We start from the raw sequence: 139,608 nt of genomic DNA on the forward strand, positions 1-139,608 counted from the left end.
TTAGTTGGAGCCAAGGCATTACGTAGGTGGTGGGGTGGGTGCCGAAAGGCCAATGAATTGGGCTCTTGAGTTTTGTAATTTTAGGTAAGCTAGGACCGTAATGTAATGAATAGGTAGGTTAAGGCTACGTTGTAACACATACTCATTAATAGATTTAGGGTTTAAGTTTTATATTATTACTAAGTTGGAGCCCAAGGCATTACGTAGGTGGTGGGGTGGGTGCCGAAAGGCCAATGAATTGGGCTCTTGAGTTTTGTAATTTTAGGTAAGCTAGGGCTTAATTGTAATGAATAGGTAAGTTGAGGGTACGATAGCCGATAGACTCTGAATTTCGAAGTCTCTTGTCAGAGGTAAGCCTTGGTGGCCAGTGGTGAACCGGCAATGGTTTACTATCCGGACGGCAATGGTTTACTATCTGCACGGTAATGAATTACTATGCGGCATGGCCATAGTCTACTACCCGCACGGCTTCCGGACGGCAAATGGTTTACTATCCGCAAGGCAGTAGTCTACTATCCGCACGGCAATGGTTTACTATCCGGTGCCCTGGCTGTCGGTGAACCTCTGTGCAAGGAGGGAGAATGAAGGGGAACTTTCGACTATCGTACCAATAACAATTTATTATAGATTAGTTAAGGTAATTGAATAGGTAGATAGGATTATTTTTATTAAGCAATTTAAGATGCAGGCACCGCTAAGCTTTCTAGTGAGAATTTTCTCTTTCTCCATTCCACGGGCTGTGTTTTAACAGCAATCTCGAGGAGGACTGGCACCAGTTTTGGAGGACAACGCAGGAAACGGAAGGCACTCATCATTTTGCCTGTGTCGAATGGACGACGGTAAGTTTTTTTTACATTTTACTCTCTTTATTATTTTCAAATATTATTTATTTGCCATTATTTCCATTTTATAATTTTTTGCTTCTAAGATTCTAACATTCATTTACTACTAAGCTAATAAAAATAACTTGTCTACAGACTGATGAGAGGTGGGCAGTGGTGGGCGTCAGCACGTTTCAGATGGTGGTCTCATGATGATCGTTCCGATAACAACTCGAAGAAAACAACAACGACGATTTTTGAAGTATGGTTTAGTTTCGTTGTTTTTATTTTTTTCATTCATTCATTTTGTCACACAATCTTTTCATTCATCCATTAATTGACTCATTCTATTCATTCATTGAATCATAGATTGGTTAATTAATTCATTCAATCACTCAATCATTCGCTCAATCATTTATTCGTTTGTTCTTTCGTTTTAACATTCATTTACTACTAGGCCAATAAAAAAAATTTGTCTACAAAATGATCAGAGGTGGGTTGTGGTGGGAGTCAGCACGTTTCATAATGGTAATCTCATGGTAAGATAAGTTGCTTCTTACTTTTTTTCAATGGCTTGTTTTTTATTTTAAAAAATTAATTTTTTCTTTCAATTTTGTTTTTCAGTATCCGGTAAAATTCATTTCCTCGGTGCGTGTCAGATGATGGTCGGTGCAATGGAGGTTCGTCCGTAGTGGGTGAAGAAGTTTTTGGGGGGTACGCGCGCGCACATTTACATACACGCACACACATAAATACAACACACGCATACACAACATCCATTCATTCGGTGTCGTTGTTGTTATGTTTCTCTTCAACTTTCTATTTTCTTTACCGGACTTAATTTAATTCATAGGTAAGTTAGGGATTGAGATGAGTTGAACAACTGTAGGTAGGCTAGGGCTTAACATTAGTTAAAAAGTTTCAAGTAAAATATTAACATTAACATAAATTAAAAGCTTCAAGTAAAATTAAAACGTTAAAATATGTAAAATAAATGAGTTGAGTTATCATTACAGGTAAGCTAGGGCCCTGAGAGTAATTTAATTGTAGGTAGGTGACTGACTACTATTCTTGCGACTTTTTAATATTTTTTTTGTGTGTTTGTTTTCGCTTCTTAGCACCACACAACACCAACAAAACAAACTACAATTTTTTTTGTCGTCGCCTTAAATTTTACCATTTTTGAATCAATCTTTTTAATAATATCTATTTATTTATTTTTAAAATGTTGACTGGTTTCTAGTTTCTTATTTTGGTTATATAATTTTTGGATATTTCCTGATTTACTTTGTATATATGCATGCATGAATAATTTCTGTTTGGTATGTTGATTTAGTCATTATGATATGCTGTGAACTGTCCTTACTAAATATTCATGTTTCGTGATAATTATTTTTTATCGATCGATATTTTGTTATATTTGTTTAAAATCTGAACTTTTTAAAAAATTGACGTTTAACAAATTTTAATTTCGTCACTTTTCATCTTTTGATGATGTCAAATAAAAGCAACTGTTGTGTTTTTCTTTTCTTACTAAAATCTCGAATACAAACATGTACACATAAAGAGACACAGACACACATACACACAAACATACACATACATACACGCATACATACATACTGCCATCATATATACGCAGTACAATAAACATTCATGTCATTTCTGTCAATGTATTTTAAGTATGTTATACTGTTAATCTTGTTAACTATGATGACGATCATCATCATCACAACCATCATCAACGAACAACAATATAATAATAATTACAACAACAACAACGAAATAAAAATAGTTGTTCTCATTATGCATTTCAAAAGCTAATACAATATATAGAATATACAATATAATACAATATGTATAAAAGCTAATACTATAACGCTTTTAATACAAGCGTTATATATATATATATATATATATGTGTGTGTGTGTGTGTGTGTGTGTGTGTGTGTGTGTGTGTGTGTGTGTGTGTGTGTGTGTGTGTGTGTGTGTGTGTGTGTGTGTGTGTGTGTAAAAATTTAAAAAAATAAGCGGTTTTTTGAAGAATTTTAATTTTTAAATGTTAATGACTTTAAAATTGAAAAACATGAATGAAAAACGTTTAACGAAGAAAAGAATAATTAATAATTTTTAATGTTATAGTTCAATTTCTAAAACTAAATAGATCTGTCCGCCGATAATGAAGTAAAAATCAAGGAATTATATAACTGGAAGCGCCCTACCAGCGTTTTAACATTGAAAATTTTTTTCAACGGCAAGTTACCTCTGGAAGCAAGTTTCTAAAAATTAATAATTTGTTTTAAAAGTGAAACTATCTTTTTAACAGATACGTTTAAAATTTTGTTACACATTTTGTAATGTATCATTTTTTTATAACTTTATAGAGTTATATATGAAGTGCCGATTGGCACTTCATACATTTTGGTCATTTATTCTTCTTTAATGAAAAATTTTTTTTAAAAAACAATTTTTCAATAATGGGAAATCTAATACCAACACAAAAATATTTTTTTAGTTTTAATTGAAACACATTTTTTTAATTCATGCAGTAGAGGGTTAATTTTGTAACTTTAATTCAACTACAATGGCAAAATATCACAAAAAAACTCTTAAATAAGTTACCAGAGTTGTTAAATACCCGAACTTTTACATATTTTTTTAAAAATTGGTTAAAAAAGTGATAAAGTTCTTATGATTATTATATCACAAAAGCTTGGACCTTATGAAAGATATTATCAGTATACGTTAGCCATGGCACTGTATTTAGATTTTTAGCCATTTAAAACAATTTTCACAAGGTTAACAACGAAATTTTTTCATTACATATCTGTCATTTTTCAATTGTGATAGATCTCATAGATCTCTTTGTTATAAGCCAGGAAAGGAAACTTAAAAATTTACAGGGTCAGTAGCTCGGTCGGGCGTTATAGGACATATACGAGGAGATGGTATAATAGTTTGGACAAGCGCTTTGTACAGCCGTAGCAGGCAAAATTATTTTTTTCAATTAACGTAAATTTTATTTCAAAATCGAGTGCAACGATTTTGAAAAACAAAAAGTTTAATAGATAAAAATGTGAAAAGAAAGTCTTAAACATTTGTTATCTTGGAGAAATTAAAAAAGAACAAGTTGCAGTTATCAAACCAAAGCAAGATTAAACATTGTGTGAGTGTTGAAGCGATTTCACTCGCTCGTCGAAAAATGCCTGATGTTTGATATGGCATGTAAGGTGTAACTGCAGGCCCTCACAATGCTAGAAACCTGGTTGTTATTATTGTTATTCTTTAACAAAATAAAAATCTGTTAGATGCTGAAACTGTTACAACATGCGAGACAACAATATAAAATGAAAATATTATAACGGAAAATATTTAACGGAGAAAGACTGTTTGTTAGTTTTTACTTTGTTGTAGAATCTTGAATTGAGTGTGTTGAATGCTTGAAGAACAGTAAGACATGACGATGGTAGGCAGATAGTTGAGGTGAGTTAATTTTTTGATGAGAGGTTGTAGTCGTTGTTGTTGATTCGTAGGAAGGAGGAAGGAGCTGCTTGTTTGATATGCACGATGATGAGTGATTCAGTGGTGCCGAATACTTTGATGCCTCTGAGACCATGGGAGCGGAGTTTTTTGAGTGCGTGAAATGTTTGAAGACCTTTTTGATGATATGATTAATATGAGGTGTTATATCAAGTGTGGAGGTGAATGTGATGCCTAATATTTTTAATTGATTCGAGCGAGTGACTGATGGGTGCTCCGTTTTGGAGTTTTGAATAAAGATCTGCGGTAAAATTGAAACATGATAGATGAATAACCCTATTGGATTAGAGGTAAAAGGACAGAACTCCTTTCAAAGCAGCATGCATGTAGCTGTTTATTTAGAATATTTGACCAGGTTGAATTTTATTGATTATTCATTATTGCTGCATTAAATTTGTTGAATTGTTAAAACAACTCGTCTTTAGATGCTCAAAAAGTTAATAAATCTAAAATAAATTATCAACGTTTAAGAAGAAATTTAAAAAAAATGAAAAAAAACAAGAGAAATTTTTGACATACAGCTAAAATGTTTACAAAATTATTGAAACACCCACGTTTTAGTGACGCATATGAAACAAAATTAATAAAAATATAAAAATTTTATGTCGTCAGATGGACATGAAATTTATTGGTTTTTAGACTGTCGGAGCCAGGAAATGACGCGGTAAATTAATTGACTATTACATCCCAACGGGCCCACATCCAATCGATCGTCATCTATAATGAATAATTGCCTGTGCAATAATTGTGATTACCAGATTTTGTTTCTCTAATGTTTATTTGTTTATTTTATATTTATAATTTAGTTATTATATTTTTTAGTTTATTTTATATTTATTTATTTATCCAGCTGCTCATTAAACAAACTTACGTGAAAAATTGTGAATCCAATTTTTTAAATGACTCATTAGCGTTACTGCCTGATCATTTTTTTCTGATTAAAAAGTTTATTTTTCCACCTGAATGAATACTGCAGTTTTCAAGTGATTAACAAATGAAATAAAAAATTTAAAATGTCATATTTTGAAATTTTTCAATAAAAAGTGTTTCTTTTAATTTGTTATTGTTTCTTTAATTATTTGTTAAGAAAATAAAACATCAAAATTTGTTTCAATAAAACGCCAGCATTTTTTTTACTCGGTGACTCAGTATTAAAAATAATTAAATTTAAATTTTTACTAAAATTAAAATCAAACGAGCTGTCAAATTCACCAATTAATAAAAAATTTTTATGACAGGTTGACATTTTAAGACGTCAGGGTCCAAGTTGTTTTCAAAGGAATACTGCTGAAGACACCTGCACATGACGTTGTTTTTAAATTTGCGGTTAGACTATTGATCGAAAATTGTTAAGAATTTCTTTTCAAGCGATGAACAAACAAAGGCATAACTTGTCTGTGTTTGTCGCCAGATTAAAAAATTGATTGTAAAGTTGTGCAACAATTCATAGAAAAAAAATGCAAAAGTCAAAAACCAACACCTGCTTCTCAATTTTTTAGTTAAATTATGGAAGCTGCGTTTTTCTAAACTCACAATTTATGAAATTTCCTTCCTTATAAATACCAATCATGGGTTCACTTGTTCATCCGTTTGAAAACTTTTTGTCATTAAAAAAAGCTTAACGGAAATGTTTGGGAAAATTGTTCTGATAACTTTTCTGGGTTGCCTGTTGACGACTTGCATGGCTGATGAGGATTCAACTCTTCCTCCAGAATATGTCGAGGTAATGGTACCGGTTACGGTTAATTTGTGTTGATTTAAATAAATTTTGCTCTCATTCCAATTCCAGGCAACAGTTTTATTATTTTCAAGTATAACAAATAATTTGGTTAGCAGAAATATTAATGTGAGACATTAATTGTTTTTGTATTTCAAAGCAGTTGGAGAAACCATGGTGCTCCTATGGCGACGGAAGAGACAAAAGATTCTCCATAGTTTGTAAGCATTTTAGTATTATTCACATGGAGACAGAAGCGTAGCCAAGGAAGGAGCTTCAGTGCTGAAGTCCTTCCACGATAAGTATTTTTGCTAGGATCAAAGTTAAATTAAACAACAGATGTTGTAAACTCTATAAATTTCGTTTAAAAATTGTTGGAACTTTTTAAAATCTGCAATTTTTGCCAAATTTGAATATGAAACACAAGTTTTGATATGGAAATTATTAAAAATATGTTAAATTAGCAAGAAAATCCTCAACTAACCTTAAATCTAGTTTCCCCATCCCAGGAAATTTATGGCTACGACACTGCTTAGAACATTTGTTTTAAAAATAAATTTTAAATTTTTGTACTCATATTTTTGTCAAAAAGCCAAGTGGAACAAGAGAAAAGAATTTGATTACCATATTTTCAATTACCCGAGCAAAAAAGTGGAAATAACCAATGCAGATGTGGACAGAATTATTGACTCTGCTTGGAGTGTACGCCATAAATATTTATTTTAAAATTCAAAAATTTTTACTAACAAAATTTATACATCATTAAAAATTGAAATTAAGGTTTGGTCAGGTGCAAAAATTGGGCTCAAGTTTACCAGTTCAAATCTAGAAACTGCAACCATAAAAATTTTTTTCGTGGCAGGAAATCATTCTGACAAATGGCCTTTCGACGGAGAAGGCCACGTTTTGGGTCATGGATTCTATCCGAAAGATGGTATAATACATTTCGATGATGACGAAAAATGGGGTGACAAGAAAGGTAAAGGTTAAACTTTTTATTCCTCAACAGATTAAATAAAATTTTTACAACCCGCAACAGAGGTGTAGCCGAAGGTAGCTTTGGTGTTGAAACCTAAAAATGAATAATTAAGGATGGGATAAAGTAAAATTGAAAAAATTGTTTATAAGTTTAGACAGTTTGTTTCCACAAATCAAATCTGGTTTGAATTGTTATGTAAACTAGGCCAGCAAGTGGATTAAGAGAAAATTAAAGGTCGCCAACTTTTGTAAAAAAAAATCCGAGCCTCCTACGATGAATTTCTACTATTTTTTTAATTTTAACTTAGCAAAAAAAGTAAATTTTCATTTAATTTTTGGTTCACTTTTAGGAAAACAACTTCTCTATGTGGCGGTTCACGAATTCGGCCATGCTCTGGGTTTGGGTCATTCAAACGACAGTTCTTCCATCATGCTCCGATCATACACTGGTTATAGAGCTAATATCGTGCTGTCTCAGGATGACATCGACGGAATCAAAGAAGCTTTTTCGGGGTAATAAAACTGTAGATCAAAAGACAAATTCATGAAATAAAATTTAACGATTTTAAATTAAATAATATTCACATTTTTCAATGTTTATTAAAATTCAAAATTTCTTAAACCTTTGAAAAACTTTGAACGTGTTAAATAAAATAATTTTGCATTATGTGTTTTCTCAGTTCTCAAATTAATGAATAAAAGTGTTATATGAAAATTTTGGTTATGAAATACTGGATAATAGTCTTAAAGGCAGGTCCTTTTTCGTTCGAGCTCTTGCCGTAGAATTCAACAGCATAAATGTTTCACAGCTGGAAATAAGGATGTCAACCAGTATTCAGTGGTTGATAAAATTGACGGTTTCAAAGAAATTTTCATTAATTATCTCAAAAATGAAAAACTGACTAAATTGCATGCTTTATGAATATGAGAAGTGGTAACACGTTTGTGCTAACGTCGACGATTGAAATTAGATTAGATTTGATTTGATTTGAAAATTTTAAGATTTGATTAGAAAAGGCGTTGATGATAGGCAGCAATCTGGTTTGTTTTTTGTCGATGCATTTGAGAAAACGTTAAGATATGAAAATCGCATTCTTATTTTAACTAGTTTATTAATGAATAAACTGGATGAATGGGTTTGATGAGACAAGAATACAACTTGAAAAAATATAGGTTGATACTCAAACTTTGGAGAACTTGTATTTTTAGAGCATTTGTAAAACTAACAATATGAACCTATAAGACTGTTACTAAAAACTTGTGGAATTTTGTTTGTTTTGTCAAGACATGAGGAATGAATAACAAGAATTTCACGTCGTTGTATTGGTTGAGGGTTTGCCTTCCCAAGACGTGATGATTTCATTTGTTTCACTGTTTACATCCAGAACATAGCAAAATGTGTGTAAAGATTTAAATATGCACAAAAACTTACGACCCAACGTCAATTGCAATAAGAAAAGTTTCAAAAAAATTGATCATGTTTATTACAAAGCAATTAAAAGCTTGCTCAATAACTTTTAAAAGTTTCTTTGATGTTTGACCTCAATAGTTCCTTTGATGTTTCAATTGAATCGTTCGTAATTGATTTTTGTCTTTGAAGTTAAACTCGCGTCAATGCTCTTTCATCAACCAATTTGTATTGGACTAAAAAAGTATATAAGAAAGTAAAGAGGAAAGGTGAGACATTTTCTACGATACTTGCTCATCGTGTTGAACTTTTCAATTCTGGTGTTTCCATTATTGAACGGAGAAACTCACCAATTTCTGCTAATTTAAAGAAAAAATTTCATCAACGATGTCTTCAATAAACATGAATGTAGTGGAGATTGAAAATGCTCAAAATTTAAAAAACGAATTATTAGACGATTCACAATTTGAAACAAACGTGAACTATTTTGAAAATAGGAGAAACATGAGCATTTACAAAGGCAAAAGGTTCAAGAAAAGATATAATGCTGTAAGTAACAAAATAGAAAGCTCTAACAACGCTGAAAAAATTTTATCCAACCATAAAATAAATGTTTCTCCAACAAATTTAGATGAACACCTCTCCATAAATACGTCAGTCTGGTCCTCCGAGTCTATCGATCATATCAATTTCAACGACGATTCTGATTCATCATTCATTTCTATCTACCCAATTTATTTCAACGATTGCTCGGCGAGACCTCTAGCATTTGAAGACACCATGAACACCAGACCCACAAATATCCATGAAGATGAAGAATCACTCATCTACTGCATTTCGCATCACAACAACTGTCCTGCACACAGTGCGCAAAGTCGACGATGTTGCATTAAAGACAATTCAGACCACGAAGCGCTTCCAGATATTGAAAGAACCAATAGGTCTGTTGAACCTTTTACCGCCAAAAACCAATCATCGACTGAGCCTGTGTTTCGTCTGAAACCTCTCTGCATGAAAATAGCTATCCCACTTAAGAAAAATCAAAGGAATTGATTTGTGACCCTGAATATGTAAAAAAAAAGACTTCGTGATAAATGGAAGAACTGCTGATTGGAAATCTCCCTAGACCATTGAATCCATTATGCAAAGCATATGTTGATACATTTCATTTGATTTTGTTACTAATTTGCGATTGTTGTTACTTTTTCTCTTACGATTTGTGATAGATGATTTGATAATTTTCATTCTGTTCTTTTCTACTTTTGAATTTCGGAAACATCGAATGGACTGTACTTTTTTTTAGCATTTTTTATGTAAATTTTGTTTTTAATAATAATCCTAAATGTTCAATTATGAAGATTTGTACTTTTAACCGCATTTTCGTACATTTTGTAATTTTATATATTTCGTTAATCACATATAACATCTGAATAAACGTTTTAAACTCAGCTTCACGGATAAATCTTTTTTCATTTGTACATGCCGACCTTTTTCGAAACATGTCCGAATATCAAAGTATACCAAATGCTTTGTTTTTATTTTGTTTTCGCTTATATTCTGCTATTAAGGTTCTCAGCCGCTTGTCTTAATTTTTAAAATTCGATTAATTTTGGAAATTTTATTTTGTTATAGCATTTTTAATCGTAAATAGTTCGCTCGTCTAGTATGGTTTGGCTTTGACAATTAAAGGTTCACTATTCAATGTTACATGTGTACGTATGTCTGTTAAGGTCGTCATTATGGACACATGTTTAATTATTAACTTTAATTTTGGTTTGAATGTTTTTCATTAACAGTTTTTTTCATGTTTAGGTCGATATTGAAAATAAATAATAAACATTGAATTATTCAGATTCCACAATCTTATGGAAATTTCACATTACTAAATGTATTGCTGCCTACCATAACATGAGCAAAACATCAACAACACTAAACACGCGTTGGCGTTTGAAGGAATAGCTAAATAATATTTTGAGATGTTTTTTTTATGACTTGCACAATCAAACTTCTTAGAAAAAAGACAGTTTGAAAAATATAAATTTTTTCACGTGCAGATAAAACAATGCAACAGCTAGCACGAACCTTGTTTCCTGTCTTCATTGTTAAGTTCAACTATTTATATTTGAATATATAAAAGCCACCATAAATAGAGTTTATTGTACTGACATTCAGCAAGATCAATAATATTCTCACCTTTGTCACAGATCTGAATTGGTGATATATATATAATAAATATAAGAACACAACAGTTGTCAATATGTAGAATTTTATTTTCAAAGATCATTTTTAACATCGTTCACGAAGTGATGTAAAGTAAATAAATAAAATAAAATTTTATCAAATAAATGAAAAAAAATGAAAAATTAACTTAAATATTCAAATTAAATAATATAAATGAAAATAATAAAAAAATCGGCAATGCGGATGATCTCTGCTTTGTTGTTCATCACTTCATTACCATCATCGGTCAACTCGTTAGCATCAGCAGTTGACAAGAAGTATGGAATGATAGGAGAGCCCAAACAACCCCATGTGTTTGGCTCCCGAACCTACCACAGTACTAACTAACATACGATCCTTACTGGAATGTTCTACCAAATGTTCTCATTATGTTTCTCCCACTGATGGTAACATCACTTGCAACTAAAGAAACAATTACAGATCCTCTATTGCAAAAACATTTATAGTAGAAGGTAAAGGAACCACCAAACTTTTAATTTATTCTGACTGGTAACATCTGTATTGCTCCTGAAGGTTCAATCATTCCAAAATATTTTTATTATATAAGATCTCAAGGACAGATGAAATTTCAAATATTTGAAAGTACTTAGTTATATGTTTAAAAAAAGGTTCCACATTTTTCTGAATAAAAGTTTTATATTAATATCACTATACTATATTTTTTAAATTTAAGTTAAAAAACTCAAAAATGAAACAGTTAATTGTATTAGATAAGTTGTTATGTTATGATATTATGGTATAGTTTTGATGAATGTTTAAATTTTAAATCTGCGTTTGTTAATTATCGTCCGTTGCATTTTTTACATTGATTTGACTTTTATTTACTGCAAAACGCTGCTCATAAAAAATAAATTGAAACGTATTGAAAAAAAAATTATGTTGGTTAGTACCGTGGTAGGTTCGGAAGCCAGCCACCTGGGGTTGTTTGGCTTCCCCTTCATTCCATACTTTTTGTCGACAGCTGAAGCTAACAAGTTAACTGATTATTATTTTCATTACAAAACTTGGTCAAATGTTTAGTGACCATTTGTTGTTTAGATGCCAGGTGCAGAATAAAAATTTGAAACCCAGACAATGAGTATGATAATGCTTAACTGATGCCAATTTTTTTATGCTTTGCTTTTAATTGTTAGTGTAAATGTGATGAACATTTCGTGTCCTGCCCAGTACAAGTAATACTGATTCATAATATTTTAGTTACTTTGTAAAATTGAAAGTTGGAATATAAGCAAACTTAAATGCCAGATTACATGGAATGATTTTGAGTGAAGTCACTGTTTCTTAAAATAACATTCATGAAATTATGTAAAAACAAATTTTTTGATTTTTTCTGTATATATTTTACCACAACTGAAACAAAACAATAACGAATGGCATTCGAAAAAAAAAAGTTGAAAATATTTTTTAGATATTTTTAACAAATCCCATCATGGAATTATTTAAAAACATTTTTAATGAACCTGAAGAAAGCAAGTTTTTATAAATAAATCGATGCGTTCTGAACAATAAGAATGTATAATTTTTTCATTGTACCCAAAACAAAACACACAACAACAAAAAGAGCAGCATAAATCAGTTAGTTCCCCCGGCTTACTTTGTCCTGGCCAACATTTTATTGTTGAATGTGAACAAAAAATAATTTATTTCACTGACGTTCGGTAAAATCAATAATTCTGTGCTATGAAGAGAGATTTATAAACAACGCAATATCTGCTGGTATACACAATTATAAAATTTAAAATTATTTCTGAATATAAATCTCCATCTCATATTGATGTAAAAACAATTAAATTAATACCATAGTATAAAATTTATATTTTAAAAACAGATATTAAAAATACACAACTATTAAAGAGAGAATAATTGAACATTCGACAATGTGGCTGATCTCAACCTTGTTGTTCGTCACTTTTTTGTCATCATCTGTCAACTCGTTGGCTTCAGCAGTTGACAAGAAGTATGGAATGATAGGAGAACCAGACAACTCCATGTGTTTTGTTTCCGAACCTACCACAGTCCTAACCAATATACGATCCCTACTGGAATGTTCTACCAAATGTTCTCATTATGTTTCTCCCACTGATGATAGAATCACTTGCAACGCATTTAACTACATATCCAACAATGCTAGTCATCCAGCTAAATATTGCCAACTATTTCATTTCACTTGCGATGTTCATTACAAGATCATTTTGAATCTAACAAACTGTAAAGCTTACAAGGTTCGTTTATTTTTATATATCCATAAATGCAACTCCATTCTGATCTATACCAAATATTTGAAATAAATTAATGCTACGTTTCGAATCTAGGATGTTGGCTTTATCACTCCGCTTTGTTAGTAGAATTTAATTTTTTTCTATTTTAATGTTTCAAAAGTTAATATTATTTGAATTAAAAACATGAAAAATAATTTAATTTAATATGTTTATTCACTGACGTCAAGTAATTCTGGAAGCCAAGAAGTTCAAAATTATAAATTTATTTTTCATGCTGTTAAATAAAAATAAAAAAAACTAATCAAACAAAATTCACAAAAAAGCAAATTTGCTGTGAGTTAAATGATAGTTTTTTTTTGCACAGCTCTTAATTACCCTACGACTCTGAGCAAATCCTGCAACTTCCCATTCACCTTCAACGGTGGATTGTTCTACTCTTGTTCCAACTCACTACCTGGCATCAGCAATCCTTGTGCTCTCTACATGTGTCTCACTGCTAACAGGCAGTTGTCCATCTGTCTCGACCCTCAGGGTTTGGTCATTGATAATTTTTCTCTTTCATAAACTTGATAGAAACATGTTTTACTACTGAATATATACTAGAAAACCTTGTTGGATTTAAATAGCAAGCAAGTCGTGTATATATTGAGAGTATTGAAACTGCTGTTTGTTTCATGTTTATTTAAGTAAATATGTATATTTTTATTTATAACTTTATTTTACGAAGATGAAGTTAAAAAAAATTCTAAATAACAAACAAGCACAGGAAACAATGTTAGAAATGCTAAAAAAGTCGAACGTGTTCATTAATCATTCAGAAAAAACATTTTCATACGGTGCTCCATATGAAAACATTATTTCAATCATATTTGCTTTATGACATTAAAAACTATCACCTGTATAGAATTCTTCGGCGTCAACCAAACTATTCAGTTGAACATCCCAACGTTCCCAAATGCAACTCCTGTCACGTCTGTCAATGGATGGATTGTCATTCAGCAGAGAGTTGATGGCTCGCAAAGTTTCAATCAACTTTGGGATGAATACAAAGTATTTTTATATTAAATATTATTACATTGTTATAAAAATTATGCAATTTTTAGTCGGGATTTAGAAATTACAAGATTTGGAATGACTTGTGTTTTGCATTTACTAGTATTTATGCAATTTTGCAGTCAGGTTTTGGTGTTTACGACAAAAACTTCTGGCTGGGCTTGGAGAAGATGCACCAACTGACGACATCGGCTGATTACAGGTTGAGATTTGAAGTTCTCATCAATGGTGTTTGGTACTCTGATGAATATGATCATTTCACGGTTTGTAATTTACCAAAATAAATTCTTTTTAAATAACATTATTTATAAAATTTATATGAGAAAAGTAATAAACATCTAATTTGTAATATAATTTTTTAATTTGTTTGTAATTCTATTTTTGTTTATCTGATAAATTTATGTAATATTTCACTTCATTTTTACTGAATTTTCATAAATTCAATTCGTTTATAAAACCAAGATCAAATCAGAAACTCAAAAATATTCCTTCCACGTATCCGGTTACATCGGTGATAAGTGGGATGTTTCGGACCTCCACAACGGAATGATGTTTTCAACTCCAGATCAGGATAACGATCAATTGCCATCAGCTAGTTGTGCTTCGGTTTATATATCAGGAAACTGGTTCAACCAATGTGACCATCAAAACTTAAATGGCGAGTATGGTACCACTCATTTATATTATGTTGCTCCTAATGTCACTGCCTGCAGGATGATGATCAAACCCAACCCTTGACGACCGCGTCTGAAGTTAAGCCATGAGGGGCACTGGACGAATTCTGCGATACGATACATTAAGTAACGATACGATACGTAACGATACGATACGTAACGATACTCTATTTATACTGATTATTCATAACTTATGAAGAACTATTTGTTAAATATTTAACATTTTAGATGATTTAAATTTTTTCCAATATTTCAACCTATGCTTTTAAAATTCTCGTAGAAATGTTAAATAGTATTAACAATCTTTAGCCTAAAACTTATATCAACTACACATTTTTAATTGTATATCTTGTGCAATTTTGCTTTTTAAATAATTTTAGAACGAAACAAACTCATGTGAAATTCAATAATTAAATGATAAACATTATATTGACCCTGCTTTACGTAATAAATGAGATAATTTTTAAACTTTTGAATGATGGCAAGTTTGTAGAATGAGAATTTTTGACGTTCGTTTAATGATGTTTTTCTGATCCAGTATAATCCATATTACCAAAAAGGGGATTGCAGAGTGAGTTGTCGATTGAAGTCTGCGGTAAGTATCACTATTGACGCTATTCTTACTAGTTCCGCTGTTGAACCTGTACCTCAAAACTGACCTCACCAGTTGGATAAGTTAAGACAAAGATTAAAAGTGAAATAAGAATAAAAAGATTGTAAAGAATAGTAGCAAATAATGATAGCAAAACCGAACTGAACATTAGAACTTAATCTTCTTCCAAATTAGAGAACATCGACAGACAGTTTAATTGCCCCCCGATCGATCTGTGGACAACGACGCTTTAAATAAATAACTCCAGGATGAATACAATTAAAAGACAATAACGACATAATTGCTGGTAGAATGCCCTATTGTTTTGAATTAATTTTAAATTTTCGAATGTTTCAATATCATATAATTAAGTTGATACACTAAAATGGCTGTTTCATTACATGAAAATTATTTTTTTCAAATTGAAAAATGTAATTTGTGGTTTCAATGTTTCTAAGAAACTGTTTTTAAAATTTGTTTTCTGATGCAGTTGTTTTGCATATGTCGATGTGAATATTCCAAAAAGAACAATTTACTGGTGAACTACACAGAAACGACTACTCTGTTTGAAACGTTTCAAAAGGACTGACTTTTAATTATTCATTGAAGCCATGCAATGGATCAATGATCATAAATTAGGTTGTCGAATAACAATGTCAATAGCACGTATGTAAAGCTAGTTTTAAAGTTAATTATACAAACACGTACGGAATTTTGAAAGTTATTGGAATGCAATATATTGAAATTAAGCAAAATTATTTGTTAATATAGCTTAGAAAAAGTTGATTTCAACATGCGGTTAGTTTTATTTGTATTTCTAATCGAGCTGCAAGCATCAGCGGCCGGTAAGAAGTATGGAATGATAGGAGGGCCAGACAATCCCATGTGTTTCGCTTCCGAACCTACCGCAGTACTGACCAACATACGATCCCTACTGGAATGTTCTACCAAATGTTCTCATTATGTTTCTCCCACTGATGATAGAATCACTTGCAACGCATTCAACTACATATCCAACAATGCTAGTCATCCAGCCAAATATTGCCAACTGTTTCAGTCCATTGGCGATACTCAATGTAAAATTGATCTAAACAGAACTCACTGCACAGGATATTTGGTCAGTTTGTATAGTTTTGTTTGCAGGTTTTTCTAACTTCATTACTTGTCATCCACTTATATTTGATTTTTTGCAGGAGGTTGCGGTCAAAGAAGCACTATGTTAGTTGAATATTTTCTACATTTTTAAATTAAATCAACTTTACATTTCCCGATTTTTTAAATCAATTTAGCAGTTTTAATTCTAAGTTTTGTTTGCCATTAATTGTGAATTCTTATGGCCATATATTCGGATGTATCAAAATTTTTTTTTGTAAAGCTCTTAATTATACCACGACCTTAAGCAAATCCTGCAACTTTCCATTCACCCTCAACGGTGGATTATTCTACTCTTGTTCCAACTCACTACCTGGCATCAGCAATCCTTGTGCTCTCTACATGTGTCTCACTGGTAGCAGGCAGTTGTCCATCTGTCTTGATCCGCAAAGTTTGACGGCATTCAATTTCACTGTTTTTGAAATTAAATACTATTTTTGCTGCTTATTATGTGTTTAAAACATATCTATCTTTGTTGAATTGGTTCAAAGACATTTAGCTTTCAGTGTTATATATTTGGCTCAGCCTATGATGGTGTCAACAAAACACTTCTGTTGAACATTCCAACGTTTGCTAACTCAACTCCTGTTACGTCTGTTAATGGATGGATTGTCATTCAGCAGAGGATTGATGGCTCGGAAAATTTCAACCAAAGTTGGACCGCTTACAAGGTAAACACGTAAACATAATTTTCCGCCTAACATTTGCCTAAAGTTTGAACAATTTTGCAGTCAGGTTTTGGTACTTACTATCAAAACTTCTGGTTGGGCTTGGAGAAGATGCACCAATTAGCCACGTCGGCTCATTACAGGTTGAGATTTGAAGTTTTTCTCAATGGTTCTTGGTACTCTGATGAATATGATCATTTCATGGTTGGTCTTTAGCTAACGTGTAAATTTTTAAGTACAATTGAAAATAAATATTTTAAAACAAAAATGATAATGCTTAATTCGTTAGTCTAACGATGTTCAAATATGCTGTTCACGATAATTAATTTGTGTTTCCAGTTTGAAAATTTAATTTGACGTCTTTTGAGCCTACGTACCATATCAATTTTAATCATTTTTAATTTTTCAATTTTAAAATTAATATACGGTCTCAATGTTTCTAAAAAAATTGTTTATGAAATTTGATCTATAATTTGACAAATCTAATCAATAAATAGACAAATCTTACAAAAAAAAGATTAATTCAGAGGTTGAAAAGTATTCTCTCAACGTTTCTGGATACAGTGGAGATAAGAGAGACATTTTGAACTGTCCGTCAGTTAGCAATTTGGTCCAAAATGGCATGAAGTTCTCAACTCCTGACCAGGACAACGATCTAACAGACATTAGAAATTGTGCTGTGGTCTATTCATCTGGGAATTGGTTCAATGACTGTGGCTACCAGCATGTGAACGACATTTTCGGTTCAAATCAGTTCACCTATGCGTCATCTAAAATTATTTTCTGCAGAATGATGATTAAGCGCAAGCTGTAAGAATCTTTAAAATGATTGATTCACTCCTATTATTCTATCGACATATCAAGATAATTACATTGAAGATATTATTTTTTGCTTTTATAATCTAAACATTAATTGTATATGAAGTTTCATATTTTTTAAATAAGGTTATTGTTTGAAATATGCTTAATAACCTATTTCAATCTATATTCTTTAGTAACATCAATTTAATAAATTTAAAATATATTAACTTTTCTTACTGCAGCTGACCAGTTTCTATAATTGTCTACTCATTTGGGAAGATGAGTTATTAATAGGAATTTTATTGATTAAAAAATATAGTTTACACTTGAAAACGTGCAAGCAAAGTTAGAACAATACGTAATATTATTACTCGAACAAATTTCTTTATATAATTAAATTGTGAATGTAAAGCAGTGTTAAAAGTGAATAAAAAGTTTTTATAAAAGTTCTGAGTTTGAATATCTTTATTTGAATAGTATTTACAGTTAAAACCAAACGTTGCCAACTTTAGAGGAATAATTGCTATTTAAAAATGGTTACAGAGAAGATAATGTTTGCTGTTTTGTTACATATAAAAATTTACATATAGCGTTCAGTCCGTATTAGACATTATCGTCGCAAATATTTAAAAAAGTCCGGTGCTCTCAATTGCTGAGTTTGATCATCATCCTGCAAGATGAAACATCTAAAAACTTTTTCTTAACCAAGACATAATAATTGAGTGTTATGCCGTAGACTCCATTCAAATTCTGGTAGTAAAAATAATTGAACCAGTTCCCTGAAGATTTAGTGTACCCATAATTGTATCCAGATGGAGTGTTCACTTGATCAGACGTTGAGAACTTTATGCCGTTGTGGACGCTGTTGCGATCCTCGCTGTTCAGAATGTCGCAGTTGAATCCAATGTACCCAGAAACGTATTTTTCAAGTGCTGAACCAATCTGGAAAAATTTTAAATGTAATATAATGCGATAATTGTAACCTGAGTTACTTAATTTACACGCTGACCTGGTTCGAAATTTTCTTCTATAAATGATATCAAAAGACCGAATGATATAAAATGATATCAAATGGTATCAGATAATATCAAAGCCTCGTGCGTATGGTGTGTGCTGGCAATTGCTTTCAGTATGTTTGAACTGGTTTTTTTTTGAAGTGGCAAAAAAGTTTAATTGCATGCAGATATGAAATAAAAATTTAGGAAAATTATTTTGAATTAAAAATATTTAAACGTTAAAATTAATTTTTCAAGGTTTATGACATGAGCGAGCTCAAAAAAATTTGATTCAGCATGAACAGCGAATGAGACATTATAATGCAAATGCAAACTCGAAAATGTTCATACTCATCAGAGTACCAAACGCCATTGGCAAGAAATTGGAACTGCAACCTGTAATCAGCCGATGTCGTTAATTGGTGCATCTTCTCCAGGCCCAACCAAAAATTTTTATCGTAAATGCCGAAACCTGACTGCAGATTTTTAAAATATAATTTGAAAATGTTAATAAAATGAACACATTAAATTACTGTGTAGGCATTCCAGAGTTGGTTGAAACTTTGCGAACTGTCAACTCTCTGCTGAATGACAATCCATCCATTGACGGACGTGACAGGAGTTGAACTAGCAAACGTTGGAATGTCCAACAAAATTGTCTCATTGACTGCACTGTAAGCTGTTTTGATTTCAGATATTTTCATGATATGAGAAAAGATATTAATTTCATGAATTAAAAAAACTGTTTGCAAAAACATTTTCACGTAACATAAAACGAGAATTATACAAAATTGCCAATAGAATACAGAGACGTAGGGCAAGAGACTTTCGAAAGAGTTATGAATGAATTCAAAAGAATATACGCGTAAATTTCATGACTGTTGGCTTGAAATTGCGTCAGCTTCTTAAAAATCAGCAATATTTTGAAACTCTAGAAAAATTGCACATATTTTAATAAAGAAATAAAAAAAATGGAATAAATCAAAAACGGCCGTCAATTTCTTTCTAAAACATCCCAACCCCCAAACCCTTTACCAAAATTTCAGACTACGTCACTGTTTGGATATCAAATTATAACGTAAAACCTTGAGGATCAAGACAGACGGACAACTGCCTCTTACCAGTGAGACACATGTAGAGAGCACAAGGATTGTTGATGCCAGATAGTGAGTTGGAACAAGAGTAGAACAATCCACCGTTGAAGGCCAATGGAAAGTTGCAGGATTTGCTCAGAGTAAAAACGGTAATGTTATCTTTATGAAGATTGTCATCATAAAAAGATTATAATATTAGTTATTTCAATTTAAATTTTGAATGTCAATTACTTTTGATGTACTACCATTGTTACAACTTACCAAGGGTATGATTTTTATTCTTGTAACCAGCTGCAGAAATTTAACTATTTGTAAATGTTTGATAGACAATATTAAAAAATATAAAACCGACCTAATTCTTGTCTGGCTGCAATGTCCTTCATCCAAAATATTGAAAAAAGAAGATAAATTAATTCAATTGAATGAAATAATTCACTTTATTCAAGAATAGTTCACCTCATATGATCGGCAGTGAGACTTGTTCAGAACAATCTTGTAATGAACCTCGCAAGTGAAATGAAACAGTTGGCAATATTTAGCTGGATGAGTAGCATTGTTGGATACGTAGTTGAATGCGTTGCAAGTGATGTTACCATCAGTGGGAGAAACATAATGAGAACATTTGGCAGAACATTCCAGTAAGGATCGCACGTTGGTTAGTACTGTGGTAGGATCGGAAACAAAACACATGGGATTGTCTCTCCTACCATTTCATACTTCTTATCAACTGCTGAAGCCAACGAGTTGACAGCTGATGATGATGATGATGAGGTGATCACCACAAAACAAACAATAAAGCACTTCATATTTACCCAAAATTTATATTTATTATTAGAAAATAATTACTTTCGTTTCATTTAAATATATTACAATTAAATTAATACTAGGTACCATTAATCTACTTTATTCTCGAAATTTTTCTAATTTAATTAAAAAAAATTAATTTCCGTTTTAAAATTTTATTTTACTCTACCCTATTGTCTTAATTTCGTTTTGCACCGCTGGTTGGCCGGCCATATTGTAAGCTAATGTTGCGTAGAATCCATCTCACTTATATTAAAACTCATAAACTATAATATATATAATAATAATAATATATAATATAATATAATATTATATAATATATATCATGTCACGTGTCGTCATGTCATTGGTGCAGTCATATTTTCAAAGTGGCTTTAATGTTACTACAGACAGATAACTTGTATTGTGTGAATCATAAACATTAGCTTTAGGAATTTTAAAGCAGGAATTGATTGTTGGATGAATAACATATAACATAAATTTCACCAAATGTCCGTTAGTGTGTTGAAAATTAGGCTACTGACCTTATGGCCCCCTCCCGGCCCACCCACTCCCCTAGATCCGCCACTACTTCTAATAGTCAAACAAGCTTACTTAACATGTTCACATATTCAGTTCTCGTTTAATTCTACCCACCACCAGCAATGGTGATGATGTTTAACCAGTTTTCATTCACGTTATAACTCAATGAAGAACTTCTCAAAATTGCCGACAAGAAGATTTTTAAAAAACTCTTTCCAGTTCTTTCTAATGACAGATGTTATATTAAAAAAATATGAAATTAAACAAAACTAAAATAATTTAAACTGATAGTTTTTTAGTATATCAGAAATGTTGTTTTACGTCATTTATTTATTCTTCAAAGAAAACAACATGAACAGAATTAAGCTACTCTTGTTTTTCTTACTAATAAGTTATTTCAATATTAAATTTTGCAAAATAATCATTAAATTATCATTTATATAAATATTGAACTGCTTATTTATTTCATACTTGTATTTTTATTTATCTCAAATAATGCCATTTCTAATACCTAAATATATTTTCATTTCAGAAAACACCAGCCATTTGCAATACAACGTGTCTTATTTTGACGAACAGCATCGAGAAATTGATTTTCCCAGCATTGCGGTAAATTAATAACTACAAATATAATTTCGGAATTAATAATTAAAAAATATTATTAATTAAAATATTTCTACTTAGAATTTGACTTCATTTAAAATGCAACTCAGAAATTCTTCCTCAACTTTTTGCGAATTCCATCTACAAGTGAATAAGTGAGTTCGACCGGACAGTACCATTTTGGGAATTTTATAAGTTTTAGTAATTTTTCCGCTAATTACATGTTATGTTACTTCAGCGAGCATTCATCAATTTACAATACTTTGTGATTGCATATTTTAAAAAGTCTGTTTAAAACACTTGACAACGATGTTAAGAGATTTTGTGGGATTGCGTTAATTTACATTATTGTTAAATGTTCATAGTGAACGCAATAAAATGCTATTTTAGAAAATTGCAACATTTTTGATACTAAATAGTTCAGGGGTGGGCTAACTTTTTGCTGTGGGCCGCATTGAGAACCATTTCACTTTAAAGTTCCGCATATTTACTTAAATAGCAAATTTTTTTTGAACCAGGGGAAAATTTTTTAAGATTTGTAGTTTTTTTTCTTTTTTTGGTCATAATGTCTGGCTGAAGACCAGTTTTTGGGGCGAACAGGGCCGCATAAAATAGCTTCACGTGGGCCGTGGGCCATAGTTTGCTCACCCCTGCTATATAGTCTATAGTTTGAATAGTTTTTTTTAATTTTTGCAACTCTAAATAATAATGAAATAAATAAAATAATAATCACTAAAATAAATTACGGATCCAAAATGATTAAGTCAATCAAGGATCTTAAAAATCATTTTCTTAAACTTTCCAGTTTTTTATTTATTTGTTTTTTAGTTATTTATCTCCACGCCTATATCTTAAAAATGTAACTTATGATAATTTACATTTAAATCTTTTTAAAAAAAAATATTTACTTGTTTATTTTAGAGAGTTGATTTCGAAAAACTTTGAATTGCATGTTGTCGGGGAAAACGGCGTTCGTGAAAAAGTCAATGAAAAAGTTGGCTTATAAATCTATATTTTTTAATTTTCGTTTTTTGTTAATTTTGATATTAATTTAAAAAATTTTAATAAATTGTTAAAATTATATTTTATTTTCGATTGTTGAAATGAGAAAACTTACTTTAGTATAGTTTTCTATGTTGATTCAGATTAACGAAAATTAAAAAAAAATTCAGCAACAGTTTGTCAACATGAGTGATTGTGTCCAACAGTGATCAAAAACAATAAAAAAAATGACTAATAATTTAATTGAATATTTCCTAAAAAAAACTAAAAAAATTAAATCTTTTTTTACGATTAGGACAAACTCACGACCAACAAACAACCATTTATGAGTTTCATGTTAATCTGAGAAACAAATTTTAACCATGATTTTTCCATACACTTAATCACACACAATTAAGTGCTTTAAGTAAACACATACACTCTCGTGAATTAATCCCAAATTCCATCCGACAAACTCCACGCGGCAACACCATTCCAGCCAAGCAGATGCTACTACCAGGGGTACGTGAACGGAAACTCCAGCTTGAAAGTCGTCCTGGCCGTCTGCAGAACTATACGGTACATTTGGTGTATTACCAATTTTTAGATATTTTCAGGTGAATTTAGGTATTCTCATTTTACTTAACTTGAATAGTTTTGGTACTACGTTAACGCTTTCTCGCGTAATATATCATACTTTTACTAGTCTTGAATTTTTGGGACAAAAATTTAGGAATTTTCTTTATTTGGGAGTAATTTAATTTTTGGTATTTACTTAATTATTACAAATCTTTTTTCAATATTTTTCAGTGGCATCAACAACAAACACACACACAGTGCATGTGAAACAACGCATCACACACACACCTTGCACGTGGCAGGCCGGGATCTCTGCTATCGAATGCGGTCACTGCCAAAGAAAAGCCAGGCACTTTACCGCAACACCATCGAACCGCCCTTTGTCGTGTTATGTTTATGCGGAAAAAAAAATTTGATACCAATCAAGAATAATTTAAAATTATTCTTTATAATATTTGTTTATCTATTGTTAATCAAAAATTAGTGGATTTTTCAATTTGAACAACGGGCTCTACAATGTAATTTCCTCCGACAAAGATACGTTCTCCATTGTTGACGTACTGAAGATCCCAAAGGATGTGAAGTTTTACTGTGGTTAGTTACAGAAATAATTTTTACAAATGCGTAGACAGTTTATTTCAAATTTTAGCCACCAAGTAACTAAATTCATTATTTGCTCGCGTTGTTTAGCTGATGTTTAGCTTGTATTGATGAGGGTTAATTTTAATTTTAGCCTCATTTGGTGAATTTCATGGCCCCTCTCCCGTTTCGCCATCAAAACTTTAAATTGGTCCCCGCAACATAACTGCGCGGTACCAGCAGTCACCAAATTTTATTTCAAATTGAAACTTTCTAGTCAAAATTTTGACAAATTAACGATGTTATCAATTTCTACTACTAATTTCTACTACTAATATTTCTACTACTAAAAAATCTACTACTATTCATCTGCAGTATCATTCTCGTTATTTTTTTTTTCATATTTCCTACTGAGTAATTTTATTTTTCAATGCAGGCATGGGAAACGAAACTATTGGAATATTTGACAGAAACAACAACTTGTTTCCCAGCTTGAACGTTTCGAAAAAACGGGTAAATAATTATTATTATTACTGTTATTATTATTATTATTATTATTATTATTATTATCGGATAATACGTGAACAATTTTTATTTCCTTTTTTTATCATCCTTGTACTCGCATGTAAATGATGAGCTTGGATGACTATAAACATTTTGTATGTTCATGATAATTGACTTTATATTTCCCATTATTATTATTATTATTATTATTATTATTATTATTATTACTATTATTATTATTACTATTATTATTATTACTGTAATTATTATTATTATTGTATTATTATTATTATTATGAATAGTATGACTAATTAACCCACGATCACTACAATGATTAAGTATAATAATTTTGAAAATTGTTCGAAGGTCGAAAAGAAGAGTGTCGAATTTGACAGAAGGGTCCGCATCATTAAAACCTTCTTCACCATTGACTTCACTCAGGTGAAATATTTTTTGACGTACTTTTGTTTATGTCATTCAGTTTTTTCTATAATGTGACAAAATTGTTATTTTTAAAATTACGACGTCTAATGGGGAGATAAATCATAAATAAAACTTTAAATAAAACAAAATCGAAACATTTGCCAAAAAATTTAAAATCATCACAAGTTAACAGGTTAATATACACCCTACCATACACCTAATTGAAGCCACAATATAAATGGCTGGCTAAAATGTTGAAAATCTGTAAACCATCGGGTGTTCCTTACTCAAGTGAAATTACAATAGAGCAAGACATATCCAATCAACTGGTAGAAAATGGACGCCATTCAAACTTTATAGAAAAATATTTACGATTAATTCGATAAAAAAACGTGTAAATTTGTAGCTATTATAGCATCTCAACGTCTATTCTAAATTCTAAATTATTTTTTCCCAATAAAGTATGAAGACAGTGGAAAAGATGAAAACAATGCAACCGAAAGACTTCTCTTGGTCATTAATGGTGCTTCAGTGGTACGATCAGGAATATAAAAAATTTAAATTGCCGATCTAAAAGAATAAAAAATTATGATCTATTTTTGCAGTTCTTTCAAGATCAGGACATATTTATAAGTGTCGTTGGAATTGATATCTGGAGTGCGCCGAAATTCGATATAAGCTCCGATGGAAAGGAATTCATTAGCTTTTGGATAGATTACCAAGACACAAACGTCAGGCCGACAGCTGTGAATCACGACGCCAGCGTCATAGTCATGTTAGTACTTTTTGGAGTTCCGGTAAAATTATTCACTTGTTTTTTTATACCAAAAGTCTTTTATAAATTTTGTAAGGTCAAAATAGGTGCTAATTTTGATAAGAGTATGGATGATAAAAAATTTATGGGTGTTAGTGACTACCATCATTATTTGGTGAAATACTTTTGTAGAAATAAAGATATGGGTCCGAGTCTTGGCTACGCTGCAACTGGCTCAATGTGCAAGCCGAATGCTGCCCTGTGGGTCAAGGTTGTTTAAAAGCGACGATTTGGGATGAATGTTTTTTTACATGAGTTTGTGCATTTTAATTAGATATCTAAATTAGCTTTTGAACAGTTGTCCAAATAGTCCTACAATAAATGTAACGTTATTTGCTTGCTGGCAATATAATCAAAAAGAATTTTTTAATCTTTGTAACAACAGTTCAGTCCATATGACATCACGTCGTCAGCCACTCTCACTCACGAACTTGGACACGTCTTGAGTTTGCGGCACGACAATAGTTATCCAGACTGCTCCTGTAGTAAAGACCCGTGCGTCATGGAAGACGCCATTGAGTGAGTTGGCAAAAGATTTTACAAGGAACCTTTCTTATTTTCAAACATGTTTTTTTCTAATAATTCAAGTGGATATGATTTGTTTCAAATGAATTGTTTACACGTTTTGTAAATATCTAGCTAGTTCAAAAATCAAGACCTTCAAATCTTAAAAAATGCAAAATTTAAATACCTGGTCTAGCTCAAAATGAAAAAATGTAATTAGATTTCACGGTCAATTGTTGAGCTCTCATTTCGTTGTTTATACTTGTTGAAATGTTGCTAAAAAGAGCTGTTATTGTGGAATGTGGCGCTACCATTCACGTATAAATTGGCTGGCAAAATCGTTCGATGAAAGGATCCATCTTGTCAGTTGGTTGTCCTACTTATTAATTGCTAGTGTTCCACGAAGAATGGCAACAACGCTTTCACAAGTGTGCAAGTTCATTCTTTCAATGTTATTTTTGCAGGTAGTTATGCTAACCTTGCATTCTGCGATAGCTTTCATAGCTCTTTAATTGAAGGAAAGTTTTTGTTGGCAAAAATTACGACTGGGAGCGGTTGCTCTTTAAAAGCTTTTAATATATCTCCTGTTGTTTTTCAGTCCTTAATTAGTTGTGTTTGACGAAATTTCTCTGACTTAATACTCCCAGCAGTCCTCATGATTCTGTCCGATTCATTCAAATGCGTCAACTTTTCCAACCTTTCCTAATGAGCCAGTGTGCAGTTACAGTGGTTTTCAGTTTTCTTATTGAGTTTTGTGGGTTGGATATAATTAAAAGTGTTACACATGAGTTAAAAAAACTTACATTCTCATAAAAAATTTTGCAATTGTAATATTATTCATTCATAAATCTTTCAGCTTTCAAAATCAGCTTCCAGTTACCTGGTCTTCCTGTTCAATTGAAGTCTTAAAGAATGTTTTCGAGTGGTATTTATGCCTCTTTGAGCCTGCAGAGTTTGAGGGCAACAAGTTTGAATGTGGAGATGGATTGGTGACAACAGGGGAAGATTGTGACTGTGGGGGATTGAAAAATGATGTAATAGTTTGTCTTAAAAGTTATTCTTTAAAACTGATGTTTCAAGTTTAATCAAGAATTACTTTTATTTATCTTCAAATAGGAATTAGTTTTTTTATTGCGTTGAGCAACCGTTATTTTAAAATCAAATATAACAATTTGGACATAAGTTGTGTTCGAATACGTGCTGTGATCCAAAAACATGCAAGTTTACAACTGGCTCGCAATGCTCAACTGGACTTTGCTGTGATATAGGCAGCTGTCTGGTGAGAACATTTTGAAATTATGTCTTTAGAGGAAAATTATTATCATTATACCAATTATCTTATTATTAATTAAACGTTATAGATAGAGGTTATTTTTTTGAATGAATTTTTTTTCACATATATTTTTTAATTATAAAATAGTTGGTTGATTATAGCAAAATAATTTATATGTTCCCCCCCTTGGAAGCATTGTAGGTACTACCTATTGACTGCATGTTGCACTATTCAAGTTTTTGGTTAATAATATATTGAAAACAAAATTTTGATGATTGAAAAACATTTTTTCAATTTACAACGTACCTGAACGGATGTCATAGCGTTTGGAAATTTTTATTTACATAATTTAATTTAACAAATATTTAATGAGTATTATTTTGTAAAAAAAAATAATAATAACAAGTTGTTTTTATCTTATGCAATTAAATTTATAAAAATCAAATTTGCTACAAACTTCCTTTTATTATGTTGACATGTTGTAAAGCAAACAAAAGATTTTTACTGAATTCTTGAGCAAGTTGAACGAATAAATAAAAAATAATAAATAGTCAAGAACACGAAAATAGTTCTATGAGTAAAATATCGGAGTTTATGCGGTCGGCGAGGCCTTCAGCCAGACATTAGAACCACAAATTTTAAAAAAAATTCACCCCCTGGTCGAAAAAAATTGCTTTTTAGGTACATATGCGGCCCTTCAAAGGCAAAATAGTTTTCAATGCCGCTCTCACAGCAAAAAGTTTGCCCACCCCTGATCTATATTCATAAAAATGGTTCTCTAAGTAAAATCTCAGAGTAGAATAACATGAAAAAATTATTTTTTTAAATGATAGCTCAAGGCCGCCAAGAAAGTGTGCAGACCGTCGCAGCACGACTGTGACGTGGAAGACGTATGTGACGGGCAGTCCAACTTCTGCACTGACTTCGTCAAGCCAGACGGATACATGTGCCAAGTGAGTTTCTTAGTTTTTTTTTTAATTTTCGAAAAAGTTTGGCCACATATATAAGATTTCTAATCAAAATAGCAAAATTTACCTATATGTATATATTTTAAATATATTTTGCTCATAAATACAACAAGTTGTCGGAAAGATTTGTCGACATTTCATTGATTTTTACGCAAAATTTCCTGCTCTGACCACTAAATAAAAAGCTTTATTTTCTAAATGTTTATATTGAATGAATTTTTATTTCAATTTGGGACCACTGTAAAAAAAAGTTTGAATTTAGTTCGCATTTCTGCAATTTTTTGTTTTTATTTTCATTTAATTGTGAGTTTGTGAGGTTCAACCATTCAGTCGTCTATCTGTACATTTAACCATTTACTAATCCACCAACCCTCTTCACGTCATCCAATACATCCGTATTTCAGTTCTGATGGAAATGTTCCAAACTCACGTAACATAGTTACAACTTTAACTTTAACGAACTTTAAATTGAAACGTTCCAACGTCTCGCTGATTTTAAGCCAGTTAAACCGTTTTATTTTTTTATTTAATAAAAGGCTAAAGGTCATTTACACTCTTCCAAAGATCAGATGGTACAACAAAGCGCGCGCAAAAACATTGCATATGAATACATGCCAAACGACGCATCACGCACGAGTCATGTGATAGGCGGGGATCTTTTTGTCATATTCGAACCCGGTTACTGCGAAATAGCACCAGGCGACCTTAACCACTAGGCCATCACGCCACCTTAATGAAACACGAAACGTGAGAATGTTTATATACTCTTTCTTTATTGATTCATCTTGTAACGAACCACCATCTGACACAGAGAGGTCACTTTTGTTACGATGGCACATGTCAGACCAGGGATAAGATGTGCAACAGCTTATGGGGTGTTGAAGGCATGAAATCTGCCGACGAAGAACAATGTTACAGATATAACAAAGATGGTGTAGGTTGTTTCCATTGCGATTATGTACTGAGCACCAAACAGATTATAGCTTGCAATAAAAAGTTTGATACTTTTTCAAAAAAATTTAAACTCTGCGAATTTTTTTATGTGTAGCGAAAATAATGGCAACACATAGAAGAACTGATTTTTAAAATATCATTACAAACATAAAGTGAACATAATTCAGCGATAAAATTGTTGTCACTAATTATTCAATTTAAACTAAATAGCTAAATACGTTCTACATCCTCTAATTTTTATTTAATTTTGTCATATTATGTTTATATTGAATTTATTTCTATGATATTTCATACAACTGTCGTTTGCGCTGATGAAAATCTCACACTGTCAATACTCATTTCATCACCATTCAAAACGTCTGCCCTAATTGATTTGGTGAAGTTCATAAACAATATTAATTATTTTCTAGCTTCATATGAGAAATTGAAATTTTCTCTTAATTTAAAAAAGTTTGTTGAATTTAATAAATGATTCAACTGAATATGTAAATGAATGTTTCAATGTCAGAAGTAAATAACTTACTCGTTATCTCGTTGTTTTACGCGTTATTCAACGCAACTAACTTCATTCATTATCTGTAGGCCTATACTATATTTCATCTTATATCTATAAATATCATACTAATTTTAAACATCGTACCAACGAATTACATAAGATACATACAAATCAATTCAGAGACGTCCTCTGTGGTAGGCTCCTATGTGACTTGACGAATCATTTGAAAGATAAAAGAAAGCACAACATTCAGTTAATCGGTAATGGCTGCGTTTGCACAGAAATCTACAGCAAGGAAGATGTCTTCAATCCAGCTTTTGTTCAAAACGGAGCCAGGTGTGGCCGCAGTAAGGTGACGTTTGATCTTTTTTTTTATAATTGATTTTAAAGAAAATCCTTTACCGTAATTCAATAATTGAATACAAAATGTGGAATAGTTCAATAGAATTGAAACACGCATACGCGTTCGTAAAACAGGTCTGCTTGAATAAGGAGTGTGTTAGCAGAGGGAAAATTGTAGAGAGAAGCATGAGATCTAGCTATAGAGTTTCCAGCAGTTCAATTAACCGTCATCCATCGTCAACCGTCATCATCGTCGCTTTAGGTTTCGGCGTCTTTCTTCTGACGTTGATCCCTCAACTGTAAAAATGGAAAAAATGATTTTGTTGAAGAACATTTATTCGTTATTTTTTACTGGCTTTTGGTTTAACTTCGCGCAAATTTAAAAAAACAGTAATAAATGAAATGACAACGCTGATTTTATTTTTTCGCCATAGACAACTTATAATTTAATTCTAATTTTACATGTCTACACAATAATTATTAAATGTGATATAAAAAAATTAATGAATAATTAAGTTATAGAGCACTACAAACATGCCATGCGATTTGTGGTGAGTGACTAGCGCTAAATTTTAGTTGATCTTTTGCATTTCCATAAGTTTTAAGTCCACATTTTAAAGAAAAAAAAACTTTCAATTTGTATAGCGCCTTACTTCTAGTTTCTGATACTAGTCTAGAATCAACCTACCACATTTGCATGCATCCCCATTCATAGGCTTAAATATGATAGGTTGAAGCATCTCTAGCATTTGAACAGTATAACTGCAACAAAGTGACCAAACACTTCACCGCCACACAACCTCTCACCGTCCAGTGAGAAATTATTTAGTTATTTGCGTTTGGACGCTGTTAACGTTCTAAACAGATTTTATGTTCATTTTTCAAACAAGTTCATTTTAATCAAAAGACAAAGAAAAAAGGTGCAACCTTAGCAATGAATGCTCTATTTTAAGTGACCACACGGGAAGGGAGATGAGAGGCAAAAATCACAAAGAAAAAGTTCTTATGGACTGCCCCTGCCCTAACTGCTGCTAGGAATTTAATTTCTCTAAATCAAGATTGAAAAATTAAATCTAAAATAGTAGTAAATAGTGAAATGTCATTAACTTTTTTTTAGTACTCTTATGAAAGTGGACTAATTTTTTTTTTAATAAAAATCTAAAAACTAATTTCAATAACTCTGTTAAATTTTTTCACTTGCCGGATACAAAATTGAGTCATGAAATGAGTTCAGGTTGGAAAAAAATCAAAAAAATTTTCAATTAGTTTCTACCTTAAAAACCTACCATAATCGTGATTTATATTTTAGAAAAACAAACAGCCTCATATTAAAAACTAACAATAAATTAATTAAAATAGGCTAGCTCACGAATTTGAAGTGTAAATATTTTCCGTGCGTTCAAATTAGTGACACGGCTCATTCAAGATTTATAATCGTCATTTCTAAACATTGTAACCAACTTTTAAAACTTAATTTTCATATAAAGCGACGTTCAGGCAAAAGCCAAATAACTCATTGACAATTATTTTTATTCAGATTACAATTTTTTCATGTAGAACCTAACGAAAGTTTAATAATTTGTGACATTTTAGCAGTGCTGCATCAACAGTTCAATTCTCAACAGGTTTTTATTGAATGATTTGAACGATTACATTTCTTGTTTTAATGGTGAAAAAGAATTTATCTTGTCGATAAAACACAGCACTGTTATAATTTTTTAAAAAATGAAGATAATTAAACGTGTACGCTTTTATTAAATAATTCAAGTTGACAGAGTTAACCTGGTCGATATGGAAGCATTCGAGGCCGCGGTTTTTATATTGATTTTCATGGTTTCTCTATCTTCCAGCCAACATGATCCATACTGGCAAGTGGAAACAGAGGGCTTAGGTAAGTTAAAGTAAATGTTGCTCATGTTCGTGTTGTTGTAAGTGATGACCTACTGTTTTGGTGACTGTTTCATGGTGGAAGAGTTTTATAAAACGAACCAGTTTAGAATTTTATCAAAAATTGAGTTAAATCAATTGTTTACTTTTATTAAAAAATAATTTACTTTTGAAAAATAATTTTTAAATTAGGGAAATTGTTATAATTCGTTCAATAAATTTATTGTACAAAACTATAAATATTCAATCCTCAGTGCAAACATTTTTTTATAGATTTTTGTATAATTTCTAATTCCATCTCTAGCTTTTGCCATTCAAAATTTCTAGTTATAAGAAAATATACAAAAAAGTTGTTAAAAAAATTTTTTAATTTTTAAACGTTCCTTGCCACAATTTGATGACGTCTCCGTGTCAGCCTTTCCCATTCCTACAGCGTACAAACCCGCATGAGTAATATGGCTGAATAAAAAAATTTATTGTTAAAGTGAACACAGTCCAAAGTTTACAAAATTGATTTTCATAAAAAAATTGATTGATATTTAATTTGAGTTAATTGAAGTCTAGAAATTTTTGGGAAAAAAACAAATAAAAATTTGAGAACAATTTATTAAAACGATTTTTTGTTTGTTTTAACATAAAAATTTTTGTTTATTTTTACGCAACAGAATATATGTTAAAAATTAGTGATTAATTCCTGAAATGTTACAAAAAAACAACGTAACCCCTGCTGAATTAGGTCAATCTTCCAAAGTGTCCGCGAGTCATTATATCGAATGTTATTCAAAAGAATATGTAGAAATTTTTATTAACGAATCTGTCATAACAGTTGGATCTTCGTTTACTTTGAATTGTTTGTCCAAAGTTCTGACTCGATGGACGTATCCAACGGTCGGTACCATGCATTTCCCAAGCATATTTAATAAGCGTAATAAAAATTTTGTCCTAGGTTGACAATATTTCTGTGAATACGTCAGAATGTTTGATAAATGATATTATATCATACACAATAATAATCAACGCGAGGAACATTTCTCAAACTGGATTATATACCTGTTCATCAATATCTGATTCTAGGATTGGATCGTCAAAATATATCTACATTTATAGTAAAAAAAATTTTATTTTCAACACAACCCTACTGATTATTCATGAATTAATAAATTTACATGTTGATAAAACGTCAGACGTTGCACTAGATCGCCTGTTCGTGCCTGTGAGTACGTTGGAGTTGGATGTTGTCGTGAACGAAAAACTTGTGCTACCATGCAGAGTGGTGCATCCTTCAGTTCATGTTACATTGCTATCAAATGGCACAAAAAAATTATCTGCATCTTATAATAATCAAATAGGTTTCAAGTTTAATTTTAAAAAAGGCCTCAGGTACATTAAAAAAATAGTGTGTATCGGTCGTTTGAATAGTTCAGTTGAAACAGTTAACTTCACTCTCAAACTCCGAAGTTTGAATTCAATAGAACTCATTAAATTTTAATGTTTGATTATTATTTTACAATTTCAGAATATCCAAATTCAGAAATTCCAAAATTTGTTATTTTACCAATTTTTTTTCAATTAAATAAATATACAAATCATAAAATCATTTCTCCAAAATGGTTCTTTGAATCTAATAACGAAGTTTATATTGAGCATGGCTATACGTTTTCAGTAGCATGCCATGGAAAGTATGTTACTCGATGGATATGTGTACGTTACCTTCATTCATTTAGAAACAAATATCTTAACATTCTCCATACCTTTGCTCAAATATTTGTTAAAAACATCAGCTAATTCAATTTTAATTTCTTAGTTGCAGGGACAAAACTCTTGTATAAACAATTCAAGATATTTAAAGTTTGAAAGTTTCCAAGAAAGCGATGAAGGCAACTACACGTGCATTCATTATTACTACGATTTAAATGCTAGTCTGGCAGTTTCTGGTCACATACTGTTGAGACTTTGTAAATATGATTTTAATTTAAAATTACCTACATCTGCAAAGACCAAAATTTGTTTGTTACATTCAAGATAAAAGACCGATGGTTACGGAAAAAAAAAATTTTTTAAGATCAAATGTGGTTACTATTGAAGTAGTTGTTAAAAGTGTTTTTCCGATACCTGCCGACAACGGTATACTTTGGGAGAAAAGAAATTTTGATGGAAAAACTTACAAATATGTTGTTGACGCCAAGACAGTATTTACGGGGTATTTTTTATTTTTTGTAACTTGACATAAATCATTGGCTAAATGTGCCTATATTTATTAAGGTTCGATGCTAAAGAAAAGAAATTTGTTCTAAAAGTTTTCAACTTTACAAAACGTAGCTATGGAGCTTACGGGTTGAGCTTATTCTATTTTCCTGACATAATCGAGGTTCTGATTTTTGGTATGTTGAAAAAAATGTTGTGCATTATTTAAATGATGTTGAGAATTAGATATATAATATATGATGGTGATGATGATGATGATGATAATGATGATGATGATGGTGATAACACTTAATTAATGATAATAGTAATGAGATGTGTTTATGCAACAACAAAGGCTGCACCATCCACACCACACGACGCACACACCCATTATGTAAGCACGTGCAAGCACCGCATCATATGCGTATTATAGATTTTGAGTTTGGGACAGACAGTATTCGAACCATGTCCTCGCGTAATAGCAGCGCTAAAAATTGCACTCCTACCGACTGAGCTAACTCGTTGACAATTATTTTACACAAGGTCAACCTTCACTGGACATTGAGAAGAATGGCTACAAATTTTTGAAGTTCAATAAAAACGATGAAAAAACCTTGACCCTGAAAATGAATTTCTCGAAGCACATTAACGTTTCCGTCCAACCATTTGATGACAGTTTGATGGATTCTACAGTACAAAAAGCACAAAATCTATCTTACTCCCAAGTACTTTTCTGCTTTTTTATTAAATGCCATAAATTCTGTTAAAAAAAAGTTTAATATTAAAAAATGTTAAACTGATAAATTAAGCATGACAAAAAGTGTAGTTTCTTAATTATAGAATCAGCCAACCATTGTTATTGTCACCTTCATCATAATCCATCAATTTTATTTTGTAATGTCACATTTTCATGCACATCATTCATTTCATTCTGAAAATATATCATCACGATTTATTGTCGGAACGCAATTTGAGAATATTAATAGCATTATCTAATAAGGAAGAAATAAAACTATTCTTTGATTATGCAAGAAAAATTACTTATATTAACAATTGCTCAGACATTGTTTCAATTTTAATCAATGAACATATAAACATTGTTCACAGACGTCTAATACCACCAACAAAGATCCCATCTTCGTGCAGTCAAACTTAGAAGTTAATTTGCTTTTTTAAATGCTATTTAATTTGTTATTGAAATTTTGCGTTTAATTCGATAGAGTTGTTATGAAATAATTGAGATATTTGTTGTAGATTGCAAAATCTTTTGTGATAAAAAAAAATCTACTTACAACGTATTTCAAAAGTTCTTCGATTTGATTGTCATCTAAACTGGCTGATGAAAATTACTAATGAAAACGCTCAACTTCCTTTAAAGAGGACAAAGTCTTCATATAAATTGTGAAACTATTCACACGACAGTGACTGTGAGAATACCTTTCATAATGTTTTCATCTAGAAAGTATAAATGGCAAAGGCCTGTTGTTACACTCTACCTAGGTCCAGAGGAATCAACAGCATCACACACGGCGGAACGGCACCAGGCGACTTTAGCCACTCGGTCATCCAGCCGCCCGACTCCTCAGAGTTCATTAGAAACCTGAGATAAAAAATGAAATAAACACTTGATACCTGGATTGATTGTGTTTTTTAGTTACAAAATTTGACATTAATATATTTCCATTATGTCTAAATTTGTACCAAATTCCCAAAACTAAATTCCCAAATTATACGTTGATAGAGCACGTCAATTTTAGAATAGATATGTTATATATATTTATATATATATATATGTGTGTGTTAAAAAATTTTAAATTCTGATGTTTTTCAAATTAAAATTCTCCATAAAGACTTCAAGATGATCACTTCTTTTAAAAATTGTCGAACTGTTAATTTATCCTTTTCAAGAAATGTGACAAAATTGACGACTACAAGAAAAAATGCACTTTTTCCATAGAAAGTAACATAAGTGGAACCTACACAATATCTACGTGGAATGTCATGGATAAAATAGATATCAAAGTCCCCATCTATATGACCGGTGGGTTTAATTTTTTTTTCAATTTTTTTTTTCAAAAGTAATTTTCCAACCGAAAATAAGTATTTTTATCAAATTTTTTCATTACTCGACCCGTTCTACGCTGGTAGAATTAGAACGCTGGTAGTAATTATTATCATACAAATGGTTGCATTTTTCAGAAAAATGCAGAAAACATGATCTTTTTTGCATTTGTTGTTATTAAAAATCATATATTACTAATATATATTAAAATGATTGACTTGGAATACCACATAAATTTTCTTATTAAATCAATTAACAATATTATAAAAGCAATTTAATAAAAAAAATGTTTTGAGAAGCACCGTAAAAATTAACTAATAAATAGAACCGACAGATGAAAATTTGCAACTAAAAACCTCCATCGTATTTCCACAAGATGACAATGCTTCATTGCCATCAGATCATATTTATTACAATGTAGTATGCACAAGTAGAAACCTCAATAGGGTGTTAGATGTGAACATTATCGACAACGACTCTCAAAGGTAAGAAAACTATTTTTGAATCTTATCATTGAAACAATGTCACAGTTATACACGAACAAATTTATTCAATCACACAAACGTGACTAACGACAATACTTAAAATATGTTGGCAGTGGCGAATCTAGGTCCGCCCAGATGGGGAGTAACAAAGCAGATTGCTTCGGGGCATAAAAATTTTGGGGGTCACAAAAATTAAGCCCACAAAAATATAAAGCCACATGTGAGATAAATTGAGAAGGAAAATGTTTGTCGAACAATTTAAGAATGGTGTGCGTGATGAGCTAAAGTGTCATCAACTTCAGATTTCGGAAAATCACACCCAACCAAAAATTTTCCAATTTCCCAGTGTCTGCTTGTTGGCACACGCAGTTAAAGACCGAAATAACCACAACGTTTAACCTCACACGACTGTGTTTATTTACATTCATTGAGACACGCATTGAAGTGAGTTGAATTAGCTGACAGCCGTTTCGGCTAGTGCCATTCTTGGAGCCTAAAACAAATTTATCAATGAATGAATTTGGTAGAACTAATTTGTTAAGTAAGTTAATGTACGTGAAATGCAATTCTATAAAAAAAACGCGTGAGGCTGAACAAGGGAACTGCCATTTGTTGGAGGTAAAATATTAAGCACCCCCTAGTCAACGTTGTCTAGATCCGCCACTGAGTGGATTCAAAAAAAAATTCCATGGCAAAAGAGTTCAGATTTTGAAAAAGTCTAGAACAATTATACAAAAACAAATATTTTTTAATAAAGGTTGTTTTGTGATAAAGCAAATGTCAGGAGTAACAATTGCATCTTCAGCATACATTATTCTGATGTCACACAATCAACTGTGAGTTTCACGTGCTCGGATCACCTCGGAAATGGAACAATAATTTATAAAATATCCGATATCTCATACAAAGGTTGTACTAAATAATGTACTTATTTTCAACATATTATACAACTTCCACTCATTCTTTCAGAAAATAAAAACATTTCAAAAAAAGAATGCATTGCTGAAGAGAACAATGGTAAATGTTAATTTGTTCTAAGTTGATAAAATCCATAATTTCATCATTTCATCATCTCTCAGACAACCAGCCGAAAATAATTAATAAACATAAAAATGTAACAAAGATTATCAGAGAGGGACATGAAATTACTTTAATTTGCAAGGGGAATTTGGTCCTGTTTTGGGATTTTTGTTTGAATTCTTCTAAAAACGTTATTAACATTATTACATTACAATCAAATGTTCTAATTGTATTTTTTTTTGCAGTTTATTAGGAACAAAAGTTATTCAATCACCAATTCTTTCGACGGAGAGAACTTCACTTCCAGCTTGACAATTTTCAATACGTCAGTAAGTAACAGCGGATCATACGTTTGTCATTACGCTAACAAAATGGAGAACGATACAGTTAATATCACCATTGATAGTACGTATGTGCACAAATATTAATTTATTTATTCAAATTTTCTGGTTTGTTTGAATTTGTAGGCGGAGGTTTCAGGCCATGTATCAGCGGCTGCGATAACGAGGCAATCGTGTTAGAAGAAAATGAGGGGTTAAAACTCTCGTGCATTGGACATTTCTTTTTAGTTTGGAAAACTCCAAGAAAAACTGAGGTAGGGCAAATAATTTTTTTCCAAACAAAAAGATTTTAGACAATTTATTTTGCAGGCAAACCAAATATTGGAAATATATAATCCTGAAACAAATGATGTAGAATCCATTTTAACGATTGAAAAAAGTGAAGTAGAGGACACAGGTCTCTATGAATGTGGTTTTCATTCAGATCCTACTCTCAATCACAGCGTGTACGTTACTGTTCTAGGTTGGAGCGTCTGCTGCATCAACTAATTTGTTCAAATTTTAATGACATTAATTTGTTTGAAGGAGCTCGAGAGGCTTACCAATCAGCAGAAGAGCATGCACAAAATAAAAGTGACACTGTTGCAATGAAAAAAAATGGTTATTCATACTTAACTTTTTTTAAAAATGGTGAATAAAACCTTAACAAAATTATTTCAGATTTAACAATGGAAAAGGAACTTGTATACTTGAAGCCATGTGAAAAGTTTACCAAATTAATTAAAAACTCAAGCATTTGTTTGCAGGTGACGAAAACTTTGTAAAAACAGATGTTTTTAGGATTGTAAAAAAACAACTTTTCTTTAATGTTTATAATGCAACTCCGTCAAACGCTGAGCTGCTAACTACCGACAACAGCCGCTGGTTTCTCAATAAACAATTTTTTTAGTCTTTATTATTGCAGCCCTGACATACGCCGTGCCGTTCGCTGTTTAACCATTGACTGCGATCTTCACTTTTCAACGAAACACGTTTGCAAAATTTTGTTTGATATAAAATATGTTAGGCAAGCAAGCGTTTGTTTTATCATAAATCAATCAAATGATCGATTGTGAAGTTTAGGATTATTGCGTTTGTAAAATTATTTTCGATTAAAGTTGGCATTGTGCAAATAATGTTTTGTTGATAGTTACGTCGGCTCTGTTTACAAACTACTCTGTTATACTTCATATACTGATTGGAATATATATTAGTTGAAAAGTAAAGTTTTGATTGTTTAAGAAAGTTGAATTTCTTATTTTTTCCAAACAATAAAAAAAAATTTGAGTAACATTTGTTCATATGAATATTTTCCAATTACAGGAAAGAACCGGCAAAAATGTAACCTTGGTCACCTCTACTACATTCGTAATCGAATTGTTGGATGCAAGTAGCCAAGGAGTTTACATATGCTATGATCTCAATAAAACCGTTGAATATTTTGAAATTATCTTCAGCGGTTTGTTGAAAGAGTTTCAATTGTTTATTCATACATGTTTGACGTTCGAAGTTTTTATGAAATGTTTTAGCATACCACACGGAAAAATGTAAGAAAAATCCAATTAAAAAATTAAACGTGATGGAAAACATAAAGTTTGCAAAAATAGGCAAGAATGTTATCTTGGAAGTCTTTGTGCATTCAGATTACGTTCCAGAAATTGTTTGGAAGAAAGAAAACCAAAAAAATAAAAATTTTAAGCTCATACCTAAATTTTATTCAAAATTTAAAACGAGGTTTATTTCACAAATTTTACAACTTGAACATTTTTATGAATTATTGTCAATTTATTAATGTTTGTGTTAAATTGCCACAGAAATGAGAGATTGAATTGGACCGCTGTTAAATCGATTCTTACCATTTTTGATTTTCAAACCGAAGACTACGGGGAGTACCAAGTTAGTACATTATCAAGTGGGCAACAACTTGAAAAGATCATTCTGACAGGTAACTGAAGAAAACGCTTACATTTCTTAGAGTATATTGATAACATCTACTTACACGTCTCGACACTGTTACTTCATTTCCAGATCAATTAGAACTGAGTTTGAGGAATTCAGAAAATGCTAATTGGTCAATCACCAAACTCTATGAAAATATCTCACTCTACTGTTCTTGGCAGAAAAACATTAAGTTAGGTGATAATTTAGTTTACAAGTTTCAGGCATTTGGAGATAACCAAGCAAAAGAGTATCTTGTCAATGAAGTTTGTCCTTCAACGTACATATGTAAACTTGACCACTTTTATAAATGATTACACTTATATCGAAAATTTTGTTTTTAGCTTTCATTCAAATGATATTATACTAATTTAATAATGTTGATTTCAGTAGATATGATTATTTAAAATTTTCTTAAAAAGTGAAGAAATGAAGTGTATTATTAAATTGAACTGTCTTATAACAATTTGGTAAATTAAAATGCTCAAATGGTATTATTTATCGCTGAGCATAACATCAAACAGTACTTACATCCAGAAATACATTTGCAGTTTAACAATACTAATGCGAGTGTGGAGTTCAAAGTAAGGAACAGTGGTAAAGTTTGGTGCCAGTTACGAACAGAACAACATGAGTCAAATGGTTCTCCATTCAATCTTTACGTGTTTCTCGGTACGATTCAACATTTGTTTATTATGTTGTTGACTCTAGCTAATATAGGCAAAAATAAAAAATGATTTAAAATTCATTTGATCTATTTTTTCATTTCTGTTTAACTACAAAGAGAAAGAAACCAGAGACGTAAATTTTACCTGCAACAAAGAACGAAGTGTCAAATGTAAATGCACTGTTACTAATGGTACAAAGTATTCAAATGTCTCGTTGCACAACATTCTTTCCAATGGATCGTTGAGAAATCTTCAATGTTTGAATAAAAAAAAAGGATTTAACACGATTTTTTGCGAAATATCAGAGGAGAAGTTTGAAGAAAATAGTATTTTTTGCCGAGTTATTTCAGGAAGCAACCAGCATTTTTTTGTAAATTATTCAATAGTGGAAGGTTTAAAATGTTATTACATCAAATGTTCAATGATGGTTAACAATTGGTTGATGTATTTTTCTCAGTTGACGCAATGCTTCCTAAAAACCAGCTGTTTGAGATCCAGCAAATCATAATAGCCATCATTGCGGTCACTTTGGTTATTTGTGTGGCAGTCAATGTTATATTCATCAGCAAGTGGAGGAAGAGGAACAAAAGACACACTGTAAACTCTCTCAATGTTTTTAATTTACCACCATTCACATTGAACATGTACTTTTCACAGATCTTCAAAAATCCGAACAAAAGAGCCTCAGATTATTACAGCGCAGACATTCCCCACGAGTCGTTCAGTTACGATAAGAAGTTTGAGATCCCACTGAAATCTCTGGAAATACGTAAATTCAGTTTTTTTTTTTATTCCACCATTAATTTTTAAATTCAGCAGATACGTGAATGATGGAATGATGTTTTTATGAACGTTGGAAAGAATCGGTCCTGGGCGATGGTGCCTTTGGAGTGGTTAAGAAGGCCAAACTGCACGGCACAACTGGTCAGAACGTCAAAGGCCCAATAACGACTGTAGCTGTTAAAATGGTGAAAGGTATTTTATGAAGTGAATGTTAAGTGATGAAATTATTATCTTTTTTCAAATGTGGAATGTACGTGAAACGCAGACATCTACAACGAAGATCAGGTCTGTGCACTCTACTCAGAACTCTTGCTGATGGCTTACATTGGCTCACACATCAACATTGTCAATCTCGTTGGAGCGGTCACCAAAAGTTACAAGCAAGGCACTCACTTTCATCCTCCTTGCTTCATGATACGTTCAATTATTTCTATTGAATCAATATTATTTATAAATCTTTCTTATGTCTATCAATGCTGTTTTGAACAAAATTTTGAAAGGAATTTTTTACGTGGTGATGGAATATTGTTGCAACGGTTGTTTGAGAAACTACCTAATCGAGAATAAAAAAAATTACGATCGGTTGAAATCAAACAAAAGGAAACAAAATAGAAAACAGTCAGATCAAATTGTTCTGAAGAAAATTAATAGTCAGAAATCTGAGGAGTCAGATGGTGGCTGTGCGTTTCGTAGAGGAAGACTTGAACGATCAGGTACAGTACAGTCGGAAGTGTTGGCTGAAGAAGATTCGAAACATGTTGACGCAGAAGATTATGAGAACAACTACCCTGGCATTGATTACAGATACTCCAGAAACTTTGAAGATGATGAAGAGGAGTGCAATGACAGCTCATGTAAGAAGTTACTTGATTATAATTCAGTGGCTCTAGAGGACCTCATTTCATATGCCTATCAAATTGCAAGGGGCATGGATTATCTGGCCTCTATGAAAGTTTGGAATATTGAAATTCGTGCAACTTGAATATTTTTTATTTATATAACTTAATCATAAATACTTTGTAAATGAAGATGATCCACAGAGATCTGGCAGCCAGAAACGTTTTACTCGCTGAAGACAATGTGGCTAAAATTTGTGATTTTGGAATGGCGAAGGATTGCTACAAATACGACGTCTACACAAAACAATCACAGGTTACATATAGTTCACTAATTAATAAACTACATTTCTTATTGTCTAATTGTTATCTTCGTCACTTCATCGTCGCTAAGCAGGTTGTATTGCACCATTAACCATTCATCACAACCAGCGGTTGGGGCTTATTTTCTACGAGTTATCTTCTTTAACAACGTTAATTTGTGACCATAAGCGAATTTCATTGAGGCTTTTATAAATTTATTCGGCTTTTGCTTTTCAAAAATTTTTAATCATATAATCACGACTTAATTACTTTTTTAATTACTTGTTGTTAGAAGCACAACCACATATCTGAGGTTCATCCATTAGTGTTAGGTTTATATTGATACATGCAAAGCGAGTATGCCGTGCATCTCAAACTCATTTGAACTTTAGATTTTTAACACAATTTTTTGATTGCACGGTCAGTAAGTACTGTTAATACATAAATACAGTACAGTTAATGAATTTGTTAATAAGTAAATAAATAGATGACTAAATGTTTGTGTGCAGGGCCGTTATTAATATTTTGTAACTTGTTCGATTGAAAATATAATTGAATCTCAAGATTCATTCTTTCAAGAAATAATTTATTAATTTAATAATAATTTTCTGGAATTTTTGTTCCGCTCACGTTATTTTTCGTCATTTTGTTATTTTTTCGTTTGTTGATTGGTTGAAGAATTTTTTAAATAACTCCAACTTCCTCTTCCATTGTCTGATTCCGATCGAGTTGAAATTTCGCGAACCTACCCATTTTTGAAGTCAAGGAATGTTTGCTTTATTTGTGGCTCAGGGAATGTTTGTCAATCTGTTTGTCTGTGTGTGTATGCGCGTGTTTATGTGCCTGTGTGTGTGTGTTTTCACGAAATCTACAGGCAATGGTCCCCGTAAAATGGCTGGCAATTGAATCTCTCACACACAAGATCTACTCAACAAAATCTGACGTGTGAGAATTCGTTTCTTCAGTTATGATCGTGTATCGTTTTCTATAAGACCGCTTTCTTCATTGGTTTTAATGATTTTCTTTAATGTTTTAAAATATTTTCAACTATAATAATAAAATATAAATTTAAGTTTTTAAAATTAGTACTATTTATTGAATGGGCAGTTGGTCATTCGGAGTTCTGATGTGGGAGCTCTTTACATTTGGTTGGTTGCATCTCATAATTCGAAGTTTGCATTATTTTGAAATTGAATATTGAAACAACCAAGGAGCGGATCCGTATCATGGCGTGCAGATGAACGATCGATTCGTTGAGAGGCTGAGGAATGGCATGAGGCTGAACCAGCCAGATACCTGTCCAGATGAAATGTTGGTCAAGTTCTTTCTCGTCTGCTCGTTCAGATGCATATTAATTTTTATTCAATGAAAATCTTGATTGTTGTTTCAAATTTGAAGATACGAATTGATGAAAACTTGTTGGAATGACGATCCTGCTGGTCGACCGAACTTTGCAAACCTCGTCAAGTCCTTCGAAGATTTACTTCAAAACGAGGTTCCATATAATTTGTATATTTTTAAACTCTAAAAAAATATTAGATTTTTTTTTAAATGGTTAAAGCTCCATTGTATTTGAAAATTAAAATATCATAAAAAAGAGATAGTCCGCTTCATTTTAATTTCATCTGTTTGTCACGAATAATTCAATGGTTTATGTTTATTCAAATTTGTTGTTGTATACATTTTTAAACATTTTTCGTATGCCCTTTAATTTTCAAATCAAAGAACTTTAAAATCAAATCAGTTTTTCAAATCAAACTTTCAAACGAAATAAAAAAAACTTCAAAGAACAGAACCCCGGATGAAATACTTTACTCTATTTATAATAAAAATTCAAAACAGATGAACAAAAAATAATTTAATTCATCGTTATTGTTGATAACAAAGTCGCTGATATTAATTGAAATTTCTCGTTTATTTTGATGCAGGGCTGGTACATGGACCTCTCGGCCATGAAATAACATTCTAATCATTTCGAAAGAGTCTTAATGTCTATCACGGTAAGGTCGGTGATCCACTTTTTTGTATCTTTGCAGTAAGTTTTGTACGTTAACTAAATGGTAGAAAAAAATTTGCTTTGATTGTTGTTGCAGATTTTTCAAAAACTCCCACTACAGTGTAAAAGCCTTTCGGCCAGTATTTAATTCCGATTTCTTTACCACTTGAATACTGAAGTTTTTAATTGCGATGTTATGTACTATAACTACTTAAACACACATGTACACACACACACACATACACACACACACACACACACACACATATATATATATATATATATATATATCTAAAATTTACAACACTCTCCTTACTTTTACCTCCCTACTCTTAAAACTAATTCTTATTATATTAGCCCCTTAATTATTATGAGGAATTTATGGAATAAACTACCTACAACCACTAGGTCTATTACTTCCAAAACCCTTTTTAAATCCAGCTTTTCTTAAGTTATTTTGCATGACTTTTTTTCGACTAACTACTCTCTCTCTCTCTCTCTCTCTCTCTCTCTCTCTCTCTCTCTCTCTCTCTCTCTCTCTCTCTCTCTCTATCAGTTTTTGTCTAAATGCGTTTTTAATTTCTACAATTTTTACTTTAGCCAATTTTCAACTAAATGTATTTGCACATGTATTTTCATTTACTTTAAATCTATCTGCATTATTTATATGTCCTTTCCTTTTTTTAACAATTTTTTATCTATGTATGTATTCTTTCCATTCTAATCATTTCATTTTCATCATTCCCATTACTGTTTTTGCTTCAATTGAATTGAATTATCTCCCACTTAATTTCATATTTTGTTAACATTTGTTTTCATTTTGCCACTTTTCTCTTTTTTACTATCAGCATTCTACTCTCATCCTCCAAGGATCAATCTATAGTGTGCATCCCATCCCTCATCTTCACAGTCTAAGTGAGACTCCTTCGTCGATTTTTCATTTCATTATGTCACTCATAAACGTTTCTCTATTCTGCTTTTATATGCTATTCATCCTCCAGGGTCATATGCTAGAATATGTAAATTTATATATGTAAATTTTGTATATGTATATATATTTATAACGTTTTATGTACTTACGGAGTCCGTACGAGTTAGTAATAACTTCTGGATCCCAGTTCTTTTAAATAAATAAATAATAAATATATATATATATATACATATATATATAATATATATATATATTATTGATGTTAATATTTTTACGTTTAGACATTTACATACATTATTACATTCATATAGATAAACACATATATTTTAATAAATTGCGTGTGTATATATAAATGGCAGATTAACTACTTAGCATGTTAAAAACGCTCTAGATATGTGACAAGGTCTTAACCGACTGAGCTAATAAGATGGGATGATGAGCTAATAAAATGAGACGATAGTGTATGAAATGGGTTGAAGTTATGTTTATAAAATGTGCCAGTTATCTGGTTACTAATGTTTAAAAACTTTTATAAATTAATTTTTTTCCGCCGAATGAGTTGATGTTTATAAAATATGCCAGTTATCTGTTACTAAGGTTTAAAAACTGTTATGAATTAATTTTTTTGATTAACACGTCTGTCTGCTTCGAACGAACAAGCAATTTGATATAAAGTTTGATATTATTGGTGATTTCAAAAGTTACTGTTTAATATGTGACGTTGTTGCTTTCAATGTATTCTTAATGTGTTTCGATTTTGTTTCGATGCGTTTGTGTTTGTTCTGCCTTCCTTTTCTCCATTTGTGGTTCCTCATTAATAAACTATAAAAAAGGAAATAAATTTTTCAATTTTTGTTTTTAAAGAATTATTAGATGTATAAAATTATATCTATATAAATAAATAAAATGTGTGTGTTCATTAATTCATTTATGTTCATAAACATATATACCAGAGTAGATTTGATATAGTATAACTGAAAATGAATCTCTGAACAAAGACAAACTCCAGCGTAGACTTAAACGGTGACATTGTCTGTTTGAGCGTGTAAACATTATCATTTTTATTATCATTTATATTATGGTAGTAGTAGTAGTAGTACTAGTACATGGTGGTGGTAGTATAAACAGTAGTAGTGTTAGTACTAGTCGTAGCAGCAGTAGTAACAGTAGTAGTAGTAGTAGTAGTAGTAGTAGTAGTAGTAGTAGTAGTAGTAGCAGTAGTAACAGAAGTAGTAGTAGTAGTATTAACAGAAGTAGTAGTAGTAGCAGTAGTAACAGAAGTAGAAGTAGTAGTAGTAGTAGTAGTAGTAGTAGTAGTAGTAGCAGTAGTAACAGAAGTAGTAGCAGTAGTAGTAGTAGCAGCAGTAGTAACAGTAGTAGTAGTAGTAACAGCAGCAGCAGCAGCAGAAGTATTTTTACATTTATAATTATTTAAAGTAAAACTTACCTGAAGTTAAACAAGAACATTGACATCGTGAACCATACCTAATGCCATTTTTCATTGGCTGACACGAAAATCAAATATACCGTTAGCTCTGTCAAACGCTATTTTATCTATCCATATAATTAAACTTTCTGGCCACAAAAGCTGCACCATCCACACCACACCACACGACGCACATACACACTATGTATGCACGTGCAAGTACCGCATCGTACGCGTATGATGGTCTTCAAGCTTCGGACTGGCAGTATTCGAACTATGCCATTGCGTAATAGCAGCCTGAGGTATGGCACTCCTACCAACTAAGCTAATAAAACGGGATGATGTTAAATAAGTTGATACTGCATGAAATGAAATATATATATATATTTCATTTCATGCAGTATATATATATATATATATATATATATATATATATAATTTGTCAAACTTGACTTTCAGCCTAATGATGGTAAGTTATTTACAAAATTTATTTCATCGTAGGAAAATGCGATGAGACTAAAAAGAACAATAAATCTGAATTCATTCTTAATTATGTATGCTGATTAATTCAGTAAAATTTCTGTTTAAAATTCAACATACACAGTGTATGTGTGTGTGTGTGTGTGTGTGTGTGTGTGTGTGTGTGTGTGTGTGTGTGTGTGTGTGTGTGTGTGTGTGTGTTTTAATCGATCTCTCCCTCTGACTAAATTTTTTGATAGTTTTGTCGTTAAGTGTTGTTGTGCTGTTGAAACAAATTCATGGGGATTGTCAAAAGTGTTTGTATGCTTTGTATGCACCAAAAATTCTTTACATAATAAATCAACATACCTCCTAGTTCCTCAACAATCTCATCATACTTTTGAAGTATCTGTACAAAAAGGTGCCATGAAAATTTAATATTAAAAAGATAAAAAAGAATAATATTAATAATGATATATAATACTGCAAATAAAAATACGATTGTTTATGGTTATACATATGTCCAAATATACTGACATGTCACCTTGCATGTAATCAATAGCTGCCATCCTTCAATAGCTTGCATGTAATCAATAGCGGGCATCCTTACTGTCAGCGACTGTCTGATATTTTCAAAGAAAGAACTTTTTGCGCAGCTAAACAAATATTACTATGTAGTATTAATCGAAGTACTCGAGCGAAACTTCATTTTCTTTTCAATTCTCGTCTATACAAGTTTGCTTAATGACAGGTACGCTGAGGATTGCAATCGGCCTGAGTTGACACACAAATTTACATGTGTGTATTGTGCGTGTGTGTGTGTGAGTGTGTGTGTGTGTGTGTGTTTATGCAGGCTTATATTGCTATAATATCTTCTTCTGTTTTCAGTCAAAAGATTATTCTAATATAAACTCTGAAGCTCTAACATCGTATCAACATATTACTGCCATCATTTTGAATATTATGCAGACCCAGCTAGATACATGCATATCAACCAACCATCGAAATTACTAGAAAGTCATTTATCCAAGTATTATGAATCTAAACATTTGCTATCTTACCTATAAAATGTTTTTTGAAATGGTTGATAAAATGAAATACCTACTTTTCAGCTTAAGTTTTACTTTTTAATAAAAAATATTTACCAAAATTTTTTAAATCTGTCTTATAATATATGTATATTACATATATATTAACGAAATAAATTTCAATGAAGCTACTAACTTGATGAGTTTTTTAAACTCAAGTTTTTTTTAAATTTAAAAACCCTATAACAGTGCTTTTCTAAAACATGTGCATGTGCACTATGTGTAGTCAGCTTCCCAGCTTCAGCAAATAAACCGAATTCTAAAGACAACATAATACGATTAATATAATATTTGGATTTGTTCGCTAACGTCTGGTCTACGTGTTAACAAAAAATTTACCGTCGCTCTGAGTTGTGAGTTGATTAAAAACAGAACGATCACTCATATTTCCGCTCTGTAGCTGGATCAGATTGAGACATCGTTGTTTCAATGTGTGTGTGTGAGTGTGTGTGCGTGCGTGTGTGTATGTGTATGTGTGTGTGTGTGTGTGTGTGTGTGTGTGTGTGTGCGCGCGCGTGACTTACTCGACTTTTTACATTGTATTAAAACCTAATCATAAATATGAATTTTTTTTTTTCATAAACAATCTGTTGTTTGTGTCCAAGAACTTCCAAAGTTTCCCGCCGGTCAGATGAATGCTGTGGTAATGTCTAAAGTTCAGAAGTACACGTATACGTGCATTATTTTTATATATGTATTCTGCTGATTCTGATTTTCTAGAGATAGAGGCATGAAATGTTGACTGATTGAGCAAATAAACATAAGATGTAAAATCACATATATATGATTTTCATAAAGATGTGCGTGTTCGTGTTCGTGGTGTGTGTGTGAGTGAGTGTGTAAGTGTGTGTGCGCGTGTGTTGTGTTCGATGACTGACAAAAACAAGGGATTTAAAAAATTTTAATAGTAAAATTACCACACCAAATTTTGTTTCATATTGAAGATAAATAATATAATACGTTTTACATGCGTTCAGTTCAAGCAGCAGAATAATGGACAAATAAAAAAAATTAAACTCAAAATGTACCTACTCAGACTTTTGTGTGAAATGGGAAAGATTCAAGTTCGCTGCAGTTTTTGATGACATTTTCACGAATATTAGCAAAAAGTTTATTGAATTTGTGACTGTATTGTCTGGAGAGGCATGACTTCAGGTACGAATCATCTCCAAATAAATATTTGGTAATGTTGTACGGCCTGTAAACGTCTTCGCCTAAGAATTTGTCTTTAATCAATGGTAAAACAACTCCAGCCTCGAATTTTCTTCTAAATGACGAACCTTCGATGTCTGAAACGTACGATATGTTGTCCTGTTTGAATTCTGCATATAGGAAGACGTCTACAAATGGAAAATTGTAGAGTTTATATTTTGCAGTATATTGTCCAAGATCGTAAAGTTTGTATATTCCATTTTCGTGATAGTTCATCTTCGGTTCAGTTAAATAGAACATCTTTTTAGTAGAATTTTTTAAAAGTTCGACTTCATCTTGAAAGGCCTCCATAAACGTTTTAAGATTTTCTTTGGAAACGATAACATCTATGTCATCATCCCACGGAATGGGTAGTTTGTTGTGTCGAGTGAGTCCAACCAACGACCCACCACACAAGTAGAACGTGGTGTTGGATATTTTGGCGACATGTACAAAAAACCTGAACAGTTCAACCATGGTCAGCAATTCATCTCTCTGCAGTTTTGGCAGGAAGTACACGAGTTCATCCTCACATGCATTCATGTCGGTGTCTTTAAGGTACTGCCTATCCATTTGCAGTGGGGTCGTCAGTGTGAGCATTTTAAAATGTAGTCCTTTCAATTCAGTGAACTCGACAATATTATGCTTCAGCAAACTTTCGAAACATTCATACGTTTTGTCATTTTGAATGTGATATATAACTGAATGATTGACATTTTGCTTGCCAAAAATATCCAAATAATTAACATTTTGTAACGCAAACTTATAGAAATATATCAATAATAATGAAACAAAAAGGGCAGAACCGAAAATTATTTTTTGCATTTGTGTAAGTTAGAATAGAAGGGATGCAACGGCATATTCAATTGACAAGTTTTGGTCTACGTAGTGCTCCGTAGTGCTCTGCATACATTCAGCATATATATATATATATATATATATAATATATATATACATACACATATATATATATATACGTGTGTGTGTGTGTGTGTGTGTGTGTGTGTGTGTGTGTGTGTGTGTGTGTGTGTGTGTGTGTGTGTGTATTTTTTTTATTTAATGCGAAAAATTTGTTTATTCTCTAAAAGATTTAGAAATATGTTCATTCAACTTAACTCGAACGGATAGTATAGTATATCACACTCATTCACACTTTGATTAATAATAAAATAAAAAACAGTATACAATTAATTAACATTGATAACAGCTTCTTTAAGTGATAGTTTGAAGGCTTTTAAGTTACTCATATCAATAACGTCATGATATTATCAGGACGTTATTGTGCAGATTATATTCTCTCACACATATCAAATATATATATGTAGTGTTTGTGTGTGTATGTGTGTGTGTGGTGTGTGTGTATGTGACTGTGTGGGCCAAAACATCAAAATCTAAAACGTGGGCATTTAATGTTTCAAAACCTTTAGTTACCCTAACTCAGTCAGCAGTGATTGAAAACAAAACTTGAGCTACTTGACAAAATTAAAACAAAAGCAAGAAATAACGAAAGAAATTGTGAAACATTTTGTGAAACAAACATGAAGCTTCTTATTGTAGAAAATGGCTAAGTAAAATGCTCATAATTCTAATTCTATTTATTGTAATTCTACATTCATTTAAAAGCGCGCACATGATCAATTCATTCAATTACACGCATTCGATTATGTAAATGATTTTTAAATAAATACCATAGTGTTCCTATGTGTAAATTTTCCAACTAGATGCACTGCACATGTGTATGCGCAAGCTTACATGGTAAGCTACCAGCTATACAGCTATATCTTTCAAATGGTTGATGAATATTGTATGTATGGAAAAATATATTAAAAATTATAAAAATGTAAGTTCAGTTTAAGTACAATACTAACAGAATTAAAAATATATATGTGTGCGTGTGCGTGTCTGTGTGGTTTGTGTGTGTATGTGTGTGTGTGTGTCTGTGTCTGTGTGCGTGTGTCTGTGTCTGTGTGTGTTTAAAGTTTACAAAATCGAAAATTTTGTAAAATACCTTTTGCAGAAATTACATGTTTTCCCTTGATTTAATTCTCATTGAATAATATAACCTCCGATTGAACTGACGAAAGCATGAAAATAGTTTGCACTTTTGGAGTGCTTTCTTGGAATCAGGCGACGATGCCGTGGAAGGGAATGTCTTCTTGAAATTTGCTCCCTAAGAATTTTAATAAAAAATATTTACTTCTTTATTTACATTTATGAAACTAAAAATATTTTGCAAATTTTAGCCATGAGAACTTTAGTGTAAATATTACTAATGTAAATCAACATACTTTCGAGTGCTTCTGTCAAGTATAAAGCAGTTTGTTATACGGACATTTTCCCTTCTCTTTAATATACATTACGCCATCAATAATAAATACATTGTCTCTCAAATTTAACGCTAATTAAAAGCTATATACAAATTGTATGATATTGTTCTCTTTTACTGCACAAAACATTATTTTTTAAAATGAACATGTTCCGATGTTCACATTTGCTTATTTTCACAACCTGCACCCTCCTGTTGTCCCGCGGTCGTCATCCCGTTACTGTGCATTGCTGGCCCGCGGCACCACCCACCAACACATCTAACCCTACAACTGATGGTCACGTTTTCTCTATCTCTGGACAACATGAAGTGTCAGGTCCGAATTTGTCGTTGTTGTTTTCAGTCACATTTTGTTGGTCATTTGTTTGTTAGAAGCATGGATGGTTAGATGTTCTGAAGTTAAGAAGCGTTGAATGGAATGAACTAAAGCGATCACCTTAGTGGAGTATTTGGGAGATTTTTATATATTTTTTAAGTTTTTTACATGGTTTATTTAATCGGTTGTGTCAAATTTCTAATTCCTTTTAACAGCAATTATCATTCAAATACTTACGTACGAGACTGCTGACCGGTTATATTTTTGCAATACTCTTCGCTTCACTGAAGTTTTGTTGTTTGTTTTAAAATTAGTTAGCCATCAAAGTTAAAATAACTTATCAAAATAATTGTATATACATGTTCTTATAATTAATTCACACAAAAAAAATTTTTATAAACATTTTTTTAATAAACATTTTTAGAGACATTATTTTTCGTTACTTCACCTAGGTTCAGATCCTGTGCTGAAGAATGGTTTCAGCCCAACGCAAACGCAAGGACCACACAAATCTGAGAACCAACAGTGTTCACCCACAAACATTTTTTCCTTCACAACAACATCACCATTGGTGGAAACGATTCTAAATGATAAAGTTGATCGTTTTGGTTATTCGACTGAAAATGTCACCAGAACTACATCAACCATAGCAATAACTGAAAATGTATTCGGTGTGAGTTCCATTGGTGTTTTTAATGAAAACGCTACTACTGCTGCTGCTACTGTAGTAACTCCTCTTACTATTACTACTTTTTCTCTTTTTACTACCACTACTAATGTTAACGTTACCACTACTACTGCATTTTCAGCAGTTGTGAATATTTTTTCTTCTACTATTGCCAACTATGGTATTTTTCCTAATGCTACAGTTGATGAAATTGATGTTAATCCTATCATAGTAACAACAACAACATTGACTACATCAACAGCAGCAACAACGACATTGACTACATCAGCAGCAACATGGTCAACTTCAACAACAAAATTAACGTCAACAACACTAGCAAACAAAAACTCGTCAACCAAAAATGATCTTGACCATTCATCATCTTTGATGAAATTTCACACGAATTATTTGCCAACCACCAACAAATTGACAACTACGACGTCCAACGACACCGAAATTGAAGCCATCGTGAGTTGACGCCTGTGTTTTTTCAAATTCATCTTCAATAAGACTCTCTTAAATTATTTAAAATTAGTTTTAATGCAATTAATTTTTGCAGATTTTTAGATAAAGCGTGATAAAAATTAATTAAACACATAGAAAAAAAATATTCTTCAGGAATATTTGATCAAATTTGGTTACATCAAGCGGGAAAGTGATGTGGTTGACGGTCCTTTAAGTTTTTCGGGTTTGTCAGAACCCATCAAGGAGATGCAGAAGTTTGCTGGACTCGACGTAACTGGTATTTTTTGGCACAGCAAATAACATAATGTTAAATTCATTTAATTCACACAACGTGTATGTTTGCAGCAGTTTTTCTAACATTCCCTTATAAGATGCTTGTTAACAAGCAGCAATTTTCAGGTGCTGGACAACGCATCTTAAATGATTTAATGTACTTTAAAAATCTTTTGTTCTTTCATCCCATTTCATAGTTGTTGGGGAAAACCCTAACTAATTACCTAACTCCCCTCCGTGATCTGCTATTAGATACACCGCACTTGCACACGCACGCTTATATTCCTCAAAAACACTCCTAACACAAATGACAGGACTACTCGACGAACCGACCTTGAACTTAATGCACAAGCCCAGGTGCCACCTTCCCGATAGGATCCAAGCAATCAGGGTCAAAAGATTTGACACAAAGGGTGTGTTGCTGAATTTCTTTTCTACGTAAAATAGGAACCTGAAAGTTACTTTTTTTAAACAGTCATAGTGGCAATTGTGGCAGTGAATGATTACACATAATGTAGAGGAATTTTTTAAATCAATTTCTGTTGATTACTACCAACAGCTAGGTGGTCTCGGAACAACTTGAGTTACTTCATTCAGAATTACCCGAGCAACTCAAACGACATGCAGGACTCCAAGCTGGTCAGTGAAACAATTGAAACTGCATTTAGGGTTAGTAGTTGAGTGTTTATTTAATTGAAGGAAAGATTACATTGAATTAAAACGCAAATAAAAATTATTACTTAACCTTGAAGAATCACCTTAAATTTCTACAATAAATAATGAAAATACTATTTAAACAAGTTAAAAAGAAAAAGATTTTTCATCTAATAGTCAATTTACTCGTTTGTATAATAAATAACATTTAATAGCCCCTTACTAGTTGCTAATAGTTTAAAAAAAACACCTCAAGCTGTTGGTATAAAACCAAATAAGGCCACCATTGCCTGAGATTGCGTGAGATAGGATGAGTAATTTATTTGCCGGAGCATTTATTAGCTTCTTCCATTCGATTCATTAGTTTAATTTAATTTAGTCCGTTTAACAACTTTCTGCATTTTCGTGAATGCATTGCAAATAAGGACTGGAGCTCAGTGGCCAACGTAATCCTTCGGAGAACTTACAGCAACAAGAGTGCAGATATCCGTGTAAAGTTTGCGAGGTCGGATCATTCTGATGGCTACCCATTTGACGGCAAGGGTGTGGTCCTGGCCCATGCCTTCTTCCCGGAAGATGGCAGGCTCCATTTTGATGATGACGAGAAGTGGTCGTACGATGGTGTTGGAGGTGGGTGTGGGTTGTTAAAAAAAGGTCAACTTAATTACCATTCTGGTGTCTGGTGGTTTTTTGTTCTATTAAAAATAAAAAATTATATTAATATTTTTTTAATTTTCTTTTTACATTCGTGTTTTAATTTAATTCACCAATAAATTAAATTTAACTAAAAAATGTTAATGTATCTCAAGGAATCTGAAAACTTCCACGGGTATTGTCATGTTGACATTTAAACATCAAACCTCATAAGCTCATAAGACCAATTTAGATATTTATTTGATCTTTTTGAAAAATTTAAAACTCCGCTACAAAACATAAGAATCAGTAAAACAGATAATGGCGATTAACAACGAAGTTAAGTCTTTACCAATATAACTAATATAAAATATATATGAGAACCAGTTTTATCAACATCAAATGTTTAAGGACCAATATAATTAACATAAAGTATGTAAGGACCAATATAATTAACATAAAATATGCAAGGGCCGAACCTCCGTCAAGTAGCCACACACGAGATTGGCCACATACTCGGACTGGCACACAGTAACGTTAAAGGATCGATCATGTTTCCTTACTATTCCTACCTGCCCAAGTTCAAATTAAGCGCTGATGATATCAAAAGAGCTATATATCTATATGGTTTGTTAAATGCTCTTTGAGCTAAATTTCCGTAGTTTGAAGAATTATATGAATATAAATGATTTTTTAGTTAGAATTATTTTAATTTCATTTTACCATAATTATTTTTATGTGATAATCATTTTTATGCCTTGCAGGAGTTAAGCATCCTGTTTATAGAAAGGCAACCACCAGACGTTTGGATCGTTGGAACTGGTGGTGAGACTCCTTATTTCAACTCTCATTCAACAGTCAACGTAGATGAGAACGAATCAGGTAGTGCTTCCAAACAAACAACACGATCTTCTTATCCGTAAAAATGATTTTACACTTTATGAACTGCACAATGAGCATTTTCTTCAACATATCGACCGAATCCATTTTTATCGTTTTCATGTTTCCCAGAAAATTTCAAATGTAATTGCCAAGTAAATAAATTTTAATATAAATGAAATCAACAAACTCTGTTCCATTCATGGTATTTGTGTTTGATGAAACAGCGCATTTGATGATCATTATTTGACTGCATGAAAATTTACAATGTAGTTTTTCGAGTATATCATGATTTGATTTTTATCATGATTTGATTTTTATCATGTTATATCGTCAATAGAAATATTTATTTTCAATTTTTAAAAAAATTGTCTCTTGTACTTGTATCTCAAATTTAACGACAAAGAATGCAAAATTAAACACTTAATGCTGGTCGGTGGACATCCGTTTTTTTTCGTGCTACTCCGCTTAAAACAAAGCCATGCCTAATAATTCGGCACTTCCGAAGTCCAAAAGATATAAGTCACTCAGCAAAAGATCACCCTTACTCCGTGTTGAAGTTATTTTTAAAAAATCTTAACTGACTTTCATCTTATGTTTTTAACTTTTTTATTCAAATCAAAATGTAGAGTTTAATTACTGCTTGAACGAGTCTGTATTATTTAATTACGTAGGATTTGATGAGGAGTTAGCTCAGCAGGCAGATATGTCATCTCTCGAGTAGCTCTACCGTTAGGACCTAATTCGATTACTGTCTCTGTCTGATCAAAACTCAAAAACTATCATATGCGATGTGGCACGAAAGCTTATCTAACTATAATTTCAGGAGGATATGTAACCAAGTACTTGCATATCAAGGTTCCATAATAATGATGAAAAAAAATGTCTACCCATGCAACCTGTCTGCCTCGTCTCAGAAGAGTACAAGAGATTTTTTACTATTTTTCTACATTCAAATTTGTCCTTTTCTCTACTGAGTACTTTAGTAGATAAAAGTAATTTAACAATAAATATTGATTTGATTTTGATTCTAAGTAAATGGATTTTCTGTCTTATATGATTTATGATGTAATATTGAAATATTAATTTAAGTTATAATGTCTTTGCTAAATTATTAAAAGTGCATTCAAAATCTGTGAAATTTTCAATATCGTTCGTTTGGGTTGATTGATCATTCCGTAGTCGAAATCATAAATTAAATAATAAAAAAAAAACAGGACAATAACAGTTTGATCGTGTGGCTCGGGGTACGTTCAGTTAATTAATCTAACAATCAAACATTAAATTAGTATTAGGTAGTTAGTGTTAGTTTAGTTGAATATTTTAGTTTTATTTTAGTAGTTAGTAGGCTTTGAATGGTTAGATCACATCACAAGCGTTAGCTATAAATTTGGTAGTCAGTCAGTACAAAACTAGCAAATATTAAAAGTTAACTTAATTAAAAAACAGAAACAAAAATGTTACATGATGAAAATGATGAGGAGGATGACATTCCAAGATTGTCTGCAGAAACCCTGGCTGCCTTGCAGGAGTTTTATTTGGAAGAAGAACAAAGGAACATGGAGGAGGATGCTGCCATCTCCTCAACAAACACAAACATGCCAAAAGAAGATTGGGTTCGTTCAGTTCAAGTTTTATTCATTATATAATTTAAAAAATTGAAATAATTAAATTTTATTTAAATTTTAGATGGATTTTTTAAGCTTAGAGTTAAAAAATATTTAAATTCTTTATCACTATTGATTTTGTTTGAATATTTGTTAGCTTGAACTCTAATATTAGTTAAATGTTAATTTTATTTATTGAAAAAAGCAATTGAGTCAATTCTGGTATGATGAAGGCACGGCAAGAACCTTAGCAAATGAATGCATAAGTTCCGTTGGAGAGAATGGTAGGTAGGTGATGTTAGTTTACATTATTTGTCAGTGATGCTCATTTTGTTGTTGGTCAAACTTATTTTCATTCTCAATTCTCGACCACTTTACTCTTTCATTTTAATGCAGGGTAGCTTTTATATCCAGTCCAACAATTTTTGCAAAGTTAAAAGAGTTACACCCAGATATCAGCAGCAATTCAGTTTGTTTGGAGTATGACAGAAGATTCTCAAGCATATTTGGGTTGAACTACATATTTTATGATTACAATGAGCCTCTGAACCTGCCTGAAAGTTTAAAGTCTTCTTTTGATTTGGTGGTCCTTGATCCTCCATTTCTATCTGAGGAATGTCTTGAAAAGTCAGCCAAGACGGCTCAGTATCTTACCAATGGAAAGATTCTGTTGTGCACAGGTTTAATGTTATTAATGTGTTATGTCATTAACATTAACTGAGTTTTTCATTTGTTTTATGTTAATATTCATTTATTTAATTTTTCTACTAAAAACCAAAGGAACAGTGATGGAAGATGCAGCATACAGATTATTGAATGTGAAAAGACTTAAATTTACGCCTAAACATTCTAACAATTTGTCAAACGAATTTTCCTGTTTTAGCAATTTTGATACAAAACTATTGTGAAAAAAGTTCACTTTATTTTCAAAAATCCATATCCATCTCATGTTCAATCGAATATTGATTCTTTATTTAGCAACCAGGACATCTTGTCATTGTTTTTTTTGAGAAGCAGATTGAATGCAAACATGATGAAATGTAGTTTTAAATTATTTTTAATTAAAATTTTTAAATTAATTTAAATAGATTTCAAATATGTTTAAGCACTATTTATATACCATTTATCATTTATTGTTCTTTGTTGAAATGATTGATAGCTGTTATTTTAAAAATGTCAGCATTTTGCTGAGAAAGCTTTCCTTGTTTTTATAGTTTTGAAGTGAAGAAGTACAATTTTTGAGTATTTAACACATTTTAAAAGATACTCTTAACCCTGGCAAATAAAAAAATTATGATCATGCTTTGCCTAAGTTTTTAATTTTGATTTTTTGAAAGATTACATAACCTTAACTACAAAAATGAATAGACGAAAAAGTTATTACAATTGCGCATTTTAATATTTGTGTCCGCCAATTTCGTTTTTGTCGGCGATTGTAGACCGCTGTCTTAAATTGTGCGACCGACTGAAGTTACCAGTGGATGCAGCTTCGCACGTGTCTGTACCCAAGATTTCTTTTTCAAGGTAGGATAACAGAAGGTCTGCCTGTTCGTTCCTCCAATCACTGAGGATATCTTTGTTGTCCTTTAAATTGCAACTTTTGTTCTTACTATATGCTTCACTTTTGGTATTGTCATTTGGATTTCTTTTTTTAGCTTGGTCAGTTTCGGCTTTTTTATTGCTTGAATATGCTGGTTGTGAAACTTCATATGTCACGTTTTCGACATTGCAGTCACTACTGATTCCAACGCTGATGTCCATATTTGTTTCGTTGAGTTCCAGTTCATTTGTGGTTACGCGTTTGCGTTGATACTGTTTCAGATATTTTAATTTTTTCACTCCATCATCCCAATCATGCAGGCTTATAGATTCTACCAGTTTTAATCTTTTAGTAACATCGTACATAGGTCTGAATATCGACGATGAATTTTTCTGAACATTCCTTTGCGGTTTTATGCGTGAATTACGGTAAGAACATAACTTTGGTTTGACTTGTGTCCATATTTTACCAACATACAATTCAGGAACGTCATTTCCTTTGTCTATTTCCTTCCGTATTTTGGTGACGCAAGCAGCGATACGGCATTCTTCTTTTAATTCCCGCTCCATATCCTTCCAAAATTCATCACGATCCGTCTCATCGTATTTCATTTTTGTCTTAAAACTTGTTTCTAAAGGATTATCGCGAAAATTATCGCGAGAATTGACGCCAGGGTCAACAGATGTGTTTAATCCGTGCACATCACCACCGTCGCTTTCACAAACCTCGGGGTGCTCTGCATTTCCAGACGTAACTAATTCATCAACTTTTGAGGCTTCCAATTTGGAAAGATTTAAATCTTTTTTAACAACTTTTCGTCGCCTACATACATGTTTATATTATTGAAAATTATTTTTACATAAAAGGAAATCATTGAATGAATGAATGCTCTTAAATAAACCCACCAGTGTACGAAGGCGTATATTATTCCGACTATTGGCAGAATAATGCAAACTGGAGTTAACAAATATGGAAGTATTCTATACCGACCATCATATGCAACTACATCGATTTATCAGAATTACTTAATTGATGTATGCCCAAGCCAACAAACCAGACTACAAAAAAAATACGGTACGTACTTATTTCATTTTCACAGATATCACCGTAAAAAGCTTGTAAACATCTGAAGGTTTTATTTAAAATATAGACTGAGTATAAAAATGTGTTGTAGCATTAAAACTTTAAGAAAAATAAAGTATTAATTTACATGCATGAATACTTTGGGATCATCATGCCTCTCTGTATCTTGCTGCACGTTCCATTGTTTCTGCATTTGATAATGTCGTCCTCCCATTTGGAACATGGCTCTTGTACATCATTCATTTTCAAGTCCGGATTTTGAAATTCAGTTTGTTCTTCACAATAAAAAGTTACGTTCAAAAATTATGATTCTTTATAGACTTTATTTAGATTTTTAACTTGCCCCGACATTTTTGATCATCTTTCAATTTATCATTGCATTTCTTTTTTCAATAAGTAACATTTGTGCAATAAAAAATGCTCGGAAGTTTTACACTTAGGAGAAAATTCAGCGGAAAAAATACGTTAATTTGAAAACATCATTATATAGAAGTATACGTGGATAAGTTTTGGAAAGCCGCTTACCAACCTTCTTCAAATGAATCAGTGCCTATATTAAAATTCAATTATATAATACATGTAACTGATTAAGTTTTTCAATTTATTTTCATTTATTTAATTGTTATAATTAATCTTACTATTAACAAATTAGTTATAATAATACAAAATTAATTAATTTGTTATATAATTACAAATTTGATCTTGATAACTAATAAGTTGGTTATAATATTTTAACTTGATTGTAATACTGAACTGTGAAAGAACAGTGCTAACCCTCTCAGCAAGTCAACTAACCAATCAAACCACCTTTCGTTCTCTGGCACAAGTCTCCGGTGAAATTGTTGTGACACCTGAAAAATTTTTCGTTTAGATAAATAATAAAGACGATGAAAGAAGCATTCAATACAGATTTTAGATTTTAATTTCAAATTAATTTTAATTCAATTAAAACAATTTTAGAATATAGACAGAAGTATAATGAATAATGAAAACCTGCAGACGAGCGACCTTCTGTAGGGCACGTCAACAACTTTGAAACACGTTCCACCGTTTGAACAATTCTGTATCCTCACTTCAGATTCATCACACAGCTGGGTTGAAAAAAGAAAAAAATTGAATATACAAAATAATGAAATATTTCATTTTGTATCTCAGAAAATCACAAGGACAGATTTTCAACTTTGACTGTTGGTGAAAGTTGAAAAAAGTGTAAATTTTGAAAATGGCCCCGGCTCTCTTATATTCGCCACTGCAGTAAACCAGCTGATAAAAGTGTTTAAATTATATTCGGTGTATGACGTTTCATTATTCTACTAAATTTTAAACTGAATTGTAAACAATAATCGTTATCAGCATTGAGACAGAAAATTATTAATAAGCAGGTATTCATTTTTGGTAAGAGGGAATAAATAACCTGTCCATATTTGTTGATCCCTTCTTCGTCAACTGGGACGTTGAACGTCGGGTCCTTTATGCGTCTGCGGTACTCAAGTTCCTCGTCCTATTTAGAGGTGAAGACATTGTAGTGTAGAATATTATTTAGTCTGTATTTTAGACCTGCAAGCGAACAGCTTACGTAGTTCATGGGACCCATCACTGTAGCTGCCACCATTGTCAAAACAAGAAGCTGATGAAGCATCGTCAGTCGCTAATCAATTTGTTTACGTTTAAGGACCACAATGCAACGTCATAACTGTTTAGGTGAAAAGTTTACATAAAAATTATTACGAGAAACTCAAAAACAACGTTTGACGCGTGATTTCGTTTTACTGGTTCAATGGTTAAAAGAACATCATTTTAGGCATGTCACTATGGCCACAGTTCTACCTTTATTTAACATTGTTTTCATTTTATCACAGCAGTGACAGTGGATTTTATGAATATAAAATTAATAATTAAATAAATGCTAGTGCTGTTTGAATGAATTGAGTAATATATTATTATCTTTTAAGCTCATCATTACGAAACTGCACCCCAATAAATGATACAGATTAGCCTACTGGTCATGGATTTGGTTTTTAGTTTTGGTATTGTCGTAATTTCGTTAACTTTAACAGAGTGAAACTTTTCTCCAACATTAAACATTTGCCGACATGTCAAGGTAGGTGCAAGTTTTGTGCCTAAGTTCATATTTACAGCCAATCATTGTTTTGTTTTCAGTAGCATATATTATAAAATCCAAAAAATGCATATAAAATATGAAATTATGTAATGCACTCCAACACAAAACACATAAGGTTGTTTTAAATAAATTTCCTTTGAAGGCAAACGATTTAAATGAATTTATTGAAAAAAAACCATCATCAGAGCCAGTTTTGAAATGAAATTTAAACCATTTTTTTAAAACTAGCTTGAATTCAAACATCGAGCGTGTGTAAAAATCTGAAGGCCATTAATCAGTTAAAACAGTGAAATTAAAAAAAATAAAAATAACCTCCCCGTCGGGGAATTGAACCCCGGTCTCCCGCGTGACAGGCGGGGATACTTACCACTATACTAACGAGGACCACACAGACCGTTATTTAAAACTTAATATCGATCAATTTGCAAGATTCAAGCTGCGCAGTACATAACAATGTTACATTATACTACTGATACAAAAGAATTATACATCACCGTTATTTTTGTTATTACTATTATTTACATAATAAGAATTAATTATATATAAATTACAAATATAAATTAAGTATCTTATATTATATTATCAAAGCAAAGAAAATAAAATACAATTGCATGAGAAATCCATCATAAAAAAATTATTGTCTGCGCAAGTAGTAGTAGGTAGCATTGCACACACGCACGCACACACACGCACACACACATACACACACACGTAAACACAGACACACAACAAACGACAATAACGAAAAACAATACAAAAAAAATGATGAAAACATACCATTTTGTTTCCTGATAAATAACAAAATTACCACGTGCCTCGCACTAAGAATGAATGTGACGTAACAACACGTCAATGAATGTGACGTCATCCTACCCGCCAACGTCATCGATATGGAAAATGACTCAATTAATTAAACGCACTACTAAAAATAAGCAAAAACGGTGCCCCCAGTGAGGTTTGAACTCACGACCGCTGGTTTACAAGACCAGCGCTCTACCACTGAGCTATAGAGGCCGGCGATCTGTGCCATACATATTTTCAAACGGTTTCTTGTTAATTCTTACGTGTGACAATTTTACCAAAATTTTGCCTAATTTTCGCTCCGGATTAATTTGTTATTTTTTCTCTATTTAGACCGACAACATAATGACGAAGAAGTAGTTAGACTTCGTTATTATTCCCACAAAAAGGTTGAGTTAACTATCAATCAACTGTAGTTTAGTGTTTAGTTTATTTATTTTTATTAACTTGACATATATATGTTGTTTGCAGAACTTCAAACTTTGAAGTTCAAAGTCACAATTTTTGTGACTTTTAAATTTTATTAAATAATAAATTTATTATTTTATAACATTGAATTATTATTTTTGGCAAACAAAATAGTGAATATTTTCTATTTTCTTTGGTTAGTTCAGTATGTTAAATTTTTTATTTTCATCAATCATTTGAAAGGCACTTTATTAAAATATTAAAAAATATAATCAGTATTGTGTATCAGTATGTACGTGGGGAGTTTATAAACATTACTGAATGTGACGTCACGCGAAATTGAAATGACGTCATGTAGATGTGAGGATGACGAAACGAAGAATAACAAAAATAAATTCGTTACCAGTTTATTGTGCATGGATGATTGTGGTATTATTATATTATATATCTCTGGATGACCTAATGAGAAAGTGGTTTGCGTGACCAAATTCCAAACGTCAAACTGACAAAAGAAGAAATATGTAGAGAGACACAAGAACGTCAATAATTTTCCATTAATTTATTCTGCTTATCAATCCAAGGATAGATAAGATCACCGGTCAGACATTTTTTCACGAAACTTTTCACTGAAGATGACATTGAAGATGACATTGAAGATGATGAAGAAGCTGAGGCAGATGATGGAGGAAATGAAGATTGTGACGGTGCTGGTGATGGGGATGAAGTTGGGGAGGAGGAGAATGATGAGGAAAGTTTGATGAGCTCCAAGAGGTTGAGTGGCTGCAACTGCAATCGTTAATTAAAAAAAAACAATATTGCTAACGTGGTTATTGTCTAGAAATGTTTTTAAAACCATGCCAGCCACTGGACAGATCAATGAAACTTATAACTTTCATAGTTACACAAGTTATATTTTATCACTTATATATCTCACATTTTAAAAATGTTAAAAACTTTGTGAATATTTTCAACGGCTGTAATTGTTTTAAATGTAACATTGTCATCATTAACTGGCAACAAAGTTTGAACATAGAAGAAGATGAAGAACTCAGTACAAACCATTAGAGCAATCAAACTTAAGGTACCACTAAAAATATTTCATTCGCATGAAACCGTATAACCAATAACTGATTCAATAAACTAACGTTCAGTTTGAAGCATAGAGGTTTGTAAGAACGCACCTGAACTTTAGTTAAGCCTGTGTTGTATGGTGTTATATCATGTTATATCATGTTATATCAGTTTATATCATGTTATATCATGTTATATCATGATACATCGTAACATACCACGTTATATCATGTAATAACGCTGATGGGTTATTGTGTTGTTGCGTAAGCATTGACAGCGTTCCAGAAAAAAAAAATTCTGGTCGCAATGATAACTAAATGTAACAACAACTCAAACCAACGCCAACAACGGTATAATCATCAACCGCAACATCAGAAACAACACCACTAACAAACACACATACACACACAAACAAACAAACAAACATATACACAAACAAACAAAAAAACACGCACACACACACACAAACACAAGGACGGACAACAAAACATTGACAAACCAGCCCACATTTCAACTTGCATCCAGTGAAACACCTGACGTAGAGCCAGTAGATGTGAACATTGTTGAGGAGGACGATGCACGAACTCATCAGCACATGCAACATCAGAGTCGTCAGCCGGAGCTGTTAGAAGTTTATCACCACCACCATCATCATCAACAACATCATCATCAATTCATCATCAACAACATCATCATCACCACCACAACCATCATCAACAACATCATCATCATCATCACCACAACCATCATCATTACCATCATCATCATCATCATCATCATCACCACAACCACCATCATCATCACCACCATCATCAACAGCAGCAGCAGCAACCTACCGCAAGAAAGACAATGTAGAATACGAGAGTGGTAGGCAGGATGAAAAAGAGAATGGTGAAAATGAGGGTGCCGACAAACATGGCGTCCATCACGTGCTCCACACTGTCCACCCTCAACTTCAACCTGTTGAACTTCTTGCCCATGAACAACCTGCACAGTGGCTTCAGGGCTACCAACTGCAGACTGTACAATCTGATTGGTCAGTTGGTTGTGGTGGCTGATTGGTTGGCTGGCCGATGATTGGTTCCTTTGTTGGTTGGCCCGTAAAGCATAGAAATAATAGAACAAACAAACTTGGCAGCATAGACATAGAAGCAGTAGACGTGGAGGGTCATGATGGAGAGGAGGTCCCTCATGATGCAGCACTGCATGGTGAGCCCGAAGATGCCACTGAGGACGCATGCCCGCAAGATGGAGGAGAGGACGGGGATGAGCAGGGCCAGGTAGGCTGGTCAGGTGCGGTCAATATGATTATTTTGTAGGATGAACAGCAGTCAAACAACATTTCAGTGATCAGAAAAAGTGTAACAGCAAGAATGCAACAGTAGCAATAACCGTACAATAGTAACAATGACGATGATAATTATGACAACACACCCTTCCAGAGGAAGACGTGATAGAGGAAGAAATGAGATAGGAAATTGGTGAGGGGTCCATTCAACTTGAGGCCAGCTGGATTGTTCTGCAGCCAGAAGATCAGCTGTTCCAGTCTGTCACCTATCCACTGAAAATGTTAGGCGTCATTTCATTGGTTGCTAACATTTTTTATTTTTATTTCATTGGTTGTTTAATTAAAATACAAACATCTAATTGGGAAATTTGGTTAGATCGGCTCATTTGATGAACTGTTTGGCTTGCATGCAATTTTTCGATTGGTTGCTTTGGTTAAATGTGATTGGGTGACTGATTTGTCTAGTGTTATTGTTTAATTTACTTAAGCACATCATCAGTACACCAGCACAAACACCACCATGACGCGACCTCCGCAGCCGATAAGAGAATCGATGCCAGCTCATCCAACTGGTCAGGCTGCAGGAAGAGGTTCATGATGACCACGCCCACAAAAGTGTCAATCAATGTGAGACACAGGAAGTTTTTAAACCTTGGATAATATACACAACAGAAATTAACGAAAATTTATAAAGAGGAACAAGTGAAAAGAACTGACGATGCAAACGAGCAATGAATGCAAGACAACCAATGTCTAAAATGAGAAACACACCTCAACTGGTTGAACCTTGTTGGATGATGATTGACAGATGTGACAAGATTGTGGACCTCGCTATATTTCTGTAGAACGTGCTTCACAATGGATGGCAGGCTGATGACTGGAATGCTTGGAAAACTTGAATATTTAATGAATTGATTACGTACATCAGATTCATCTTGATAAAAATAATAAATTCTAAATTTATTTTAAATTCTAATTAAAAACAAAAGCTAGTTTTAAAACTTTAATAAATTTGAAATATTCAAATAACAATAAACTTATAGAAATTATATATATATATATGTATTTACAATATATATATATATATATATATATATATATATATATAGAGAGAGAGAGAGAGAGAGAGAGAGAGAAAGAAAACCTAAAACAAATGGTAATTTAACAACTAAGTAGATCCAGGAGTCACCTAATTGAAGGAATAAAGAAGTCGGTGAATGAGATCACATAAAGGAAGATGATGTAAGAAAAGTTGGCAACAAATCCAAATTCTCTGAATTTCATTTCACAATCATCCTCCATAATGTGTGATGATGATAACTTCTTATTTAAATATTTCACGGCATGTTGACTCAGCACAAGTGCATGATGAATGATGGAGATGCAGCTATCTGGTTCCGACATCACCCGGCTATCAATCAAACATGAACAGGCAAACTCATTTCTATCATAAAACACCAAAGCACTAATGTTAGTGACAGCTGAACTCGTTGAAAGTTTGTCATGATCATCATCATCACAGTATAGTCGTATTGTAAAATGGTTATTATTATTTTCTTCATTTTTGTTAACAGTCATTGTGATGAAAGGAGCAATTTTTAGTTTTCTATTCTGTTTTTTAAGCACGAGAGTCCCAACGACATTTTTTTGTTCTTCATCACGTGCAACCACCACCCCCACAATTTCTAACCTACATGATGATGGTGATGATGTTGTTGGTTCGTTTTCGTTTGTCCGATTTTGCGATGATAATGGATGATGATGATGATGATGTTCATCTAATAACTCGTTAACATCATCAAAAGAACCGTTAATTACGTCAGTGATGCAAATTGTTTTGCCATCTCTAACTCCAAGCAACAAATAATCATCTGTCAATTTTTCTAGATCAAGGTTTTTCGTGATTTCTTCAAAACAAAAAACACGGAACATTTTGTTTATGTCATCTAAGTTCACATTTCAACATCTATTTAAATATTAAAAGGTCATAAAAGTAAACTGCGATTTTAATATAGAATTTGAGCTATAGCACTTAAATTTATGACAACGTTGATGGGGTTATTGACACGCATTTATATCATCAAACAATAAACTTAAATTGAAGATATTTGTTGTATAAAGATTTTTTTGGATTTTTCAAAGAGAACTTTCCAATCTTAATTTTCTATTATATGCTGTCCAGTACCCTGAATGGCATTTAGAATTTCAAATACAATGCGATTTATACAGGGCGCCACTCAACAAATACATTTAAAAAAAGGAACAATGACCTAGTGGCATAGGAACAGATAGTGCGTTATTATGTGGTGCAAATGCAGTTGCATTGCGAATCACAAGTAGCGCAAAAGTACTAGCGTTAGAGTTTTAATAATGAAAAAGGAGTTGCCAAATAAACTGAGTCACCTGCCACTTTGTTCTTATGTAAATGTACTCAATCATATCGAAGAACGTCCTAAAGAATGACTTCATCATATCGGGTATTTTCAGCGTTTAAGCAGTTTGTTTGAGTGAGCGAGTTTCTGGGACCAAAAATACGAAATAAAACGAAAATATCCAAGTCGCTATTCCCACCTTGGACCATGTATTGTATAAGTAGAAATATATGGTGGAGAGGAGTGCAACGGACGTACGTGTGTAAGTGCGTGGGCCGAACGAGTATTGTATATGGAATATTAATACGTTTTATAAGTCATTTTCGTCGAAGTAGGTAGGTTAGGGAGACAAGGCACAAATTGGGAGAAACTAAACACCGAGACCAGCGGCGAAACTGAAACAAACGCCACGTTCGATGTTACTATAATTATTATTGATTTATATCGCGTCCTATGAATAGCATCAGAGACGCTTGGATGACTTTTGTTGTTTCCGTACGCCTGGATAAACAAAAATAACTTTAATCGTTTCGTAAATTGATTGTATCTTTTAATTCATCTGAAAAATTTACACATCAAACTGGGAAATTTTATTCATCTGGTAAAACACATGCAATATTAAAAATTTCAAAAAATGCTACACCATGCACACATGAATGGATGAATAACGTTAATAACGTCGAGAATTTAATTTATAAGTCATTAAACTAAAATCCAAAATAAAAGTTTAATTAAAAAATTAATTTCAACTTTGAAAACCCTAATTTGCGAATAAAAATGAAGCTTTAAGCTTTAACAATGAAATAAATTAATCAATAACAACAAGCATCAATCCAACTGTAATAAAAACAATGATGTATTTTGTATTTGTATATAGTGTATGCACGTATCGTTGTATAAGTGTACAGTACATATATGTTATAAATGTATGCATGTATATATGTTTGTTCGTTTGTATGTATGTATGCGTGTACTTAGGTATGTATGTATGTATGTATCTATGTATGTATCAATGTATGTATCTATCTATGTACGAACGTATATATCTATCTATGTATGTATGTATGTATGCATGAATGTATGCATGTGTATTATAAAAACTTATATATACATATATACACACATATGTACGCATATGAATCAAGAATTGTAGGTGGTCGATGTAACCCTGCCTCCATGACCCGTCCAGTTTGTGTGCACGAACTTATCGGGCTGCTCTAATGTCGAGTAGGTGTGTGCCCCGAAGTAATCTCTTAATCCCTGTGTGTGCGTGCGTGTGTGTGTGTGTGTGTGAGTGGCTTGTGTGTAGCCATATAGGTAACCATCGTTATCGTCTTTATTCGTGTATGTTTCCAATATAGCATAGCGAAAATGACGACAACAACGACGACAACAGCAGCGAAACAAACGTCAACACAAAACCATCCATCTCCTCTGCGATCCTCTTGAATAAAGCGCTATATAAATGCAAATAAAGCAGATCACCAAACGTCATCATCATCATCATCATCATCATTGATCAATGACGTCATCCAGCATCAACGCAACTTCGTTTTTTTGGCGTTTGAGGAAATAAACTGGTGAAAAAAACATCACCACAACCACCACCAGCAACACCATGTCGCCACCCACCTGCAGTAGATTGGCAGGCAGCCAGCCGCTCCTGTATCCATCGTAGAACGAGAGAGCAGACGAGAAAGCAGGAACTGGGATGCCGCTTAGGCAAGCACGTGACACGACTTGGCGCCAAGAATGCTGCGTTGGTCGGTTGGTTGGTCATTGGATTGTTGAGTGGATGGATAGTCGGTATGATTGATTCGTTTGGTTAAATGGTTGATTGATTCATTAATCGATGAATGGTCGGTCGGTCGGTTGTTTGATTGATTGATTGTTGTGGTTAATTTAGTTGAATGAATGATCATTTGACTAACTGGATGACTGAGCGATTAATTGGTTAATTAATTAATTAATTGGATGGCTTGACAATTAGTTAGATGGTTGAAAGTTTGTTTAGGTGGTTGATCAATCGATTGACTGATTAGATGTTTGATTGATGTGTTGGTCAGAAGACAACCTGACAATCGAGGACGGCATTCTTGAAGAAGTCATCCACTAGGAGGTTCATCAAATGTGGATTCATGTCGTAAGCTCTCTTAATCTCGCCCAAGAACTTGCTGTGTGGTTATATGTTGTTGTGGATGTGTGTGATTTGAATGTGTGTATGTTGTGTGGATGTGTGTGTGTATGTGTTGTTGTGTGTGCTGTTGTGTGGATGTGTGTCTTGTTGTGTGGATGTGTGTGTTGTTGTGTAAATGTGTGTGTTGTTGTGTGTGTGTGTTGTTTTGTGGATGTGTGTGTTGCTGTTGCGTATCTGTCAAAAAAACTAGTTTGTCCATACATTAACGCATTTTCCATTCTCTGTCCATACATTCATTTGTTAATTCATTTATTTATTCGCTGGTTCGTTTATTTGTTCGTTCAATGAAACGTTCATCCAATCACACACCCCTTCAATCACATCGGTTCATCCAGCACCATCCATCAACCACCATCAATGAATAATGCAAGGAGACTCATGTCAGCAAGTCATCATGACGCCAGCAACCTCCTAATGATGCATCCACCCCTCCACATCAGGGCAATCCCTCCGTAGTTCAAGTCCCACTGTAGCGATTCACTCACCTGGTGGTGATGGCGGTGGTGGGGTGACGATGGAGATGACGCAGATGGTGCATTAGGATGGCGATGAGAATGCAATTATTATCATTTCTTTGTAAACAAACGAACGAACGAACGCAATTAAACGCGGGAAACACAAAGAGAGTTAGGTGAAACAAGGGGCTACAAAAGTAGAACAGAGCAGCCACTGAAACCACAAACAAACCTGCCTCATGAGCATGAAGCCCTGAGCGTAGGAGATGATCTTCGAAGCGTACAAGGCCTGTGGGGGCGACACATTCGTTCGTTGTTGTCGTCGTCGTTATAACCGTTCGCAACATCATTTCAAAGAAACAACCAAACAACCAGCCAAACAACCCAACAACAAACCAACCAACCAAACAACAAACCAAACAACAAACCAACCAATCAACCAGCCAACCAATCAACCAGCCAACCAAACAACAAACCAACCAAACAACAAACCAACCAATCAACCAGCCAACCATCCGACAACAAACCAATCAACCAACCATCCGACCAACTAACCAACCAACAAACCAATCAATTATTCATCTTACCTTCTTGACATGTCCAATGAACTCCTTCTTATCAACCTGCACTCCTTTACTCACCCCCTCGTCCATTGGACCCCCAAAATGTTTCTCCGCCACCATCCTCTCCTTCTTGAGGGCTGACAAGGCTCGTGCGAAGACCGCCTCACCTTCAATCAATCAACCAATCAATCAACCAATCAATCAACCAATCAATCAATCAACCAACCAATCAATCAATCAATCAATCAATCACACAACTAACTAATCAATGTGAGAGGTATGCCATATTCGAGTGAAGAGATAACTGTCCATTTTCCTGTACCTTTCTATAATCAATCAAGTAGTCATCCAATCAACCAACCAATCAATCAATCATTCTATCAACCAATCAATCATTCTATCAACCAACAAATTAATCTATTAATCAATCAATCATTAGCCAATTAATTAATCAATCAAATTAACCAATCTATTAAGCCAGTAATCAAGCAGTCAATCAATAAACACACACAGGCATGCAAACAAAAAAGAGTTGCACACAACCTCCGGCTGCCCAGAAAGTAGCATCACAAACCAAGTTTCATAATACTGATTCATTAATCAATTCATTCATAAATTAACCAATCAATCCATTAATTCATCAATAAATTCATCAGCACTTCAACCAATCACACCCATCTACCCATAAACACATCCATCCATCCATTCATCCATCCATCAAAACATCCATCCGTCCGACAACACATCCCTCCATCCATCCATCCATCGACTCAAGACTGACCTGGCCAGCCTGATCATTGATACTGTCCAGTACATAGACACCTTCCTCATTCTTGTACCTGTATAACAAGCAGAATCGGTATGATATTCAATAAGTATAACTAATTATTATTTAAATTGGATCATTCAATTATCAAAATGTAATTTATATATTATTATTATTATTTAAATTGGATCATTCAATGATCAAAATGTAATTCACATAGCGCCCCATCTAAAGCAGCATTGGAAGCGGCTCACAGCCACCTTACATAAGCGAATGTCGACGAGCAGACATATTATGTAATACATTTTTCTTCTGTGTGTACAACTTCTCTCGATGCAATTTCTAACATTCATCAACAACAAGCTTACAGTGCATGAGAACATGCACCACACAAATTGCACGTGATAGGCGCGGGTCTCTTTGCATTCAAACCGGTTCACCGCAACATCAGTGCTAGGCATCTTAACCGTTACACCATGGCGCAACCACCGCCCAATCCGCATTTGAAACCATACAAGAGGCGTTAACTTTAGAATTACCCCTTTGGAAGGGGAAAAAAAGTTGATGAGGATGCAATGGAAGCAAACGACTGACCTCAAGATGTCCCTGGTTATCTCAATGAGGAAGGATTCCAGTTCGGAATTGTTCCAATCCTCAAATACCTGATCCAGGTGATGATGATCGAGGTGATGATGATGACGACGACAATTGAAGAGAAGATGGTGATACAGGTGATGGTGAGTGAAGATTAAAGTGAAGATGGTGATACGAGTGGTGGTTAGAATTGAAGTGACAATGGTGACACAGGTGATGATGATGAGTGAAGTGACGATGGTGAGGATAATAATGATGATGCTATAATGATCGTCACGAGTAAATCAATCAGTCAATTTATTAAAGGAAAAAAATATTTTTCGATTTTTAAAAATAAATAAATTATGACAAAATAAATTATAATTATAATAAAATAAATTAACAAATAAAAACTCTGTTATGATGAAATGAATGGACCAATCCGAACGCATCAAACCTGGGCTAGTTCTTCATTGGTCAGTTTTAGCTCTGCCTTCAATAGATGATAGGCCTCACAGATCAGCTGCATGTCACCATACTCAATGCCATTGTGGACCATTTTCACAAAATGTCCCGCACCGCCTGATCCAACCTATCAATCAATCAATCAATCAATCAATCAATCAATCAATCAATCAATCAATCCATCAATCAATCATCTAACTAACCAAAACCTCAAAACCAGCAAATTTTGGTACAAATACTAAATAATGATCACAACAACAACAACGACAACAACAACAAAACCGACCCAATCACAGCAGGGTTGCTGGTCGACCTTTGCCGCGACATTTTGGAAGATATCCTTGATGTGTGGCCTGCGTGTGTGTGTTTGTGTGTGTGAGTGTTGAGGTTAAGTGACGTAACGAAGGCATGATGACGTAATGCAGCAGCCAGCTCTGACATCATCATCAACATCACCACACTATCAAGGTAACATCATACCATTAACACGTTAACGTGATGTAACAATCATCATCATCGTCGTTATCATCATCACATCACCAACAACATCATCACCATCGTCATCATCATCACACCATCAACACTACTACAACACTACCATTTTTGTGGGCACAACAAAATTGACAACAAGTAACCATCACTCACAAACAACAACATGCTAACAACAACAGCTCATCAAAAACATCCCCAACAACAACACTACAACAACAGCAGCTCATCACCACCTGACAATCAATGAACAACAAGCAGAACCAACCAAGCTTGCTGGTTCCCTCCAGGCATGAGTGATGGTCCAAACCTGGCCCCCTCCTCTCCCCCACTGACCCCTGACCCCACGTACAAAATACCCCTTTCTGACAAAGACTTGGTCCTCCTCTGGAATGTGGTCGAGAATAACACCATGCAAGATGTACAAAACACAGGGCAACGATGGAAAAATGGTACACATCACAGCAGAGAAGCATGTCAGTATCAGGAAAATGACGTAGTAGTAAAAGATAGATGCAAAGTTGAACCAGATACCAGATTCTACACTTCCAACCTAACACAACCAGACACACACACACACACGCACACAAGCAGTCACGTACACATACACACAAACCATACATCGGTATCTGTATACTCTGAGTTGCCCCCATCAATGATGATGTCACCAGGACCCAGCAAGGGCACCTTTGAAGGTCAGATTAGGGGTTAAAAATAAATTAGTGATAGTTGCTTGATAGGCATGTGGATGGGAATGAAAAAATACATGCATACACAATCGTCACCAGGACCCAGCAAGGGCACCTTTGAAAGTTAGGTTAGGGGTTAAAAATAAATTAGTGATAGTTGCTTGATAGGCATGTGGATGGGAAAATAAAAATACATGCATACACAATAACTTGAATCATGATGATTCGGAATAGAAATATATGCTGGCCATCCACGCAGCCTCAACTATCCAACCAACCTACCAACCATCAAACCAACCAACCTACCAATCAACTAACCAACCAACCAACCATCTAACCAACCAACCATCCAGCCAACCAAACTACCAACCAATCAATCAACTGACCAATCAGCCAACCATTCAACCGACCAACCAACCAATTTATCAATGAACTCGTCAACAGGCTTGCCCGCTTTCACCAGCAACATCACTCGTTTTGGCAACTTCAACTTCGAGACAAACTCTTCCAAGCTGTGAGCCCCGACAATCTTCGTGCCCCTCGCCTCATTGGCCAGAAACTCATCCACCTTCTGCACCGTTCTGTTGTACACACACACCTACACGCAATCACAACGTCATCATCGTTGTTAAATAGTAAATCGTATATATTCATCACACACTCACACACACACAAACACCATCATCATCATCATCAAGTACATCATCATTATAACATCATGATCACCATCATCAACATCAACAACAACAAACACATCATCAACAACAACAACAACAAACATATCACCACAAAGTATGAACGTAACACTAACAATGAATCCATGATCGTTCATGTTGAGGACGAGGTTCTGCCCCATCACAGCCAGGCCAATCAACCCGATATCCGCCCTGTCAGGTTTTTCCCCATTGGAGATGGTGGTGGTGGTAGTGTCCATATTTATTTATAATAATAATCTAATTACTATTATAATTTTATAATTTATTAGCATTAATATAATTTTATAATTTATATTATAACTATATTAAAAAAAAATGTATTTTATTTTATTTAATTTTATAAGTAAAACAAGTTTATTCTGATTAATATCATTTATAACATTGCAATGAAAAATTTCAAATAAGTACATTTAAAATTGTTTCATACGAGCGAGGTGATACAATCACATTGCATATGGCAAAGAAAAACCATCACATGTAAATGGCAAAAGAAAAGTTCTGCCAAAAAACAGTTAAATTTAAGAATCTGAAGAGACAGGCAGGCAACTAACACTTGCCCTGCTGTGGCCATGGTTCCTGGAGGTTAGTAGGTCGTTGTAGGTAGTTGTTTGTGATTACTTAGTAGTTGTTGCAGTTGTTGTTGTTATAACTGTTGTTGTTGTTACTGTTGCAGTTATCAAGGTTGGTCACTAAGAAATTAAATATTTAATTAGTGTTTAATGTTGTTAAAGGTTAAAGGCTAAATTTATATATATATATATATATATATATATATATATATATATATATATATAACCATAAGATAATCAAATAAACTACAGACAAGTTAACCATTTAGAAGCTCAACTTATTAATCACTCAGCAACTCTCCACCAACCAGTCAGCCAGCATCCAACCAACCAACTAATCAATCAGTTAATCCTCAAATCACATATTTATTAATAAGTGAACAATTGTACTAGGCAGCCACTCAACTAACCAACTGATTGGTTAAATAACCATCCAACTAGTTCTAATTTAAACAATTAACTATTAGACCATCCAAACCCACTCAGAAGCTGCAAATCAATCGGCCCTTTAACCTAAAAATCAACCAACCAGACTTTCTTTCTACTGAATAAACAACAAACAACCATGCAACCAATACAAAACCAACTCTAGCAAGAAAGTAAAATTAGTAAATCAAACAATTTAATTAATAAGAATAAATTAGATCAATCAGTCCAACCAACCAATCAGCCTACTGGCCTCTATTTTTACTACAATCAGCCAACCATCCAACCAATCAACCTATCTAATCAACCAATCTAATCAACCTATCTAATCAACCTACCATCAAACCAACAAATCTACCTATCTAACTAATCAACCAACCAATCAATCAATCAATCAACCAACCAACCAACCTAATCAATCAGCACGTGGACATTGGACAGACTCAAATCACCAAAAGTAAGTCGAGGTGAGCGAACGTCGTCGAAGTTACCAGCAGTGTTTTTGGTTAAAAGTTAGCGTGTAATAAAAATTATCAAGCGTTCAATTTGAAATTTGTTGAACGTAAAAAATCGATCAAATTTAAAATTTATTAAAAAACTATTAGTAATTTTTTTTGTTTTTAAATATTAAATTATTTTTAATTTTGAATAAATTTTAAATATTTTTTAAATAAATGTATCTACTAAACTTTACTTTTAATCACTTAAGTTTGCTTTTAGTGTCTTTAAAAAAATAAACAAAGACTAATTTTTACAACACAGCCAGTGTCATATAAATAAGTGATTAGGTATTTAATTTACCACCTAACAATATAAATAAATTAATTGTAAACTCAAACTTTAATTTGATAAATAAATGTTTGGAGTGATGAATGGTAATTTTTTCTTTTCTTTTTTTCTTCCATCAAGCAACATGAATTGATGAATTGATTTTATTATTTTTATTTGGTTTGATTTAAAATTTTTTTTTTTTAATTCCATTTATTCATAAAAACAAAGTGAAAGAGTCAGCCTAACAATAAATGCAGAGTTTAATTTAATTTTTATTTTATAATATTTATCATTAATTTCAATTTTAAAGATTAAATTATGTTAAAATTTTAATGTTTAATAATAATTTAATAATTGAATTAACAAACTAATATCTAGAAAGATTTTTAATTAGTTATTAATATGAATTTTTTAATTGTAATCTCAAAAAAACATTTGTTTTTTCATAATGTTTAAAATTTTAATAAAATTCAGACATAATTAATTTTATATTAAAATATTAAATAGTTGAACTAACAAATTAAAATCATTCTTGTTATTTATTTCAATAAAAACTACAGTTTACGAGAGCAACCTCCAGAAGACGTGGCACGATGCCAACTGGATCCCTCACCTGAACCACACAAACGTGCTGGCCTACTTCTCCGAGAGGACCAACCCCTTCTATGACAAACAGTGCAACAACGAAATCATAAAAATGCAACGCCTCAGTCCAGATAAACTTCAGTTAGATTTCTATTTAAATATTGTTAAATTTTATTATATTGATTCATATTTATAAAATTTAACATCTCACTCAACTTCACCACACACCACCCACTCAGGGAAATGACAGGCACCGAATACATCCTCTTACACCACCAGGAGCCGATCTTATACATCATCCGACAGCAGAATCGACAGTCTCCAACCATTTGTAATTATTTCACTTTTAATAACTTCATTAAAAATTAATTATTATTTCTTTGGTATTCTTGATTGTATTTTTCTACGTTTTTACAATATAAAAAAAAACACACACATACACACGCACTCTACCCAACCACATACGCACACACACACACTAACCAACCACGTACACACACACAGACTAACCACACATACATACAACAAACCACACCCATCCTCTTTCTACCACCACACAACAGCCATTCCAGTGGCAGATTTCTACATCATAGCGGGTATCGTCTACCAGGCTCCGGACCTCAGTACCGTCATCAATGCAAGAATTGTTCGTCATTAATCTCTTTTTTTTATGTTAATTTATTTAAATTATGTTATTACTGTTTAATTTATGTTAATTATTCAAATTATGTTATCATTGTTAATAATGTCGTTTATGTTGTTATTAAATTATTTTGTTATTTTATTTTCATATTTTATATTCATTCATCATGTTATTTAGTATTTTTTAATAATTTATTTATTTCAGTATTTACAATTGGCATTCATTCAATCAATCATTCATTCATTCATTCATTTGAACAGTTGAACGCCGTACACAGTCTCGGATCTGCTTTTGAAGAAAGTAAGAAATATTATTTTTATAATAATTATTATTATTTTATAATTATTATTGCATAATAAAATTAATTTGTTATTTCCCATTATATTTGTATACATGCATGGTAGTGCATTCATTCATCCATTCATTCACTGGTTGATGAGTGATTGAATGAATGAATGATAATTGTAATAGTTACATAACTATTTAGTTATCATTGCTAGTAGTCTTGGAGGCTTTAATTTACAAAGATTTCTCATAATTAATATTATGATGAAACATAATGCTGTAATAATAATAACGATGCTGATGATGATGGTGCTTATAAATGTCATAATTTTTATCATATCACCATCATCATCATTTAATATTATTATTATCATTATTCATCACATCATCTTCGACATCATTTATTATTATTATTATCATTACCCTTTACCCATCCACCCACCTTCCAGCTCAGAACTTCTCCAAGTACCATCCGTCTCGAGGTTACTGGTGGGAGTTCAAAGACAATAATTCTCAAGGTCAGACTTTTTTGTGTTCATCTTTCACTATTTGTTTTTTCTTTTATTTCTTTGCTACCATATTTAAAATTAAGGCTAATGATTTCTTTTTCATTTGTTATTCAGTTGATAAAAACAAGAAGAAAGAGAAGAAGCCAGCGAAGAACAACATAGGTACGTGTGTGCTTGTCTTAGTGTGTGTGCCTTTGTTTGCATGTGTTCATGCGTGTTTATACATGTGTGTGTGTGAATGTGTAAGTTTAAGTATACGCATTGATAAAGTTGTATAATTTGCGCGAATCGCCGATGCTGCATGTTGAATTTTTTTCAGGCACATTATTTCAACGGGAACGAGTGGACCTTCTCCTCCAAGACTTCTCACAGAGGTTCACCATCAAGAGGGCTCCTGAGAAAATCGGTTGGTTGGCTGTGATCGGTTGACCTGGTGTATCATTTGATGTGATGGGTTGTTTGTGTCTATTTAATTTTTTGATAGCCGCTAATTTTATAATGACAGCTGGTCCTTGCCGTGTTGCTGATGCAGTAGTAGGCTTCCGATTGTTCATATTTTAGTCCATTAATTGATATTATTCGGAAGTCACCAATCGCAAATGTTTCTGAGACATTTGCATTTTTATTCATTTGAAGATAAAATATAACCTTTTCTAATGTTTCATACTTTTCAGAGGAACCAATAAAAGGCGAGATGAAAATGGAGCCGGTGAAACAAGAACCAAGCATTAATCAATCAGCCGTCAATCAACCACCAATCGCCAACCAATCAGCATCGTCCGCGGCAGCATCATCATCATCGTCATCGATGATGATAATGATGATGAATGCTGATAGATTGAGCAACAAACCTAACGATAAAAGAATGAAGACGACGAGATGACGAGCCTGATTCATTGGCCAATTATTTAATTTATCATTAATTTTTTTAAATTTAACTTCAGTGGTATCAGTCAGTGCGTGTGTGTGTGTGTATGTGAGAGAGAGAGAGAGGAGAGAGAGAGAAATATCATGCTTTCGACGTGGTGGTTATTTGTTGTTTTGTTACGTTGTGAACTGACTAGCATTAACAACAATCACATTAAAATAATAAAAACAATGAAATAATAAGTCACCAACTCATACTTAAATAGATGATCGGCAGAGATTTCCAGCTATTTTTTCAATTGTAATCTCAAATCTCAATGTTAAATTACAATTTGACAAAATTTTTGTGTCGACGGACTGATATATTTCATTGAAAAAATAATTTAAAAATTGTGAAAATAACAGCAAAAATTGTTAAACCACGGAGAATTTTAGTAATGCGATGAAGTAAATTGATTATGCCACATGGCATACGTCTCAATTCATCATTACTACAAGCAGTGCACATTTCAAACCGTCGGAATTGAAACGCGTAAATAAATCTTAAAATGAAAAGGATAAAACGATTGTGCAATGGATGCTAGTGAGTGAGTGTAGTGAACCAGGCAACAATCACTCACCTAACATCCGTTTAAATTGTTGAAAATTTAAAGTAATAATTAATTGACAACTCGCAACATTGAATTAATGAACTAATTTCATGCTCGTAAAGAAGCATTTAAGTGAAAATGCACAGTGGCGGATCTAGACAACTTTAGCGAAGGGAAGGGGGCAAAACATTTCAAACGTTGATCGGGAAAGAGAAAAGGTTCCAATACGTCCCAAAATGTTGACCTACTACCGTTTTTAGCTGACCTTTTTTTTTCTTCTTACGTCATTTTTCGTCAAAAAGGAAATTTTTCGGTTAGACCCCCTGCCGGCTCCCTCAGATCCGCCACTGAAAATGCGAATTCGTATTTGATGATTTGTATAGAGCCTCTTTTAATAAGGACATCAAACTGGAAAAGAACGGTACGTGTTGTTAATGTGCACACACAAACATATGTAAATAATGTATAGATAATTATGATCCACAGCAAGCAAACAATCAATGATATTTGTTCACGCCGTCAAAGTTGATTGCACACTGAAGCAACTTGGCAGACAGCTGTTTGAGGCAATTCTGTGGCTCTATGACTTCTGGCAGGTCACGCAATAACAGAGTCCTCAACAAACTGTGCATGGATTTATATTCAAATGAATAAATTTGTTACATTAATTATGAAATGATCATTTTTTGCATGTTTTCTATATGTGATAGACTGTCTAAACTGTTCATATTTTGGAAGAATGTAAGCCATACTGAAAAGTGTTTGGATATTTGTATTTGTAGTACTCCATGCCACATAATAATATACACACACACACACATACATATAGAGGAAGCATATTACATGGCAGCTTCAACTCCATGAACCTCAGATGTTGTAAATAGAGAAGTCCAGAATCTGTAATGTCCCCACAACTGGTCAGCTCCAAGTGCTCAAGCGTGTGCTTCAATTTGTCAACTGCCAACATCAATGCCTCATCGGGGAGGTAGGGACAGTGGTGCAGTCTGATTCTTTTTATGTGGTTGCAGCCATCTTGGGGTTTCAACATAAAATTTTTATTTGAAAATTGATGCAGTATTACATTGTGGAAAATTTTCAATTTAAAAGAAGTCAAATTATCTCCTGAAACTATAAATACAACTAAAAAAACTTATAATCTAGCAGTCAACCAACCAAAATGTTCAAAACCAACAGCCATGATGCCAGCCTCATCAACATCAATCTCTTCAATGTGATAGGTCTTTTTGTTATCAGCACTTGGTAGTGTGTTGTAGTCAGTCTGCCATTTGGTACTGCCCTTCCATTTCACTGTGGCTCCATTTCTCAGCAGCCACTCAGCACAGGATCGATCTGGTCCCAACACCTTGATGCGCTCTCTGTCGGGCCTAATAAATAAGCACAATGCTACAATACAATGAATGTTATCAAAACGTTGTTATGCTGTCACCTGCCTACAAAGTTTTCATAGGGTGAGATGGGATTAGTAAGTTAATTTTAATAGGAGCTCTAAGAGACTTCTAAGACATTTTAGAAAAATAATATTTTTATTCTTTTTCTTAATCAGTAATAGTAATAGTAATGTAATGAAATGTAATCAGTTGCAAACTTGTTGGCAATGACAGACAGCAGACGAGTAAACTTTCTTGTTTCGTTCAGTTGGCAGTTAAATACGTTGACTAGCTTCCAGCCATCAGCAAATAATTTAGTCAAGGGCATACTCTTTCCACCTACCTGCCTTTCAGAAGTAAGAAAGGATTCGGTGCCAATTATACACACGTTAAAAAGCCAATTATACACACGTTAAAAAGAGATAAACGTAAAAGAGAGAGGGTACAGCATGCCTGCATGCATATGCGATATATGTTATATTATGTTATATATATACTGTTTAAGTAGCAGCTGACATGTATGCATGTTATTATAAGCTATATATATTATATTAAATACAACACTGGCAATATGTTCTTTTTTTTGTTTCGTTTAGCAACTTCAACCTGTTTGTATGAATATGAAACGATCCACAACGGCTCACTAACATGTTGTATAAATCTATCACTATCTGAAGCAAGTAGTTCTTTTCTTAATTTTATAATTTCATCAAAAACGTCATCTTTATCCTCATCGTCAACACTCAATGACTCAGATCTAGCATTAGCTAAAACGTCATTTGAGTGAATTTGCATCATTTTACCTTGATGCACTGTATTATCATCGGAGGCATTAATACAGTCTATTCGGACAAGTGACGGTAGCTTATTAGCCAGTTTTATTTATCTGTGATTTTTTTCTAAACCTCTCAATTGTCGTATTCCTTTTCCTACATGAAAATAGTACTTTATGTTTGTTAAAATTTTACAATTGACCAATGAATCAGACGGGCTGGGTGATTTGATTTGCAAATTTATTTATTTACAAACATACATACGTACGTACATACATACTCACACACGCACACACACATATATAAACATATATTGGTATGAATGAGAAAATTATAAACTGTAATCATTGGTTCGGGCATAATGCATGCAGAACCAATGGCACCGCTCTCATCTAACCTAATGATGAACTACGTTGTGCGATTGGCAGCAATAGAAAGAGCACACATACACGAGCGCACACCGCTTAAAATTCATTACTAAAAAACGTATATCGATGCTACTCAACTGAAAAAATAGCATAACCAAAAAAGCCCATTGAATAAAACGCACATATACATAAACGAACATTGTTGAATTTAAAGTCAATTAAATTTATCATTGAATTAATTGTTAAAGATATCATCGGGTTATTTTGTTAATTATTGACACATACAATACACACACAAACACAATACATACACAAACATAATACATACCCACGCATACACAGGCTAGAGGAACGTGTAATTTAATTTTTTTTGTTGATTTATTTATTCACAATAAAATAAAGTGAAAAAGTCAGCCTAGCAATAAATGCTTATCTAGGGTTGACGTGTTATAATGATTTTTATAATGAAATAAAAGCGATGATGGCAGACCAATAGTACCGACCACCATGTCTGCGAGTAAAATTTAATTTTGCCCAGCCATATCTTTCTGTTTCAGTCGCTGTGATACGACGCACAATGAAATGTGTTAGTTTTTCGGGTTTTGAACACCCTGGAAGGCAGTTTTTTTTAGTGGCTGATATATTGTTAGAAAGGTAATTTAATTCTACATAAGTGGTAGAAATCTTTTTTTGAGGCCGCAATTATGAATAGTGAAAAAAATTATTTTTGTGATTCGATGCACAATCAAATGTGTTAGTTTTTCGGGTTTTGAACATCCTGGAAGGCCTTTTTTTCAGAGGCTAATATATTGTTAGAAAGGTAATTTAATTCTACATGAGTGGTAAAAATCTTTTTTTGAGGCTGCAATTAATAATATTTTTAATCGATTTTTATGTTCATCTTACTGTCAATTTCATTATGTTGTTCAATACATCATACAATCATTGTTCATACATGCGTTACTAAAATATATAGAATACATACTTTTCATACATTTCAATGATCAGTTAAGGATTTATATAGCTATACAATTATTAGTAGCATATATGAACTTCTGCTGTGCATTAAGCAGATGGTCCTTTCTTTTTTCACAATTTCTCCGCGCACATAATATATAGGTCGGTCGTTGTGGCTGGTGGCTAAGTTCAGATTCATAGCCATTCTTATATATAATTCAATAGCTGCTACCTAAACAGCATATATCATATAACATAATATAACATATCGCATATGCATGCAGGCTTGCTGTACCCTCTCTCTTTTACGTTTTTCTTTTTTTAACGTGTGTATAATTGGCATCGAAGATTGCTTATAAAATTATAAAATTGTGGCTAAGTTCAGTCTCATAAATATTTTCACTAAATTAAATATAAATAAGAATCACAGTATGTTTGTTGATAACGAAATAACGCCACTGGTATCGGGTAGTGGTAATGGTGATACTGATAATGGTGCTCATGTTATGATTAACAATGCTGACCATGGAGACCAACTACTTACTAACCGAGAAATTTATGATGCTGGAGAAAGAAATTTGAAGATGAAATTATACTGGTACAGATGGTACTTACTAGCCGTGCTTGCCGTAGCAAATCTTTCAAACGGAATGGTAGGCTGAAATTTATTTTTATATATATTAACATGTTGATGTTGGGAAATTACCCATTGTGTGTGTATGTGCGGGTAGGGTGGTGTTTTTTTTGTAGTATTCTTGTTGCACAATAATCCAATAATAGAATAAGAGTTTCTTCACTTCACCACTCCAGTGGTGAAGTGAAGAAAGGATCGTGAAGTTGATATTAAAATTAAATAAGAAAGAAATATATTGTTTGATTAATTTTAAATAAATTAATCATTAATGATTTCCAGTATTTTACCCTTTCTTAGGCTTATTGATAAGTTTAAATATTTTCATTAAATTAAATTTAGTTTAGGTAATGTAAGTAAATTGTTAAAGTAAATGGTTTCCTAAATGAAAAAAAGTAATTTTCATCTATTGATATATGACATGACTTGATGAAATGAGTAATGGATTTACTACATCTGTTTCATAAAATATTTTGCTGATTTAATTAAGTAAAACAAAACATTTTTTTGAATATTTAATGTTTTATTATGACTGGGCTCTTTATATATAATTATATAGGTCAGTGCTATAAGGCGTGCGGAATCGAACGGCGAATACGCCGCTGAGATGCTATAAGGCGTGCAGGTCCGCACGGCGAACACGCCGTTGAGATGCTTAGGCGTGAGGAATCCGCACGGCGAATTGAACGTGTTAATGCTATAAAGCGTGAGGCCGCACGGCGAATTAGACGTTGGGATGCTATAATGCGTGCGAATGGCGGAGGTGAATACGACGCTTGAAATTATAAATCGTGAGGCACCCGCACATCGAATTCGACGTTTGAGATGCTACAAGGCGTGCGAATCACGAACGGGCGAACATGTTTGAAATCATAAATCTTGAGAAACCTGCACATCAAATTCGACTTTGAGATGCTATAAGGCGTGCGAATCACGAACCGGCAAAACCAGACGTACGTTTCGTCTCTCACGAGACTCGTCAGTAGCCTGCCGAATAAAGTTTAAGATAACACAACTCAATTATTGTAACCAAGAAACTCAAATTGAGGTGTCGCGACCAATAGGTAAGAACAACATCACGTTGTTACAAGGTTTAAGAACCCATTCATATATATATGTATATATATATATGTATATATATATAGGATTAGGACTGTCAGAAATGCAATTATTGATGAAAATCACAGCATGCTCGGCGTTAGTTAGCTTCCAATTTAACTTTATTATTTTTCTAACGGCTGGTCATAAATCATTTTCAACTTTCATTGTTGAATATTATCGGATGTCTTTGTTCTATAAGTATTGTTTAAGCTGGTCGTATATTTTAATGGTTGTCATTATAATGTAAGATTTCAACATTGTGGTCTAAGATTTGCCTAGTAATTTCAGTTTTGTGTTTTTCTTTCATGTGATTCTTATAGCGCCAGTTTGTACGTGCATCGTGAGTCTCTTGGTCGTCATCATACCAATATATTCAGAATTATGGTGCCCACATTTACCCGTATAACATTTGAACAAATATATTAGATGGCTATGCTCTATTATCGATTCTGGTTTACTAGTGCAGTCGTTTTTCATTACAAGAGATGACGTTCTTCGGTTGGAGTAGTATATTCGTAGTTTAATGTTATCGTTTTTGTTTGTTGCTTGGAGGTTATTTATGATCAATCCAGTAAATAAAAAATTGAATAAGGAATCAACAAAGTTGAGTAGATATATATATATATATATATATATATATATATATATATATATATATATATATATATATATATATATATATATATATATATAAGCGATTTGCCACTAGCTGATTGTCTGACTGACTGAGCAAGTCGACTATTTTCTTCCAATGTATATACAACATTTTATATACGAAATGGCGTCAAACGTTAGATTTTGTCATTATAAACACCATGACTTGTTCCACGGAGTGCTAAATTGGAAATTTTTTGGTTATCCAGTGTTTTCAGAGATATCGCGTTGAACCAAATTATAAAGCCGACTTATAAAGTTATTTTCTGTACATTGTTAAATGTATATGGTTGTATGGTCTATCGACGTCACAAAGTAGGCAAATCGCTTATATATAATTTTGTACAGCAGACCAGGTTTGACCAATTTTACATGAAATACCTCCGCAAGATACTAAAATGATAAAGAGATATGTTATAACTAGTTTTGAAGTCTTTATTTAGGCTCAGTTTGGTTGAGAGGGTAACGTCGTTTGTATGCCCGACTCAAGAATCCTAAGCGGCTAACGAAAGGAGTCCGCCTTGCGAATGGATCAGATATAAAGACAATCTTATAATCTTTCTTTTTTGATTTACGCATTCGTTGACTAACAATCATACTATTGCATCCGTCTGCTGTACAAAATATCATAAAACGTATGTATGATTATTGTGGCTTCAAATTACCTATATAATATATTAAATGTATAAAAACTTTTCATTAGATATTGAGATTTTTCTACTCGAATAAATTATATGTACGTAAAGCAATTTTTAAAACTGGCGATGTAAATTTAGTTTTAGAGCTAATTTTAGAATAAAATGCTATATCGTCAATTTGGATTTTACGATTTAGAAAATTTATTCAATTTTCCGTAAGTTTCTGATAGATAGACGCAACCGCTTCAAAAACCAACTTTTTTAAATGTTTATTTGAATCATTTACAAAATACACTCGATATCGCACGATCGCAACTTCATATTGTAATAATCTGACAATTCCAACCTCTCCTGCTATGAAACCTACATCCCTAACTCTTGTTAATCGTAAAATATCATAGAAAGTATAACAAAGAATCACATTAATAACTAAACATAATTCAATTGTAAAATAAACGATACAACAATAATTAATTTTTTTTATAATTCATAATTATATTCATAATTTTTTTAAACTTTTGAAATTAATTTTTTTTTGGAATAAATTTAAATTGTAAATTTGTAATTTTTTAGCTTTGGTTGTCTTTTAGCAACATAGTTGATGCAGTTTCTCTGTATTACCAAGCATCTACCGTTCAAATCAATTGGTTATCTATTGTTTTTATGGTCTGCACTCTTTTGCTTGGGTTCCCTGCAATATATGTCTTAGACAAGTACGGTTTAAGATTAACGGTTTGCTTATTTTTTTTTTAAATTTTACAAACAGTTTGTTTATCAAATGTTTTTTATCACATCTGTTGTTTATTGAATCAGATGAATCAAAATCTAGGTTCTCTATTGTCGGTGTTGCATGAAATTACATGTATGTGATAGTTTAAAAACGCGATAAAATTTAAACGTAACCCTACTATGTAACTAATTTTTATTTTATCGTTTTAATTGATTAATTTATTTTTTGATAATTTTGGTTATAATTTAAAACAAATGCCAGTGCTACTTTTTTAAGTTTACAGCGTTACATTTCTTTTTTTACTTTAAAGTAATGAAATCCCGACTACACTTGATCCAGACTACACTTGATCAAGACTGCACTTGGTGCCGAGTACACTTGGTGCCAAGTACACTTGATCACTAATTTAATTTTTTTCTGCAATAGTTTTAGATGATAATTAATTATATGACGATATTTCGAATAACATTTCAATAGCTAATTGGAATCGTTCTAACTGTTAATACTTTTGCAATATCAAATCATCTAATAATATTTCGAACAATAATATTTCAAAGAATAAATGAAAATATGTTGACTTGTTGCTGCGAAACACAATAACTTATTGATAATTATAATTCAAGTTATTCAATACTAGTTTCCATCAATAACAGGCTAACGTCAACACTGCGGTTGAGAGGAGTATCCTCCACGTTTTCCACTACTCTTCAACCTCTGTTTCAACACATTAATGATATTTCTTGAAACTCAAGAGTATGCTGGTTGCGGTTATCTCTAGAGCCTAACTTCCGGGCTTAAATTCAAGTCTTGGCTTTAATTTGCCAACGATTCGGCAATAATTTTTTCATTATTCTCTCAAAAAATCAGAATCTGATATATGGAGACACTGTTACAACAAGCAAGGTAATAGTAGCCTATAATTGATCTAAGTGCCTAGAAGTTAATAATTTGAATCATGAGCTCATTTGGATTGATGAAAAAAGATGGAGAATACGAACAGTTTTTTTACCAAGTCTAAAATGAGTCCTTATATGAAAATTGTTTGACATTTTGTTTGGACAGTTTGTTTATTTGGGCAAATCATAAAATTTCAAAATTGACCAGATTGTAAAAAACCTATTCTCGCCACAACTAAGGTTTCAGATTTTAAGGGGCTTTAATGCCTACTCAACTTCACTTTGAACTGCGTTGTTACAACTTTCGCTAGCATAGATATCGTTTAATTTAGATTAGATACTTTTTTAATGGAGAAAGTCAGAGAGTGGTTTGCTATGCCAATTTTGTGTGTCCCAGATCTTTTCGGCAACATTACATTATATTGAAAAACATTGCCAAAAGTAAGCTAAAATTTTTTTAGCTATTTTAAAAACAACAACAACTTCACAATATCCGATTTTTTTTATTTTATGAATAAGTACCTCAAGCGTGTCAGCAATATTTTTAGTTTAATAACATTTTTATTTTAAAACTTATGCGAAAAGTTTTGGTTGGTTTAAGTATCTCTGTCAGCTAGTTTTAATATCTCTTAAAAGTTTATAAAGCTTGGTTATTATTAATTTTATTATTTTTAAAGCAATTATTTTGCGTTCGAACCTGAACTTTATTCATATTGTTACAGACGTGAAGGCGAGATAAGAATTGGTACTTAGAAATTTAAGTGAAGCACTTGATAATTTAATTAAGAGGCGGAGCCAATGAAAACGGTTGTAAAAGTCATGTGATGCACTTACTAGCAAAAAGGCGTGAACGATTGGAAAGTCACGTGACGCGGCATCAACAACTAAATAAGGAGGGAAAGGAACGAGAGAGATAGGGAGAATAGAAAGAGAGAGAGAGAGAATAGAGAGAGAGAGAGAAGTGCACGAAATAACAAGGAACGACGAGAATTACGAAGAAGTCAGAAGTTTCAGGCAATCCTATTATCGCAGAGATATTTTGTGTGCGTACTGCAAACAAATTAGCGATAACGCCCAAGGAGAAGTTTGTCACGAAGAATTCTACACGCGGTCTGCGAGTGAATTACGATAATCTTCCGAGAAGTGGATACTTAGGATTTACGGTCAAGAAACATCTGACGAGAAGAGCTTAATTATTGACGATTAGTTTTATCCTGTGATTTAACTGTTGATTAGTTATTGTTTTGTATTCTAACGATTTTAACGATCGAATGAACGAGTGATCGATTACGGCAATCGCCAGCTCTGTTTTCTTTCTAATAAAGTCATCTAAAATAAGTCTGTTTAGGAATCAAGAATCCACGTAAAAGAGAAATAACCATACCCTACAAGTTCAAGGGGTCGGTTTTAACAATATTTATTTATTTTAAACTTGTCATGATACACGTAAAAACCCTCAACACACATTATATGTGATAGGCGAGGATCTCTATATTCGATCCAGGTCACTGGAATAGCACCTCAACCCATTGTCTTGATCTAGATACGTACAGATTTTTATTTTTTTTTTCAACTTTTTTTAATCTAGCTTTGTATAGCTGCATGGACTAATGGGATAGGAGCAGTAATTAGAATATTAAGCGTACTCAACTGGGTGCATTCAAACCATTGTGCTTATATTGTATTAATTTTGGGACAGTTGATTGCTGGTTGCAGCCAGCCATTTATGATGTTAGCTTCAACTAAGCTGGCAGCCATATGGTTTGGGCCCAACGAAAGAACGATTGCAAATATGGTTGGAAGCATGGGTATGTTTAATATTTTGCTTTATATTTATATAATGATATACCTTTTTTAAACAAATTTAATTATATTTAATAAAATTAGATTAATAGAAAAAAATTTAAATGTTAGCCCTCCAGTCAAACATGACATCACTAAAGAAACCGTCCGCTGCTGATTTGAAACCGTTCAGGGATACTTCATTAACCACGGCTGCTGGCAATCTGTTCTAATCACCTACAATTCTGTTCGTGAAAAAGTATTTACGGCAGTTCTTATGGCAAACTCCTGAGGTTAATTTAAGGTTATGACCCCTTGTCCGGTCATCATGAGCGAATATCAAAGCTGGACTAACTTCTTCTGATATTTCACCTTGTATTATTCTAAACAACAAGATCAGATCAGCTCTTCTGCGTCTGTATGCAAGGGATGGCAAATCAAGTTTCTTCAATCTTTTTTTTAAGACCCCTACAAGAGGCCACTATACGTGTTGCTCTTCTTTGTACCTTCTCCAATTCATCAATCAGTTCAACTCTATAAGGAGACCATACTTGGACGCGATATTCAATGTTTGATCTAACTAAAGATTTGTATAATGTCACGAAGGCCTCCTCTGACAAGTCTTTAAAATTTCAGGCAACCAAACCTAACATAGAATTGCTTTGTGTACAACTTTCATCACGTGGTTTCTGAAATTCAACTTGTCGTCAATTAATATTCCAAGATCTGACACCTCACAAACCTCTGGCAGACTAAGTGGTTTTTCATCAGCATCCATAATTTTATGCGGGAAACATGTCTTTTTGGAGCCAATTCTCAACAGCTGACATTTATTGGTATTTATTTTTAACCACCACAATTTAAACCAATCTACAATTTTATCAATATTTTGGGAAAAAATATGTTTATTCTCCTCACTTTTTATTACTCTAAAAATTTTTGAATCGTCAGCAAAAAGTAAAATGTTATTACACACCTCCGATATGTCATTAATGTAAATAAGAAACAATGACGGACTCAAGACACCACCCTCAGGGACTCCACTAAGAACAGGTTTTGGCTTTGACAATGTACCGTCCAATCTGACCTGAAATGTCCTATTGCTGAGATATTTACTGATCCATCCCAATATCTTGTCATTTAGCCCATACTGACTTAATTTGAACAACAAACGACTGTGCGAGACCTTGTCAAATGCCTTTTCCAGATCCATGTAGACCACATCCAGCTACCAGATTCGATTGCAAAAAGATACCTTCCTATCACATGTCACATACTGTAAGCGTTGTTTCACGTGTATTTACATGCATTGTGTGTGTGAATGGCAATAAATTGTTTTTATAGAAAAAGTTTCGAGTTTTTCAATTTGTTTTGAGTTTGGAGATTTTCATAAAAAAGTATTATTATCTGCTAACTTTAAAACAAAGGTTGTATATTCAAGACTTTAAATCCAAAATTTCATTTTTTAAAATTTAAATTTAAATTTTGTTAAATCTATAATTCTATCTTAAACAATCACATAAAAATTATACAATTATAATATACATATATAAATATATATATATATATATATAATACATAACTTTATAATATATAAATATATATTTATATAATGTATATATACATATATAATATAAAATTACAATATATATATATATATAATATAAAATATATATATATATAATTATTAAATCAATCAATTAGTTAATAAAGCGCTATTACCGCGATGTTCAACAACGCTCCTCAATGAATTTTGCAAACAGATGGGTCTTGAGATCAGTTCTGATATTTATAAGTTATGGAGAATTCGTCAGAGAAGGAGGTAGAGAGTTCCATAAAAAAAGGGCCAGAGAAAGCAAAAACAGATTTAGCAAAAGAGTGTTTAACAGTGAGAACAAAAAGACGATCTTTAACCGGCGCGTTTAGTTTCAATTAATATATTTGATAAATACCTTGATACTTTGATAAATAATTTAGGTTGAGACTTGTGCAATGTGCAAATTTTAAAAATTATTCTATATTTTATAGGTGACCAGTGCAAAAGAACAAGATATGAAGATATATGAAAAAAGAAAGGGGCACGAGCAACTAGACTAGCAGCTGAGTTAGGGTTAGTAACTCTAACCCTGTTGTTTATTGTTTCAGTAGTTGATGTTGTGCTCAATGATATACTTCTCTTTTTTTGAAAGCGGAAAGACCTGAAACTGACTAACTACGAAAAAAAGATTCGTGAGAATAAAAATGTCGGTTGACAAGGTGTTAATGCAGTTTATGAGTAAGTGCAGTTCTTGAACTGGTTACCTATAAAATATAGAATAATTTTTATAATAAGTATTACCGCTTACCGTTTTTATCATCTCGTGTACCTGTGTTGATGGATAACCGAGAAACCTGGAGTATCAATGAGGACGTGATATTTGATGTAATCCAGATCTCAGTAAAATATATCACATCGAAACTGTGATCTTGCATTGATTCGCGAATTTAAAGACACCTTGCAAGCGGCAGAACGAGTATTTTATATGCCCAAAGTTATGTACTGTCGATTTTTAATTTAGTTTTGACGATCTTGAGATCTAGTTGCCATGTTTGCAACCCGAAAAATTTGCCTCGGACTTATCTGACGACGGAGCAACGTATAATCCATGTAGAAAATTAAAGCATAAATGTTTGCAACTTAAATTTATAAATTTTAAAACTATTTAATAGCAACTTAAAAAATTAATTATGTCTATTTTTAATTTTTTTTTCATAATAATTAATATTTAAATTAATTTTTGTTAAATATTATGTTTAGAACTATAAGAAACTTTCAAAAATCGACAATAAAATTAATGAATTAAAAAAATTGTTACAAGATAAAAATGCACGCTATGTGCGTTATACCACTGAGCGTGGAACAAATTTTACACATGTTTACTTATTGCAAAACTTGGAGCTAGTTAAATTGGTAATTGTGCAACATCAAATTTTACAAATAATACAGCCGTATCCATAAGCATTTGTATTCAAAATTGGTTCAATAATTTTTGATTCTATAAAGATCAAACAAACATATAATTGAACATTCATTTGTGTAAGTATGGATAAAATTGTATTTAATAAATTGATGGAATGTTCAATTTTTTTATTATTTAGCTAATCCAGTGGGAGTGTTACTAGGAGGACTGATGTCAACATTGATTGTTGTAGATACAAAAGATGTTGACTTAGTAGGAAAACAAATTTGTTTGTTGGTTAGATAGTTCAATTGTTTTTTTTAATTGCTTTGCTAGTGTCTCAAACATCTTAAAAAAAACTAGTTTAGTAAATTGGTTGTTTTTAGCTTTGCCAGATCCTTAATTTTTAAAAATTATGTGAAAAAGCTTCTCTGAAATAAAATACCTAAAATAAGATGAATTATTGTTTTATCTTGGGTTTCAAATAATAAATTTTGTTATATTTCAAGTTTTGTTAAAGCTTAAAGTTAAGCGTCAAACAACAAACTTTTGCTTTATAAAGTTTATCAATGTTAGGTTCTAATTAGTCAAAACAAGCCGGAGATCTAGCTTCTCATACGTCGTGTGTTTTTCTTAATTAACTGTTTTATAATTAATGATGATGGCGTGATGGCTCAATGGTTAAAGGCACCTGGTCTTGCTATTGCAATGACAAAGAGATCCCCGCCTATCATATGCAATGTGTATGATGCGTGGTTTGCACGTGGTTTGCACGCGTAGGACGTTGTTTTCTTTGCCATCAACTTTTTGCGCCAAATGAGTGCATCTCTTCAAAAACGTTTTCAATATTGCTTTTCGCTGATGATATCAAATTATATTGCCGTTCTTCCAATTCAACTCAACTTCAACAAGTCATTAACGGCTTAGTTGCTCAGTGTATCAAATGGCAACTACCATTTTCTCCAACAAATGTTTTGCTCGTTTCTTCCATCACCAAGATGGCCTAATTTCACATCAATATTTAATTCAATCTTCACATCAGTGACATCATTCACAAAGCTTCTTCTCGTGCACGGCCTAATCATCAGATGTTTCACCTCCAGAGATAAAGCTTTCTACACATATGTAAGACCACTAGTAAAATATTGTTCACTAGTATGGAGTCAGCACTACAAGTAAAATGATCAAGATTGAAAGTGTCTAAAGAAGATTTACCAAATCCATCCCGTCAATATGTCATCTTCCGTATCTGTATAGATTACACGCAGTTGGATTACGAACTCTAGAAAGTAGTAGATTAATTTTCGATCTGTGCCTGTTGTACAAAATACTACACAACCTCATCAAAACAGACCTAACCTGTTGTACAAAATACTACACAACCTCATCAAAACTGACCTAACCAGTAATTTCATACCTTCACGTTATTTGTCAACTTGTGTTTATCAATGCCGATTGCAGGATTTCAATGCTAGCGACAATGCAACAAAATATTTCTACTGTAACAGGATCATTCGTGTATGGAACGCTTTGCCGGCAAAAGTGGTTTCCTCGACTTAACTTACAATTTTCAGAAATCATCTACTATCTATTGACTTAAATAAATTTTTAACTATTAATATTGTCTCATTGCAAATTATTATCTTTTCGTATTACGTGCTCATCCAATTTTGTTAATTTTGTTGATAAACATTTTCACCGAGCTACCTTCGTCATTTGCCCATTAATTATAACTCTCAAACTAATTTTATTATCACACCCACTATGTTATTTGTTATATGGTTTGGCCAATTTTTGAAAATTTATTAGGAGTTTTACGGGCATATTTTTAAATTTTTGACAAATAGACAAAATTTCTCACTCAAGAATAATAATTTTATTAATATGTATTAACCATGTTGATATGATATATAATACAAAAGAGAGTATTATTTGGATTTTAGGCTAATTAAAGGCTAATTAACTTTTTAATCATGAAATAAAACATTACTCTATTCCTAAGACCACAACCCAGAGGTTTTAATAACTTACCTATTTTTTTATTACCTTTTTATGGTTGTAATTCAATGTTGATTTGACAGGTTTTTTTGAAAATTTATTAGGGGTTTTACATGGCGATTTTTGAAAAATGGCAAAAAATTGGTGACAATAGTTGTCTTCTCTCCATAAAAAAAGCCCTTTCTATCGTAAACACCTGAGAACAAATGTCGTTTAAAGGCCGTTTTAAGGCGATTTTTTTAAGGTTTATTTATTTTTTTTGAACGAACATTTTATTTGGGGTGCAATTTAATGTTGTTCCGACAACACTAATGTTGTACTAATACATCAAATTCTATTGTAATCTTACAGTTATTAAAAGTTTATCTTCAATATTGTTAATTTACTCTTGTACATAAATAAACATATCAAATTCTATTGTAATCTTACCGTTATTAAGGGTTTATCTTCAATATTGTTATGTTCATTATTTGTATTATTATTCGATGATTACTATTTCTTAATATCTTGTATTTTAGATTTTACTCATTGACGTGCGTTTATTCTTTTAGAAGTGGTTTTTTCTTTTTCATGACTAGATGTTATGTCTGTTATGGCCCTCTGGTCAGTTTGTCAATAAATAAATAAATAAATAAAAATAAATAAATCTCCTCGTTTGACTACATCCAATCTCTCTTTTTTGTTTATCAAATTGATAATTGCATTGAAGCTACAATACTTAGGCTCTATCCATATACATTATACGTGTTACAAAAATTTTATTTTTGACCAAAATTTGGAACCAAAATAACTCTAAAAGGTTGCATCCATATCGCTGTTATATGTCCTTTATTGAAAATCGCTATGCAACTTAACTTGACATTTGTGACCGATGTTTCGATAGGATTTATCATCTGTTACTGTTATAATTTTCAACGATGTGAATTTTAAAACCTGTGAGTTTACTGCAAACTAATCAAGTTTTAATGTGAAAAATATTGCTTTCTTTTAAATACTTTAATTTCATTAGTCATTTTTGTTTTTTTTTTTGTAAAATTTGTTTGATATCTATTTTTTTAGTGCCATTTTCATGCTCAGTGCTCCAGTTGACATTATTCTACATTGTTTAAAAATTGATAAACAATTTAAACAAAAATTTCAATCATAAATTTTTTCTTTCATTATTTTTTTTCTATATTTCTTTTATTTTACTTTGGAAAAAAATTTGACATTAGTTTAAAAAAAGTTTATGTATATAGGGAAGTTTTTCACTAAAGTTACAAAACTTATATTTTTAACTGTACATACAATTTCAATAAAGTTACAAAACTTGTTTTTGACTGTGCCTACCATACATGTTCATTCATTTTTGTTTTTTTTTTGTGAAATTTATGTTTAATATCTATTTTTTAAAATTACGAGTTCGGTATTATCATTTGTACAGAGTTCATCTTTTAAATATTTGGAAGCATATGCAAAATTTTTCGTTGTCTTAACATCTTAAGGACTGACGGCTCTCACGCTCAGTATTTCAAAGTTGGGTTTATCGCAAAACTTGGGTACATTTTGCGTAGAGCTCAAACTACTTTACTAATTAACGTAATATTAGATATAAACCAAACACTTTCAACAAAAATGCTTTATAATAACAAACTTTTGTACATTAAAATATTTTATTAAAAACGAAATATATTTTCGTAAACAAATTTCAACTTTTACTAGTGTTTTTGAATAAATTTTTTCTAACTTTCTATAATTTGTTGCAATTTTGTTTATGTTTTTTAACTGTCACAACTTCAGAGTTTCGTTGTACATTATTGTGTAATTTTCTGCTGTCGTCATAAACACCGTACTCTTTCTCCTGATTGTTTTAATCAAGAACTTCGACTTTAATCTACAAAAAAGCCAATTTTTACAAGCTTCATTAGCAACTAAATTTTTTCATGATTACCAGTACTTTGAAAATTGCTGTAGACGTTGAACTTTGACAGCGACAAGAACGTTTGTGAAATTGATGTTGAAATTTCAACCGCTTCTTTCTAATGGATGTTGACCAAATGCTGAAGGCAGGACATACTGAAATGATGAACAGAAAGATTTGGTCGTCGCTACAAATGCATCACCTGTAAAATTTTTCATCTTGCATAGTCGTACCCCAGGCCCATTACGATAGTTTGCAATGACATCACACATGTCTAAAAGCTTCAGAAAAGCTGCCATAGTGTTCTAGCGACATTACGAAGTTTTACAGCGTTGTACAGGATATAGATACTTGATCTGGATCATTTTGTGCTTGAAGAAAACGTAAGCATAAAAGAACAAGGATAAACAGAACAGCAATAAAAGAGAAAATTTATTTTTGAATTTATTTATTCTTCAAGCTGTTTTATCACTGTTCTGTTATATCCTGCTCTGTTTTATCCTGTTCTATCTTGTACTGTTTCATTACGGAACGAATAGATTGTAGTTTTAAAGTTTAAATTTTATTTATCTTATCAACATTTATGAATCAACATTTTATTTGAACCCAAGTTTTGTTATGATTTGTTATGAACTCAAGTTTAATATACCAAGTGCAAGCGCCGTAAGTCCTTAATTTAAGGTATCTGTGCTATATCACCATTTGGTTTCAATGAATTTATTTCTTTCAAAACATAACATAAAAGTTACAGATATTTGCAATCCCCGCTCTAGTTGGCGTTATTATGTGTTTTGGAGTTATTAGATCTGTCCCCCCTACACCGCCATCATCATCTGCAAATGAAGGTGTTGATCAGTCTTGGAATGGCTTTCAGAAGGTTTTTGTGTGTTCCAGATGTTAATTTTTTTTTGGTAGTTCTGACGTCAATCATTTGAAATTGTTCTATATATAAAAGTTATACATATAATTTTGTATATATATATATATGTATATATATATATATATGTATATATATATATGTATATATATATATATATGTATATATATATATGTATATATATATATATATATTTATATACATATATAATATTGCCAAAAAATTCTAGTAAACATCTTCCTTGTATAAAAGACAAAAGCCATTGCACAAAGTATTTCGCAGTGAACTACGTAAGATAAAGGAGCTATGGTAGACGGCGAGGGCTGATGAGCTTCAGGTGGCCACTAACCGGACCATGTATCAGTAGTTCTAGAGACCTCCTTTCATGACGAGGTCCTGTCTGAGCTGCCGGATAGGAAACCTGATTATGATCTTCAGGTTACCCTAGTTCGCAGATAAGTAATAAGTAAGCATGGATAACATGGATATTGCTAGTAAGCAATATCCATGTTAGCGTTTGGAAAAGAGCTCGGATTGGATCGTTTGTTTGCAGATTTGTTGAATCCAGTGGATTACATCTTAGGAAGAAGTTGGTGAAGCTCTTTGAATGCATGTGGATGAAGCGGTTGGTTCCTCAGGAACGCAGAGATACTTTCACCGTTCATATATTTAAAAGAAATGGTGATCGATCGAACTATGACGACTACGGAAAAATCCCTACTTACCATAACTGGAAAGATACTGGCAAGACTGACTGACGAAACATGTCAGTAATCAAGAAATTTTTTCGGAAGGTCAATGTAGATTTAAAGCCGTACGTAGCACGACGGATAAGATATTCCCTGCAAAGCAAACTGTAAAAAAAAAATCGTGTACAACAAGGGCTATACTTGGTTTTTGTTGCTCTGACCAAGGTTCAATTGATAGATCAGCGCTTGACGTTGCTTGTCGAAGATTGGCTATCTCCGGCTTTTGTTACCATAGATCGTTCCTTCCATGAATGTATAAAAGCGAGTGTGATTGGCGAAAGATCTCAGAATATTTATTTTGCAAAGGGAACCAAGTAATGATATGTTATGACTGCATTATTGTTTAACATCTGCTTTCCTGTGATGCTCCTAGTTGCTTTTTGTCACAGTTGTAAGATCTGCTATCATATTGTATCTTTAACGTCAGACGATTACAAGCGAAGTCTAAGATACAGATCTCTATTATTCGCGACACACATGATGAATTTCAAAAGCTGTTCAATCGCTTCCATGTTACAGATTTGGACTTACAGCCAGTCTGAAAAAACGGAAGTTTGGTATCAGAACCACCTAGTCTGGTTGAGAGCAATGGCATATGTGTTGGTGGACGACTCGTGTCTAAATTTGGCTGATAAATTCTGTTTTCTAAACGGATATATCTTCAACAGTGCTACTATCGATGACGATGTTATAGCGAGGCTTTCGAAAGCAGTTGCTGTTTTTTGATATTTTGACCTTACCTCTTTGGAAAGAGGCCAGAGTTAACATGGCCACTCAAATGCGGAATACAGAGCAGTTGTGCCCACATCACTTCTTTATGGCTGCGAGACCTTGACGTTCTACTGTCGTCATATTCGTAGGTGTCTGCGTATGATTGCTAGCAGGTAGGAAGACAAGGCTCTAGACCAATGTTTCTGGAAAAGTGAGCGAAATGGGTTTAGAATTGCTTTTGCTTCAGTTTCGTTAGCTAGGGCATGTTATACGTATGCCAAACACAAGAATTACCAAGCAGATAGGTCTTTTTTAGTCAACTGGCATCGGGAAATTGACTGGCAAGTGTTCCTTACGTAAATACAAAGACTTCTTGAAAAAAATATAAAAAAATGAAATTTAGACCACAAGGCCCTCTGTTTTGAGGATCTGCGACTCTCACAATCGAAAAAGTTTAACCAGTCGGCTATTTTCGCTTTTAAGCCGGCACTGATTACGGCTCGAGCTGAAAAAACAGCCTGGCCTTGGCGGTAATAGTAAAAGTGTATGTGGAACATGTGCACGGAAATGCTCGTCAAGGATTGGACTTTAAAGATTCACCGATGACCTAATTCGACAATTTGCTACTTCATAGTGTGTATGTATATATATATATATATATATATATATATATATATATATATATATATATATATATATATATATATATATATATATATATAAAGGAACGTCTTTATGTTGACTCAACACAAAATTTCCGTAACCAAAAGTACGATTGTATAGAAATTTGGCGAAATAATTTCTTTTGAAAAATAGAGATTCACTTGGAACAAATTTTATTTATTTCTATCCGAATTTTGATAGGTGAACAAAAAAGTTTATTTATCTTCATGTATACATATGTGTATGCAAAAAGATGTGAGAATTATTTATAGAAATAGGACACAGATATACGTGCCACACCTTTAATAAACATGAAAGGTGCACACTTATGGCGTTTACGTTTTACTCACTGATGCATCAAAAAAAATGACTATGTTAAACAACATCATATTTTTAAAGGAGATTTAACATCGGACGCGGACATAAAATAATTCTATGCAAATTGATTTTTTTTTTAAATTCATATAAATAAATAAAAAACATTCGGATAATGTTTAAAATAATTTATTATTACTGCTTAATATTTCCCAATGAGTTTATATAAAAATTTTATATTTCGGACAGCTCATCAGAACGTCTCAATATCTTATACTGGTTGTATCTTACGGAGCAGGTGTTGGATTGATCAGCTCGCTTGTTACCATTCTTGATATGCTTCTTTTACCCCGTGGTTACACAGATGTATGTCTATTAATAATTTTTGGTAATATAAATAAGTGTAATTTTGTAAGTGAACATTATTTTAAGAATATTATTACAACGGTTTAATTTATTTTTAGTGCTGCTCTTAAAATTTCTGAAATTGTAGAAAATCCAAAATATTTGATTGAGTCGAGTTTTTTAGCAACTTATATGTATCATAGTACATATCAAGTCATAATTTTCTGTTGAAAAGTCATGAAATGAAAATTAATTTTTTAAGGAAATGAATTGTTATAATTAAATAATTGAATGATTAAATAAATAATTATATATACAAATAAACAACAACGAAAATTAGTTCATAAATATAAGCAGACATATAATTACAAAATAAACCCCCAAAATGTTTTTAAAAGGAGTATAATAACATCACATTAAATAAATTTTATGGTTTTTCATCATGACAAAATTGTTTATTATAGTATTGATTAAAATATAGTATACTATAAAATATATATATTTATATTATAGTATATACAAATTATATTAATATTTATACAATTTGTAAGTCTTTATGAATTTACATTAGAGCTAAACTATTTGGCCTCTTCTATCATGCTTGAACTTCATCTTCCATGTCAATACAAAAAAAAGTCAAGGGGTGACAATATCCGGAAAATACTCAGCAGCGGAGGGATATTGCGCAAATTCAGGCGTCCCATCCTGGAATATCAGACTCTGCAGGAAACAAGATGGAAATCAAATAGTGCCTCTCTCATTGGGAAATACAAGTTGTTCTGGAATGGCATAAAGACAGCTCAAAATGGAGTGGGAGCCATACTTGATGTGAATACCAAGATACTCGACACAGAAACCCACCCGGGTGGGTTGAAAATCCGTGAGGCCCTGCACATCAACAAATGTAAACCAACCATGAACAAACAAACCAATAGATTCGACCACACTCTCCAGCTATTCTCCTACCTTATATAATTAATATCCATGTCTCGCTTCATTTACAATCGATAATTAACATCACTTACATTACTATTCCACCTATTCACACATTAGCATAATATATTTATTTATATACACTCGTACCATCCCACCACTCCACACACGTTTCGTTGTCATTCCAAATTTGCAATATCGATATTCGTACTTCTACCTTCACTTCCAGTATTTAACTTTTGAAATTCATTTAACATATTTTGTATATTTTATACTTTCAACATTGTTCAACTTTTTTATATTTCTTTTTAATTTATTGATGTCAGAGAAATTAGTCATTATATTGTTTTTTAAAAATTTTTATTAAATAAATTTGCAAATAGCTATTTCGAGTTATAGATAACTCATCTTCAGAAGTTATTATCTATATTTGCTGATAAGAAAAATATCATTTTTATCCATCACCTCGAATTTGAACATATGCAGCTTCCAGTTAGTATGCTTTGCGATGGTTATTAATAACCCTTGAAAAATTTGAAATTAGCGAGCGTTGATTTGCCAAACGACTGTTTTTCCAGAGTTAGTTTAAGTTTCCTTGGTCTGTTTAAGTGTAAGTTCATCAGACGATTTTATTATTAACTGAGAAAAATTAAACTTATAGAGAATTTTTAAAAAAGGCATAAACGTAAAATTTTCATTCTATATAAATATATACTGAATTTGAAAAAAGCTACAAATTGTGAAATAGTGAATAAATAAATTGTGGTAAACAGTAAATTAATTTTTAATTCGTTTAATTTATGTTAAGTCCATCAAAGCAGGCTGGCTCAGCTAATTCTGGTATGAGCAGGCATACGGAACGTCAAACTGTTATACAATAATATTATTATTACTACTCGTTTAATTTTATGTATATAGATACAATTGTCTTCTAGTAATCTTTTGTTTCTTTTTTTTGAATATCCTTAAATAATTAGAATAATTTTTAATATTATTTTAGTAAATTTGGTATATTTGAATTAAAATGTATGTTTTAACAAAATAAATATATTCAATTGTATTCCGTCCAATAATTGTGTTGATGTTATGTTAATTTTTAAACATAATTATGTTATATTTTGCAGCAATTTTCTGCCATATGTGCAGCTTTAATATTTGGCTTTGGCTTGTTGGGAGCAGCAACATCATCCGCGCTAGCGGATAGAACAAAGCAACATGAGCTGTTTGCCAAAATTGGATTTGGTGCTGGAGCATCATTATTAATTTCCTTTGTCATGGTTTTTTATTTTCAATGTAATTTTAGCTCATATTTGGTTTGTTTTTAAGATTTATAAATTAATAAGGTTTAAGATTTATATCAATTAACTGAAATTTCAAAAATCGTTGAGTATTATAAAATTTATAACTAGCTGACACGGCATACTTTGCAGTGCTCTAAAAATAATATATGCTGCCTTTCTAGCAGTTTCATTGACAGTTCAATCAATCAATCTTTGTTTAGCGTCCAGAGACCGAGTTCCCCCGAGATAGAAGGTTGTTTTCTTTGCCATCAATTTTTTTGCGCCATATTAGCCGATCAGTTTTATCCATTTCATTTAAATTTAGAGCTCTCATGTCTTGCTCAATTTTTTGCGACCAGGATTTCTTTGGATGACCTTTGCGACGTGTGCCAGGTACTTCGACATCTGCAAGAGAAGTTATGACACTGTTTCCACTTCGTTTGACATGACCAAACCACTGCAGACGGTGTTGCCGGCATTCGTCCTTTATATCATCTAAACCAGCACGACGCAGGATTTCGGTAGTTTTGAAATGGTTCTTCAGACTAATTCGTTGCATCCATCGGAGCATTTTCATATCGGTTCGTTAAAGTTATTGTTCCAGTTTGATTGTTATTTCCATCACAAGTCGAACAAGATACTCTGGAATGAGTTGTCGACGTAGACTCCACCTGATTGCTTCACGAGTTGCCGAAGGATGTGAATTGCATCAATTGTTGATTTTCCGGCTAGGAAACCAAATTGATAATTTCTGATTGTGATGCACGACGTAAATCTTCCCTCAATGATTTTCTCGACAATTTTCAGGGAGTGTTCTAACCCCGATATGATGAACAGTTCAATGGATCACCTTTGCTTTTGTATAGCGGAACCGTCATGCTATAGTTCCATTCAGTCGGCATTGAGCAATTTCTCCACACTTCACGGCAAAGTTGTAGTAACTTTGATAATGTTTTGATAATGTCATTTGTGAGTTCAGAGGGCCCTGCTACCTTTCCATCCTTCATAGCTTTCAGAGCTTCTGTAAGTTACTCTACAGTGATGCTTGGAATCGGACCTTCGATAGGTGGAGCGTCAAAGTTGACATTGATGGGATTTGTTTCATTTAACAGACGGTTGAAGTATTCTCCCCAATGTAGCTTGATCTCATCTTGTTCAAGAACCATCTCATTTTTTTCGTTTTTGATACATGAGGCACCAACTAAGTCTTTTTTCGTACGCTTTGCTTGTTTTGCTATACGATACAGAGATTTCTTTTGTTCATCTTTGCTCTTAGTGAGCCACTCTCAGCACTGATCTGTCCGAGCTAGTGCGACTTGACGTCTTGCATAGTTGTTCTTATCACGGAAAATTTTTTGGTCATCAACAGACTGATTGATTTTTGCCATTGCTTGTATGCATCTTTCTTTTCAGCTATTGCGTTTTGTACTCTGTCATTCCACCACCGAGTGTCCAATTCATGCTGGCGTTTTGTACCAGTTTTCCCACAAACTGTAGTTGCAGCGTTTATCAAAACGGTTTTGTATGTATTCCAATCTGTACTGGCTTGCGATTGGTAGTCTAACTGTAAGGCTACAATCTGTTGAAATTTTTCTCGATGAATATTGCTTTTCAGCTTCTACGTTTTGATTCTCCGAGGCATTTGTTTAGACTTATGTTGTGACGGTTTGACGACTAGGTCTGCCACAAGGAGCTATGTTGCGTGACACATGATTCGCCAGGTATAACTGACATTTTTGAATAGCCTTCGGTGTTGTTGCTTGACAGCGTAGAAATCAATTTGCTTGGCTGATGGTCCAATTTTGTATGTTATGAGATGATCCAACCTCTTTCTAAAATATGTGTTCAGTAAACAAAACCCGTGACTTTCAGAAAACTCAAGGATCCGGTTGCCATCTTCATTCCGTTCTCCATACCCAAAACCGCCATGTATGTCGCCTCCAATCAGGATTGTTTCAGATTTTGGTATTGTTGAGATGGTGTCAGAGAACGCAGCCCAGAAGTCATTTTTCATCCCTTCTGATTCGCCTGCCTGTGGTGCTTGCTTTTCTAGGCGAAGCTTGATTCACATGAGACGTGAGTTAATCCTCTTAATACTTCTTGGGCTAGCGGTTTTCTGACAAAAATTCCAACATTATTTTTTGGCCGTCTTTTGAAGTTTCCAGAATAGTTTATATTTTTCTTTGTCCGAGTTGAATTACAGACACCAATCGATTTCCATCGAGTCTCCTGAAGGCAGCAGATGTCAATTCTTCTACGTTCGAGCATTTCTGCGATTTCCATGCTGCGGCCAGTCAGTGATCCAACATTGAGCGTTCCTAGTCTAAGTACCATAGAGGGGCCATTCTGAATTTTTCTGCAACATCCCTCTGCTATTGCATACTTCCCAGGGATTCTTGGCACCCCTTGACCACTTAAGGCTTGCTGGGGACTTAGGGCCGTTGTTTTTCTTTGTGATGGCATAAAATAATTACCTAAGCAGTTGCTCCAAAGTGCATGTAGATAAACCAAAAATTTTAAACTAATGAGCAGCGTTAATGAGCATCAAGCTTATAACATCCATGCCTATGATTTATTTTTAGTAGTAGTATTGACTCCTATGCAATTATCGGGATCTTGACCAACCCATTTACAAACTCATTTACATTTAACCATTTAATAATAATTAACAATTATTTAACAATCAAAATAATCCGGTATTTTACTTAGCAAATAAATGCCAAAATTGCAATTTTGAGTCTCAGAACTTTACTAAAACATTCCTTTGTTCAAAAATGTAAATAAATCAACATAAACATTTTACGTATAATTTTTTATCTTTTTGAATACAAATTTAGCTTATTTTACCTAAAAAATGAGGCTTATCTGTGTTGACTTAGTCTCTTAGAAATTTATTAACAGGTTTTTTTTGTACAAATATCGCTTTAAATCATAATATTTATTTAACAATTGCAATTATTTTTGTTGATTTTAATAAACATTTTTTTAGTTCGATAACGCGATAGCTTACTGAACCCTTTGGAACGAGAAAATAACCAAAATACCCGGATGTTAAATTAAATAAAGTTAAATAGTTTATTTTTTCAACTTTGAGCATAAACAGATTAAAACTGAAAAACTACGAAACTAAAAAATATGATTAATATAATAGCATAGAATCGCGAACTTATGAGAAATTTTTATCGTTACTAAATTCTCAATAATTTAACATGCTTATATTTACGCAACAACAAGATTTCATTCTTTTTGTTATTATAATTGATATTCATTATTATAACTTAACTTTACCGAATTTCATTTTATTTAATTTGGTTTGAATTTTAATATTACTTTAAACTTTTATTTAAATTGTTTTATTTAGTTTTTATCTATTTTATTCTAATTCAATTTAATTTTTACTTCCTTCTATTTTCATTTTGCGCTTCTGAGGTTTTTCATAAGAGGCGTTATAGAAAGATGAAAATAAAAAATTCTTACATGTGGTATATAATTTAAATTAATTTAATTCAAAATTATAATGCAAAAGTTGAAAAATTTTGCTTGCTTGAAGTCAGAACCCAGTCTCCGTAATTTTTACCGGACTTGTATATTTTTCATACGACCTCCTAAATCAGACTTCCTTGAGTCGTATATTTTTCAACCGACTGCTGCAAATTTAGCTTAACACCAAAACATTAAAACTATTTAAATAATTAATTTTTTTGTAAATTTTCTAGTTTTGTCAATATCCAAATTTTAACATCCTACTTGCGTTAATTGCTTCCTTGCTTGGATTATTCTGTTTGTCTATCAATCCGTTGTGTCTTGAATTGGCTGTTGAATGTACATTTCCCGTTGCTGAAGGTCTTAGTGCTGGACTTTTAGTTTTGTCAGGGTAAGTCAAATTTTTAATAATTTTTTATGTACAATGTTGTGAATCTATGTAAATTTTTTAAAAATTATTTTCAAATGTTAAATAATGATATTTGTCAGTCAATTACAGGCTGCGCTTTACACAGTTTTGTTTTCTATTGGTTCCCGTTCAGCTTCTATTCATTTCCATGATGCGCCAATACATGACATAATAAGCACAAGTGGGTACATTTTGTGGCCGAGTTTGTTTTTTTATTTAGTCAATTTTCTAAATTTCAATTTTACTGCATAATAAATTTTTTTTGTGAAAATGAATAACTACAGTTGTTTTATATTGTATTCGGAAACTTTTTTATAAATTATTTTAATATGAAAATATATTTTATATGATTTTGTAAGTTAGTCACCTGAATTGAATTGTTTTGTTATTATATTAGCTAAATTATAAACATTTTTAAATTCTAGTTTTTTTATTATTTGCAAAATTCTTAGTTGTTGATTTCAAAAATTCGAATTTTGTCATTAAAATATCAAGTTATTTCCACCAAAAAGTGTTTTTTACCAGTTTCAGTTTACCGATGTATGAAACGAAATAATTTTATTTCACTTTTTTCCTGTAACTTATTTAATCTTTTTAATGAAATTTTAATGTTTTTTGAATCTTTTTAAGTGAAAGAACTAAATTTTTCTTGGGTTTTCTATTTTTTTTTCAAAACAATCATAAATTACTTGGTTTCTTTTGAAAACTCGATATGTAAAACACATTACATTATAAAGAAATGCTATGTCATATTAATGGGTAAAAAAAGTTATCAAAGCTTTAAATTTTGTAAATTAAATGTGATAGAGCTTAATTTATTATTTTTATGATATATATAGCAAAAAAATAAAGGATGTTCAAACAAACAAAATTTTGTAAAGTTTATGAAATTCAAACCAGTAAGTATATAGAGAACTATGGTGTTTATTACAGGGTTTCTATTTTCTATTAATAAAGCCTCTGCCACTCTCAAATTGCTTATATTATGATTGTATTGATAAAATAGCACTTTGGTATTTGAGTTTAATATTTCTCTTGTTATTTCTATTAGGTGTGAATCCATTAGATGATTATTTTATTGCACCATTTTGTGTATACATTGTTAACCCTCTTGATAAAGTCGTAGTAGTGAATACGATATATTCGGTATTTTGGTGCCTACAATCACCGATGAGTGGTACTACAATCGCATCATTGGATGTTGAATCCCTGTTTACCAATGTACCTGTAATAGATACCATTAATACCATTCTTGATGAAGTGTATCATTCCGATATCCCCCCACTGGATATCCCTAAAGACCATCTTAAAAAACTTTTGTTTGAATGGACGAATTGAATGCCGCGAAGCTTACCAAACAAGCACGGTCTTATCATTTATTAATCGAGCCTTCACACATTCTTCAGAGGTTAGAGTAACTGAACTCAAACGGGTAATCAACATACTAATTAACAATGGTTACAAAAGAACATTTATTGAAAAAATTATTAGCAAAAAAGATCTTGTTGTAACAAACAAAAGTACCAATGATAAAACAACAAATGACATAATACTTTATTACAAAAATACGATGTCAACAGCTTATAAGACCGATGAGAAAATAATAAAAAGGATTGTAAACGGTAATGTAAAAACTATCAATGAAAATGATAAATTAGAATTTACTATTTATTACACGAACGACAAAACCTCATCCTTTGTTTTTAAAAATAATTGCAATACTAAACCAAAATCGTTTAGTATTGCAATTATTTTTAAAAACTACAACTGTTAAATACTAAACAAAAACCTAAAGCAAGAGCAGTCATCTAGTATATTCTTTTGATTGTAAAATCGGAAATTGTAGGCACCGAAACACAGAATATATCGGATTTACTACTAAGACTTTATCAAGAGGTTAACAATGCGTACACAAATTGGTGCAATAAAAAATCATCTAATGGATTCACACCAAATAAAAATAACAAAGGAAATATTAAACTCAAACTCCAAAGTGTTATTTTACTACCATAATATAATCAATTTGAGAATGGCAGAGGCTTTATTAATAAAAAATCCAACAACGGGCCGTAACGATCCTACCGACAAAGAAATTACTCACACAAAAAAACAATGGAACTTAGAATTCCATTGTTAAAAATACTATACATACCAGATGAACTACATATAACAATATCACTATATATATATATATATATATATATATATATATATATATATATATATATATATGACTCTTATCTTTACGATTTTTTGCATTAACGTTTAGTTTCACGCACAATTTTTTAAATAATCTTAATAATAATTTTCATAATTTTGATTCTAACGTATGTTTATAAAAATTAACTTATTAAATTTTATTTCGTATTAATTTAATTTTTTTATAGATGCTGATCTGGGCTTTATGGCGTTGACAGCCATTGCTTCAACTTTTTTCATTATTACGTTCAATTGCCCATACAAAAGACTTCGATTCGAAGAAAAATATGAAGCTGATAAAATTACCGAAAGCGAAGGATCTAGGCTTTGTGTATAGAAAAATAGAAACATTGATAGATATATAAATATATATAATATATATATATATATAATACGTGACTTTTCACCAATGTTTTCCTATATATATATATATATATGTATATATATATATATATATTTTTTTTTAAAGTACCAAATGTGACATAAAACTACATGAAATTTTTATCGGTTGGAAGAATTTTATTGACATAAATATGATTTTTAGTTATAAAAAATAAAAATATTAAAATGATGTAGATGCGTTACATGATTAAGCAGTTTACTGAAATATTTCAAAAATTTACACAAATGGATTATAATTTGGTGAAAGGATTTCCAAGATTGATGAGCTGTGTTTTAAACTGTTGTGTGTCAGACTGATCTTTCATGTTTTCGATAGTTATCGTCAAATACAAGGTCATGCTTTTCTGATGTAATTAAAATATCAAATTGAATTGATAACTAAAGCTATATATAATATATTGGGTATATAGCAATGACTATAACTACTTTGAGACGAAGATTAACAATGCACAAACAAAATGGTGCTATAAAAAACACTTAATGAATAATCATAATATAATGCTAAATAGAAACATGTAGATAATAATATTAAAATTTTACACCGTATTAATAATTTCTTTGAACCAAAAATATCATTTTGAACTAAAAAGAATTTATGGACAACTTTGAAACAATAATTAATATTCAACAAAAACAAATAAATATTATCCTACTAGAAGAATTTTACTTAATTATAACTAATAATTATATTATTGATAATAATTTAACTGATATTAATACTGCAATTACTATTGCTAATACCACTCTCACCACTAATACTAATATTTTTTCTACTACTGCTACTTCTACTACTACTAATAAATGTAGTGATTGTTATGGTGATATTATAATGGTAATAATATTAATAATAATAATAAAAAAATCAATCTTCGTTTAGCGTCCAAAGACCCAGTTTCCCGAGGTACGACGTTGTTTTCTTTGCCATCAACATTTTGCGCCAAATTAGACGATCAGTTGTATCCATTTCATTTAAATTAAGAGCTTTCATATCTTGCTCGATTGTTTGCGACCAGGACTTCTTTGGACGGCCTTTGGGACGTGTGCCAGGTACTTCAACATCTGTTAGAGAAGTTATGGCACTGTTTCCACATCGTTTGACATGACCAAACACTGCAGACGGCGTTGCCGGCATCCGTCCTTTATATCATCTAAACCGGCACGACGCAAGATTTCGGTAGATTTGATGTGGTCCTTCAGACTAATTCGTTGCATCCATCGGAGCATTTTTATGTCGGTTCGTTGAAGTTGTTGTCTCAGTTTGGTTGTCATTGGCCATGTTTCTGCACCATATAACAACACCGGACGTATCACAGATTTATAAAGTCTTGATCGTAGTGGTAGTGGGATGTCACGCCGCATCAATATAGAGGCTAGGATATGCCATTTATTCCAGGCTGCGCGTATGCGTGCTCGAACGGCAGCATCAGTTGTTCCAATACAAACCAGAACATCCTCTATATATTGAAACGATGTGACTTTCTCTAGCTTAATGGCTTCTAAAACATTGCTATTTTGAATTTGTTGTTGTGGATTGATGCAGTAGGAAAAACAAAATTGGACACTTTAGATAAAGTACCAATTATTTTTGAACAACGGTTACACTGCTGACACTTGATTGAATTGTTACCTACACCAGCTTTACAAACTGAACAGGGACATTGTCCAGTAGCTGTGGATTGGATGGGTTCACCAGTGTTCATTGCTGATGTTGACTTTGAATCCATGATCGGCGAGTCTGATCTTCCATTCTTTAAACATCTATGCTGCATTCTGCTCAGACGTGGCTGTTAAAACGATATCATTAGCATATATTAGGTTCCAAATGTCACCAGTGCGTATCGGCGTTGTGATTTGCATCAATTGTTGATTTTCCGGCTAGGAAACCAAATTGATAATTTCTGATTGTGATGCACGACGATAATCTTCTCTCAATGATTTTCTCGACAATTTTCAGGAAGTGTTCTAACAGACGTATAGCCCGATATGATGAACAATTCAATGGATCACCTTTGCCTTTGTATAGCGGAACTGTCATGCTATAGTTCCATTCAGTCGGCATTGAGCAATTTTTCTACCCTTCACGGCAAAAGTCCTGGGCATAACATAAAACTGCATCCACGCTGCCCTGCGTGCTTTTGAGCAAAAGGCTAGGCCCATATCTTATAACTGGTGGTTTTCGTCAGGGTGGATGTCCGGATGTAAAACTTTTTCCCAAATTATTCCATATATGTATATATAATATATATAATTAAATGATCTTATATTTTATTCTAATATATAGATCTAAAATTAAAATCTATTTTAACTTATAAAAAAAATATAAATAATACTTTTTTTTTATCTGTTAAAAATTGATTTTACTTTTAAGTTTTGGTTACTATAGTCCCAACATTTTGAACTGTATTTCAAATAATAACACTAATTAGGCAATTTTTACCAAAAAATCTTTTTTGTTGTATTTAAACTATTATAATTATATTAGTTTATATTTAACTTATTTCAGTAATAAATTTTTTTTAAATATGTTATTTTTAAATTAGAAGCAATAAAATGGTATTAAAAACATTTTGTAAATTTAATATATAATTAATAAACTAAATAATAAATTACAATTTATAATTAGAAAAAGAAAGAAATTAATAATATTAATAAATAATACTATTGCGATAGAATTTAATTTAATATTTATATCAAAGACATCCGATAATAAATATTAAACAACGGGCAATAGGAATTCTTCCTACCAATAAATTTAAAAACAGAGGACTCATCGATAACGAAAACACGTAAAGTGTTAAATTTATCGATAATGAAAACACATAAAAGTGTTATATTTATCGATAATGAAAACCCGTAAAAGTGTTATATTTTACGACGTTGAAAGATAGTACAACTAAATATTCACTTTGAATAAACAAGGAACCAATAAATAGGCACAGTATAAAAATATTTAATCATCTGGGCACAAACACAACGTATCAATTTGAACACCGAAGATGGTATAGGAATACTGAAAAAAGCTTTTCTGTTCTATCATGCATAAAATAAACAAAACTTTGGTTTTGAACTAAAAAAACTTGAAAATGATTTACGATCAACCGTTAGAAAAATCTAAAAGTTAAATTGGAAGTTAACTAACGCCAAACATGCTGTGATTTTCATCAATAAATAAATATATTTATTTATTTATTGATAAATAAATGCTGTCATTCCCGGAACTTTTACCAGCTTCTCTATTAAAAGTACTCTGTAAGGATTCCATACTTGGAAACCGTACTCAATGTGTGACTTCATCAATGACTTGTATACAGTTACAAAAGCTTCATCTGAGGTGTATGAAATTCCTGGCAATGACACGCTTTGTGAATTACTTTCAAAACATAACTATTGAACTTTAATTTATCATCTACAATGACTCCAAGATCTGAAACTTCTTTTATCAACGGCAGATGAAGAGATCCGTTGCCATCAAAAATGGTGTAGGGTAAAGACGGCTTGCTGGAGCCAATTTTTAACCAACTAATGTTTATCTGTGTTTAATTCCAATTATCAAACCAAACTATTAATTTACCAATATCGCGCAAAAAAACTGTTTTTGTCCTCTTCACTCTTCAATACCCTGTAGACTTTTGAATCTTCTGTTCTTCTGGTAAATATAAGGAAGAAAAAGCAACGGGCTCTAAACCCCACCCAAAATAGGTTTTGGTCCAGTTAAGACATCTAGTTTGACCAGAAACGTTCTATTGCTGAGATATTTCTTGGTCCATTATACTACCTTTTCATTCATACTATATCCTTGAAGTTTGAACAGCAAACGACTGTGGAAAATCTTGTCAAACGCCTTTTCACAATTGCAGACTATATTGACCTCGTGACTACATTGCCATCCAAAAATGATTTAGGGTAAACACGGTTTGTTGGAGCCAAGTTTTAATAACTGACGTTTATTCGTGTTTAATTTTAATTTTGTGACTTAAAATCCAATCATCAAAAACAACACTTTCATCTAATGATCGTTGAAATAACCTGAATAGACAGATCTAACCTCGCATTTTCCCACAAAACTCTAGGATGTATTCCATCTGATCCTGCAAATTATAATTTTGCTGATACCATTTCTTCATTTATTAACAAGTCCTTCGTAGCATAACTACTATATCTTGTAAAATCATCATGATCGAAATGTATGTTATCAATTATGTTCCCTCCTACTGATAGTGGACCTACCAACTCTTCATGCCTGGATACTTTTTTCCAAAGTTCCATAACAGCCTGGGGTTATCATTATATTCTCCTGAGATTGTTGTTTTAACTCGGTTTTACATTTTTTATTTTTCCTCTGATTCCTCGATACATTTCTACCACGTCCTCGTCATATCAATATATAAATCTCCGTAATAAATGCTTTTATGTTTTGTTTGATCAACACTTTGAGTTCATCATTCATTTTAGATTTATAATTAACGTTCCTTTTTGGGACGAATTCTTGAGTACATTTTGTCTCTAAAAATTGTTCAACTTCTCTCATCATCTCTTATTAAAGCAGATAGAACTTCCATTGCTTGTGACAGGATATCTTCGAAACCCATGTAATTTCTCAAATCATAACAAATCTTTTCTTAATTTTCACAGCAAAACATTCAAAACCAGTAATCTTAAAATTAACAACTGTGTGATCACTATTGATCTATAAATACAGAATTTAAAAGGAATGACGCGGAATACCAGTAAACAAACTGTGCAACACACACGTTACAATTCTTGTCTAAAGTAAAAAATATGTTTCAGCATTTAAAAACGAAAACTGTTATGTGCGACAAAAAAGCTTGCTCCTTTTTTTTATAATTTCCTCAAAGCTCAGTTAAAATGAGGACAGTGCGCGTAGTTGCGAACAAACATACAAACTGTTTTTGTATTTGGTCTTCCTCACAGTTAGACATAAAAAACCGATTTCACCGAAATAGGTGGAAGGAAACAGTTGAGAAGTTTTTATTGCCCAGTCTGTGTGCTCTGAGTATTTTGCTCTGATGCTAATTCGGAACGCGGTGAGTGAAGATGCAAACAATTCTGTTCTAACGGTTATTCATAATTCCAACAAAATAATTTCAGTTTCAGTTCAGCAGGTCAAAAGTGCACTATCATTTTCAGGCAAACAAACGCTTTTAATACGATAAAACTAATATGAAATTATAAAAAAAAAACAACTAACTTTAATCATAAATATTTTATATTAATTTCAACAAATTGAAAGATAATTTATTCCGTTCAAAGCAATTTTAAACAAAATACAAATGCTTTTTAACAAACCACGCAATTTTATACACCGTTCTAATATATTTCGATTTTATGTTTGAACAGCTGATCTCGCTTATCTCAACAAAAAAATTTGATTTGTGATGGATAACCGCTTGCGTGCTCATTTCCATACTTACTTCACATTACAAAAATCAGTCGTTGTTAAACAGCTGACCACGTTCACGCATTATCTTACCACTATTATTCAATCTAATTATTTATATTTAAAAAATAAATTTTTTATTGCGTTTTTAGTCAAGAATTTATTTTCTATATTTTTTGCAGCTTGCCACTGACCGACCTGCATCTGCTGCTCAGCACTGTATAAAATAAATAGATAGTGGACGGACTTCGATAAAAGATACCTGTCAATCAGAAAAATCTTAATATAAACATTCTTAATTCAAATTTCTAAAATATGTTGATTAACTTTAAACATAAAAATTGCTAAAATTTTACAATATTTATAAAGCTAACAAACCGTTAATCTTTGTAAGTTGAAAAAATCAAAATAAACATTTGAATCGTCGGAATATTCATTAACAGGACGGAGAACTTGATCGACACATTCGTTGGGCAGTTGTACTTTAATGTGGCTATGATTTGTGTTAAAGTTAACAATGTTTACTTTCATTGTTAACACATTTGATAACTTTTTGATGAAGGATAGTATTACAAGCCCTTTATCCGGAAGTTGAATATGGACATTCTTTGGAATTACTGGATGAAAAATGTACAAAATTACAATTCAGTTTATACACCAGTTGGCTGCTAATAAATTTGAAGTGTATATACTACTTTATTTTATTTCAAAATTTATTTCGAGAGAAAAAAAGAATAAAATATAAAACAATAAAAAATCTTTTAAAAAGTTTTTTTCTTTGAACTTAAAAAAGTATAATAATTTTTACCCGCTTTTTTGTGAACAATTATTTTGAGAACAAACATTTATTTGTTTTAATTTTGCAAATAAGAAAACTACAATAAAATTTTTATTTACAAATCAAATTGTTGTTCTATTTTATGATCGAGTAATTTTTCAAATAAGAAACTGCATTATAATTTTTATTTAAAAATAAAATTATTGTTCAAAAAAAAACTTCAAAATTTTTTTTACTAATTTCTTATTCGCTTCTGTTGTAACGCCTGGATTGTATACTGCCTAAACAAGCTTTGTTCAAACCAATCATAGTTATCTAATGTTGATCTCATGTCAACTTCATTATTCCGAGTTTTGAATTTGAATTAAACTTTGAATTTTATCAGTTCTAGTTCTATTTTTTCGCTTTATAAAATTGTTCACATCTTCATAGTTTACATCTTTATTGTTGTTCACATCTTTATAGTTATAAAAACCGACGTACTTAGTTGCTCATATCTTCTTAGTTGTACACATCTTCATAGTCGTTCACATTTTGTAATTGTACACATCTTCATTATTGTGCACATCTTCGTAATTGTACATGTACAGTACACATCTTCGTAATTGTACATGTACAGTACACATCTTCGTAATTGTACATGTACAGTACACATCTTCGAATTGGCACACACTTCGTAGTTAAACGCAATTTTACGGTTGTGTAATTTTTGCTTGGCCAAACCTTTTTTACACTTACTAACACATGTCCAAGGCAACATAATTTTACCTTTTTAGTATTTTAACAGAATGTTAGATTTCTGTTCTTATTTGTTTATCACACTTTGTACAATTACTGCAAATTATTTTATTTACATGGTCTCGACTAAACTTGACCAGGCTACATTTGTTTGTGATTATTAAAAGATTAAATTATTTCGATCCCGATAATTGAAATTAATAAACTATTTTAATTTCGAATATTAAAATTATTTTTTATACAGAATATTAAAATTATTTAGTATAATTCTGTGTGTGTTTTTCGTTTATTTTTTATTATGCTTTTGTTTATTTTTTGTTATATCCTAGTTGCCATCATATAATGCAAAATTGTGTCAGCTTGATTATTAAGGACTGATTTCAATGCAAGTAATTAAGGGTTTAGGTAATTAAAGGTTAAGGGTAATTAATTAAGGTTTATAATATAATAATAGCAATAATAATAACAATAATCATAATCATAATTAATAGCATAACAATATCAAACAAAACTTATTTCGAAATTAGATTAAACTACGGAACAAGTGACTGGGATCAAAGGTAATGTGTTCAAAAGTAATGGGTACAAATATAGCGTAGTAAAACCATAGAATGAGTGGAAGTTAAATGTCGATCCTAAAAATGGAGTTTGCACAAAATAAATTTATTTTTAGCATTTAATCAATTTAGTCATCATAATCTATTTAATAATAGATATTATGTAGGTAAACTGCGTAAAATCAGTAACTCATTGCAGGCTAATCTGAAATAACAAATCTGCAGAGTCTGTGAATGTACAAAACGAATTGAACTTAAAAATAAAAGTAATATGGTGAAAGATTTTTATTGAAATTTTTTTACAATTGTCAAAAAAATAAGATACCATGGATTTGTTGCCAGAGAACTTCTTCTTTCGAACAAAATTTATTATCCGAATCAATAGGATCCCACAAGCTTCTATCTGGATCTTCAAGATTGATTCTCATTTCTGGACTTTGTGGGTATTTGAGTGGATCAAAAGGACAATTTTGAAATTTTTTCTTTAACATCCCGTACACTTTGTTTATTGTAACCTGAACATATTAAATTCGGTTCATGTGACAAATATTTTAAATATTTGACATGGATGTGTATTCGATATCCACAATATATTCGTTGTCATTTCTGATATTTTAACTTTTTTTTAATTATATTTATATTAAGAAATGTGGCTTTAAAATATTGTAAAATTAAGTTGTTATTGAAGAATAAATTGATATAAAATTTGCTTTGTAAAGTACCCGGCGATTATAGTATCGCGATCATATTGACAAAAACCTAGACTAGAGCCCATATTTTCTGACCCCTGGCGGCAGGTATAGTCAATTTTTTTGTTATACCAAATTCATTTACAGATGCTAGAGCAACATTATATCGCTATTCACGTCATTTATAAAAACTTTTTTATGATCTACCATTATTATTATTATTAATGAAACATTTATAAGCGCTAATTAGAATCAAAAAGTTCTCAAAAGCGCTATCTATAGTTAAACAAAGTCAAAAAAGAAAAAAGTACAATCAAAGAGAAAAAAAGTAAGTTTAAAGTTTCTTTTTAAAATCATCAAGTTTCAAATCTTTAGTTCTAAAAGATCTCGGTAAGCTATTTCAAAATCTTTTGATGCTATCTGCAGATGGACATCAGGTACAATCAGTAAAATGCCATCATCTGATCTAAGGTTCATACCACTCATCATTATAGACTTCTCTTTTATTTTATCTATCAAATAACTTGGTAACAAACCATGTACAGTTTTATACATTAAAATACATATTTTATATTTAATTCTTTTCTTTATAGTAAGCCAATGAAGGCCCTTAAGAATTGGAGTAACATGGTTAAATTTGAGACCTCCAACAATCAATTTGGCTGCTCTATTCTGAATGGATTGAATTGCAGAAATAGACCTATCTGGCAAACCGTAAAACAGGCCATTGCAATAGTCCAATCGTGAATGAACAAATGCATGCACCAAGGTATGAATAGCAGATTTATCTAATGACTTACGGAGTTTATAGAGTTCTCGAATCTGTCCGGAGCATAAATTTGTTATCATCTTTATATGATCCTGCACCGATAATCTAGAATCAAAAATGAAACCCAGATTAGTTGCTTTGTCACAAAATTTTATATTAACGAGTGGTTGCCAAACAGCTCTTGAATCATTTGAATGTAAACAACGTGACATCTATCATAAATGTTTTTGATGGCAAACTGAGTACAATTTTCTTAACGTCAGATTCTGTTAAAAGCATAAAGTCAGGAAAAGAACAATTCCCATTGTACTGAGCTTGACAAATAGTCGATCAATTACTCACATTGGTAGACTGTTTAATTTTATTTACTTTATCATTATAAAACTTTAAGAATTGAGACGAATCTAAACCAACAACTTCACTCAATGACTGACCAGTGACCTGATTGCAAAGGACTTTATTAATAGCATTCTATAGATTTTTAGAAAATCCACTATTATCTGCAACAAGTCTTTTCCAATAACTGTTTCTTTTTTGTGAAACAGAGCTGCTATCCACTCATTTTTACATTTCTTTGTCTGATATTTTCTGTAATTTTTTCTTTTGACAAAGTCTTTTGAAAGCTTTGCATTCACTATCATACCACGGAGCATTAACATCACATTTGACTTCTGCAAAACGAAGTGGAGCAACTGCATCAGCCAATTTCTTGAGTTCAGAACTAATCATATCAAACTCAATATTAATATTATTGCTTTGGCAAGACCTTGATAATGGAGAAGTCTGTACATATTTAATGAGATTGCTTTCATTTAGGTATTTCCAGGATCTAACTTGTTTCTTGACTATTTTAGGACGCTTATGAGTTAATGGTAAATTAACCTGAATTAAACTATGGTCTGAAAAAGTCCCACTGGGAAAAATCTTAATATCTGAAATCTGAAAATCTTGAGAACAAATAATCAGATCAAGTATACCTCCATGTTCATGAGTCGGTTCGTCGATCAAATTTTTTAATTGAAACATTTCTAATATTTTCAATAAATTTACAGTATGACGATCTTCCTGTTTCTCAAGGTGAATGTTGAAATCACCCAAAAGTATGATATTTAAACTAAACGAAGTGATATTTTCTAGTAAACATAAAAATTCTTCAAAAAATAAATTACTAACTAAAACTGATCCTGGCCTGTAGAGGGCTAATAGAACAAAATCTTTGTTGCTAATAAATAATTTAACAGCAAGTGCTTCAAATGAACTAAATATTGGCAAATCTATTTTCTTAAACTTAAATGAAGTAAATAATTAAACCCCCATGATGAGGATCATTTATCCTCAAAAAAATCAACATAACTATATCCTGGTGGCATTGATGATTTAACAGAAATGTTATTCAAAGATCCATGCCAAGTTTCGACTAAAACGAAAATATCTAGCCCATCACGAATCAAATCATAGATCGTATCAGTTTTAGAAATAGTGACAAAGAAGAATATGAAGCTATCGATGAAGAAAAGGAGACCAAAGAAGAAGACCAGCCAATAAAGAAACCTGACACCTAATTTCCATCTAAGTTCACTTTGACAAAGTCAATCTCAATCTAAGTTCATTTTGACAAAGTCAATATTTCCTTATATAAACAGCAGAAAGCACTGATGATGATTCATTCGGAATCGAAATATGGCCTTATTTGCAGCATGAATTCGGAAAATAAGTTTATTTTGAATTTTAATAAACTAAACGTTCAACAAAAAACTTTAGTGAGAAAAATTGAAAAAACGAACTACAAACATATTAGCGCCAAACATTCGGTAGAATTTACAGAATATTGTAATATATATATATATATATACACACACACACATATATATATATATATATATGTGTGTGTGTGTGTGTGTGTGTGTGTGTGTGTGTGTGTGTGTGTGTGTGAGATAAGAATAAAGTGAAATGAGAAAATGAGAGAAAAAAATCAAGCTAGGCAATGTAGCCTGCCTCCAACCTTTATCTTCAAAAAACATTAAATATAGTCTGAAAACCCATGCGCAGTTCGTTGTTGAATTCATCTGACGTTTCCTGAGACGGGCCAGAAGAGGTACGTAAGAAGTATGACAGCCTTGGAATGAATGCTGCCTGCGTCAACAGGACAAGGGCATCATGCTTGCCAATCTCCGTCATCATTGACATAATATGTTTAAAATCCACCAGCTTTTTAGTCAAAAAATTATCATGGCGTTTTTCTCTACAAACGATCGAACCCAAAAATTCTAGTTCATTCATCTCAATTCTTTCAATATTTGTTTGGGCAAAAGATAAAACTGTTGAATTTGTAGTGATTTCACATTTTTTTAAATTCAACTTGAGACCATATTTACGACCATTACTGTTTATCAATCCCACATCATACATTAGGTCCTTTACACATCCACCCAACGCAATATCATCCAAATAAGCGACAACAAATTTAGATCAAAATGCCTTTACTAGTGGGTCGATCGACAGCGAAAAAAAGCAACGGTCCCAAGGGATCTCCTTGTTGCACACCTTCTAATGAAAAAATGATGCTGTTACCAATAGACAGAAATGAATCAGCATCGTACCCCAACCAGCAAAAACTGAAAATTTCTGGGAGCCGAGATTTGACGCATTGATGCATATGGTCACGACGAATCGAATTGAAAGCATTTGAAAAATCAAGTTTTAGAAAGCCTTCATCTTCCTTCATATTATTGACGAATCGCCTGACAACGTGTATCGCTCCTTCTGCTCCACCGCTAATCCCGACACCGACCTTCTGAGGTTGGAGAAATAGACCCACCCTGTCCTTGATGACCAATAACGCAAATTTTGCCGCCCAGCGTCTCCATACACATCCAATGGCAATAGGTCTGACATCACCGTCCTTCTTTGACAAGGCCACCAATCTTCCGCCAAACAAGTATGGAACCACCTCGGGTGGACAAACGCCGCCCAACAGCAGATTGATAAAACCGGTCATGGCACAGATGAGTTCTGTTGTTTCTATCTTATCATGTGTTAAATTCCTTAAGTGTTGTGGAATTGGACCGTCTCTACCTCCTGAGGTTCCTTTTGGAAACTGCCTCCATGGTCAATCAACCGACAGCCAGATGATTTTTCAAAAAAAATTTCAGCCAGTGACGATTTACCCCCCATATCGACAGCAGTATCAAGAACCCCCGAGTCTTCACTCGTCTTTGAAATGTTTGCGTTTACGACATTGAGCGACCTTCGTTGTTTCCTGTTAGAAGGTGGGTGCTTTAAAGATCCCGGACATTTTGAGCCTTTCACTTTTCCACCATGTCTAACGAGAGTACCATCCTGCCTCAACTTAAAATGTTTATAACACACATGGCACAGAGTGAGAGAAGTCGTGCTGAGTACATGTCCTTGACTCGACATTCAGAAACCAACAACGCAAACTGTTATTATTATTGTAAACTGTACATATGGCTTATAACCTAAAAACTTGTAAAAAAAGAACTTTAAAACCATGCACCTGTGTGCCACTTAAATTATATTACTTAAAAATAATTTTATAACTTGAAATTAAACACGAATGTATAACTTAAGATTAAATACAAATATATAATTATAATTAATTGAATTTAAATAAATATGATTATATAACTTTAAATACGAATTTATACGAATTTGTAACTTAAAATCTAAATCTGCCAACCTGTGCGGAGACCGGTACAAATACCAAATGTATGTATGTATGTATGTATGTATGTATGTATGTATGTATGTATGTATGTATGTATGCATGCATCCATGTTACATTTTAATTTTATTTAATGTAATTAATAATTAAAATTTTTAAATCACGTGTAATACACACATACATGCAGGTACAATGTCATTGGTTTTGCGAACACAAAACTAACATTTGTTGAAAAATATTAAACAGAAACATTTAAATAAGATAGTGGAATGTTACATTTTTATAAATAAAATTCGTACGCACGTACGTATGTAGTAATCTAAAACTTTTACAGTTACATCTTTATCCTGGCAACTTGAAATTATTAGCAGTTTTTTTAATTGCATTTATTGAATAAAGCAAACATATAATATATAAATAATTATACATACAAAAACATTTATAAATTCAAAAACAATTATACATAATAGAAACATTAATATATTATGAAAACAATTACGTATTATGCAAATAATGACATACTATAGTAAAACAAACTAACATTTGGTTCTTCAAGCACTTCCAGTAAGTAGCGGTTGAAAAGTCCACGCGAACTCGTTTCAAATGATTTTTCATTAACACTCCTTTTATTGATTTAACAAAAACGAAGCTCTAATCAGCTAAGCATTTAATTTAAAAAACCAGAGTTTATGACGAACCCAGATGTTTTGCAGTAAATAATTTCAACAATATAAAATACATCAAAAACTAAAAAAAAATACGCTAACATAGTAAAAAGTAAAAAAATTAAAAAAAAACAAAATTTAAAAAAAAAAATAATAATTTGCTTTTTGGAAAAAAAATTACATTTTACACAATTTAAAAAGCCCACAGTGAGACAAACAGCGGTGTAAAATGAAAAGATAACTCAAAAATAAAGTCAGTTGAACGTGGATAGTAAAAAATAAATTTAAATAATATACCTGACCAAAAAAGTAATAGGAGCGATAAGGAGGCACTACGTTACACTTTATTATCAAGTAAATTATTGAAAGTAAAAAAAAACATAAAAAAAACATACGCAGCGTATAAAACTATCAAATTTGGTAGACTACATTGGCTGGATGGTTTTGTTTCAAATTGTGATTCACGGGAATGTTCCACTCTAGAGGTCGCATAATTAAATTGAAATAGCTATAAATTAATAAGTAAATAAAACAAACTGAAAAACTTTTTTTAATCAATATTAAATACATCAAAAATAAAAAAAGTTATAATAGTACAAATTTAAAAAAAATAAAACAAAACTAAAACAAAGTTTCAATAGAAAAGAGAAAAAAGAATTCGCTTTTTGCAAATAATTACGTTTTATATATTTTAAATAAAGCTAACAGTTTAGTCTATTAAACCTAAAAAAAAAATTTTGTCATCGAAAAACATTTACTTTGTAAAAAATATTATAAAATATGAATCAATCTATCAATGATTCTCCTTTGTCCGTCAGGGGACCGTCGAAGCCGATGGTGTACTGTACATATAAGCATGCATTTTACATTTCTTTCCTTTTTTCATTCCAAAAACCTTTTCTATCTTTGGCCAGTTTTATTGAATTCAGAATACCAACACCAGACCATTCAGTAATGTCGTCTATCCATTTCTTTGCAGGTCTACCAACTTTTTTATTCCAATCTCTTTTCCTCATTAGTACCATCTTAATCAATCATTCTACAAATGTATTCCAAAAAACCCAATTTTATTTCTTTGACTTTGTCAAACACACTTTTCTGTCTTTCATATTGATTTCTGACGGTTTCGTTCTTTACTTTCTGCTTCCAACTGATTCCCAAAAAATGTAAGTAACAATCAATCGATCTTCGTTTTGCATCCAAAAACCCAATTCCCCAGAGGTAGGACGTTGTTTTCTTTGCCATCAACTTTTTGCGCCAAATTAGACGATCAGTTGTATCCATTTCATTTGAATTAAGAGCTTTTATGTCTTGCTCGATTGTTTGCGACCAGGATTTTTTTGGACGGCCTATGGGACGTGTGCCAGGTACTTCAACATCTGCAAGAGAAATTATGGCACTGTTTCCACTTTGTTTGACATGATCAAACCACCACAGACGGTGTTGGCGGCATTCGTCCTATATCATCTAAATTAGAACGGCGCATGATTTCGGTAGATTTGATGTTGTCTTTCTGTGTTCTGGATTGTACTGGAACAGCTGAAGCTGCCGTTCGAGCACGCATACGTGCAGCCTGAAATAAATAGTATCTCCTTGCCTCTATATTGATGCGGAGTGACATCCCACTACCACTACGATCAAGACTTTATAAATCTGTGATATGTCCGGTGTTGTTATATGGTGCAGAAACATGGCCAATGACAACCCAACTGGAACAACAACTTCAACGAACCGACATAAAAATGCTCCGATGGATGCAACGAATTAGTTGAAGGACCACATGTTTAAAAAAAGTGGAAAGCTGTTTAAAACCGATCAATAAATTTATCAATCAGTCAACTGTTCAATCGATCAATTTTTGATCAAAAAGTTTTTATACAATTCACAACAACAAATTCGAAAAAGCAATGTTTTTGAAGCCATTAATGTAGAGAAAGTCACATCGTTTCAATATCTAGGGGATGTTCTAAATTGTACTGGAACAGCTGAAGCTGCCGTTCGAGCATGCATACGTGTAGCCTGGAATAAATGACATCTCAGTGCTATAACTTCTCTTGCAGATGTTGAAGTACCTGGCACACATCCCAAAGGCCGTCCAAAGAAGTCCTGGTCGCAAACAATCGAGCAAGATATGAAAGCAAAAAGTTTATGGCAAAGAAAACAACGTCCTACCTCGGGAAACTGGGTCTCTGGACGCTAAACGAAGATTGATTGATTGATTGAAGTTTTTATACAAGACTGAAAAGGTTATATAATAAAAAAATAACTTTTGAATAAAATAATTCATTGGATAGCATATCAATATTATGTTCTAAAGTGTTTTTAATAACTGAAAATAATTATAAAATTTATTCCATTTATTATTTATTTCAATTTTATTTTTATCATTCTTAAATTTTCATTGTATATTAATATTATTTAATTATATTATTTACATATTTCATATGGATAAAATAAAACCATAAATCGAGTTAAATTATATTGTAAACTAAATCGCTAGGTGCATCGGAAGCTGGTAAAAATTGGCAAAAGGCCATTCTACACCTTGCATTTATGCGTTCAAGCTCTTAAATCTAAATGCTAGTTAGGACTCGCATGGATACAAATATTTTTTTAAATTAATTTAAATTAATATAAAAATATTTATCTCTTTTGAAGATATCAAAATTTGCCTTTTCTTTTACAGAAAAATTGTTTTTATAAACCCTTGAAACATACCTTCAACTAAATTTCGCAACGTTTAAAATTAAAAAGTTAAGGAAGGGACAGACAGACGCAGGACAAAGTCAGAAACAAGTTAATAAAAAAAAAACATTCACTCGCTAATTCTCGTAAGTTAAAAGATTACCACAACATTAAGAAAACGATGTATAAAGCTGATAATGCTGATAAATAAAGCATCATTTAAAACTGCGTCATTATGTATATAAAATTATGGAAAACATTAATATAACATACTGTTGTCTGCATATATCAACCAGGACCAAAACCAATTTAGGTTTTTTGACTTGCACATCTTCGATGCAATTCTCAATGCACAACGATTCATTAACATCATTACCCAAACTGGAATCCCATGGAATTAAGCAGTGCATATGTTGGTACATGTAACCGTGCCCGAGAAAATACATGATCACTGTATTTTATTGTTTAATGTAAAAAAATTTATTACCACCGCTTCGTGTGGTGCAAAAATTATGTTAACAGCATTCATCGTTGGTTGTTCTTAGTTTATCGTAGTTTAATGTGGATGTAGCACCATTGCGGCAAAAAAGTTTATATATAAGTATAGAATGACATCATTGACATGTAAGATGTTATGCGTTTATCGTTTGATAAGGAGAACCAAAAAATTATTAATAAACAAATTGTAACAAATTATCCATTAAAAAATATTTTAATATCAACCATAAGAGTTTTCTGATAATAAATTGCAGAAACAAGCCACAGCTCGTTTCATTTCACTGAGTGTAAGGTCGAGCAGCGAGATGACTTTGAAGCCCATTTCTTCGAACAATTTCGTTGTATGGAACATGTCGGGTCGCACCGCTGGCAACGGATAACCATAAGTTCGATACGATGCATTGCCTATGATCAGTGCAACTTTGTTCCTAGCTGCGATAAATGTATATATTATTATTATCATTAATATTATTACTAATCTTTCTTCAACAATTCTCAGAGATAAACAACAAACACACAAATACGTTGTTTCAAGTGCATGTAAATTCAAGTCATTTTTCATCTCTTCTGATTCGCCTGTCTGTGGTGCGCATGCAGAAAAAATCATTGTTTGCTTTTCTATGCGAAGCTTGATCCACATGAGACGTGAATTAATTCTTTTAATATCCAGTACTTCTTGGGCTAGCGGTTCTCTGACAAAAATTCCAACAACATTTTTGGCCGTCTTTTGACCATTCCAAAATAGTTTATATTTTTCTTTGTCTGAGTTGACATGACAGACACCATTCGATTTCCATCGGGTTTCCTGAAGGCAGCAGATGTCAATCCTTCTACGCTCGAGCATTTCTGCGATTTCCATGCTGTGGCCTATCAGTGATCCAACATTGAGCGTTCTAAGTCTAAGTACCATAGAGGGGCCATTCTGAATTTTTCTGAAGCATCCCTCCGCTATTGCATACTTCCCAGGGATTCTTGGCATCCCTTGACCATTTAAGGCCTGCTGGGGACTAGGGGCCGTTGTTTTTCTTTGTGATGGCATAGGAATAATTTGGGGAAAAGATTTAACATCCGGACACCCATCCTGACGACAACCACCAGTTATAAGCGGTGGGCCTAGCCTTTCGCTCAAAAGCAGGCAAGGCAGCGTGGATGCAGTTTTATGTCATACCCAGGACAAAATATAAAATATAAATAAATATAAATAAATAAAAAAGTAAAATAATAAGATAATAATAATAGGAACCAAAACTAACATTAATAATAATTAAAATTAATAGTACACCTCAAAATCTATATCTTTTGTATCGTGGGAGCTGTTAAATCTATGGAATAGAGTGACTGATGTTGCTAATGCTACAGATGACATACGTAATTTTGTACCAGCTTCGAACATGAATATTTAACCTTAACAACCATAATATAAACAATCTTGCCGTTAAAAATTTTGAAAATCGCGTTTTATATTGTTTAATGTTATTAAATTTATTCTATTCGTTTTCTGTTTTAAATAATTTATATAAATTAACCTACATTATATATAATGCACTGAAGATGAGTTATCTATAACTCATAATAGCTATCTGCAAAATTTATTTAATAAAATTTTTAAAACAATAAAATGTCTAATTTTTCTGACATTAATAAATTAAAAAGAAATATAAAAAAGTTGAACAATGTTGAAAGTAGTGTTGAATTTTTGAAATGTTGCGTTAACAACAGTCTGTTACCAAAATATATATATATAGATATATATCTATGTATATATATATATATATATATATATATATATATATATATATATATATATATATATATATATTTGGCAGGCTACTGACAAGGTAATGGCTTACCAATAATATATATATATATATATATATATATATATATATATATATATATATATATATATATATATATATATATATATAGAGAGAGAGAGAGAGAGAGAAAGAAAGAGATATAGATATAGATAGAGGAAACATGCCAGGAAACATAAGGGTTGTGAAATTGAAGAAAAAAAATGTAAATTCTGTTGGCCAAATCTAATAATTATGATGTTATGTTGTGTTTAATGAGCAACCCTAAAAACTGTAATGTAAAGTATTTAAATTCATAGTTTAATATTGACAACTATAAGCTTTAAACCAAGAATTTGATATTTAAGGGTTTCAGAAAAGTTTGCGGGTTTGTCAAATCTTATATTTGTTCATATAAAGTTATTTTTAAATAAAGATTTAAGAAATTTTTTTATGTATCCACTTTTAGTTCAATGTCTATGAGTGCGCGAGAACTTTCTTTACATTGTTGATCTTTTCTGGTAGTGACATTCAGAGTAATGTGCTTTGGATATTTTGTGATTCTGACACTTTACTGCTAAGTGAGCGAGAAATTTTCACACTTTGATTATTTACAATTTACGATGCCGAGGAGAAGACGACCTGACGTAGTCGAAGTCAATCAAATGTGCGAAGAGCTACCTCACGTGCTAACCGCACTGATGACCAGAGTGAGAGAGACAGGTCAAGAAAATAGTCGTATTGCTATGTCAGATTTGAGTTATTTAGTGAGTTATAATAAAGTAGATATGCTTAGAATGCAACGAGTTTGTGCACATCAAACACAACAACAGCAAGCACGACATAACAAAATTGAGCGAGTCCGCAGACCGAGTGCTTCTGTGATTCTTGAACAAGCTGCATTCCACTATGATCCGGCAATAGATTATTGTGCCGACAAATCGGTAACAATTGGTGAAATGAAAATAATCTTTAAATATTGTAAGACGTTAAAATACACCCATGAATCTACTGGATTATGTTGTGCTGTAGGCAAAGTAAAATTGCCACAATTGGTCCCACCACCAGATCCTTTACGATCATTAGTTTCTGGGATTGGAAACGATTCTAAACACTTCTTGGTCAACATTCATTAATATAACAGCTGTTTTCAAATGACATAATTTGGCGCTATACATATTATACAAAACAATTTCATGCCCACTTTCAAGGTATTATACCAGAATATTTTTCTATAATATTCGGTATGTACTAAAATATATATATACATACAACAAAAACAACACACGTTTAGACGACATTTTCCCCGAGATCGGGGGTTACCGTTTGGCTACCTATGATGAAACCGAAATACCCCTCGACGCCATCCACATCTGTCACTCGCCTCAGTATCACGCAACCCCGCTTTCACGCTGTCCTTCTCCACCTGCTCTCTCCATTCCAATCGCGGACGACCCCTTCCTACCACTCCTTCAACCTCGAACTCCAACGCTCGCCTAATCCCGACCCTTTCATCCCTTCTCAACACATGTCCATACCACTGCAATCTCGATCTCCTTATCAATGTCACAATGTCCTCATTCAGTCCCATCATTGACATCAGCTCTGTACTACTCCTCCTATCCTTCACTTTAACCCACACACATCATCCTCACCATAGCTCTTTCAGCCCTCTGTAGTACACTTTCCTCCTCTCTCCTCAACACCCAAGTTTCACCACCATATACCATCGCTGCTCTCACACATGCTTTATATACCCTCCCTTTCACCTTCACTGACCATTTCTTTCCACACAATACCCCACCAAGTTCCCTAAATTTCATCCATCCCACACGAACTCTAGCCGTAACTGCGCTCAAACATCCTCCATCCGCGTTCAGCTTATCCCCTAAGTAAACAAAGCTTTCCACTCTTTCAATACCACCACTCAACCCCGTGCTTGCGTCCGTCCTATTAATCACACCATGAACACAATATATATATATATATATATATATATATATATATATATATATATATACTAAAATATATATATATATATATATCGGAAATAATGAATCGACAAATTTTTAAAAATTACAAATACAAGGACAAAGTTGTCATTTACTGGGGACACTGTTACCAGTACCAGATGCAGATTATCAATTTTTACAAATTTATTTTATGGGCAATTCAGATGCGGGAGTTGATAATCGTTGTGCTCACAATCCAACAGTAAAGAGAACCATTCTCCATAAATTACAAATGTTTCTTCATCAAAATAACAATGTTTAAGATAGCATTGGATCAGATGACATCTGATAGCCATAATATTATCATTCGAGCTGACAAAACACGTGCCGGTGAACACGCAAGGAGGTTTAATTCACCTACCATTGACATTTATCATTTTGGATTGCAGGTGCTGAAACCAACAAAAAGTTAGTGCTATAAATTTCTAGAGTTTTTAAACAAAAATTAAAATCTCTCATGAATTTCTTAATAAAGCATCGTGTATACGGCCGAGTCCGTTGTTGGATGTTTTCTGCAGAATGGCAAAAGCGTGGATTGCCACATGAGCACATATTAGTCTGGTTGTTTGGACCGATATTTTTCAAGTATTTTTTGATGAAATGCAAAAATACAGTTTTGATCTGAAAAAATTACTTGAATGTTGATAAACCGTTATAAATACCTTTGCATATTTTAAAGTTAAACGTAAAGTATGTTACTTAAATTCTTTACCAGTATATTGGTTGGGAATTCTTTTTACATCCAAAACAACTTCGTTTGATAGAATTTCGCTAGATTGATTTCGTTGGCAGAAGACCCTCACTTGATATCTGCCTTCATCTTCTCTCCTTATATCGTCCAACCGTAATTCATTTTGTATCGCACCTTTCATGTTATAAATGTGAATAATAATTTGAAACATAAGATTTTTATTTTGAAGTTTGTTTAATTAATTAATTGGTTACATTGAAGATTAATTCAAAAATGAAAACTCAGTATAAAACAAACGAAAAAGAATGATTTAATTAATGAATAAATGAATTAATGAATTAATTAGTCAATCAGCTAAAATCTTGAATTTACTATCAAGATTATCAACTCAATGATTTTGACGCTTAAATTTTCGAATTAGTTTGCTGTTTTAGTTGATGCAATGTTTCCATCCACCATAGCATAGTTTTTATTGTTAACGTTGCCGGGTTACCTACTATATCTCGTTTGATCATTTCCAGTTTTGTTTCAGTGGTCCATCAAAAAATGCTAACCTTTCGATTCTGATCATCAACAAAAATTGCCACCAAGAGTCCATCCGGAGAGCGAACATTTCACAGCTCTCAACTTCCAGTTCACTCCATTCATTTTGACTTTTCACACAATTTACGATTAAATAAAGTATTAAAAATTTTAAGGATATAATTTATTTTCAACAATTCATGGGTTTACAAACATTTCCAAAAGCGCCATAATTATGCTACCCTATTTTTCATTCAAAATTCAGTCAGTTTCTCAGAAACTTTTAAACCGATACTTTACAAAAAACTCAAAGAACAGGTCATCAACGGGTTTCTTGGAGTCAATCGGAGTGTCGGAATAAGATCAAAGTTTTTCAAGCAGGACATCGACTCACTGATAAAAATTTTCAGACATCGACATTTGGAATAACTACCCTGACTCCGATTTCATTTTTATTTCAATTTTAGCATTGCAAATTAAAAAACACTAACCAAAGCTATTTAAAATCGCGTTATAGCCTGTTTTATATATATATAAAAAGTTCGTAATCAACTGATGTCAATATCTTTTTTTAGCAGAATTATTCGAAACTTATATATTTTTTATTCTAATCGTTAACGACGTAACGACTGTTGTTTCAGGACGTCGGGTCAAAAACTGCGCCTTAGCCGGTTTGAATGCATCCAACGTCGAACAATACTCATTGAGTGTATTTTTAAAAAGTAAATTAACGCGATTAACGCGAAGTGGGCAAAAATATTCAATGAAATCTGCATAGCTGAAAACCTCGTCCCAATATATATATATATATATATATATATATATGTGTGTGTGTGTGTGTGTGTGTTTGTGTGTGTGTGTTTTATATATATGTATGAAAAACATCGGTATCAGCAAGTATCAAGTGTCAGCAGTGTAACCAATGGTGTCATAAACGTTGTTCGAAAATAATTGGTACTTTATCTAAAGTGTCCAATTTTTTTTATCCTGTTTGCATCAATCTACAACAACAAATACGAAATAGCAATGTTTTTGAAGCCATTAAGGTAGAGAAAGTTACATCGTTTCAATATTTAGGGAATGTTCTAGATTGTACTGGAACAGCTGAAGCTGCCGTTCAAGCACGATTACGTGCAGCCTGGAATAAATAGCATCTCGTTGCCTTTATATTGATGCGGCGTGACATCCCACTATCACTAAAATCAAGACTTTATAAATTTGTAATACGTCCGGTGTTATTATATAGTACACTTGACGATCGTTGGAAGCTACAACACTGGTATTGAAAATATAGAAATCTTTGAAGTTATAACATTGGTGTTGGTAGTTATGAGCGTCAAGGGTTGCAACAATATTTTGGTCCTGTGTGTTGGTAAAAATGTTATCATTTGCAACATACCATTCAAACAAATTTTCTCCTCTTTCATTTCTTTCACCTATCCCGTGAGGACCAACCACGTCATTTATTTTTTCAGAGCCAACTGCATTCAGGTTACCCATCATAATTTCAACGTCTTGAAAACCGTATGTTTTTAAAACATTATCAAGATCACTGTAAAAAGCAAGATCTTCTTTACTGCTTTCAGACGTTCGCGCATAAACTCGAATAACAGCTAAGTTGAAAGGTTATGCATGTATTTTGACCAACAAAACTCCCTGACGCCACCCAGAAACCTTCTAAACAGAGCATGTATTCAAATGAGCTGTGTGAATATTGTTGATACCTATTTTAATTAATAAAGAACAAATTAACAAAATATATAATAATATTATTAATTTTGTCTTTTTTCAAAAACGTTACAAAAAATAGAATTAGTAAAATAGAGCATTTGGTAACGTGTTATCACTATAACAGATGAGATAATGCCAATAAAACAAGAACATGAAAAACAAAATTTAGAACATAAATAAAATGATAAAATTATACAAAAGTTCATCTCTGAGTCCGATGAAAAAATACGACTACGAGTGCTCCGAAAGTTTCTCATTTATCGACAGCTATTCATTAATTGAAAACTCTATACGCTCACTGAATACAATGCATTACAAATATAACATAATGTTGTACTTTACTATAAATAAAATTAATGGTAATCTGGCATTAACTCATAATGTTTATTTATTGTAAAAAATCGATTTATACAAATTTTACAAACCAATAATTGGTACTCTGTTAAAAAACCATTGATACATGAGACATTCATGGTTGTGTACTCTGTGTTGGGCTTTAACTTTAAAAATAACAAGACCTCCGTAACTGTTCGACTGGGAAGTAGGCTGGACAATTATTTGAGGACCTGTAGTTATTTAGTTTCTTAATTTGGTTCTAGGTATTTAAAAATTTTAAAAATTAGTAGCTGCATCTATTCATGTTTGTTTCTTTTCTTATTATTTGCTCGTAATTTTCATTTAAATATATTTATTAAAAGCAATGTGTTAAAAAAAAGTTAAAAATTAATCACTAACAGGATAATTCCATTTTTGACATTTCTGCGATATATTTATTTAAATAATTAAAAACCAAAAAAGTATAAACTTATTCCAATTTAAGAAAAATGTTAAAAATAATAACTAAAAAATAAAAAATATAACAAGAATCTGCGTCTCGTCATTTTAAAGTAGGGCAACGCTTAATTTTTATTTCAAATGAAACAATAATTAACAGGTTTTTTGAAATAAAGTTAAGATAGATTACACATAGATAATAATATTCAATCTAAAATGTCAACATCCATGAAACAAATACACGAAATAAAAATAAAACAACATTCTTCTTGCATTAGATAAAAATTTACATTCCTCCTGTAGTGCTATTATGAATGAGACGGGTCGATATAAGCATCAGGTTGCGGGTTAAAATTTTTTGGACAATAAAAAGTTTACATATTCATGGTGGGTAGAAAAAAATGAAATTATTCTTTGCAAAATTTTCTGAGTAAAAGAGTTACAGCACTTACTAAACAGTAAAACCAACAAACGCTGTTTAAAAAATTTTAAATGCTCTTTCTATTAAAATGCATTGTTTGCATTTATTATTTACATTTAATTTATTAATTTATTTATTAATTTACTTAAAAATTAAAAAGTCTGATGATCAACAGGAAATTTTACTCACCGTATTAAAATTTATTCGCCAGAGCATTTTAGTAACACCACGCTTTCATATTTCACGTTTCTTTATGAAATTTTACCAGAGAGACAATCTCGTGAAGTCAATTGTTCAATAAAAATGGAAAAAAATTGATTACTTTAATTTAATTGTTGACGCTCATCGAATAAGGTACGCTTGCTGGATAGCTTATCCCAAAACCAGTAATAATGTAAGTACCCAGAAAATGTGCTTAAATATAAGTACTAAGTGCTCAGTGAAAAATGTACTTGAGTACTGAGTACCAAAAACTGAGTACTTATTACTTACGAATAGAATAATTACCGACCCTTGTGTAGCCGTTTCTGGTATAGTCTCTTCGTTAGGAGGTATTCCCTCAAAGGTTGATCGTGTTATTTCATTGGCCGCTCGTAATTCGGCCTTCATTTCTCTTATTTCGGCTATCCGTTGATCGATCTTGGCCGTCATTTCCACGAATTGCTTTTCACTTGTTTCTGCTCGACGGTCGGCATCAGCCGATTGCTTTTCTTCTTGTCAGTCGGCATTAGCTTGCATTTCAGCCTTCATTTCAGCGTTTTGTTGTTTCATTTCGGTTTTCATTTCCGCGAACATCTGCTTGAATTGTTGCATGTCAAATACGAACAAATTCTTGTTGTTTGTCTCACTATAATTTTATCCTTGTTTGTTTTCGTTTTCATCTGTTGTCCGTTGAGTGCTGCGTGAACATTTTTTCAGTCCATCCCTATATTCTAGTTTTCCAGCTCCTTCGATCATCTTTGTTGCTCTACGCTGTACCCGTTCAAGAAAGTCTTTGTCCTTTAGCAGATCTGGACTCCAAACCTATGAACAGTACTCGAGATGAGGGCGAACTAACGTCTTATACAATTTTATAATGATTGACTTCTCTCCGCTCACCACCGTTCTTATAATACATCAAAGTATTTGATTTGTTTTGGCTGCTGCCAAAGTACATTGTCCTGATGTTTTCGTGCTTTTATGAATAGCGATTCCGATGTCCTTTTCTTCTTCTGTAGATAGAAGGTTTTTACTGCCGAGTTGATATTGAAAACCTTTGTTCTTTCTTCCCATATGCATAACATTACATTTGTCTATGTCAAATAACGTTTGCCAACTTTCAGACCATTTGTATAGTCTTGTCAAATCTTGTCTTAGTACTTCCGCATCTTCCTCGTTGTTAATCTTTGCACACAGCTTCGTGTCGTCCACAAATTTTGATATCTTTGACATTATGCCAGAGTCGATATCATTAATGTAAACAACAAATAATAGAGGGCCCAGCACCGAACTCTAGTTGTGACGCTAATCCAATTTGAAAACAAAACATGCACTAAAGATGATTTGTGAATACTCGAAAAAAGGCCTTATCTGCCTTATGAATTTGGTTAACAACAGTTTCACTAAATTTTATGATGAACTTGCATAATTCTATTTTTAACAAATTTAAAAATTTCCAAAAAATTCTAGCAAGGAAAATTGAAAAGACAAATTTAGAAAATGGAGAGCCTGCGGAGATTATCGCTGTTTAAACGCCATCACTAAACTAGATATGTATCCTATTCCTAACATTCAGAGGGTTTCAGCTAAACTTAACTATAAAAAGACATTTTAAAAATTAGATTTGCTGAAAGTATACTATCAGATACCCGTTCATAAGATACCGATTTAAATTGAATAATAAAAATAAATGATAACCCGTTCATAAGATACCGATGTAAATTGAATAATAAAAATAAATGATAAAAACAGTCTATTATTTTTCAACTGTATTACATTATTTAATCATCAAACATTCAAAATAAATTGTTAATGCCAACCTAAACATTATTTATAAATTATAACAAAGTCTTTTCCAAGGCTTTTCAACGTAAATGTTACAAAATCTTCAAACTTTGAACCCATCTGATTTTAAAACATACATTTGTACATACATCCTGATTCTAAATCCAAAAGATTTCTACTCCCACCATGCAATTTTCACCAAACGACCCGACTATAGTATTCAGGTTTTTGAGCAAAACTTCTAAGATCAATAACTCAAATTCGAAATTTATATAAAAAAGTTATTATCAAAATAAAGATGCTGTTTTTAAAATTAAACTAAATTTTTTCTTGGTTTAGATTTTAAAACTGATTCGTATGGCTATCAAAATTTAAAAAAATTAACTTTGTTTTGTACCGATATCAAAAAAAAAATTTTTCAAAGCGCTGAGTCCCATGTTGCACTGACCATGTTCAAGTATAATGAAACACCTGCCAATCATATGCTCAGATGACGATGCGTTATGGCGCTCATGTGTAATAAGTTGAGTATGTTAACTATCGAAAAACCGTTGCTGGTTAACGAAAGCTCGAGTGATAATGACACTAAAAATGCGAGACCCAGGTGCTCAACAGCGGGTTAATATCGAAGTAACAGCATCGCGTCGATAATCTCGCGGATACTTTTTTGCATCGATATCGCCGACCCTGTTTTATGTAAGAAACGCAACGGTTATCGCCGATACATTTAAGAGCTGTCGATATTCGAAACCGATACGTTGCAAATCAAGTTTAAAATATCACTTTTTATAATTATTTTGTAATGGCGATAAATAATTTATCTGTTCCTGAAAAATTATTTAAGAAGTTTGTAAATTTTGTTTAAAAATTATTGCTAAAAACTATCGGTGATACCGATCAAAAATTAATATCGATATCGGTATCAATGATACATTTCGGCTGCAATTTCGCTATCGGTATCGCCGTTTTCAAAAGTATCGTTAACAACCCTGTTCAACATAGATATACATAGTTTAATTATACAGTAAAATAACAATACTAACTTTTTTCTAGATATATATTGGTTGATTACTATTTAATAGTAAGACAATATAAAAAATATTAAATTTAACCTTGGTTGGTAGTTTTCTGCACGTTGAATAGGTATAATATTTTAAAACTTTAGTCAAATAATGGCGATACAGCAATGACAAATAAGAAATAAAAATTGATTTACCGAATATGAGACTCCATCTAAAACTGAATCTAAATTAAATTTTTATGTTAAATAGATAAAACTAAATCACAATTTTAAACTGTTTCCATTGTATAAATTTATAGTAAATTAACGGATAAGTAATGTTATAAAGTGAAAATTACTTGATTTAACGCTACAGTTGTTAACTTTGTTAATAAGTACCGAACAAGTCGTAGAAAACACGTGCAGCCATCCATCTTGTTTTGTATGATGCTGCACTCTGCACGTATACATTCCAGCATCAGATGTCCTGAAAGCAAATAAACAAATTTCTATCACCATGTTAGTAAAAGAAATTTGATATCAGTGCATAGACGTTTACGAAAAGTTGAATAATAAAATATCTTTTAAATTGTTTCAAAGATTTTATTAAATGTTAATAAAAATTCAACTGCAAAAACATAATATTTTAAATAAATAACAATGGCAAAATATCAACTGAGATTCCTTGATGACATATCTGCCAGCCTTGTCAGAAAATATTTTTTTGTTTTCCTTGTACCATACGTATTCAGGATATGGGAAACCATCAGCGATACAAACAATCTCTAATTTGCTTCCACAGTCAACAACCAGAGACTCAGGTGGTTGTTGTTTGATGAGCAAGGGCTCTATGGAATAATTAAAATCTTGTTAAACATTCAATCTTGAATAATTTAACGCTAATTTAACAATTTAGTTCACTTCTTAGCACTTCTTGTAGTCTACATAAACAAACATTGGTCAGCGTGGTCTTCAAATCAATTCACACCAACGCAGAAATTGAAACTAAAACCATCGAAGCGTGACACCAGTCACTATTAATTCATGTTATGGCAAAAGCGTTGTTTTAGAAAAATTACTTAAGTTGTAAAAAGCAGAAAAAAATTTGTAACAAAAATATAAATTTAGCTGGAATTTGTAAAAGATTTTTACTTTGTTTTCTTTGGTTAATGGCGGACGGTTGTGAGCAAATTTTCTCGAAAATTATTTTATTAATACGTTGCCGAGTTAAAACGTGTGGTTTTCCCTTGTAATTCTAACGGTTTATGCTATAATTAGTTCCAAATAATAGAAATTTGTATTTCGAACTTTTTGTTAAGCGTACGTTTATTAATTTAACGTAATCCGTTAGGTGCGCCTATCTCCAAATTAGCCAGCAAGCTAGTTTCAATTTGTTAAACGGATTCCTGTAATAATGGCTCCTTTAACTGTAGAATCGTTGGAAATTGTGATAACCAAAGTCATGGAAAAATCTAGCAAAAACATGTTGAAACTCATTGACAGGCTCTTGGAAAAGTTCAATAAAAATGTTGAAAAAGTTATCTCCATATCTAAAAACAACCTTGAAAATTTGTTTGTGAAATTTGACTCACATATGAAACAAGTAGTTGAGAAGTCAAACGACAATCTCCGTAGGTCACTGGATCATTCTGAGGGGTTGTGTATATACAATGATATACAATGATATCCTTGTGTATTGATAAAATACATCAATGATAAAATACACAATGATATCCTTCTCTCTAGTGACAATAGTAATCTTACTCTTCTTCTTACTCTTGACTTTTCTTCGGCTTTTGATACTGTTGACCATACTATTCTCTTGAGACTGCTGCATCTTTCTTTTAATATTACTGATTCTTGTCTATCTTGGTTTTCTTCTTATCTATGTAATCGTTTTTCTTCTGTTGTTCTCAATAATTCTACTTCTAACTCCTCTACTCTTACTTTCGGGGTACCTCAGGGTTCTATCCTTGGCCCTCTTCTATTTAGACTCTATACTTCTGAACTACCTCGTATTATTAATAACTTTTCTTTCTCTAGTCAACAATATGCTGATGATTCTTACATTTATACTTCTTTTCCTCCATCTAATCTCAATAGTGTTCTTCATAATTTATCTCTATGTCTTTCTTCAATTATCGCTTGGTCTGACTCTATGTGTCTTAAACTTAATCCTTCTAAGTTTGAATTAATTTGTTTTAATAAATCTAAACACTCTATTACTATTCCTCCTATTATCTTACCTGATTCTAAAACTCTTGATGTCTCTCATAAGTTTCGTAGTCTAGGTTTTATCTTTGATTCTACTATGTCTCTCTCTTCTCAGATTAATAGTGTTGCTAGAAGCTCTTAATTTCATCTACGTAGAATAAAAAAACTTTTGCCTTTTCTTGATGATCCTACTCTTCTCCTTCTTGTTACTTCGTTAGTCTTATCTAGGATTGATTATTGTAACTCGCTCTACTATGGTCTTCCTGACTCTATACTCTATCCTTTAAGTAAAGCTTTTAACTCTGCTGCTCGTCTAGTTGCTCGTACCCCTTCTTTCTCATA

At 32.2% G+C, this 139,608-nt stretch overlaps 22 protein-coding genes across 22 annotated transcripts; 12 read left to right on the forward strand and 10 right to left on the reverse strand.

Moving 5' to 3' along the window:
- Positions 1-6,594: 6,594 nt before the first annotated feature.
- On the forward strand, positions 6,595-7,573 carry HELRODRAFT_81623 (hypothetical protein; the record flags this gene model as incomplete). Its single annotated transcript, XM_009021918.1, has 3 exons — positions 6,595-6,780; positions 6,859-7,063; positions 7,407-7,573. The coding sequence occupies 3 exons, from the start codon at positions 6,595-6,597 to the stop codon at positions 7,571-7,573; spliced, it is 558 nt and encodes a 185-aa protein (XP_009020166.1).
- Positions 7,574-8,851: 1,278 nt separating this feature from the next.
- HELRODRAFT_174469 (hypothetical protein) lies at positions 8,852-9,517 on the forward strand (the record flags this gene model as incomplete). The annotated part of the gene is made up of 1 exon (XM_009021919.1): positions 8,852-9,517. One exon carries the CDS (start codon positions 8,852-8,854, stop codon positions 9,515-9,517), a length of 666 nt encoding a protein of 221 aa, XP_009020167.1.
- Positions 9,518-13,908: 4,391 nt separating this feature from the next.
- HELRODRAFT_144735 (hypothetical protein) lies at positions 13,909-14,649 on the forward strand (the record flags this gene model as incomplete). The annotated part of the gene is made up of 3 exons (XM_009021920.1): positions 13,909-13,974; positions 14,100-14,240; positions 14,440-14,649. Coding segments are annotated over 3 exons (417 nt in total), but the record flags the coding sequence as incomplete, so codon positions are not given.
- Positions 14,650-16,036: 1,387 nt separating this feature from the next.
- On the forward strand, positions 16,037-17,877 carry HELRODRAFT_174471 (hypothetical protein; the record flags this gene model as incomplete). Its single annotated transcript, XM_009021921.1, has 6 exons — positions 16,037-16,360; positions 16,437-16,461; positions 16,619-16,786; positions 16,921-17,066; positions 17,127-17,267; positions 17,581-17,877. 6 exons carry the CDS (start codon positions 16,037-16,039, stop codon positions 17,875-17,877), a joined length of 1,101 nt encoding a protein of 366 aa, XP_009020169.1.
- Positions 17,878-18,587: 710 nt separating this feature from the next.
- On the reverse strand, positions 18,588-19,458 carry HELRODRAFT_144672 (hypothetical protein; the record flags this gene model as incomplete). Its single annotated transcript, XM_009021922.1, has 3 exons — positions 18,588-18,806; positions 19,195-19,335; positions 19,393-19,458. Coding segments are annotated over 3 exons (426 nt in total), but the record flags the coding sequence as incomplete, so codon positions are not given.
- Positions 19,459-21,981: 2,523 nt separating this feature from the next.
- HELRODRAFT_174473 (hypothetical protein) lies at positions 21,982-26,285 on the forward strand (the record flags this gene model as incomplete). The annotated part of the gene is made up of 12 exons (XM_009021923.1): positions 21,982-22,037; positions 22,804-22,876; positions 23,363-23,442; positions 23,745-23,834; positions 23,927-24,036; positions 24,458-24,534; positions 24,892-24,966; positions 25,176-25,277; positions 25,411-25,482; positions 25,554-25,745; positions 25,800-25,973; positions 26,148-26,285. 12 exons carry the CDS (start codon positions 21,982-21,984, stop codon positions 26,283-26,285), a joined length of 1,239 nt encoding a protein of 412 aa, XP_009020171.1.
- A 955-nt stretch (positions 26,286-27,240) lies between these two features.
- On the forward strand, positions 27,241-28,492 carry HELRODRAFT_137559 (hypothetical protein; the record flags this gene model as incomplete). Its single annotated transcript, XM_009021924.1, has 3 exons — positions 27,241-27,300; positions 27,450-27,545; positions 28,373-28,492. Coding segments are annotated over 3 exons (276 nt in total), but the record flags the coding sequence as incomplete, so codon positions are not given.
- Positions 28,493-41,910: 13,418 nt separating this feature from the next.
- Positions 41,911-44,274, forward strand: HELRODRAFT_141355 (hypothetical protein; the record flags this gene model as incomplete). The annotated part of the gene is made up of 8 exons (XM_009021925.1): positions 41,911-42,019; positions 42,147-42,264; positions 42,451-42,598; positions 42,676-42,798; positions 43,660-43,730; positions 43,893-43,933; positions 43,997-44,096; positions 44,184-44,274. Coding segments are annotated over 8 exons (801 nt in total), but the record flags the coding sequence as incomplete, so codon positions are not given.
- Positions 44,275-49,717: 5,443 nt separating this feature from the next.
- HELRODRAFT_174476 (hypothetical protein) lies at positions 49,718-50,701 on the reverse strand (the record flags this gene model as incomplete). The annotated part of the gene is made up of 1 exon (XM_009021926.1): positions 49,718-50,701. The coding sequence occupies one exon, from the start codon at positions 50,699-50,701 to the stop codon at positions 49,718-49,720; it is 984 nt and encodes a 327-aa protein (XP_009020174.1).
- A 3,777-nt stretch (positions 50,702-54,478) lies between these two features.
- On the forward strand, positions 54,479-55,857 carry HELRODRAFT_81292 (hypothetical protein; the record flags this gene model as incomplete). Its single annotated transcript, XM_009021927.1, has 3 exons — positions 54,479-54,592; positions 55,003-55,207; positions 55,682-55,857. Coding segments are annotated over 3 exons (495 nt in total), but the record flags the coding sequence as incomplete, so codon positions are not given.
- A 1,689-nt stretch (positions 55,858-57,546) lies between these two features.
- Positions 57,547-58,604, forward strand: HELRODRAFT_157178 (hypothetical protein; the record flags this gene model as incomplete). The annotated part of the gene is made up of 4 exons (XM_009021928.1): positions 57,547-57,705; positions 57,902-57,984; positions 58,093-58,376; positions 58,477-58,604. The coding sequence occupies 4 exons, from the start codon at positions 57,547-57,549 to the stop codon at positions 58,602-58,604; spliced, it is 654 nt and encodes a 217-aa protein (XP_009020176.1).
- Positions 58,605-59,091: 487 nt separating this feature from the next.
- Positions 59,092-61,931, reverse strand: HELRODRAFT_174479 (hypothetical protein; the record flags this gene model as incomplete). Its single annotated transcript, XM_009021929.1, has 6 exons — positions 59,092-60,058; positions 60,459-60,594; positions 61,115-61,170; positions 61,313-61,410; positions 61,734-61,820; positions 61,896-61,931. 6 exons carry the CDS (start codon positions 61,929-61,931, stop codon positions 59,092-59,094), a joined length of 1,380 nt encoding a protein of 459 aa, XP_009020177.1.
- A 1,920-nt stretch (positions 61,932-63,851) lies between these two features.
- Positions 63,852-67,967, reverse strand: HELRODRAFT_112528 (hypothetical protein). Its single transcript, XM_009021930.1, has 9 exons — positions 67,199-67,967; positions 66,781-66,903; positions 66,540-66,660; positions 66,156-66,282; positions 65,853-66,006; positions 65,558-65,750; positions 65,229-65,343; positions 64,796-64,848; positions 63,852-64,436 (listed from the first exon to the last, which is right to left on the reverse strand). The coding sequence occupies exons 1-9, from the start codon at positions 67,939-67,941 to the stop codon at positions 64,191-64,193; spliced, it is 1,875 nt and encodes a 624-aa protein (XP_009020178.1). The 5' UTR covers positions 67,942-67,967; the 3' UTR covers positions 63,852-64,190.
- A 981-nt stretch (positions 67,968-68,948) lies between these two features.
- HELRODRAFT_100404 (hypothetical protein) lies at positions 68,949-76,753 on the reverse strand. Its single transcript, XM_009021931.1, has 17 exons — positions 76,701-76,753; positions 75,846-75,983; positions 75,390-75,465; positions 74,997-75,176; positions 74,511-74,576; positions 74,158-74,276; positions 73,687-73,753; positions 73,393-73,527; positions 72,957-73,024; positions 72,378-72,435; positions 71,859-71,922; positions 71,621-71,763; positions 71,266-71,322; positions 70,987-71,063; positions 70,456-70,555; positions 70,014-70,136; positions 68,949-69,641 (listed from the first exon to the last, which is right to left on the reverse strand). The coding sequence occupies exons 2-17, from the start codon at positions 75,863-75,865 to the stop codon at positions 69,522-69,524; spliced, it is 1,473 nt and encodes a 490-aa protein (XP_009020179.1). The 5' UTR covers positions 75,866-75,983; positions 76,701-76,753; the 3' UTR covers positions 68,949-69,521.
- Positions 76,754-77,043: 290 nt separating this feature from the next.
- HELRODRAFT_100409 (hypothetical protein) lies at positions 77,044-80,290 on the forward strand. Its single transcript, XM_009021932.1, has 10 exons — positions 77,044-77,164; positions 77,621-77,786; positions 77,885-77,976; positions 78,209-78,291; positions 78,549-78,588; positions 79,023-79,091; positions 79,197-79,244; positions 79,402-79,488; positions 79,757-80,056; positions 80,089-80,290. The coding sequence occupies exons 1-9, from the start codon at positions 77,146-77,148 to the stop codon at positions 79,963-79,965; spliced, it is 813 nt and encodes a 270-aa protein (XP_009020180.1). The 5' UTR covers positions 77,044-77,145; the 3' UTR covers positions 79,966-80,056; positions 80,089-80,290.
- Positions 80,291-80,295: 5 nt separating this feature from the next.
- Positions 80,296-82,300, reverse strand: HELRODRAFT_185685 (hypothetical protein). The gene is made up of 4 exons (XM_009021933.1): positions 82,146-82,300; positions 81,713-81,924; positions 81,406-81,571; positions 80,296-81,163 (listed from the first exon to the last, which is right to left on the reverse strand). Exons 1-4 carry the CDS (start codon positions 82,253-82,255, stop codon positions 81,037-81,039), a joined length of 615 nt encoding a protein of 204 aa, XP_009020181.1. The 5' UTR covers positions 82,256-82,300; the 3' UTR covers positions 80,296-81,036.
- Positions 82,301-100,605: 18,305 nt separating this feature from the next.
- On the forward strand, positions 100,606-101,929 carry HELRODRAFT_174484 (hypothetical protein; the record flags this gene model as incomplete). The annotated part of the gene is made up of 2 exons (XM_009021934.1): positions 100,606-100,612; positions 101,526-101,929. The coding sequence occupies 2 exons, from the start codon at positions 100,606-100,608 to the stop codon at positions 101,927-101,929; spliced, it is 411 nt and encodes a 136-aa protein (XP_009020182.1).
- Positions 101,930-105,216: 3,287 nt separating this feature from the next.
- On the reverse strand, positions 105,217-105,630 carry HELRODRAFT_174485 (hypothetical protein; the record flags this gene model as incomplete). Its single annotated transcript, XM_009021935.1, has 1 exon — positions 105,217-105,630. The coding sequence occupies one exon, from the start codon at positions 105,628-105,630 to the stop codon at positions 105,217-105,219; it is 414 nt and encodes a 137-aa protein (XP_009020183.1).
- Positions 105,631-120,599: 14,969 nt separating this feature from the next.
- HELRODRAFT_174486 (hypothetical protein) lies at positions 120,600-122,009 on the reverse strand (the record flags this gene model as incomplete). Its single annotated transcript, XM_009021936.1, has 3 exons — positions 120,600-120,797; positions 121,540-121,614; positions 121,665-122,009. The coding sequence occupies 3 exons, from the start codon at positions 122,007-122,009 to the stop codon at positions 120,600-120,602; spliced, it is 618 nt and encodes a 205-aa protein (XP_009020184.1).
- A 4,333-nt stretch (positions 122,010-126,342) lies between these two features.
- Positions 126,343-127,161, reverse strand: HELRODRAFT_174487 (hypothetical protein; the record flags this gene model as incomplete). Its single annotated transcript, XM_009021937.1, has 2 exons — positions 126,343-126,550; positions 126,647-127,161. The coding sequence occupies 2 exons, from the start codon at positions 127,159-127,161 to the stop codon at positions 126,343-126,345; spliced, it is 723 nt and encodes a 240-aa protein (XP_009020185.1).
- Positions 127,162-128,541: 1,380 nt separating this feature from the next.
- Positions 128,542-129,054, forward strand: HELRODRAFT_174488 (hypothetical protein; the record flags this gene model as incomplete). Its single annotated transcript, XM_009021938.1, has 1 exon — positions 128,542-129,054. The coding sequence occupies one exon, from the start codon at positions 128,542-128,544 to the stop codon at positions 129,052-129,054; it is 513 nt and encodes a 170-aa protein (XP_009020186.1).
- Positions 129,055-133,291: 4,237 nt separating this feature from the next.
- HELRODRAFT_174490 (hypothetical protein) lies at positions 133,292-134,720 on the reverse strand (the record flags this gene model as incomplete). Its single annotated transcript, XM_009021939.1, has 2 exons — positions 133,292-133,440; positions 134,522-134,720. 2 exons carry the CDS (start codon positions 134,718-134,720, stop codon positions 133,292-133,294), a joined length of 348 nt encoding a protein of 115 aa, XP_009020187.1.
- Positions 134,721-139,608: the final 4,888 nt, after the last annotated feature.

This window comes from Helobdella robusta (assembly GCF_000326865.2).
Source record: "Helobdella robusta unplaced genomic scaffold HELROscaffold_30, whole genome shotgun sequence".
Taxonomy (NCBI): Eukaryota; Metazoa; Annelida; class Clitellata; order Rhynchobdellida; family Glossiphoniidae; genus Helobdella; species Helobdella robusta.

Coding starts and splice junctions, on each gene's coding strand:
- HELRODRAFT_112528 (XM_009021930.1), bottom strand. CDS start 67,941: ATGTTCCGTGTTTTTTGTTTTGAAGAAATCACGAAAAACCTTGATCTA. Junction 65,344..65,557: donor TCTACATTGTCTTTCTTGCG/GTAGGTTGCTGC, acceptor AACTTCTAACAG/CTCCGGCTGACGACTCTGAT. Junction 64,437..64,795: donor CTCTATGCTTCAAACTGAAC/GTTAGTTTATTG, acceptor TAACGATTGCAG/TTGCAGCCACTCAACCTCTT.
- HELRODRAFT_100404 (XM_009021931.1), bottom strand. CDS start 75,865: ATGGCCACAGCAGGGCAAGT. Junction 74,577..74,996: donor ACGAGTTCATTGATAAATTG/GTTGGTTGGTCG, acceptor TGACCTTCAAAG/GTGCCCTTGCTGGGTCCTGG. Junction 71,323..71,620: donor TCATTGGACATGTCAAGAAG/GTAAGATGAATA, acceptor TCGCCCCCACAG/GCCTTGTACGCTTCGAAGAT.
- HELRODRAFT_100409 (XM_009021932.1), top strand. Junction 78,589..79,022: donor CGGATCTGCTTTTGAAGAAA/GTAAGAAATATT, acceptor CCCACCTTCCAG/CTCAGAACTTCTCCAAGTAC. Junction 79,092..79,196: donor CAAAGACAATAATTCTCAAG/GTCAGACTTTTT, acceptor TTTGTTATTCAG/TTGATAAAAACAAGAAGAAA.
- HELRODRAFT_185685 (XM_009021933.1), bottom strand. CDS start 82,255: ATGCCCTTGACTAAATTATTTGCTGATGGCTGGAAGCTAGTCAACGTA. Junction 81,925..82,145: donor CTGTCTGTCATTGCCAACAA/GTTTGCAACTGA, acceptor CTTATTTATTAG/GCCCGACAGAGAGCGCATCA. Junction 81,164..81,405: donor CTCTATTTACAACATCTGAG/GTTCATGGAGTT, acceptor ATCCATGCACAG/TTTGTTGAGGACTCTGTTAT.